Below are 141,659 nucleotides of genomic sequence, written 5' to 3' on the forward strand. Positions count from 1 at the left end.
TTTGCATTCTACTGGCTTACACTCTGTACTTAATGATTCTTAGATGCTAGTTATCACCACAAGGAGTAGTGTGTTATACCTGGTCACGCACCACACCTTGGTCAGCACAGACAGAATGCTGTTAGGTGCACAGGCTTCGGAGACAGACATCCAAGTGTGAACCCTGTGACCTTGAGCCAAGCAGCCGGCGTGTGCCTCAGCCCCTCACTTGAGAAACAGGGACAGCGATGGTACCTACCTCACAGGACTGCTATGTTAAATGGAACGAACTATGCGAAGCGCTTGGCAGACAGCCTGTGCACTTGCAACGAGAGCTATTTGTAGTAGCTGTAAAATCAGTTTCAGGGGTTCTGCTCACAACGCTTCCTCCCTGACAGCTCACCCACCGGGAGGAGGAATCCACTACTCTTTTTGCTGTGACATCACTTTAAAAGGGCTCAAAACCTGCTCTGCCACCAGGGCCCCCGTGTGCATCTCCTCCGGCGCTTCTAGCGAGGCTGGACGGGCTGGTGGGAAACGGACACAGCAGATAAAAGATTTATTTATTTATTTGAGAGGCAGAGGTACAGGTACAGAGAGAACCAACTGCTGGTTCCCTCACTCCCTGAATGGCCACAATGGCCAGAGCTGAGCTGATCCAAAGCCAGGAGTCAGGAGCTTCTTCCAGAGCAAGGAATTCCTCCGGGTCTCCCACGTGGGTGCAGGGGCCCAAGCACTTGGGCCATCTTCTACTGCTTTCCCAGGCATAGCAGAGAGCTGGATCAGAAGAGGAGCAGCTGGGACTAGAACCAGCGCCCATATGGGATGCCGGCACTGTGGGCGGGGCCTTTACCTGCTCCTCCACAGCGCCAGACCCCAGGCCTAGCATTTGATGTTCTTACTTCCACCTCTCTGAGAGCTGTTACTATCCCACTGTGAGAAATGGTCTACTTTGTTCCTGATCTGCCTGCTGGGATACTGACAGGGAGCAGGTAAGAGTACCAGACATATACTGCTAGAATGATCTGGATCTAGGGATGCTCTTCGGGCAAACGACCGAACCTCCACAGCCCACGTGGAGGCCTCTGGATGTCCCTCTGCCCTTCTCTTTCTAACTAGCTTTGGCTACACGACGCCCGGTCAGCCAGAGGCACCATGAAGAGCAGTAACCGCCACCAGAGCTGCAGCCCAGAAGCAATGAGAGAAGGCAGCGTGGGCTAAAGATGGAACGAACGGTCTCTAATTAAAGAGCGCGACGCAGCATTCGCTTCTGAGGACATGGGGCAGCTGACCCAGATAGGGCTAAATAAAGCCAAAGACATCCAGAATAGGAGCAGAGCTAGAAATAGAAGGCAAACTGAGGAGGTGGAGGGGGCACTGGTGCTTGTGTTGGTCAAGCCGCACAGGCAGCTGTTTCGTTGCTAAGGTGGGACCGCGTGGACGGGATTCAGAGGCCGGCCAGGAGGCAGCCACCACTGGTCTGTGTGAATGAGGAAATGGGGACGTCCTAACGAGAAGGAAGTCTCTCAGAGCTGCTGACCTTAGAGCCGGGAGAGGACTCGCTGCTGGTTAGCGCCCACGAGTGGCTGCAAGACGATCCTTTCTCCGTGAGGCTCAGAGCTCACCACTGCGCTGGGAAAGGAAAATCAGAAAACCCCAGGGCTTGAAAGACGTTCCCAGCTGTACTGTCACGGAAAGACCAGAGGGCTGGGAGGGGATCTGAATGCAGCTCCACCACATTCCTGCTATCTGACGAAGCCGGCCGGTGTTTTGGCGCAGGGCACCTGCCAGTTTGAGTCCTAGCTGCTCTGCTTCTGATTCAGTTTCCTGCTGATCAGCCTGGGAAAGAAGCACAAGCTGGGCCGAGTGCCTGGGGCCCTTCTATCCACGTGTAAGACTAGGATGGAGGTCCTGATCTTGGCTTTGGCCTGGCCAGACCTGGCTGCTGTAGCCGTCTGGGGCTTCAACCAGTGGACAGAAGACTGATCTCTCTCTGCCTTTCAAATAAACAAACATATTTTCAAACACCTTTGAGCTTCAGTCTTTGTGTAGGTAAATCAAAGCCTACCTGGGGACATAAGGAAAATCACCTTATCTTTGGTTTGAGCACTATTTTACCTCTGTGACTGCAGCCAACCGGAGAACCAGAGTCTGACCTTGGTGCCTGTCCCACTGATGCTCTCGCCGGCTCAGCAGCTGTGGGGTAGAATAACTCTCCAGCAGGAAAAATCTTAACAAACATTTTATTAACACACGCTGTCACGCGGGGCTATGTAAGAGTCCTCAGAACACTGCCGTGCATGCGCCGCAGACGCCGGAATGGTGCTCACGTCCTTGTCTCCCATCTGGCTTCCAGTCCGCAGTGCTTTCCCTGGTCTGGGCTTGCTGCAGCTCACCCTGTCCGCCTCTCCATGCGGAAGATCCAGACGGTGACACTCTGTGCCTCTGCAGTGACAGGGGCTCCTCATGACGAAACCAGAAGGGAGAAAAACCTAGCGTCGGCTGATCAGAGGGCATTCAGACTCCACTTCTCATTCCAGTCCTCTCTGGGCAGGGGCTGGAATATCTTCAGGATGAACACAAAGATTCCCACTGCCGGAATATTCGGAACACTTTCCTTGATTTCTCGGAGAGACTCTATAGGTAGAAAAACTCATTATTAGGATTAAATTCCTGGATAAAGGATAGGTAATAGCTTTAGGGCTCATCTATAAACCTCTCTCATAATGATCTAGCTAGGTCTAGGACTGAGTAAAAATTCATTTTATATTGTGTTATACCTAAGAATATCTAAGTTAGACTTAAAAGATCAAGAAACCCACCTTCTGTCGGCTGGGGCTCACTCACTCTGAGCCTCTAGGACACGCCCGTGTCCTCCCTCCATGCCCCTGTCCTCCCTCCACGCCCGTGTCCTCCCTCACGCCTGCTCCCCTCCCTCCACGCCCGTGTCCTCCCTCACGCCCGTGTCCTCCCTCCACGCCCGTGTCCTCCCTCACGCCTGCTCTCCTCCCTCACGCCTGCTCCCCTCCCTCCACGCCCGTGTCCTCGCCCGCACGTGAGGGTGGCACTGGGGGCTTGCCTTCAGCACGCACACATCTTGCACTGGTGCCCCACGCACAGTGCTGAACTGGCTCTGGTTCCTCACTTCCTACAAAGATTTGCATTTCCGAGAGGCCCAGCTGCACGAGCCCTGAGTTTCCACTCCGCCCACGGCTGCCTCCGCTTCCCGCTGCAGGTAGCAGGGAGGCTTGGTCACGCCTGTGTAGGGTGCTGGGAGTCCGAGGAACGGTGTCACGGCGCACAGGCACTCGCTGGGAGATGATGACCTCAGTGGCTCAGCGCTCGGCTGCCCCCCACCCCACCCCGGCCGCGAGAGCTGCGGGACACAGCAGACGCCATGCTTAGAAGAGGTCTCGGTGGGAGGACAAAGAACAATCCCCACCGGCCCCAGCTTGTTATCTCCTCTGTGAATGAGTGTGCCAATAAAAATGTCGCAAGAGGGAAAGTGGGAGCTCCTCCTAATGACCACGAGGAATTTAGTTAATGAGAACGTGGGAAGAAATGGAAGTTGAAAAAAATACTATCAATCTTTTGCCACCATCAAGATCTTCTGCCATAGTCTCACTAAGCTTTGGCTGTCCCAGGGGTCACAGCAGCTGTGGGAAGGTTCAGGAGTAGCTACCAAAAAGGATCCAGAACCCAGGGCCAGTTATGAGGCCAACTTTTCCCTCTACAAACAGAAGCAAAAAACCAGACCCAAGCCTGTGGCTTTTTCTCTGTAGTGTGACAGTGACAGCGGAAAGTCTTATAAAAACTGCCAACACCTACGTCCTGAAGTCAGGAAGAGAGGCTCTGTGTGCACTGACAGAGTTCACTCTCCAATCTAAGAGGCGGCTCAACAGTGACCTTCAAGCAGCTTTACATATTCTCAAGAAGTGACACGTTGGAAGGCAGCAGGTGTTTTTGCCTGGGAGAGCCTGGGAAGCCTTCAGCTGCTCCCCTGGGCGTTCTGGGCATGAACGCATCTCCTTGGGCTTCCAGCATCTCCACAGTGCCCACCAGTGCAACCCTGCGACCCCCGAAACGGAGAACCTGGAATGCCACTGGCACCTGTGGCTCTCTGATGGCAAGGATTATTTTACTCTGTCCTCGCACAGGACAGAGGTCAGAAATTGTTTTATTTATACCAAGCCACAAAGCCAATCTGGGAGTGAGCCAGCAAAGGAAACTAGTTTTCCATGACTCCTAATGTCCTCTCTACCACTTCCGGTTCTCACACAGAGCAGGCGTGTGACTTGATTTCTTGGGTGCCGCGATGGCTCTGTATCTACCACACTTGAGACCTGCAGCAGTCATGACCGCGATGGCAACTGGAGGCCAGGGCAGTCTGGGCTGCAGAAGAGAGCAAAGGGACATGCCCAGCGTGACAAATGGAACCATCAGGTGGGTGTCGGGGCATAGTGCTCCCAACAGCTAACTGGCCAGCCTCCCAGTGCCAGTGGCAGCTCCTGATGGGAGACGCCGTGTTCTGCAGTGTGAGGCCACCATCTATTTCTGCTTCTGCCCTCCTTTTCTACTTGGAGCCATTTTAGTTGGAAGAACAAAGAACTCCTCAGAGCTATTGGAATGCCACTGTTACAGTGCAGAAAGATGGAGCCGGTTCCAGGCCTGTTCTCTAGCATGAAACCAGAATGGGTTTAACTTAACTGACGAAAGCTAAGGACGTGGGGGCTGGCGCTGTGGTGTCGCAGGCTAAGCCACTGCTGGTTCAGTTCCCGGTTGCCCCACTTCCGATCCAGCTCCCTGCTAATGCATCTGGGAAAGCAGCAGAGGACAGCCCAAGTCTTTGGGCCCCTGAACCCACATGAGAGACCTTGATAAAGCTGCTGGCTCCTGGCTTCAGCCTGACCCAGCCCCAGCCATTGCGGCCATTTGGGGAGTGAACTGGCAAATGGAAGCGCTCTCTCTCTCTCTCTCTCTTTCTGTAACTCTGCCTCTCAAGTAAAATAAATAAAACTTAAAAGAAGAAAGCAAGCAAGCAGGCTCAGGGCAGGCAGGTGTGCGGTGGCTCAGCTCACCATGGACTCGGCCTCGGGAGACTGCTTAGACTGCTTGTGGGCCAACAGCAGGGTCAGCACTGCCCTCCAGCCGGGCTGCGGGGGGCTGCCGTCGGGTTCGGCTCCTCCGTTCTCCCGGGTCTCCTTGCCGAGTGTGATATTCACCCAAGGGCACCAGTCTCTGTGCTGAGAGGTGGGATCAAAGAAGCCCCGGGAAGCCGCGTCCTGAGGGAGGAGGAAGAGAAAGCGCGGGCGGGCAGATGGTAGGCAAATTCAGGAGGCAGCGCTCAGCCATCACGCCCGGCCCCACGATGGCCCCACGACGGCCCCCACGACGGCCCCCACGACGGCCCCACGACGGCCCCCACGACGGCCCCCACTGCCGCCCGTGCTGCTGGGGTTTATGTTGTCCAGTAAACCCTCTGCACTGGCCCCTCATTTTCTTTCTGCTTTCACTGCTTTTGTGGTGAATAAACTGAGCCCTACCTCACCGCTGTCCCATTTGCCAAGATACTCATTAGCTCTCCAGAACCCATCCCGAAGGAGCAAGTGCAAAACCCTTCCATTCTTCCCTCCGGCCAACACACCCGCCCCGAGTGTGAACTTACTCACAGGGCCAGGAAAAGGCTCCCGCCCACCCTCCGCGTGCACGGCTCTCTCCCCGCACTCACCGAGCTGCTGGAGGAGCAGAGGCGAGGCCGCTTGGCTTTCCGGACGGGGCTGGAGGGCACTTCCAGGCCAGCGCCGTCTCCTGGCCCCATGCTGCGCGTCACCGGGCGGGTTCTGGTGGTGGGGCTGGCCGCCTCCGACTCCGCTCGCTCAACGGGACTGGAAGAGTCCCAGCTCCGCGTCCGGCAAACGATGGGACCCGGGCTCTTTTCAGGCTGAAGGAGAGGGGAGATGAAGGAAATACACGGGTGATGCTAATGAGTACGGCCGGAAGTGTTTCTAGAAGCATGTGAAAGTGAGTATTTGACAGTTGAAACTGTAAGATTATAATTTCTAGACTGTCTACATAACTAAACTCTTCAGAGAAAATTATGTATATATTTTCAAGATTTATTTATTTATATTTATTCAAAAGGCATACTGACACAGAGAGAGAGAGAGACAGAGAGATCTTCTATCTGCTGGTTCACTTCCCAAAATGTCTGCAATGGCCAGGGCAGGGGCTGGCTAAAGCCAGGAGCCTGGAACTCCATTTGGGTCTCCCACATGGGTGGCAGGGGAGCCACCATCCACTACCTTCCCAGGTGCATTAGCAGGAAGCTGGATCCGAAGCAGAGCAGCTGCGACTTGAACCAGCACTACAACACGGGATGCTGGTGCTAAAGGTGACAGCTCAGCTCACTATGCCACAATGCTAGCCCTAAGCCGAACTTCTATAATGAATTTCTGATCAGTGTTGGTAGAATGAAACTCCACAATTTCTTTTTACCAACACGACTTTCGAAAAGAATGCTGTTAAAAATCTGTCCCGGGGCCAGCACTGTTGCATAGTGGGTAAAGCTGCCTCCTGCTGTGCTGGAATCCCATATGGACGCTGGTTCAAGTCCCGGCTGCTCCACTTCGGATCCAGCTCTCTGCTATGGCCTGGGAAAGCAGTGGAAGATGGCTCAAGTCCTTGGGCCCCTGCACCCACTTAGGAGACCTGGAGGAGGCTCCTGGCTCTGGATCAGCGCAGTTCTGGATTTTGCGGCCACCTGGGAAGTGAACCAGTGGATGAACACCTTTCTCTTTCTGTCTCTTTGTTTGTAACTCTGCCTTTCAAATAAATAAGTAAATCTTTAAAAAAAAAAAATCTATCCCAACAGGGAGGAGTGTTTGGCACAGCAGCTGAGACACTGCCTGGGATTCTTGCCATCCCTCATCAGGGTGCTTGGGTTCAGGTTCTGGTTCGGTTCTGCTACAGCTTTCTGCTAACATGTACCTTGGGAGGCTGCGAGATGATGGCTCGTATACCTGGGCCCCTGTACCTATGTGGGAGACCCGGATTGGGTTCCAGGCTCCCGGCCTCGGTCTAGCCCAGCTCCAGTTGTTGCAGGCCTTTCGGGAGTGAACTAGCAATGGAAGATCTCTCTCTCCTTCTCCCCAAACCACCCAAGTCCGTACCTGCTCTGAGCCTGGGGAAAACGTGGCATCCTGGCTGCGGGTCATCATCCTTCGGGGAGACTCCGGCACCGCAGGGACGCGTTCTGGCCGCCCCTCAGGGCCCAGGACGGGCGAGCTGGTCAGGCCGAAGGACGTGTCCAGGTCGGTCGTGGAGGCCTCGATCTGCTGGAAGCCCCACAGCCCCACCTTCCTCATACACTGTGAGCACGCTATCAGGGAGAGCTGCACAGGCTCCAGGGAGGAACTAAACAGGGAGGGACGAGACAGAGGGAGGGTTTTTCAAAGGGTAGCAGTTCCAAGAGACTAAGCGTACTGATTTGTCACCACACTTTATCTTGTCAAACGAAACTCTGGAACAGTCCGGCAGACGGGACCACGTCCTCTCAGAGCCCCTGCCCTGGTCTCAGGTCCCCAGGTCATCATCTCTCACATACTTCCTTCAGACAGACACAGCGGTCGTGGTGTGCTCCTCGTGGTAAAACTGCTTTCCTGTCCTTTTTACAACTTTTTCTATTTAAACGGAAACCACTTGTTACTCTACCAAAGAGAGCATATTTAAAAGAAACAAGACTGGTTTTTAAGGGCAGGAGCTCCACCTAGTGGCTAAGGAGCTCACAGCCCACCTTAGAGAACCCGGGTTCGAGACCCAGCTCCAGCTCCTGACTCCAGCTTCCTGCTAATGGAGACCCTGGGAGGCAGCAATGACGGCTCAAGTGGTTGGGTCCCTGTCACCCACACAGGACACCAGTAATGAGTTCCTGGCTCCTGGCTTAGGTCTGGCCCAGTCTGGGCTGGCTGCTGTGTGAACTGAGGAAGTCAACCAGGAGAGGGAAACACAGCAGGGCACCTAGCGGGCTCCAGCAGCTGTTCTCTTTGGTGTTTTTCTAATCAAACTGATTTTTCTTCCTCTTCAAGGACAGAAAGGAAATTATTTTCTCAAGGAGCCTTTATCATTTATAGGAACCCAAATTCCTAGTTGGAAAGTGACAGGACAACACAGCTTTGAAGGGACTGGTGTTGTGGTGTAGTGGGTGAAGGCACCCCCAGGAATGCTTCCCACATGGGTGATGGATCGAGTCCCAGCTGTTCCACTTCCAATCCAGCACCCTGCTAATGCACTTGGGAAAACAGTAGATGTCCCAGGTCCTTGGGCCCCTGTACCCACGTAGGAGACCAAGATGGAGCTCCTGGCTTCTGGCTTCATACTGGCCCAGCCTCAGCTGCTGCAGCCAGGTGAACCCACAGATGGAAGATCTCTGTGTCCCTCCCTCTCTCTCTCTGTAACTCTGCCCTTCAAATTAACAAAACAAACGGCCAGCACTGTGGCACAGTGGGTTAAAGGCTCCGCTGCAGAGCCAGTGTCCTATATAGGCACCGGTTAAAGTCCCAGCTGCTCTGCTTCCAATCCAGCTTCCTGTTAATGCACCTGGAAAAGCAGTGGAGGATGGCCCAAGTGCTTAGGCCCCTGCACCCACATGGGAGATCTGGAAGAAGCTCCTGACTCCTAGCTTCTGATCGGCTCAGCTCTGCCGTTTTGGCCTTTTGGGGAGTGAACCAGAGGATGGAAGACCTCTCTTTCTCTCTCTATCTCTATCTCTCTCTCTAACTCTTTCAAATAATTAAAATAAATCTTAAAAATTAAAACAAATTTTTTTTAAAGTAAAGACCAAAATAAAAAATTTCCAAAGTTCTAACGCTAGTTTTGTCACTAGTCTTACTACTGGTACCCCGTTACTACCCTCAAGTTTCTTTTGTCTCTGTCTCACAGGAAGCATCAAGTGCTTTCTAGATACCACCAGTGACTTATGGGTATGAGTCCACACTGCTACCACAGCTCATGCACCCGGACAAAACCTGCTGACTAACCTACATGCCCAGCCACACAGAGAGAGAACACAGGCAGTGACGTGGACTTGGATGTCTGAGCCCAATTTGGTGGTTGTTTTTCTCTCATCCATTTGGTGATCAAGTTCATCTTCAAGCAGGTGTAAGAGAAGACTGATCTTGTCTTCAGTCAAACACTGCAAAGGAACAAAGGAAAAAACAAGTTTCTAGCATTATACATAACGATACATCTAGCTGGTACAAGGCAAAAATCAGGAAACATAAAACAAACATGAAGACAGTTCCCTTCACAGAGAAGACTTACTACTAGCACAGGGTTAAGGTGTCACACAGAAACTTCCGGAACTTCCCTGGATCTGCTGATTGAGAAAGGGGGCAGTTCTCCTGAAACTACTAAGATTTGTTTAGTACTAAGTTTTTTCAGTTTACCAACTGGAGATTTTCCTCTTAAGCCTGAAAACTTCACAAAACGTCAACAGATGACTTTTTACATCTTGGCCTGACACTGAATGCACCCTCTGTCAGAACAACAGAACTTGCCAGCCTTTATTTTCTTTCCTAATAGTAGAGGACTATGAAGGGGATAAAAACTGCCACGGCTGAGGGCAGAGTGACATTTATAACAGATATCAGAGGTTAACAGTCTGGTGTGAAAAGCCAACCAGACTCTCAACTCAAAGAAGCAAAATCATCAGCTGCTACTTGCTACAGAAAGCTTGTCTTCACTGAGTACCCACAGGGAATGAAATGGGATGTAAATCGTCACGTTCAAAGCACAAATGGGCCAGAGCATTTAACATTTCTATTCACAAGGGGAAGAAAGTTTATAACTTCATTTCTAGCACTTTTTTTTTGAAAATGGGATGCAATAAGCCATATGTGGTCAAACTTCAAGATCTTATGTTATGGGGCTGGCACTGTGGAGCAGTGGGTTAATGCCCTGGCCTGAAGCGCCAGCATCCCATATGGGCGCCGGTTCCAGACCTGGCTGCTCCACTTCCAATCCAGCTCTCTGCTATGGCCTGGGAAAGCAGTAGAAGATGGCCCAACCAGCTCTCTGCTGTGGCCAGGGAGTGCAGTGGAGGATGGCCCAAGTGCTTGGGCCCTGCACCCGCATGGGAGACCAGGAGAAGCACCTGGCTCCTGGCTTCAGATCAGCGCGGTGCACCGGCTGCCGTGGCCATTGGAGGGTGAACCAACGGCAAAAGGAAGACCTTTCTCTCTGTCTCTCTCTCTTACTGCCCACTCTGCCTGTAAAAAAAAAAAAAAAAAAAAAAAAAAAGATGGCCCAAGTCCTTGGGCCCCTGCACCCATGTGGGAGACCAAGAGGAAGCTCCTGGCTCCTGGCTTCGGATTGGTGCAGCTCTGGCGTTGCAGGCAACTGGGGAGTGAACCATCGGCTGGAAGACCTCTCTCTCTCTATGTAACTCTGACTTTCAAGTAAAATACATAAATCTTAAAAAAAAAAAAAGATCTTATGTTAGGGGCTGGTGCTGTGGCGTAACGGGTAAAGTTGCCACCAAAGACACTGGCATCCCACATGGTACCAGTTCTTGTCCCAGCTGCTCCTCTTCCCCTCCAGCTCTCTGCTATGGACTGGGAAAGCAGCAGAAGATAGCCCAAATCCTTGGGACCCTGCACCCAGTGTGGGAGACCCAGAAGAAGCTTCTAGCTCCTGGCTTCGGATCAGCCCAGCTAGGGCAGCTGCGGCCATTTGAGTAGTGAACCATCGGCTGGAAGACCTCTCTCTCTATGTAACTCTGACTTTCAAGTAAAATACATAAATCTTAAAAAAAAAAAAGATCTTATGTTAGGGGCTGGTGCTGTGGCGTAACGGGTAAAGTTGCCGCCAAAGACACTGGCATCCCACATGGTGCCAGTTCTTGTCCCAGCTGCTCCTCTTCCCCTCCAGCTCTCTGCTATGGCCTGGGAAGGCCCAAATCCTTGGGACCCTGCACCCAGTGTGGGAGACCCAGAAGAAGCTTCTAGCTCCTGGCTTCGGATCAGCCCAGCTAGGGCAGCTGCAGCCATTTGAGTAGTGAACCAGTGGATGGAAGACCTCTTTCTGTCTCTCTCTCCTCGCTCTCTCTGCCTCTGTAACTCTACCTTTCAAATAAATAAATAAATCTTAAAAAAAAAAATCATGCTTAAATGTTTCAGTTGAACTCACTTACTCAAACCGGCAACAGTCACCTTTCAGGTGGAGACTGGAAAGGTCAGCTAAGAGACAAGCAGTTCCCTCTGCAACAGTCTGTATCTTGCTGCTAAAAAACCCACTTTGTGCACAAACGTGCGTGACAACTGGAGGCCGCCGCAGCTCGCCAGGGAAACCTCACCATAGTTTTCAAGTCCTCAGGCCTCAGGGAAGGCAGCTGGAGGTCCAAGTGACAAAGGCTCTGAAAGCGGTCCGTGAACTCACTCATGAGGACAGCAGGCTCCTCCAATGGCAACGTCCCAAATCGGTCTACGGAAAAGCAGCCGGCAGATTATATTGGTGGGAACTGTACAGAATAACAAATACGTGTAGAACAGCTGGGGAAGTTTAAAGTCCATCAACTCTTGGATAATATTAAACACATGGAGGCTTGGCGTTGCGGTGCAGTGAGTTAAGCCACTGCCTGTGGCACCCCGTATGAGTCCCGGCTGCTCTATTTCCAATCCAGCTCCCTGCTAATGCCCCTAGAAAGGCAGGGGGTGGTAGACCAAGTACTTCGGCCCTGCCACCGATGTGGGAGACCCAGATAGAGTTTTGGGCTCCTAGCTTTGGCCTGGCCCAGCCCTGGCTGCTACAGCGATTGAGAAGTGAACCAGCAGACGGAAGATCTTTCCGTGTCAGTCTCTCCTCTCCGTCACTCTTTCAAAAAATAAATAAAAACCTTTTAAAAATCACTGATTTTTGTTTTGATGGGACTATAAGATTCTATTTTTGACTGTCTATGGAGTAGTCTGTACCTTTTATATCTTCAAGTATTTACAGATGAAATGGTATGTGTTTGGAGTTGAGTTTTGAAACACAGGAGGCAGGAGGTGTTAGGAATGTAGAAGAAACAAGATCAGCTGGTCATTGCTGAAGTTTGGAGATGGGGGTTTCATGACATTATTCTTTGTACTTTTATTTCTGCATGAAATTGTTGCCTTAAAAACTAAGGAAAAAACACACTAAGTGTAAAGCAGTTTATTGAAGGTGGAGGCGTGGACAGATGACAGGGCTTAAAGAACTCGCGTTTTAGGGGCAGGTGTGGTGGTGCAGCAGGTTAAGCTGTAGCTTCAGATGCCTGCATCCCACACTGAGTGCCTGACTCAAGTCCCAGCTATTCCATGCTTCTGACCCAGCTTCCTGCTAGCACACCTGAGAGGAAGCAGGTGCTGACTCATGTACTTGGGTCCCTGCCACCCATGTGGGAGACTCAGATGGAATTCCAGACTCTTGGCTTCAACCTGGTCTAGCCATGGCTATTGCAAGCATTTGGAGGAGTGAACCAATGGACAGAAGATCTCTGACTAGATCTTAAAAAAAAAAAAAAAAAGACTGTGAATAAACTTATCTTTTAATTCCACTTTTCTATGTACCAAAGCACCCTCATCCTGCTGGCTGTCCACCCAGCAGCTGGCTCCTGGCTCTTGCCTTGCTGTCGGAAGCAAGTTTTGTTCAGAATCTCCCCTTCCCACCAGTGGCTCTGGGTAATTCATGTGTCTCCACCAACCACCACAGCAGTCTTAGCAGAGACCCGTTTAGGAAGGGACATTGGACCCAGTTGTGGCCAATGAGATGAGGGGGGAAGCCTGGGAGGGTAGCATTCTGACTACAGGAAGTTCTTCTACCAGGGGCATCCACATGTGACTCTTCAAACTTCTGCCACCAAGCAACCTTGACAAACTAGTTTTAGAACAAGAAGATCTGCTTCTTGGAAGAACTGTGTCCTTGGTGATATCAGTGAGCCAGTAAATTAACCAATACTGGTATGAGTCTACCTTTGGACTTTTGTTAGGAAATAGAATACCTCTTCCTATTGTTTAAGCCGGTGGGGGGGGGACCTTTTTCCCCGACAAGGGTCATTTAGATTTTTATAACATCATTAACAGGCCATACAGAATTGTCAGCTGGAAAACCAGCCTGACTCGACAGGATCAGACCAAATGATTCCGCGGGCCTCCTGCTGCCCTTGGGTTGGATGCTCCCCACTCCCGGTTTAAGCTATTTTGCTGTTTACTCTTCTTCCTGCTTTCCTTCCTCGTTTTCTCTCTCCCCTGTCCTCCTCTTCCTCCCCCCGCCCTGCCCCTGCCAAGCTTCCTGACATTCAGCCAGATCTGATCGGGCAGGGAGTTCTCAGGAAATGTTCCTCCGGTTTAAGCTGAGTACAAAAGATCAACAAAAGCGGGGAGAGCAAAGGTCCAGAGGATGGCACATGTGGGGAATGCTAAATAGTTTCACAGGAGTGGACTCACAGTGTGCCTGTCAGAAGAGCAGCACAACTAAGGCTAAATTGTAAACAGTGGCCATGATTTTATTAATGTATGTGATGAGAGAGCCGGCGCCGTGGCTCAATAGGCTAATCCTCCACCTTGCGGCGCCGGCACACCGGGTTCTAGTCCCGGTTGGGGCGCCGGATTCTGTCCCGGTTGCCCCTCTTCCAGGCCAGCTCTCTGCTATGGCCAGGGAGTGCAGTGGAGGATGGCCCAGGTGCTTGGGCCCTGCACCCCATGGGAGACCAGGAAAAGCACCTGGCTCCTGGCTCCTGCCAGGATCAGCGCGGTGCGCCGGCTGCAGCGGCGGCCATTGGAGGGTGAACCAACGGCAAAAGGAAGACCTTTCTCTCTCTGTCTCTCTCTCACTGTCCACTCTGCCTGTCAAAAAAAAAAAAAAAAAAAAAAAAAAAAAAAGTATGTGATGAGAAACTATGGAAAGAGTGCCAGCAACGTGGCCACTTTCCCGCTAACTCTTCCAACTAAATATCTCTCTCTCTCTCTCTCTCTCTCTCTCTTTAAAGATTTATTTAGTTAGTTGAAAGGTAGACTTAGAGTGAGAAAGACGGAGAGATCTTCCATCCACTGGTTCACTCCCCAAATGGCCACAATGGCTAAGAGTATGCCAGGAGCCAGGAGCTTCTTCTGGATCTCCCACGTGGGTGTAGGGATCCAGGGCCTTGGGCCATCTTCCACTGCTTTCCCAGGCATATTAGCAGGAATCTGGATAAGGAGTGGAACAGCCAGAATTCGAACGGGCACCCATATGGGATGCTGGCACTGCAGGCCACAGCTCAACTTGCTGTACCACAGCGCTGACCCCAATACATTTTTTTAAAGGGAAAAAGAGGGGCTGATGTGGCATAGCAGGCAAAGCGGCTGCCTGCAGCACCAGCATCCCATATGGGTGCTGTTTTGTGCATCAGCTGTTCTACTTCCAATCCAGCTCCCTGCTAATGGCCTGGGAAACGCCGTGGAAGATGACCAAGTGCTTGGTCCCCTACACCCACGTGGGAGACTCTGAAGAGGCTCAAGGCTCCTGGCTTCAGCCAGGCCCAGCCCTGGCCATTGTGGCCATCTGCACAGTGAAATAGCAGATGGAAAATCTCTCCCTGTCTCTCCCTCTCTCTATAACTGTTTCAAATAAATAAATAAAATCTTTTTAAAGAGAGAAACTACTAAAAGTTTTTTAAAACTCTACACAGCTTTTAAAAAAATGTTTATTTAGTTTCATTTTTCATCCACTTCAAAGGCAGAGTAATGGAGAGGGAGACCTTCCACATGCTGGTTCACTCCTCAAGTGTCTGCAATAGCAGGGCTGGGCCAGGCTGAAGGCAGAAGTTCCAAACTCCATCTGGGTCTCCCACACAGGTGGCAGGGGCCCAAGCACTCGAGCCATCACCTGCTGCCTCCCAGGATGCATTAGCAGGAAGCTGGGTCAGAAGCAGAGGAGCCAGGACTCAAACTGACACTGATATGGGATGTGGGCATCACAACCAGTGATTTAAACTGTTGCACCACAACACTTGCACCCAAAAGATTTCATTAATTCATGTGAAAGGCAGAGAGAGAGAGAAATTTTTCATCTGCTGGTTCACTTCCAAAATGGCTGCAATGGCCAGGGCAGGGCTGAAGCCAGGAGCCAGAAACTCCATCTGTGTCTACTTGGGTGGCAGGGGCCCAGGAAGTTGAATCATATTCCACTCTCTTCCCAGACACATTAGCAGTGCTGTGCATTAGTAGGCTAAGCCTCTGCTTGTGGTGCCGGCACCAAATATGGGTGCCAGTTCAAGTCCCGGCTGCTCCTCTTCCGATCCAGCTCTCTGCTATGGCCTGGAAAAGCAGTGGAAAATGGCCCAAGTGTTTGGGCCCCTGCACCCACGTGGGAGACCTGGAACAAGCTTCTGGCTCCTGGCTCCTGGCTTTGGATCAGAACAGCTCCAGCTGTTGTAGCCATTTGGGGAGTGAACAGCAGATAGAAGACCTTTTTCTTTGTCTCTCTCTCTGTGTCAGTAACTCTACCTCTCAAATAAATAAATAAAATCTCTAAAAGAAAACTTTAAAAATTAAAAAAAAAGGGGGGGCTGGCGCTGTGGTGTAGCAGGTTGACCTGGCCTGAGGCATCTGGCCTGAGGCGCCGGCATCCCATATGGGTGCTGGTTCCAGACCCGGCTGCTCTACTTCCTGTCCAACTCTCTGCTGTGGCCTGGGAAAGCAGTGGAAGATGGCCCAAGTCCTTGGGCCCCTGAATCTGTGTGGGAGAATTGGAGGAAGCTCCTGGCTCCTGGCTCTGCATCAGCGCAGCTCTGGCTGTTGTGGCCAATTGGGGAGTGAACCATCGAATGGAAGACCTCTTTCTCTCTCTGCCTCTCCTCTCTCTGTGTAATTCTGACTTTCAAGTAAAATAAATAAATCTTAAAAAAAAAAAAAAAAGCAACAGAGTAGCAACAGAGTAGCTGGGACTTGAACCAGCATTCTGATATGGGACACTGGTGTCAGAAGCAGTAGCTTAATTCACTGCACCACAATGCAGCTTCTGAAAGTGTTTTTTTTTTTTTAAAGATGAAGTGATATTACAGGAAAGATATATTTGTATACAGTAGAGGCTGTTGGGGTCAGTCTGGAGCCAAAGAAATAAATTTAGAAAATACTAACATGAATAAAAATAATAATCCTGTAAGACACTGGTAGCATAAGTATGGAGAGGAGGAGTATCAACATGCAAAACTCTTTGTGGGGCCGGTGCTGTGGTGTAGCAGGTAAAGTCTCTGCCTGTGGTGCCGGCATCCCACATGGGCGCCGGTTCGAGTCCTGGCTGCTCCACTTCCAATCCAGCTCTCTGCTGTGGCCTGGGAAAGCAGTGGAAGATGGCCCAAGTGCTTGGGCCCACGTGGGAGACCCGGAAGAAGCTCCTGCCTCTTGGCTTCAATTGGCGCAACTCCCAGCAGTTGCAGCCATCTGGGGAGTGAATCATTGGATGGAAGACCTCTTTCTCTCTCTCTACCTCTACCTCTGCCTCTGCCTCTCTGTAACTCTGCCTTTCAAATAAATAAATAAATAAATCTTAAAAAAAGAGAGAGATGCCAGAAAGCAATGCCATCTCTCTACCATGTGAAAAAATAAATAAATAAATAAAATCTTTTTAAAAATTAGTCATTTATTTAAAAGGCAGAAAGACGGAGACAGAGATCTCCCATAGTTGGTTTACTCCCCAAATGCCCACAACAGCTGGGGCTGCACCAGGCCAGAGCCAGCCACCTGATATCAAACCTGTGGGTTGTAAGGACCCAAACACTGCAGTCAGCACCTGCTACTTCCCAGAGTGTGCATTAGCAGGAAACTAGAACTGGAAACAGCTAGAACTCAATCCAGGCACTCTGATACGGGATGCAGGTGTTCCAAGTGGTGTCTCAAACCACGGGGCCAAATGTCTACACAAATCATTTTACTTCTTAATATAGCTGCCTCTCATAGACACAAACATCCACAAATGCTCAAGTCCATATGCAGGTGGTATACAGTATTTGCCTAGGAATTATGCATAATCTTCTGTATACTCTATTACTATTTTTAATTACTTAATTAATTTTTATTATTTGAGAGACAGAAAGTGAGAAAGAAGCCCTCCATCTGCCGGCTCACTCCCCAAAAGCCCATGATAACTGGGGCGGGGCCAGGCTGAAGCTGGGAGCCAGGAACTCAAACCAGGTCTCCAACATGGGTGGTGGCAGGGACCCACTTACGTGGGCTATCACCTGCTGCCTCCCCGGGTGGGCATTTGCAGTAAAGTGAACAGAGCTTGAACTCAAACCAGGCACCCCAATAAAGGATGCAGGAGTCCCAAGCAGCATCTTAACCATTAGGCCAGATGCCTGCTTTAATCATTTCTTGATTACTTATAATACACCATACAACGTACATGCTACATAAACGATGTTATGTGTGTTGTTTAGGGAATAATGACAAGGGAAAACAGTCCAAACACGTTTGACACATCTCACTCAAATACTTTTGATCTGCAACTGGTTGAATGCATGGGTGTGGAACTCACAGATATGGGGTTGACCGTAATCCCTTACAGCAACCTACAGTCAATTTCATCTCTTTTCTCCCCTGATGGGCATTCATGAAGGATTCCTAGCCATCAGTGGTGCTGGAATTAGTCTGAGCTGTCCAACTGGTAATGGCACTGAGCCCCAGTCAAGGCATGAAATACACAGATGAAGAGTACTGATTACTCTCTGTCAGCATGGATCTGCACAAGCTTGACCCCAGTCGTGGAGACTTCCCACCAGAGGGCTCTGCTGCTGAATGGTTTACTTAGCAGGAATAGTTCCACCAATCCACAAAATATTTTAAAACTCCCAGTTGAAACTACATTTTGGGCTCTCTTACGCTAATGTGTCCTGTAGACACATCAGTGGCTTCTGACCCAAAGCAGTGCATGCCACATGGTCGCTACACAGGGAAGAACTAGGAGCTTGGACTCGGCCTCTCAGAGCCCTCCCTGAGGCGCCTCTGGCTGTGATGACAGTCCTACTTCAGTGCTATTGTTACCGTGTGCGGTTTCACAGCAATACACCACAGATTTGTAATCACCGTCTCTCGGTCTCCTCAGTCTACGTTAGCAACCGAACCCCACTTAACCACCATCGCAGTCATAGTGCATCCTCTAATGGAAGGTGAGACAGAACACAGTGCTGCTGGCAACAGTGGAAAAGCACAGGCTATGAAATCAAACACAACCACAGTTACAGATTCTCTCTAGCTGGTCTCTCTTTTTTTTTTTTTTTTTTTTTTTTTGACAGGCAGAGTTAGATAGTGAGATAGAGAGACGGAGAGAAAGGTCTTCCTTCTGTTGGTTCACCCCCCAAATGGCTGCCATGGCCAGCGCGCTGCAATGATCCGAAGCCAGGAGCCAGGTGCTTCCTCCTGGTCTCCCATGCGGGTGCAGGGCCCAAGCACTTGGGCCATCCTCCACTGCCTTCCTGGGCCACAGCAGAGACCTGGCCTGGAAGAGGAGCAACTGGGACAGACTCCAGCACCCCAACCGGGACTAGAACCCGGGGTGCCAGCGCTGCAGGTGGAGGATTAGCCTGGTGAGCCACGGCGCCGGCCCCTCTAGCTAGTCTTTTTTTTTTTTTTCTTTTTTGACAGGCCGAGTTTAGACAGTGAGAGAGGGACACAGAGAAAGGTCTTCCTTTTTCCACTGGTTTACCCCCCAAGTGGCTGCTACGGCTAGTGTGCTGCAGCCGGTGCACTGCGCTGATCCGAAGCCAAGAGCCAGGCACTTCCTCCTGGTCTCCCATGCGGGTGCAGGACCTAAGGACCTGGGCCATCCTCCACTGACTTCCCAGGCCACAGCAGAGACCTGGACTGGAAGAGGAGCAACCAGGACAGAATCCGGCGCCCCAACTGGGACTAGAACCTGGAATACCGGCGCCGCAGGGGGAGGATTAGCCAAGTGAGCCGTGGTGCCTGTCCCTCTAGCTGGTCTTTTTTTTTTTTTTTTTTTGGACAGGCAGAGTGGACAGTGAGAGAGAGAGACAGAGAGAAAGGTCTTCCTTTGCCGTTGGTTCACCTTCCGATGGCCGCTGCGGCCAGAGCGCTGCGGCTGTCGCACCACGCTGATCTGAAGCCAGGAGCCAGGTGCTTCTCCTGGTCTCCCATGCGGGTGCAGGGCCCAAGCACTTGGGCCATCCTCCACTGCACTCCCGGGCCATAGCAGAGAGCTGGACTGGAAGAGAGGCAACCAGGACAGAATCCAGCGCCCCGACCGGGACTAGAACCCGGGGTGCCGGCGCTGCAGGCAGAGGATAAGCCTATTGGGCCATGGTGCCGGCCCTAGCTGGTCTTAAGAGCTCTGATTCTGTGGCTGGCATTGTGGCATAGCAGGTTAAGCTGTCGCTTGCTGGTTTGAGTCCTGGCTGCTCTACTTCCGGTCTAGCTCCCTGATAATACTCCTGGGAAGACAGCACAAGATGGCCTAAGTCCTAGGGGCCTTGCTACCCATGTGGGAGATCCGGATGGATTTCTAGGCTCCTGCTTCCTGCACGGCCCAGCCCTGGCTGTTGCAGGCATTTGGGGAGTGAAGCAGGGAATGGAAAGTCTCTCTATCTTCTTTGGTCATTTTGCCTTTCAAATCAACCAATCAGTCTAAAAAAAATCTGATTGTTAGCTTCCTCACTTAAAAAATTTGGGTTGCTAACCTCCACCTCCTATAACCCCTGTGAGCATTAAATGGAATAATCAGGAGCCAGAATTGTGACAGACACCACCTGTGGGGGCTGGCGCTGTGGCGTAGTGGGTAAAGCCGCCATCTGCAATGCTGGCGTCCCATATGGGCACTGGTGAGTGTTCTGGCGGCTCCACTTCTGATCCAGCTCCCTGCTATGGCCTGGGAAAGCCTGGAAGATGGCCCAAGTCCTTCGGCCCCTGCACCTGCGTGGGAGATCCAGAGGAAGCTCCTGGCTCCAGGCTTCGGATCGGCACACCTCCAGCAGTAGTGGCCATCTGGGGACTGAACCAGCGGATGGAAGACCTCTCTCTCTCTGCCTCCTCTTTGTAACTCTGACTTTCAAATCAATCTATCAATCTTTAAAAAAAAAAAAAAGACACCTGTGACGCGGGCATCCCATAGCGGCACTGGTTCCAGTTGTGGCTGCTGCTCCACTTATGATCCAGTTCCCTGCTAATGGCCTGGGAAAAACAGTGGAAGATGGCCTAAGTAGCTGGGCCCCTTAATCCCTGTGGGAGACTTGGAAGAAGCTCTTGGCTTTCGGTTTCAGCCTGGCACAGCCCTGGCTGTTGTAGCCACCTGGGGAGTGAATCAGCAGATGGAAGATTCTCTGTCTCGGAGGGGCTGCCTCTGTGGCATAGTAGGTTAAGCATCCACTTGTGGTGCCAGCATCCCATATAGGTGCTAGCTCGAGTCCTGGCTGCTCCACTTCCGAGCCAGCCCTCTGCTGTGGCCTGGGAAAGCAGTAGAAGATGGTCCAAGTCCTTGGGGCCCTGTACCCATGTGAGAGACCTGGAAGATGCTCTTGGCTCCTGGCCCAGCACCAGCCACTGCGACCATCTGCAGAGTGAACCAGCTAACAGAAGACTCTTCTCTTTGTCTCTCCCTCTCTCTGTCTATAACTCTACCTCCCAAATAAATATATAAATATTCTCTGTCTCTCCCTCTCTCTAACTCTGACTTTCAAATAAAAAAAATCCTTGAAATCAGTAAATAAACAAACAAAAAAACAGGTACCTGGCGAGGGGCTGTCTGGCCAGAAACAGAACTTCTCGTGGGCAGTACACAAGGACTTCTTCAGCTCAGCACACCGTTCCTTATCTGAAATCCACACAATGTCTTAAAATCTAAAAATCCAAATGCCTTAAAATCTTAAAAATCCAAAGGCCAGAGCCTTTACGAGTACAAATACAACTAAAAATCACAGAGATTTTTAAAATATATGAAAATATTAGCAACACTATCATCTTAATACATCCTACAAAACAAGTTCTAAATGAAGATCTTAAGATCATCGAGGCAGACAGGTATCTCACAGGGCAGGACACTCTTCAGTGTAAGCCTGCACCAAGCCCCTCGTCTCTCTTTGCCTGAAAGTCTAAATTTCAGAGACATAAAGTAAATGTGCTACTGCCAGTTACCCAGGATATTTCAGTAGCTTAAATTTTAGATAAAATAATGATTTCAGGTAACAATTAGGGCGAAGGCAATCACACCGTCACCTTCTTATATACAGCAGTATATGTTCTTTGATCAAATAGAGGCGAATGGTGGTGTCAGGAAGACCAGTGTATCTGTCGATGTGTAGGAAAACGTTAATTTGCAGTTTGTACTTACATCTGTCAAAGTCAAAAGCTGGTTGTAAGCTGGCACACAGGAAGGCCTGGCAGCTGGAGCACCTGAGCAGGTCGCACTCCACGGTGACCCAGCCATACCTGGCGCAGACCAGTGGGGACAGCTCGGGGGGCTTCCCTGCCCATTTCAGAGAGTAGTAGCGTTAAGGAAAACATCACTGCAAGGATATCACCACGAATACATCATAAATGCAAACTTGAACTCCTTCTAGACATACATAGGAATAAAGACATTAAATTAAGGGGGAAAGCAGCGAGCTTGGTAAATGCTGCTCTGATTTTGAAAGCACAGACACACGCTTCGTGGAATGCTGAAGGTCACCCGGGGGCCAGGCAGGAGCAGACACTGTCACCTTTTTTCTCCAGGAAGCACTGCTCTTTTATCAGATAACAAAGTAATGACCGGCGTTGTGGCTCACTTGGTTAATTCTCCACCTGCGGCGCCGGCATCCCATATGGACGCCAGCTTCTAGTCCCGGTTGCTCCTCTTCCAGTCCAGCTCTCTGCTGTGGCCCGGGAGGGCAGTGGAGGATGGCCCAAGTGCTTGGGGCCCCTGCACCCACATGGGAGACCAGGAGAAGCACCAGGCTCCTGGCTTCGGATTGGTACAGCACGCTGGCTGTAGCAGCCATTTGGGGGGTGAACCAACAGAAGGAAGACCTTTCTCTCTCTCTCTCTAACTCTGTCAAAAAAAAAAAAAAAAAAAGGAGTGCCCTCCTGTGGACTCCCTAAAAAAAAAAAGTCTCAGCCAGGATGACGAGAGTCAGCTCAGGTCAAAATGTCAGGGGCCGGCACTGTGGCATAGCGGGTAAAGCCACCGCCTGCAGTGCTGGCATCCCATTTAGGCGCCTGTTCGAGACCCTGCTGCTCCAATTCCAATCCAGCTCTCTGCTGTGGCCTGGGAAAGCAGTGGAAGATGGCCCAAGTCCTTGAGCCCCTGCACCAGCGTGGGAGACCTGGAGGAAGCTCCTGGCTCCGGACTGGCACAGTTCCATCCATTGAGGCCATCTGGGGAGCGAACCAGCAGATGGAAGATCTCTCTCTGTCTTTCTTGCTCTCTCTGCTTCTCTCTCTCTGTGTAACTCTCACTTTCCAATAAATAAATAAATCCTTTAAAAAGAAATCTTTCTTAAGAAGGAAAATGTTAACATACATTTCATCGGGGACATTTGTCACAGCAGTTATGATGCAGGTTTCACTCCCAGCTCTACTCTGTTTATTTTTTAAGGATTTGTTTGAAAGGCAGAATGACAGATTGATCTTCCATCCCCTGGTCCACTCCCCAAGTGGTTATAATGGCCAGGCCTGCTGGGGGCCTAGAACTCCATGAGGGTCTCCCATGTAGGCAGAAGGGGCCCGAGTACTTGGGCCATCATCCACTACTTTGCTAGGTGCATGAGCAGGGAGCTGGGTTGGAAACAGAGCATCTGGGACTCAAACTGGTACTCAGATACAGGGTGCCAGTGTTGCAAGGTGTGGCTTACTCCACGGAGCCAGAAAGCTGATTCCTGTTTTCTCTAATGCACACCCTATAAGGGTGATGGCTCACGTAGTTGGGTCCCTGCCACCCATGTGGTAGACCCATAAAGAGTTCCTGGCTCCTGGCTTTGGCCTGGCCCGGCTGTAGATGCTGTGGGCAGTTTGGGGTGAACCAGTAGATGCAAAATCTCCACTTGTCTGTTTCTTTTTTCTTTCTTTCTTTTTAAGATTTACTTATTTTATTTGAAAGGTAGAGTAACAGAGAGACAGAGGCAGAGGGGGGGTGTCTTCCATCCGCTGGTTCATGCCCAAAATGACTGCAATGGCCAAAGCTGAGCTGATCTGAAGTCAGGAGCCAGGAGCTTTTTCTAGGTCTCCCACATGGGTGCAGGGGCCAAGGACTTGGGCCATCTTCTGCTGCTTTTCCAGGCCATAGCAGAGAGCTGGATCAGAAGAGGAGCAGACGGAACTCAAACCGGCACTCATATGGGATGCTGGCACTGCAGGCGGTGGCTTTACCCACTATGCTACAACACCGGTCCGTATTTGTCTGTTTCTATGTCTCTCTGTGTCTGTCAAATAAAATGAAAATAAAAAATTTTCAACAATTGTGTGCCAAACATGTACAGATTATTCTTTTTTATTTTATTTATTTATTTTTTTGACAGGCAGAGTGGACAGTGAGAGAGAGAGACAGAGAGAAAGGTCTTCCTTTGCCGTTGGTTCACCCTCCAATGGCCGCCACAGCCAGCACACTGCGCTGATCTGAAGGCAGGAGCCAGGTGCTTCTCCTGGTCTCCCATGGGGTGCAGGGCCCAAGCACTTGGGCCATCCTCCACTGCCCTCCCGGGCCACAGCAGAGAGCTGGACTGGAAGAGGAGCAACCGTGACAGAATCCGGCACCCCAACTGGGACTAGAACCCGGAGTGCCAGCGCCGCAGGCAGAGGATTAGGCTAGTAAGCTTCCACGCCGGCCCTACAGATTATTTTTATTATGCTCTAATCAATCAACAACTATTTACATAGCTTGTACATTGCACGAGGCATTATAAGTAATTTAGAGATTACTCAAAGCATATGTGAGGATATGTGGTTATTAATAAGTACTATGTCTTTTTTTAAATTGATGGATCTAGTTCTCCTTCTTAAAATGTTTTATTGGCCGGCGCCCGGCTCACTAGGCTAATCCTCCGCCTGCGGTGCCGGCACACCAGGTTCTAGTCCCGGTTGCCCCTCTTCCAGGCCAGTCCTCTGCTGTGGCCAGGGAGTGCAGTGGAGGATGGCCCAAGTGCTTGGGCCCTGCACCCCATGGGAGACCAGGAGGAAGCACCTGGCTCCTGGCTTTGGATCAGCATGGCACGCCAGCTGCAGCTTACCAGCCGTAACGGCCATGTGGGGGGTGAACCAACGGAAAGGAAGACCTTTCTCTCTGTCTCTCTCTCTCACTGTCCACTCTGCCTGTCAAAAAAAAAAAAAAAAAAAAAAAAAGAAAAGAAAAAAGAAATAAAATGTTTTATTCATTTGAAAAGTAAAGCAACAGACACAGACACACACACACACACACATCTTCCATCTGCTGGTTCATCACCCAAATGCTGCAGGAGCCAGAATTGTGCCAGGCCATGCCAGAGGCCTGGAACTCCATCTGGGTCTTCCACATGGTTGGCAGGTACCCAAGTGCTTGGGCCATCACCTGCCACTTTCCCAGGTGCATTAGCAGGGAGCTGGACAGGAAGCAGAATGGCTGGGAGTTGAACTGGCACTCCAAATATGGGATGTGGACACTGCAAGCAGCAACTTAACCTGCTCCGCCACAACACCAGGCCCTACTACACTGTTTTATATAAGACAGTTCAGCATCTAAGGATTTGGTAACTAAGGGAGGTCCTGGAAACAACCCCAGTGGGTAGCAAGGTGTGATTATATATGTGGTGTATACATGGATATACGTTACATGTGTGTGTGTATAAACACACACACACACACACACCTATTATATTCCTTAATCCTCTAAGAGGGCCTGATAAAAGTGACACCCCAGTAGCTACATGTTCACTTTGCACCTAAATCCCAAATCTTGGCTTTAAAATTATTTACTTTATTTAAAAAACACAGAGAGTAGGGCCTGTGCTGTGGCACAGCGGTTAAAGCCCCAGCCTGCAGAGCAGGCATCCCATATGGGAACCGGTTTGAGGCCCAGCTGCTCCACTTCCCATCCAGCTCTCTGCTATGGCCTGGGAAAGCAGCAGAAGATGGCCCAAGTCCTTGGGCCCCTGCATCCATGTGGGAGACCTGGAAGAAGCTCCTGGCTCCTGGCTTCATACCAGCTCAGTTTTGGCCACTGCAGTCATTTGGGGAATGAACCAGCAGAATGGAAGACCTCTCTCTCTCTCTGACTCTACCTCTCTCTGAAACTCTTTCAAATAAATAAAATAAATCTTTAAAAATTAAATAAAAAAAAAACACAGAGAGCAAGAGAGGTCAATCTTCCATCCACTGGTTTACTCCCCAAATTCCACCAACAGCCAGAACACTCTGATAAATTTCACAAAATCTGATGAGGAATAAGATATTTATATAATTCACTTTTTATATGACAAAGTAGAAGTGTTGTTCTACAATGAAGAAGCCTGACAGACGCTCCCTTACTCTAGTGACCTAGGTGATCATCATTGCAAAGAGCCACCTCAGCCATGTGCCTCGGGAGGTAGCATCACTTCCTAACACTCCTGGGTAACCAGAAAACCGCAGACAGATGTGAGTAACAGTATACTCCACCAGATAACGGGTCTCTGATATTCAAACGTGTAAGATTACAAATTCAAGGGAAAACTGAGGAAATGTTCCAGATTAAAGGCAATTGGAGCAACATGACAACAGGCAACGTGACTCTCAACTGGAACCTTTTGCTACTGAGGACACTGTAAGTGCACAGTTAAATGGCAATAATCGATCAGCGTCAATTTCCTGATTTTGATGGTTGCATTCTGGTTATACAGGAGAAAAGTCCTTGTTTGTAGGAAATATTTGAAGTAATGAGGCATCACTTTGGTAACTCACTTTCAAATAGCTCAGAAAGCCTTCCTTATCCCCGGGTTCCACATCCACAGATTCAACCAGGAATTAAAATATTAAGGGAGTGGGCGTTGTGGGTTTAGAGTGCTGGTTCAACTCCTAACTCCCCTGCTTCTTTTTTTTTTTTTTTTTTTTTTTTTTGACAGGCAGAGTGGACAGTGAGAGAGAGACAGAGAGAGAAAGGTCTTCCTTTGCCGCTGGTTCACCCTCCAATGGCCGCCGCTGCAGCCGGCGCACCGCGCTGATCCTGGCAGGAGCCAGGAGCCAGGTGCTTTTCCTGGTCTCCCATGGGGTGCAGGGCCCAAGCACCTGGGCCATCCTCCACTGCACTCCCTGGCCATAGCAGAGAGCTGGCCTGGAAGAGGGGCAACCGGGACAGAATCCGGCACCCCAACCGGGACTAGAACCCGGTGTGCCGGCGCCGCAAGGTGGAGGATTAGCCTATTGAGCCACGGCGCCGGCTCTCCCCTGCTTCTGATCCAGCTTCCTGTCAGTGTGCCTCTGCCACCCCTGTGGAAGACCTGGATGGAGTTTCTGGCTGCTGGTTTTGGCCTGGCCCAGCTCTGTGCAGGCATTTGGGGAGTGAACCAGCAGATGGGAAATCTCTGTCTTTTCTTCTCTCTCTGTTACTTTGCCTTTCAAATAAATCTTTAAACTTATTTTAAATGCAGCTATACTAAAAATCTAGACTCTGTTCCTAGTCATTATTCCATAAACAATATCATACAGTAACTATTTACAGAGCTTTTATACTGTATTAGGAATTCTAAGTAATCTAGAGATGATCTGAAGTATGGGGAAGGACTACATAGGTTATATGCAAATACTATGCCACTTTTTTATAAGATTTCACAGCATCTGCAGATTTTTATATTGGGGGTCCTGAGACCAATTTTCCACAGAGATTGAAGGATGACTGTAATTCTTTTAACAACCTTTTTTAAAGAGGCAAGAATCTGGTCTAGTGGTTGCGTCCCATGTCTGAGTGCCTGGGTCTGATACCTAGCTCAGGCTCCGGACCCTGGCTTCCTATTACTGCAGACTCCTGGGAGGCAGCAGTGATAGCTCAAATGGTTACGTTCCTGCCTTCCAAGCAGAAGACATGGACTGAGGTTCCTGGCTCCCAGTTCAGGCTCTCTGGCCATTTGGGGAGTGAACCAGCAGATAAGAGCTCTCTGATTCTTTGCCTATCAATAAATAATTGAAAAAAAATTACTAGGGGCCGGCACTGGGGTGTAGCACTGCCGCCTGCAGTATCGGCATCCCATACGGGCTCCAATTCAAGTCCTGGCTGCTCCACTTCCAATCCAGCTCTCTGCTATGGCCTGGAAAAGCAGCAAAAGGTGGCCCAAGTGCTTGGGCCCCTGCACCCATGTGGGAGACCCGGAGGAAGTTCCTGGCTCCTGGCTCCTCGCTTCAGATCCGCCCAGCTCCAGCTGTTGCAGCCATCTAGGAGTGAATCAGCAAAGGAAGACCTCTCTCTCTGCTTCTATCACTCTCTAACTCTGCCTTTCAAATAAATAAATAAATCTTTTAAAAAAAAAAGTGGCGGGCTGGGGCCAGTGCTGTGGCAGAGCGGGTTAAAGCCCTAGCCTGTAGCGCTGGCATCCCATATGGGCGCTGGTTCGAGTCCTGGCTGCTCTTCTTCCCATCCAGCTCTCTGCTATGGCCTAGGTAAGCAGCAGAAGATGGCCCAAGTCCTTGGGCCCCTGCACCCGCATGCAAGACCTGGAAGAAGCTCCCGGCTCCTGGCTTTGGATCAGCTCAGCTCTGGCTGTTGTAGTCATTTGGGGAGTGAACCAGCAGAATGGAAGACCTTTCTCTCTCTCTCTCCCTCTTCTCTCTCTGTGTAACTCTTTCAAATAAATTAAAATAATTAAAAAAAAAAAAGTGACGGGCTATCACCTCTGAAATTAGGCTACAAAGTGAGTCTAGCTTCCTTCCTGTACTCTTGCTTGCTCACTCTGATAGAAGCCAAGCTTAAACTTTTCCTACAGAGAAGCCCATGTAGCAAGGAACCCAGAGGGCCTCCAGCCAATGGCTAGTACAGAACTGAGGCCCTCAGACCAACAGCTACGAGGAAATGAGATCTGGTGACAATTGAATAAACCTGGCGACAATCGCATGAATGAGCTAGGATGTTTCCTTTCCTAGTCTGAGCCTTGAGAGGACTGCAATACTGACTGAGCTTGATTGCAACCTGGAAGAGACCCTGAGCCAGAGAGTTCAACTAGGCCATGCCTGGATTCTTTTTTTTCAATCTGACAGGTAGTTTTAGACAGTGAGAGAGAGAGAGAAACAGAGAGAAAGGTCTTCCTTCCGTTGGTTTACCCCCCAAATGGTTGCCATGGCTGGAGCTATGCCGATATGAAGCCCGGAGCCAGGTGCTTCCTTTCTTCCTGGTCTTCCATGCAGGTGCAGGGCCCAAGCACTTGGGCCATCCTCCACTGCCCTACCCGGGCCACAGCAGAGAGCTGGCCTGGAAGAGGAGCAACCAGGTCTAGAACACAGCGCTCATATGGGATGTCGGCGCCGCAGGTGGAAGATTAACCAAGTGAGCCACGTATGCTTGGATTCTTGATCCATAGAAGGTGTGAGATAATAAATGTCTGTTGTTTTAAGATGTTAAGTTTTAGGGAAATATTCAGACAGAAACAATACGGCAGCATGCCATTCACTAGCAGGCCGACCTTGGCAAACCAATTAACACACCTGAAACTGTTTATTCTTCTGTATAGTCACCTATCTTCAGAGGTTTAAGGTGAAGGTTAGATAATCTCAAATGTCCCTTTGAGGAATAATTATGATGCCAATTGTTTTGTAACATTTCTTACCAAGACTGATTCTTCAGGGCACATGCAGTAACACATCTGAGGCAAACAATACTAGCAGCAGGCAGAACACGCATTCACGTGACCTTAAAAGGATATAGAAAATGTCTCCACTCTGCTGAAGAAGGCTTCTTTGCTGGTAGACTCCAATGGAGGCTGCTCTGCTTGGGGTGACCCATTAACTGACTGGAATGTGGCAGACGCGTCCTTCCTGAAATAAAGCAGCAGAACTGTTGGGAATCCCTTCACCGTACAACTCCGCTCAAACTCTCCGTATCTAGCTTTATGGTACGTCTGACCATCAGTTACACCAATAACTGATTTTAACCTTCCTAAAAATCATTTTAGTCATGTCATCCCTCTGCCTATTAAATTCAGTGGTTCCCTAATGTTACTAAATAGAATCCAAATTCCTAGTCTGGCGGGCAAAACTCTTTACAGTTGAGCCATAACTAAGCTTCAATTTCTGCCTCTACTGTGCTCCATTGTTACCGAATTCTATTCTCCTAGTTTACTCACTGTTCTCAAATAGTATCTTGTACAGCTTTAGTAAACACAAAACAAGGGTCATGGCTCTGGGTGTGGGTTAGGGAATTTGAAACACTTCAGATAAGCTCTTTTAACAGAAAAAAAAAAAATTGGGGATTTTCTGCCTGGATTGAGCCTTCTTACCTACCTACATCCATACTTCCTCAAAAAAAAAAAAAAAAAAAAGAGAGCGAGAGAGAGACAATCACAAAATTCAAACTAAAGTAAAATAAAGCTCTTTAGATTTCATGAAAACAAACTACATAAAGCTATTCTTAGTTTCAGTGAAAGGCATTTCAACAGCTCCTGCAGGTGATGGTGATGGACTGGAACTGCTGAAGGGCATTTTATTAAGAATATAAGGGTGCTTCAAAAATCATGGAAATGGGAATTAAAATATAAGCTTAATTTAGTGCAAAATATTTTCTGAAATCTGTGTACTTTTTTCATAATATACATTTTTCCATGAACTTTTTGAAGACTTCCAAATAACTTAACCAGCTATTACAACTTGAAAAAATGTATCTATTCTAGGAATCTTTCTCAGACATTCATGAAAGCCACAGCAAGACATGGTTCTTGGGAAAAATTCACAGGATCCACAAACTGGGGGAGGGCACCTCTAACCTCTCAATGAGATACAGCATTTTCTTCAACTATGAATTACGTAAGTTTTGTTAAAAACAACAACAACAACAACAACAACAACAAAAACCCACAGTACAAGTTAGCAGTAGCAGTGAATCTGTCACCATCGGGGATAATTTTCTCACATCAGGATTGTTCCACGTGTTTTGAAATATCGTTTACGGCCACCACTATTTCAAAATTATGGTTGAAACCAGACATAACTACTCCCAGATACTCATTTTCAACTACAGGCTACTGCATGACTTTTTTCTTATCCTGTAACTACATTCCAACGTGTTCGTAATTGGTTTTCTTTATAATTCTACGTATTTACTTTATGCGTTTAAAAATATAATTCTGAAAGGGGATCCACTCTTCCCCAGGCTGCCGGAAAGGGTTCAAAGCCACAAAAAAAAAGGTTAAGTCAGGTGCAGTTAGCGGGTCTTTTTTTTTTTTCTTTCAAAAATAACCAATGGCAAATTTCCGCCCGTAGTGCAGAATCGGGGGAGAATGCGGCGGATTAGGTGTTGTAACCCCATTATCTTTCAAATGCCAAAAAGCAGCCATCCCCGCCGCCGGAGCCACCACCCTCGCGGCGGGCCTGCGTTCCCCCAGCCCTCGCCGATCTTGCAGCGCCAGACCCGGCGTTAACTCGCTCACTCACGCGTCGGCGCCTCCCTCCTCCGGGGCAATCCCCTCATCTATCAGCTGCCGGACTTTCTGAGGGGTCTCTTCTGGGGAGCGAACCCCTGCACCCCGATTCTTTTCTCCCCCCGCACCAAACGCTGCCCCCTCACTGGGCGCCGCCATCTTGGTCCGTTGCCGAGTTCCTTCCCCGCGGGTTCGAAGGCTCCGAAACTTCTGTTCTGGGCGGTTAGGATCCGCGTGTGGAGGCAGCTGCCCGGCGGCGGCGAGAATCTAGCCTCCCCTGTGGGCGTCTAGGAAAGAGAGTCTCTTTAAGAAGAGGGGGAGCGTTCAGCACTCAACCTAAATTAATCGTTTCCTTAATGAATTTGCGTATTTTGGTTGACAAGGGATTTTTAGCGCGGTGTCTGCTAACTCAGCAGGAATGAGCTGCCTCATACAGTCCTTCTAAACTGTATCTTTTCGCAAGGAAATGGCGACCGTCACAGGAAAGCAAATAATTTAGAATCCTCAGACCCCGTGTTCCAGGTGGATGAAGAGGTCTGTGGCGTTTGACAGTATGGAGCACTCGCTCCCTCCTTTGTCCAATAAATATTTGTTGAATTTGTCTTAGTACTTGGCAATGACTACAGGGAACACAGGAAATATAGGTAGTATTTGGCAGAGTTAGACATCAAACACACGTTTTTCTATAGTTAAAAAAATCATTTTTATTCAAAAGGCAGAGAGAGAGAGAGAGAGAGAGAGAGAGAGTGTGAAATCTTCCACTTCCTAGTTCACTCCCCAAATGTCTGAGAAGCCAGAGCTAGGTCAAGCTGAGGTCAGGAGTCCAGACTTCAGTCTGGGTCTCCCATATGGGACCCAAGTTCTTGAGCCACCACCTGCCATCTCCCAGGGTGTACCTTAACAGGAGGCTGGAATTGGAAGTAGGGCTGGGACTTGATACGGGATGTGGGTGTCCCAAGCAGCATCTTAACTACTATGTCAAACGTTTGCCCCTATACTTTCAATATTCTGTTTATATAGTGCCCTGAAGAAGACCCACCAAGGGTGTTACTGGAGGACTTAAGTTGGCTTACAAATTTTCCTTAGAGAATCAGCTTCTCGGCAGAGATGAATGATACTGTAGGGAAGAACTCCGCACAGAGTATTCCAACACACTAGGCTGGAAGACTGGTGTGACTGAACAGTGGGCAGAGGAAAGTGCTATGGCCCCTAGCCTTCAAGCTCACTGCTTATGGGCTCTTGATGTCAACAATGTTACCATATACTAGGAGCAACCTGTTGATCTAACCACCTAGCCACTGCTCCTAACTCTTCCACCACCCTGGTTTCTTCTCTGCTTAGCCAGCTTAAGTGTATGGTTAATCATTATCATCATTCTTTTGCAAAATCTGAACACGGTTTTTGGTGCCGTGCTTCTTGGTAGCTGTCAGTTCCTGCTGGATCTTCTCCAGGAACTCTTGCTTCTTGCTTAGCGTCTCCTCCGTTTCCGTTTCCGGCAGCAGTGCTGGTGGTGGTGGTGGTGGGATGTGTGTGTGGGTGGGGAGGTGTTTGCCAGACTTACCCCCTCCAGCCCTAAGCAGTTTCCCAAACACCCATATTGTTGCTGCTTCTCCAGGGCTGCCTTCCCTCTCAGCTCAGGCTGGGCCCAGCTGCCCTGCCCATTCCAGTCCCTGCGACTCCTGCCACAGGCTGAAAGGAGCCAAGAGCCACCATAAAAAAATGGGGCTCCTGAGACAAACCGTTCCAGAGACAGCCTTGGAAAATGGGGAGTAAACTGGTTCACAGAGAAAGCAGTCAGCTACTAACCAGAGATACACAGAACACCTGCCTTGTAGATAAGCCCCTTCCCTACACTTGCTCAAGGTTAACTAAAAAAAGCTACAAGGCACATAGCAACCTATTCCTCTCTCCTAGAAACCCCCTCCCCTAATGTATCCCTTTGACCTAGTACTTTTCCACCGACATTACCACTTTAGACTGCCATACAAGGCCCGCTACTGAAAATTATCCAATGAACTTATGCCAGCCTATAATATGTTAATTTTGTGGTTTTGCCCTTTAAAAGCTGTGTGAGATAGCTGCTCGGGGCTCCTCTCGCTTGCTTGCTGCTTGCAGCAGTAGAGGGCCCATTTGTACAAATGAAATAAAGTTACCTCCTGCTCTATTGCATCGTCTGGTCCGGAGTCTGTGTTTCTGGGGTCGTCACAAGAGGACACCGCTTTTGGGGTCCTACATCTGGGGGCTCGTCCGGGATTTGGGGGACCCCAGACTCCCACACTCCATCGGCCAGACGGAGGTAAGTTTGCTTACTTGTGTATTATTGTAACTGTGGTTTGTACTGTTTGTCCTTGTCTGCCAGGACGACGTGGAATCCGTCCTGGGGCGCCTGTACAGGCTCAGTACTGACTGGACCAAAGGGGAGACAGACGTGTCGTGAGGCCCCTGGTCCAACCCTGGAGGACGCTCCAGTGGTGGTCTGGGAAGGAGGGAAAGAGAGTGTTTCCCTTCTTCAAAGGGAGAGCCTGGCCAAACGGCCGCTCCCTTCTGAAATTCTGGTTTTGGTTTTGTCTCGGTCTGTTGCTGCGCGGCTTGTGATTTCAGACGTGTCCTGAGACCCCTGGTTCAACCCTGGAGAACGCTCCGGTGGTGGTCTGGGAAGGAGGGAAAGAGGGAATTTCCTTTCTTCCAGGGGAGAGCCTGGCTAGACTGCCGCTCCCTTCTGATAGTTTCGGTTTTGTCTCGGTCTGTTGCCGCGCGGCTTGTGATTTGTGTTCTGTGTGTCACTGTTTTTGTTGTCCTTTATCTCTTACTGTCTCCCCCATCTGTTTTTATTGTTGTGTTTAATTGCTAGATGTATACTTGTATGAAAAATGTGTATTGTATTCTTATGATGTGTTAATTATGTCTACTTCTCAATGCAACTCTAGGGCCAAAGGTAAGGACAAATTTTTGGGCTGGAGAGGCTTGTACCTAGATTTGGCTCTGGTAACCAAGAAACTTTGCTGCCGAATGACCTTCTCCTGCTCCTTGGGAGCCTGGCCAGTTCCCGGGGAGGAGGATAAAGGAATGTTTTCTGATAAACAGGTGGGCATGCTTCATGTCTCGGCTCTCTGGCCAAGACCCGAGATGGGACGCACTGCTTGCCTAACATCTTGGCAATGAGCCACCCTTGTCCTTGGGGGCTTTTAGGGGGAGACGGAGCAAGCCTCTGTTGCTGCTGTTTCGTTTCGGGGGGAACACGCAGTCAAGCTGAATGTTAAATGTGCCCGTGATGATTACTAATAATGTTTAATTCTCAGTATGGATCCTTCTCCGGAGCTGTGTGAAGATTGCCTAGTGATGCCCACAGTACTGTAAATTCTACAAAACATAAGTACAACGTGGACATGATCAATTGGCTACTGTGATTGAGGTGTTCTGTGACAGTCCCTTTAATGAAAAATTAACAAAATGGATTAATAACAGGACATTCAGGACCTGACGCTCTGTTTGGTATGTCATTACAAAAATCATCAAGGAGGGCTATGCCTGATAAATGAGGGTGCTATAAATGTGGGCAACAGGGACATGTACAAAAATTGTCCAGAAGTCAAAAATCAAAATAAGGCTCTTCCTGGGATTTGCTTCCAGTGCTAAAGGGAAAGGCATTGGGCCAATAAGTGTCACTCCAAAACTGATAAAAAAAAGGTAATTCATTAAAAAACAGAGTTCAGGAAACTGGAAGCGGGGCCAGCCTCAGGCCCTCCCTAAAGGGATCAGTGGACCATCTTGCTATAGTATCATTAAAGCAATGGAGCCATGTTTATTGCAACATTCTGTTAATCTATGCTCCTTTACCATCTTTCCTGTAAATAATTTTAGTGTGCACTACAAGGCTTGCAGCGTATTTCTTGCAGATTAAAAGTAACTAAGTCTGTGCACAGCAGACAGCTAAAAAGTAATTTACTGTCACAAATTGGCGTAGTTGGCAGGATCTGCAAGTATGCAAAGCAATGCCTTTCTTTAAAAGAAAAACTGAAGTTGCATGTGTAACCTGTGATGGTCCTGGCTGAAAAGACCTTCAGTTCGCCTCTTTGGTGAAGGAATGGGCTCTCTGCTCAGAATCAAGTGAGAATTGGGATGGCAAGTTACAGAGTGCACAGCCTCCACAAGTTATTGAGGTTTTGCTATCAGTGCCGGTGGAAAAGGGGGATGAACTATAGGCTTTGGGGAGGTGAAAATGGATTTTGTTATCTACATACTGATGCATGTGTAAGCAATTAAAAAAAAAGTACAGGATAAATGTAAATTAAAAAAAAAAATGCTGCCCTTTAGAGTCAAACTGCTAGGTAGTGGTAAAAAAATTATATCAAGCTCCTGTACTGCTGCCAGGGCCAACTAAGGTTATTCAGTGTAAACAATACAGAATTCCAGGTGGATATGAGGAAATATCTAAAACAGTAAAAAAATTATCTTAGTGCTGGAGTGATGATTCCCATAATCACTAAAAGGAATTATCTAATTTGGCATGTTAAGAAATCAGATGAAACCTGAAAAATGACTGTGGATTACAGGGAATTAAACAAAGTTACTCTCCCATTGACTGCTACAGTCCCAGATACCATCATTTTAATGTAAAAGGTCACAAACATAAAAGCGTGTTCTTAATAAAAAAAGTTAAAAAAAGAGATACTTTTAAAAGGATATGATTTGTAAAAATTGTTTATCTTAATGGCTGGTTTATACTGGAATGGAAAAAAGGGGGGGGGAAGAAAAAGGTTTGAGCAAGTTACAGAAGGTGTGAGAAAGTCGCAAAATGTTATAAAAAAAAAATCTTTGATTATTTTCTTTGACATAAAATCAAAATCTGATCCTCTGTTAAAGCAATGAGTTAAAGTAATCTATTATGTTCTCTTGATGTCTCTGTTAAATTCTAATTGCTTAAAAACAGCTGTAAAAAGAGCAATGGTAAAATAGAGGGATCCTATCACCAATCAATGGAATGGACCTGATCCAGTACTGGTATGGGACAAGGGCTCCTAAGGGATGGGTTTTTCCATGTAACCAACATGCCTTTCTGCAATTGCTCCCTGGGCCGTGTGGCCCTGATGCTAACATCTGTATTTATAGCAGCGGATAGAGCACGTCAGTGGCGTGCTTTACCTGAAGACTACAATAACAACGTCATCCTAATAGGAGAGAACACTGCCCTTGCCATGGCTGCATCAGTAGTAAGTGTTCCTAGACTGGCCTTTGGAAATAATCATGGACTATGAAGGCTTACATGTTTGGTGACCAAAGCAATCAATCTTACTGCTACTGTGCTATCCAATATAGCCAAAGAATTGGATCAAGTTCACTCAGGAGTGCTTTTAAGCCATACAGCTAACAATTACTTGCTGTTAAAAAAATCATATAAGTTGTAAATCTGTACCTGGGGGATGTTATTTTAACATTACTAACAATGTGCCATATATAGAGTCTGTTATTGATAAACTTAAGAGTAAAATGCAACATATGTTTATTACTAACCCACTATTCATTTGAAGGGTTTCAATGGATTCATTGGTTATTAATGTTGGCTGGACTGCTACTGCTTTTCCCACTTTGTATGGGATGTCTTCCGTGTGTTCTGCATTTTATGCTGACTTCCCTATAGTATGAATGGACTGAGATTCATCATTTAAAACTTCGTACCAAGCCTCCTTTGTAATCAAAATAATTGATATTTGGCTGTATGTTTCATCTCTCACCTAATGTTGGGCTGGAATGGTACTCAAAGACGGGTAAGACGCTCAGCATCCTGTACCAACCTAAGACAGGGCTCTAGGCCAAGCTGCCAGAGTTACCGATGACGGGTAAGGACAGAGATGACTGAGGGCAACCTAAGACAGAGGCCATTCTCAATTTAATAAAAAAAAATATATATATATATATATATAAAAACCCATGGCTGGCCATGGGCCCACATGCTAAGGCCTGGCTTGCTGATCATTGGCATTAGTCCTCATGCAACAGTATCAAGCCCTGGCCACCAGTGACCGTATTGAAACCCCTCATTAACGGCACACAATTTTAGGATTAAAATTAGTTCAAAGAGAAAATGGGGGAATGAAAGGAGCCAAGAGCCACCATAAAAAAATGGGGCTCCTGAGACAAACCGTTCCAGAGACGACCTTGGAAAATGGGGAGTAAACTGGTTCACAGAGAAAGCAGTCAGCTACTAACCAGAGATACACAGAACACCTGCCTTGTAGATAAGCCCCTTCCCTACACTTGCTCAAGGTTAACTAAAAAAAGCTACAAGGCACATAGCAACCTATTCCTCTCTCCTAGAAACCCCCTCCCCTAATGTATCCCTTTGACCTAGTACTTTTCCACCGACATTACCACTTTAGACTGCCATACAAGGCCCGCTACTGAAAATTATCCAATGAACTTATGCCAGCCTATAATATGTTAATTTTGTGGTTTTGCCCTTTAAAAGCTGTGTGAGATAGCTGCTCGGGGCTCCTCTCGCTTGCTTGCTGCTTGCAGCAGTAGAGGGCCCATTTGTACAAATGAAATAAAGTTACCTCCTGCTCTATTGCATCGTCTGGTCCGGAGTCTGTGTTTCTGGGGTCGTCACAAGAGGACACCGCTTTTGGGGTCCTACAAGGCCTCTTCTCCGCCTCCACCCCCACTAACCTTTTCTTTTTATTCCATTTTTCTATGAATTTTTTGAAGCCCCCTTGTACAGGATTTGCTTTGAGATTCTCCAGGGGGAAAACACAAGTGGAGGAATAGATAAAAGATAGCAAAATATTTTTTAAATTATTGGCTTTAACTGTTTTCTTTTTTTAAGATTTACTTTATTTATTTGAAAGAGTTACAGAGAGAGGTAGAGACAGAGAGAAAGAGAAAGGTCTTCCATTTGCTGGTTCACTACCCAAATGGCTGCAACAGCTGGAACTGAGCCAAAGCCAATAGCCAGGAGCTTCTTCCCGGTCCCCAACTTGGGTCATCTTCCACTGCTTTCCCAGGCCATTAGCAGGGAGCTGGATGGGAAGGGGAGCAGCCAGGATTTTTGAATCGGCGCCCATATGGGATGCTGGCGCTGCAGGCTGGAACTTTTTTTGTTTGTTTGTTTGTTTTTAATTTGAGAGGTAGAGTTACACACAGTGAGAGGGAGTGATAGAGAGGTCTTTTATCTGCTGGTTCACTCCCCAAATGGCTGCAATGGCAGGAGCTGAGCAGATCTGAAGCCAGGAGCCAGGAGCCTCCTCAGGATCCCCCATGCAGGTGCAGGGGCTCAAGCTCTTGGGGCATCTACTGCTTTCCCAGGCCACAGCAGAGGAGCAGCTGGATTGGAAGAAGAGCAGCTGGGACTAGAACCAGCACCCATATGGGGTGCAGGCGCCGCAGGGACTAAGCCGCAGCGCTGCCTCCTCCCCCCCTCAGCTGGGGCTTTCACCTGCTATGCCATAGCTCTGGCCCCTTAACTGCTATTTTTTAACTGTTGGGAGACAGACGCAGGGGGTTCATTATGTTATTCTTTCTACTATTGAGTGTGTTTGACAGTGTAATAATAAACGCAAAACAAATAAGCTAAAAAATATATTTTGGAGCCTGTGCTGTGCCATAGCAGATAAAAGCCGTTCAATCATAGGGGCCTGCGCTGTGGCGTAGTGGGTAAAGCCACCACCTGCAGTGCCAGCATCCCATATGGGAGTCCCAGCTGCTCCACTTCTGATTCAGCTCTCTGCAATGGCCTGGTAAAGCAGTAGAAGATGGCCCAAGTCCTTGGGCCCCTGCACACGTGTGGGAGACTCAGAAGAAGCTCCTGGCTCCTGGCTTTGGATTGGCGCAGCTCTGGCTGTTGCAGCCAATTGGGGAGTGAATCATCGGATGGAAGACCTCTCTCTCTCTCTGCCTGTTCTCTCTCTCTGTGTAACTCTGACTTTCAAGTAAATAAATCAGCACCCATAAAGCTCAATCCATGGAAAACAAAAGAAAAACCCAAAACCATCATGCTGACTCATCTGTCCAAGCAAGACCTTAACTCCTTTTATTTTTAAAAAAATTTTTTTAAAATTAGGCAGAGTTAGACATAGTGAGAGAGAGAGAGAGAAAGGTCTTCCTTCCGTTGGTTCACTGCCCCCCCCCAATGGCCGCTACAACTGGCGCGCTGCGCCAATCTGAAGCCAGGAGCTAGGTGCCTCCTTCTGGTCTCTCGTGCAGGTGCAGGGCCCAAGCACTTGGGCCATCCTCCACTGTCTTCCCGGGCCACAGCAGAGAGCTGGACTGGAAGAGGAGCAACCGGGACTAGAACCCAGGGTGCCAGTGCCGCAGGCGGAGAATTAACCAAATGAGCCACAGCGCCAGCCCCAACACCTTAATTCTATCAAATGATGTCTCGGCCAGCGCCGAGGCTCAATAGGCTAATCCTCCACCTACCAGCACCGGCACACTGGGTTCTAGTCCCGGTCGGGGCGCCGGATTCTGTCCCGGTTGCCCCTCTTCCAGGCCAGCTCTCTGCTGTGGCCTGGGAAGGTAGTGGAGGATGGCGCAAGTGCTTGGGCCCTGCACCCCATGGGAGACCAGGAGAAGCACCTGGCTCCTGGCTTTGGATCAGCGCGTTGTGCCAGACGCAGCACGCCAGCCGTGGCGGCCATTGGAGGGTGAACCAACGGAAAAAGGAAGCCCTTTCTCTCTGTCTCTCTCTCTCACTATCCACTCTGTCAAAAAAAAAAAAAAAATGATGTCTCTAGTCCACTTCCTCTCCTGCTTTGACAGACAACTAGTGAACACCTGTCACTGCAACACCTCACCTCCCAACTTGCCTTTTCTGCTGATGACCTTTCTTACTATTTCATTTAAAAAATTAAAATGAGGAGCACTGTGGTGTAGAGGACTAAGCCTACACCTGTGGCACTGGCATCCAATATGGGCATCAGTTCGTGTCCTGGCTGCTCCTCTCCAGCTCTCTGCTATGGCCTGGGAAAGCAGTAGAAGATGGCCCAAGTGCTTGGACCCCTGCACCCATGTGGGAGACCTGGAAGAAGCTCCTGGCTGCTGGCTTCAGACCAGCCCAGTTCCAGCCGTTGAGGCCGTTTGGGGAGTGAACCAGTGGATGGAAGACTTTCCTCTCAGTCTCTCCCTCTGTCAGTAGCTCTACCTCTCAAACAAACAAATCTTCTTTAGATGATTAAATCAATCAGAAGAAAACTTCCACCATCATATCTATCCACTAGTATAAAAGCACTGACAATTTTTTTTAATTCTCACACTTCTAGGGAAAGATTGATATCCCTGTTAGCCATGGTAACAACTTGCAGTCAGTCAGTTGATCAATGATAACTCATTCCAGGAAACATGTTTTTGTAAGCTCAATCAATGACAACCCCTCCATTCAGCTGATCACAAAAGAGACTCATTTCAATCAGTCCATCTCTGAGCACCCACCAATCAACCACATCATTGCTTCCACACTTGATGCCAGTACAGTTCCTCAAAATCCAACGTAGGAGTAGCAGTCTGGTCTGCTCAAAGACTGGGCCTCAGCTGCATGGCTCCCACTGTCTCTAGGAAGTGTCCAACTCAGTAGTAGCAGAGAGGAATTCTCCAAAGATAATGAGTTTATTCAGAAAGAAACAGAGTATTTGCATATGGGAATAACATGCTATAGTGAATTGATCAACTGCAAATGCTCTGCTTATTTAGCTTTTTCTTGTCTTCTTATTTATTTGAAATAAAAGAGAGAGGAAGACACACACACACACACAGATCTTCCACCCACTGATTCACTCCCCAGATGGCCTCAATGGCCGGAGCTGTGCTGATCCGAAGCCAGTATCCAGGAGCTTCTTCCAGGTCTTCCATATGGGTGCAGGGGCCCAAGGACTTGGGCCATCTTCCACCGCTTTCCCAGGCCATAGCAGAGAGCTGGATCGGAAGTGGAGCAGCTGGAGCTCAAATTGGCGCTAATACGGGATGCCAGCACTGCAGGTGGAGGCCCCACCCACTAAGTCACGGCTTTTTCTTTTTGCTTCATGTATTAAGTGATGTTCTCTTTATCCTCAAATAGTCCTCTCCTCTGTCTCCCACGTGGGTGGCAGAAACCCAATTTTTACTGACTCCCAGAGTTTGCATTAGCAGGAAACTGGAGTCGGCAGCTGGAGCTGGGTATTCAACCCGGGTGCTCGAATGTGGGATGTGGGCATATTAACCACATTAAACACCTGCCCCTATCGAAACTTCATATATCTTATTTCATCTTCCCTAGATAAATAATTAAAAAGCATTTCTTCGGCATCTACCTTGTGTTGTAAATGTCTCACATTTGTATTGTTCTTTCTGGTTTGCTATTTCTCACCACTCTAGAGGTAGTGTATTAATCACAATTTTATTGCACTCAGGTTACAATTTAATTAAGCAACAAGGATAACATGGCAAAATAGCATTCCTTTTTTTAAAGTTAATGTTTTTAAAAGATTAATTTATTTGAAAGATGTAGTTACAGAGAAGGAGAGGCAGAGGCAGAGAGAAGTCTTCTACCCACTAGTTCACTCTCTAAATGGCTGCAACAGCCAGGATGGGATTCCAAGAACTTGGGCCATCTTCCACTGCTTTCCCAGGCACCTTTGCAGGGAGCTGGATTGGAAGTGGAGCAGCTGGAACTTGAACCAGTGCCCATATGAGTTGTTGGTGCCCATTCATTGTGCCAAGTGTCGGCCCCAGAATAGCATTTCTTAAAATTCAGTATGGAGGCTGACACTGTGGCATATCAGGTTGAGCCACCACCTGCATTGCTGGCATCACATATGGGCACCAGTTGTAGTCCTGGTTGTTCCTCTTCTGGTCCAGCTCTCTGCTATGGCCTGGGAAAGCAGTAGAAGGTGGCCCAAGTCCTTGGGCCCCTGCACCCACATGGGAGACCTGGAAGAAGCTTCTGGCTCCTGGCTTTGGATCAGCCCAGCTCCGGCCATTGCCGCCATTTGGGGAGTGAACCAGTGGATAGAAGACCTCTCTCTCTCTGCCTCTGCCTCTCTGTAACTCTGCCTTTCAAATAATTAAATAAATAAATCTTTAAAATAAAATTCAGTAATGTTTATTCCATCTTTTAATTTTGTTAACTTTGTTTTAAAAGAAAACAAAGTCCCTTCCTCACTGTCAAAAATGTATTTATATTACAATGTTACACGCATAAATTATTTATAAGATCCTTATGCTTATAGTGCTTATATAAACATGGAATCCAAGTAAATTTATAAATTAAATAACCACAAACCCATAACAATTTACATTAATGACATTAACTTACTGTAATGAATGCTGTTGCTTTGCTGAAAGATAATCATCCATTTTGGAAAAAGTAGCAAAATGTCCCAGTTTAGGTCCTCTGTTTAATCTGCTTGTGTAATTTACTTTCAATTAACATTAACATATGCAGAGAGTACTTGTTCACATAACCCTGCCACAGCAAAAATACAAAATGGTATTCCTAATTTTGAGGCTTTATTTATTCAAGATAATCAGACTTAATAGCTTGCAAAAACTTTGCCAGACAGCATTCCTCTAATGTCATTTTAATGAGATGTGACTTGGTAACTTCATAAAAATGTCTTGTTCTCGTGCAGTTAAGTCAGTGTTACTTAGATCTGCATTAAATGAGTATCTAAAGCAATTATTGTTGGAATTGGGAACAGAAAATAGTATCTGGACTTTGGGTTCAGTTAATGCAGAATGGTTGAAAAAAAAAATGCCTAATTGTAGTCCAGAACTTTCCATTAGATCGTTGAAGAGAATGAGTAAACACTCAAATGTCTCATTCACATCATTTTTAAAATGATTGACCATTAATCAGTGTTCTTTTCAAACATCCAGTTTTGTCAGACATTAGGGCTGCTGTGAAATTTGCTTTTGAATTGTCTGCTGTGAGATCATGAAGGCTTCATTTGGCATAAGCGCATTTATTTTTTTTTTTTTTTTATTTGAGAGGGAGGGAGGAAGGAAACGACAGAAGAGAAATACAGAGAGAGAGAGAGAGAGAGAGAGCTCTCCTATTTGCTGATTCACTCCCCAAATACCTGCAACAGCCAGGGCTGGGCCATGCTGAAGCTAGGATCTCAATACAGGTCTCCCACATGGGTGACAGGGGCCCACCCACTTGAGTTAGCATCTGTTGCCTCCCAGGGTGTACATTAGCAGGAAGCTGGAGTCAGGAGCTAGAGCCAGGAATCAAACCCAGGTACTCCAGTATGGGACAGGTATCTTGAAAATATACATATTTATTTATTTGAAAGTCAGAGTTACAGAGGAAGAGGAAGAGACACAGAGGAGAGGGAGATCTTTCATCTGATTCACTCCCCAGATGGTGGCAATGGCCAGGCCGAAGCCAGGAGCCTGGAGCTTTATCTACGTCTCCCACATGGGTGGCAGAGGACATCTTCCACTGCTTTTTCCCAGTTCATTAGCAGGGACCTGGCATGGAACTGAAGCAGCCAAGAAATGAACTGTCGCCCATATGGGATGCTGGCTTCACAGGTGGTGGCTTTACCTGCTATGCCACAACATGGGTGGATAACCAGGTATCTTAAATGCTAGGCCAAACACCTGTCTTTATTTACATGTTATATGGCATCATTTATCCCATTTTCATTAGCCTGAGCCAACTAGAGTAATATATTCCTGCATCACATTGTGTCATTTTCACGAAGCCAATCAAACACTGAACTTTTTTTTAAAAAGATTTACTTATTTATTTGAAAGGCAGAGTTACAGAGAAGCAAAGGCAGAGGCAGAAAGAGAGGTCTTCCATCTGCTGGCTCACTCCCCAAAGAATCTCAATAGCCAGAGCTGGGCCAATCCAAAGCCAGGAGCCAGGAGCCAGGAGCCAGGCGCATCTTCTGGGTCTCCCACATGGGTGCAGGGACCCAAGGACTTGGACTATCCTCTGCTGCTTTCCCAGATGCATTAGCAGGGTGCTGGATCAGAAGTGGAGCAGCTAGGACTCGAACTAGTGCCCATATGGGATGCTGGCACTACAGGTGGCAGCTTTACTCTCTATGTCACAGCACTGGCCCCAAAACACTGAACTTATTAAATAAATTGAAAAACTGAATTCTATTTCTGTCTTTGAATTACAAAACACTGCTCCAAGAGCTTTGTCTTTGTAAATGAAGGTTATAAAGCTTTGTGATTGGAGCCAGCATCAGGGTGCAGCAAGTTAAGCTACCATCCGTGATACCAGCAACCCATATGGGTGCTGGTTCAAGCCCCAGGTGCTCCATTTCTGATCCAGTTCCCTGCTAATACTCCTGAGAAAGCAGGGGAAGATGGCTCAAGTACTTGGGCCCCTACGCTACACACAGCAGACCTGGATGGAGTACTAGGCTCCTGGCTTTAGCCTAGCCCATGGCTGTTGTGACCATTCTAGCAAGTGAACTAGTGGATAGAAGATCTGTCTCTCTGTCTGTCTCTCTCTCACTCTCTGTAACTCTGCCTTTTAAATAAATAAATAAATAAATTTTTTTAAATGGCATGATTTAGTGCTAGAACAGCACTGCATTTAAACCAGAATCTGGCCAGCGATTCCAATCTTTGATTATCTTGCTTTCAAGCATATTTATTTACTTATTTATTTATTTTTAAATTTTTTTGACAGGCAGAGTGGACAGTGAGAGAGAGAGACAGAGAGAAAGGTCTTCCTTTTGCCGTTAGTCCACCCTCCAATGGCCGCCGCGGCCGGGTGCTGTGGCCGGCGCACCACACTGATCCGAAGCCAGGAGCCAGGTGCTTCTCCTGGTCTCCCATGGGGTGCAGGGCCCAAGCACCTGGGCCATCCTCCACTGCACTCCCTGGCCACAGCAGAGAGCTGGCCTGGAAGAGGGGCATCCGGAACAGAATCCGGCACCCCGACCGGGACTAGAACCCGGTGTGCTGGCGCCGCAAGGCAGAGGATTAGCCTAGTGAGCCGCGGCGCCGGCCTCAAGTGTATTTATTGTGACAGGATAGCTGGTTACCGAGAGAGGTAGAATAGTTTTAGGAACAGAGCTCTCTTCCCTGAGGATGCTGCCTGCAGGCACCTTCAGCATGGGGTGGACAGCCTTCCCTATAAATCCTCAATCCAATTCACCGTAGCTGGCATGATCTTTGATCGTAAATCTGATCATGTCACCTCCCTGCTCTGAGCCTTCAACGGCTGCTTGCTCCATTGGGATTCAATCTAAGCTTCTGAGGCTCACCTCTCCAAGGTCATCTTGTGCAGGATTCTTTAACTCCTTCTCCAAGAGTGACATCTTAGCTCTACCAAGTCCAAGGGCCTTCTCCCCAGCCTAAAAGGCAAATTCAGGCCTTTACGCCCAGAGCTACACAAAGAAACATGCAAACTTTCACATTAGTTAATATATTATTATTTAAATTTTTAAAAATTTCTTCATTTTCATTTTATTTGAGAGGCAGAGAGAGCAAGAGTGAGATAGAGTGAGAGCAAGACAGCGATATTGTCTATCTTCTGGTTCATTCCCCAAATGCCTGTCTGTAACAACTGAGGCTGGGCCAGGCCAGAGTCAGCACCGAATCTCAATCTGGGTCTCCCATGAGAGTGGCAGGGACCTACGTCCTTGAGTCACCACCTGGGTGCTCATGAGCAGGAAACTGGAATTCCTGGAGCCAAGTGTCCAGGATTTTTTTTTTTTTTTTTTTTGACAGGCAGAGTGGTCAGTGAGAGACAGAGAGAAAGGTCTTCCTTTTTCCGTTGGTTCACCCTCCAGTGGCCACTGCGGCCGGTGCATCGCGCTGATCCGTAGCCAAGAGCCAGGTTTTTCTCCTTTTCTCCCTTGCGGGTGCAGGGCCCAAGCACTTGGGCCATCCTCCACTGCACTCCCGGGCCACAGCAGAGAACTGGACTGGAAGAGGAGCAGCCGGGATAGTATCCGATGCCCCAACTGGGACTAGAACCCGCTGTGCCGGCGCCGCAGGCAGAGGATTAGCCTAGTGAGCCGCGGCGCCGGCCAAGTGTCCAGGATTTGAACAGGCTCTCTGATACGGGATGTGGGTGTCCCAAGTGGTATCTTAACCAATGCCCCAAGCACTCGCCCAGAAATTAGTTTATTTTTAAAGTGGGAGTGGGGAAAGGGCAACATATTGCCTTCAAAAATTCCAGATCCAGGGGCCGGCGCTGTGGCAGCAGGCTAAAGCCCTGGCCTGAAGAGCTGGCATCCCATATGGGTGCCGATTCTAGTCCCTGCTGCTCCTCTTCCGATCCAGCTCTCTGCTATGGCCTGGGAAAGCAGTACAAGATGGCCTGGCTCAGCTCTTACTGTTGTAGCCATTTGGGGAGTGAGCCAGTGGATGGAAGAGCACTCTCACTCTCTCTCTCTCTCAGCAACCCTCTACTCCTTCTGCTCTCTCCCTTTCAAATAAATAAATATTTAAAAATTATATTTAAAAATTTATAAGAGGGAAAAATTCAACTATTTACGAGAGAGAATAGTACAATGAAGTGCAAGTACCACATTAAACATCAACGCAGGATGTCCTTGTTTAATCACATTCTCACCTTGTATCCCATGCTCTCCTGCCTCGATTATTTTGAAGCAAATATTACTCATTATAGTGTTTTACCCATAAATAGTTCAGTGTGTGTCTCTCAAAAAATAAGAACTCTTTTTTAAAATAAAACATATCCATATTACCGACAACAATTAAACTAGTTCCTAATATTATTCAATTTCCAATCAAATTTCCTCATTAAAGAAAAGTTGTCTGGTTCTAATCAAGAGGCAAACCAGGGGCCTGCGCTGTGACACAGTAAGCTAAGCCTCCTCCAGCAGTGCCAGAATCCCATATGGGCGCGGGTTTGAGTCCTGGCCGTTTCTCTTCTGATCTAGTTCTCTGCTATGGCCTGGGAAAGCAGCAGAAGCTGGCCCACGTCCTTGGCCCCCTGCACCCATGTGGGAGACCCAGAGGAAGTTCCTGGCTCCTGCCTTTGGATTGGCCCAGCTCCAGCCGTTGTAGCCATCTAGGGAGTGAACCAGTAGCTAAAAGACCTTTCTGTCCATCTCTCCCTCTCTGCCTGTAACATACATACATACATACATACATAAATCTTAATAAAAGAGGCAAACAAGGCCCAAAGATTGCACTTGGTTGCTTTGTCTTCTATTATTCTGTAGCTTCTCCCTTTTCTTTTCTTTCCTTGCAATATACTGTTAAGGAATGCAAATTATTCTACCAAGTTTTCTACATTATGGGTCTTATGGAACACATCCCAAGACATCTTTTTAACATACTTAAAAAACGTTTTATTTGAAAAGTGGAATGAGAGAAAGAAAAAGATCTTCCATCTGCTGGTTCCTCCCCAAATTTTGCTGGCAATGATTTTGCGGGGCAAAGCTGAATCCAGAGACAAAAATTCTTCTGGTCACCCATATGGGTGGCAGAGGCTCAAATACTTTTTTTCTTCTTAACATTTATTTATTTATTTGAAAAGCAGAATGACAGGCGAAGGGGGGTGAGGGGAAGAGAGAGAGAGAGAGAGAGAGAGAGAGAGAGAATCTGCTGGTTCTCTCTGGTTCTCTCCCAAAGTGGCTGCAATGGCCAGGGCTGAACCCAGGAGCCAGTAACTCCGTCTAGATCCCCCACCTGGGTGGCTGGGGCGTCATGTGTTGCCTTCCCAAGTGCATTAGCAAGAAGCTGGATTTGAAGCAGCTGGGACTCAAACCAGTGCCCTGATGTGGGATGCTGGCGTCATATGTGTTTAGCCTGCTGCCACCACAACACTGACCCCAAGTACCTGAACCGTTACCTGCTGCCTCCCAGGGTGCCCTTTAGCAGGAACCTGGATCTGAATGGAGCAGGTGGGACTCCCACCAGGCACTCTGAGATGGGATGCAGGTGGCCCAGGTAGCGGTGTAACCTGCTGTGCCACAGGCTCACCTCTTTTAACACGCTCTGCGTCCCCTTTATTTACTGTAAGATGAGGAAGATTTGATTTTATTGAGATTCATGTTTTGGCTAAGAATACTTCATAGATGACTCGGTGTACTTCTGTCAGAGGAAAATAGTATCTGGTTGTTTCTTCTTGTTACCCAGAAGCCTTCGATTCTCATTGCTCAGATCTACTATTAAAGGTTACTCCCTTCTCAGTTTATTTCATTTTGATTTTCTTCACACTGATTTGCCGATGAGCTGAGGCTAGATATTTTGGAAGACAGCCCCCTTGATCCAGCCATTGTTCCACACATCATTTGACTTGTTCTTTCGCCACCTGAACTTCCTATACATTGAATGTTAGAGCTTAAATGGTTTTTAAGAAGGTTCTAGAAATTATTTGTCTATTTGTAAGGTAGAGTGATGGAGACGGATCTGCCATTCTGTGATTCTCCTCAAATGGCTGCCACAGCCAAGGCTGGGCCAGGCCGAAGCTGGCAACCAGGAACTCCGTCCAGGTCTCCCATGTGAGTGGCAGGAACTCAAGCATTTGGACCACCCTGTTACTTCTCAGGGACATTGGCAGGGAGCTTGATCAGATGTAGAGTAGCCAGGTCTTGAACTTGCTTTCTGGTACGTGCTGCAGGCCTTGCAAGTGGGGTTTGACCCACTGCACAACACCTGTCCATCAGATTATTTGTTGAAGAAATTTGTCCTATGGAACTTTCATAGTCTGGATGTTGCTGTTTGCATCTCTGTAGTATCTTTCAGTGTGTTCCTCTGTATTTCCTGTAAGTCTGTGGTTGAATATAGATATTTGCTGAGATTCATGTTCGATTCTTTTCTAAAGACTACTCCATAGTCCTGTTTATGTTTTGGAGACACATGCCATCTCACCTCTCATCCAGTGACACTAGCAGTGATTGGTGGTCACTAGGTGGATTGCTGAACTCATTTGGGTTGCAAAATGGTGCATTCTCTCATTCTTGGAACACTCTCAAAAGACAACATTTCCCTCACTTAGTGTTTTATGACTCAGTGCTAGTCTCAGGAAAATTTTACACCTATTGATTTTGGTTTTCCTATTTTACAGACATAGACTTTTTCTTTCAGGTCTCAAATGTTTTCCTAAGCAGTGTGTTATAGTGTCCAGTTGTTAACACATCTCTCCAGGACGGTGGGGCAGCCGGTTAAGCTGCTGCCTCCAATGCTGGCATCCCATATGGGTACCAGTTCAAGAACTGGCTGTTCTTCTTCTTCTTTTTTTTTCTTCATTCTTTTTTTCTTTTGACAGGCAGAGTGGACAGTGAGAGACAGAGAGAAAGGTCTTCCTTTACCATTGGTTCACCTTCCAATGGCCGCTGCGGCCAGCGCGCTGTGGCCGGCGCACCGAGCTGAACCGAAGGCAGGAGCCAGGTGCTTCTCCTGGTCTCCCATGGGGTGCAGGGCCCAAGCACTTGGGCCATCCCCATCCTCCACTGCCTTCCCGGGCCACAGCAGAGAGCCGGACCAGAAGAGGAGCAACCGGGACAGAATCCGGTGCCCTGACCGGGACTAGAACCCGGTGTGCCAGCGCCGCAAGGCAGAAGATTAGCCTAGTGAGCCGCAGCGTCGGCCCTGCTTCTTCTTTTTTAAGATTTATTGTATTTATTTTAAAGATGGAGTCACAGAGATAGGTAGAGATACAGAGAGAGAGGGAGGTCTTTCATCCTGAAATGGCTGCCAAATGGCTGGAGCTGAGCCAATCCGAAGCCAGGAGCCAGGAGCTTCCTCTGGGTCTCCCAGGAGGGTGCAGGGGACCAAAGACCTGGGCCATTTTCATTGCTTTCCCAGACCACAGCAGAGAGCTGGATCGGAAGTGGAGGAACCAGGACTTGAACCAGCGGCCATATGGGATGCCAGCATTGCAGGCGTCAGCCCCTGGCTGCTCTCCTGTGATTCAGCTCCTTGCTAATGGACCCGGGAAAGCAGTGGAAGATGGCCCAAATACTTGGGCACCTGCCAGTCACGTGGGAGACGCGGATGGAGTTCCAGGTTCCTGGCTTCTCCCTGGCCCAGACACTGGTTGCTGAGACCATTTGGTGGAGTGAACCAGTGCATGGAAGATCTCCCTCTCTCTTCCCACTCTGTAGAACTCCCTCCCCCGTGAAGCTCAAAGCCAAATTTGCTGTTTAATTTCTGAGCGGTAGGAATTCCTCCTCTGCACGTCCACCTTGTCTTTGACCTTGCTCTTGCGTGCCTGTCCTGTGATTTATTTTACGCGTCCCCGGATGCTGCGATTGTAAGCCGGTCAGGGCCGTGAGTGCACAAACCCAGTCACCCAGCCATCAGTTACCTGTGACCGACCTGGGCACCCTGCTCCCTCGCGAAAGGAGCCAGAGACGGTTTCTCACTGGGGGTTTCTTTTGTGTTTTTAAGATAGCATTTATCCCATGTCTGTGTTAACCAGGCTTCAAACTGCCTGCTAGCCCCTGGACGGCTCACCCTGGGACCTCGACCGAAACACAAAACAAATAAAACCCATAAAACCCAGGAATTCGCGCTTCTCACCCCACAGCTTCGGCTCCGCCCCCCAACGCCGCGGGCGAGCCCCGTCGTGTGACAACCGTCCGGAAACCCGATCTCAGTGTGCAAAACCGACGTTAGACTGTGTGGTCCCTCACATATGTACGACAGGCAGACCCTGCTGCTGACCGCAACGTTTAGGACAAACCTGGCGCCTGGCCGCTCGCTCTGCCGCAGGCGTGGCCTCACTCACTCGGCCTTCGACTGGCCTGCCTGAACTCGCGGGAACGCGGGCGCGCTCAGCGCGGTCGATGCGAGCAGCGAGTAGCTGCTTCTGCCTGTCTCTCCCCCCCACTTTTTTTTTTAGCCATAGCTATGGTTACCACGTCTCTCCCCGCCTCCCTCCACCTACCAAGAAGACGACTGACCATTGGCTTTCTGTCAGCAAGCTCTTCAGTCATTGGTCGCCGGTGAGACCGGGCTCTCCCCCCTTCTCCTGTCTCCCGGGTCTCTAGAGGAGCCCAGGAAGGAGGCTCCGCTGGTGCCGCCGGGTCAGGGTCTGCCGGGACCGGGCTGCGGCCGTCATTAGCGGGTCATGTCGGCCGCCCAGGGCTGGGACAGGAACCGCCGGAGGGGAGGAGGCGCGGCCGGCGGTGGCGGCGGAGGTAGCGGGGTCGGCGGGGGCAGCGGGGGCAGCGGGGGTCGGGGGACTGGCCAGCTCAACCGCTTCGTGCAACTCTCCGGGCGGCCGCACCTGCCAGGTGAGTCGTGGGGGCCGGGTCGTGCCAGCCTGGGGCGCGCGGGGGAGGGGATGCTGCCTTGTTTTTTCCTGCCTGTCTTTCCCGGGGGAGAAGGAAAGGCAGGCCCCGCGCGTAGCCGAGGGCGCGAGGGTGAGGTCAGCCCACCCGGGACGCGGTGTCCGTGTCCCGTGGAAGGCGCTGAGCCGGGAGTTGTGTTTTCAGGGGGAGAAGAGGCCGCCGTCCGGCTGACGTGCCCAGGCGCCCGGCTTCCCCGGCTCCCGGTCGCTGTCCCCTTCGGCGCCCGGCTGTGGGAAGTTATTCCCGAAAGGGCGCTCAGCGCAGGGGCCCCCCAGGAAACGGCGTGGCAGAAGCCACCCCGAGCGTGAGAGGAAGAAAGGGGTGCGGGGCGTTGATGGTTGCGGGAGAGGGGACCCCCGGGCGCAGGGAGGTCGGCTGGGATCATCAGTATCGTGAAATGTCCAGAGACAGAGTGGATCGTAGCGTCCAGATTTCGAGGGGGCAAAACGAAGATCAAGTCCATACTTAGTAGGAAAAAAAAAAAAATCCTGGTGTCTACACTATAGAAACAACTGGTTGAGAACTGGGGAAAGGTGCCCAACCCAATGCAGTTATTTTACATTTTGGTCTGCGGTGCTGTATCCCGCAGTTCGGATGCCTTAAAAAGCAAATCGAGACTGGACGTGTGTGCAGACAGTTGCAAAGAGGACATGGGTGAGCGAGGATTCAGGATAGCAGGGGAAGGCAGGGCGTTCCACAGTGCACAGAACGGCACCTAACATTGGTGAGCTTGGTTTTACCAGGAGGAGAACTGTCAGGGTTGATGGGTTCATCATTCACCATGTTTTTCTGTGAATGACGTTGAAGGCGATTCTGTCAGCCGTCTCTTTGTGTAGCTGATGAGTTTTGAGACCATGGCGGGCTGGGATTGTGTTTCGTACTGTGCCTTGTATTTTTTAAGTAGTCAGAGGTTATTTATCCGAAGACAACAAAGGGAATGTTGCCTGCGTTTGTGATAAGGCTATTGATGTGAGGAACGCGTTTGTCTGTGCCATGGAAATTAAATGGAGGCATTTGGAGGTAGTCAAATGTGAGATTAACAGAGTTGGGTTTTAGATGATAGTATTAGACCGGACAGCCTAGAATTGCTAACTATGTGATCTTTAACATTAAGAGGAAAAAAGGAGAAATCTTTTTTATTATCTGAAATTCGTAACAGGAACTTGGATTTTTGTGTACCGGCAGCTTAGAAGACAGATCTGTCGGCCGGCACTGTTGCCACCTCGCCCTCTCCTCCTGCAGTCTTTAGGTCTTTGGTCATGGATTAATTATTACACCACGAGCGCCATGGAGGCATTCTCAGGCTGTCAGGACCCGGTTGGTGCACTTCCTCACTCCCACCACCGGATGGCAGTGGAAGCCGTGCTTTCTGACCGGGGGCTTAGGTGTGGTGCTATTTCTGCATTCCCTTAGCACACAAGGCCAGCGACAGCCATCTGTCCAAAATCCGCCTGAACTGTGGAAATTCTTCAAGTGGGGTCAGCAGCCCCTTCTTTCTGCCTCTTGCACTCGATTGTCACTTCATTCCTCTTCCCCCCCGTGTGGGTATCTTGGTCTTTTGTGCACCCTCAAAATGGGGAAACGTGTTAGCGCAATAGCTACCCTGAAATCCGTTCGTATGAATTGTTCATTCTCCCAGGCATTGTATTTGAAAATCCTCCCCCTTCTATTTTGAGAGGTTGAAAACGATTTTCAGTGCCAGGGAGGAATGGGAACGCCAGGTCTGTTTATGGCTGACTCTGGAGGGCCAGCCTTGATTTTAAAGATGTACCCTAGCTAGCGTTCTCCTTCGACCTCTGACCCCACTTCCTAGTCTACTTCCCTCTCTACCACGAATTCCAGATTCCGAGCGCCCAGGGCCCCTTTTCCTTCATTTCTCCCCGGCACCCAGCCCTGTTTCCCCAGAGTGCTCTCTTCAGTGACAGCCTCTTCACCCGCCCAGCGATGCAGACCTGCAACTTGGGCATCCTTGTCAAGGTCGACCTCTCGCTCGCACTTCAAGCGTAATCAGCCACCAGGTCCTATGTGTTTCACTTCTGCCGTCACCCCAGTCTGTGCTGCCGTCACCGTCCCTTAGATCATCTGCAGAGCTTTTCCGAGCCTTCCAACCCGTGCAGACGCCAATCTTTGACGAGCACAAAGCTGTACTCCTTCCTGCATATCACCTTGCATAGGCTTTTTTGTTGTTGTTGCTCTTAGGATAAGGCGAAAATCCTTAGCATCGCCTGGAAGGCACCAGGTGGTCTGGCCCGTCCGCAGCCCCTCAGTTAATCCTGTGTTAGGTTTTCCTGCTCCGTGATTGGGCTCCACCTCCTTGGTGTGGCATGCTCCTGCTGCTGGCTGTTCCATCATCCCAGAATCCGCCTTCTCCTCATTCCGCTCTCACGTTTAGCTTCTCTGACCTTGGCCCTCTCTCAGCCACGCTCTTTTCCAGGGAAGAGTCCCCTAACTTCTCTGACCTGGTCATTTCTCCCTGTCCAGGCCCCTAGTGTGGTTCTCTGCTTAGCGTCTGTAGGGGATTCCTTGATAGGCACGGTTCGGTTTTCTTGAGCTGTGTATAAAGTATACATGTATATTCACACAAATACGTACACTGTACACTTAACATGTTTACATTCTAGGTACGTTGGCATTACTTCCGTGACATTGGATTGGTGTGGTGCAGTCCCCTATGGGTAGAGTCCAGTTCTAGACTCACAAGTGAGGTTTCTGTGAGCAGCTGCTTGCCTTTGTCGTAATTATGTGTTTGCTGCATAACCTAAACATTAACAACCTCTTGGGCCTGGAGTTTTCCCGACTCGTAATATCCGTGATAGGCAGCAGTGTTTTTTATAGGCTAAATATGCAGAGAGACCTTAGGAGCCAGGCAGTCAGGAGTACATGAAGTCAAGTAGTGTCATGACTTAACTGGAGTCGGTTTCACTAAACGCAAGGTAGTTGCGGGAAAACAGTTAAATGTGGTTGCTAACATTGAGACTGGGATACTGGCAACAAGGAGGAAAAACCCAACAACTGGTAAAGCTGGTTAAAAATAATGCTGAAGTCTTACGATCTAAAACAAGCAATATGTGTAGAAATCTAAGTGGTACAAAAGAGTGCAGAAAACTTTCCTCCTACCTTTGACTCCAGCTAAGTGACTGTTTCCCTAGAAGCAACCCATGATAAATTTCTTGTGTATGTTCCGGGAAGGGGCTCAGTGGATCTGTGTGGAGGGGGGAGGGCGGGGGCATGGTAGCATTCCTTTGTTTGCATAGGTGTTGAAAGTTTGCAGTCAGAGGCTGGGGTTTGTCCTGACCCCAGCTTCCTGCTAATGTAGACCCTGGTGGGGCAGCAGGTGACAGGTGATGGCTCAAGTCTAGGGCTCTGCTACCCACATGGGAACACGTGAGCTGTGTTCCTGCCTCTGGGCCCAGCCCCAGCATTTGGGAAGTAAACTAGTGGATGGGAGCTGTCTTTCCCTCTCTGCCTGGCAAATACATACATACAAACTTAATAAAATGTCTACAGTCTTGCTGACACAAATAGTGATATAATCAGTACCCCTGTACACGTCGCACTGTTGCACATAAGAGTGAATCTGCCTTGAGGATGGAATGGCTGGGTGGAAGGCTGTTTACTGCTTGCATCTGATAGATACCGTCAGGTTGCCCTCTGTGGAGGTTGTGCCAGTTGGTGTTCTACTGTGGACGTCGGTGTGCTGGCGACTTCCGTGTTCCTTTGGTAACATCGTGGGTTATTAAGCTTTTCAAGATTGTCAATTTAGTGAGAATATTTTTCTTATGTATCTTTTTAATTGGTATGAGCCATATTTGTTTCCTTTGTTTATATATCTTTATATTTTTGTCCATTTTTCTTGTGGGATGTTTCATATTGTTTATGGGGACCCTCTTTTAAGGAAATTCATTTTTAGTCTGTGGCATATGTTGCAGATATTTTCCATATGTCTTTTGACCTGGTATATTTTCTCAGCAGAAATGGAAAAATATTTTGTCATTAAATTTATCAATCTTCTTCAGATTCTGGGTTTTGTGTCATAAGAGAGGCTTTCTCTATTTTGATATTGTTTCTAATTAAAATTGAAGTGAATGTTGTGTTTTCCCAATACTTTTATAATTTTATCTTTGTGTTAGATGTACTTCTCACAATATATGCTGAGTTAAGTATAGAGGTAGGAGTCCAAGAACCCAAGTTTATTCCTCCCCAGGTAGCAGTTCAGCCACCACAGTATTAAGTGGTCAGTTTTTCTATACAAGTTGGTCCACAGTTGTACTTAGTTCTTACGTATAACTTGGATTTGTTATTGGACTTTATCTGGTTGATCAGTTTGCCTATTTATGCCTAAAGAGCCCATTCTTGGTGTATTGTCCTCCCTCATTCTCTTCCTGTGTTTCTCCTGTTTTTTTTTTCCATAAAACTTAGAATGAACTAATCAAGCCCCCTCTTCCATCCTGTTGATATTTTTATTGGTACTGTGTTATACTTATAGGTTGACTTAGAGATGATTGATATTTTTCTGAGGTTCAAGGACACGGCATATATCCATGTCTTGTTGTTCAAATTTTCTTTTGTGTCCCTCAATAACATATGTAAGTTTAGTTTCATATAGACGTTTCAGATTTCATCTTTATTCCTTGGTATTTCGCCTCTTTTGTTGGTGTTGAGATGGGGTTTCTGTTTCTATTCTGTCTTTTATCTGGTTGCTTGAATATGGGAATGCCATTGATTTCTGAATATTAGTTTTGTATCTAGCCACCCTTAGAATTCTAATATTGTCTGTAAGAATGAGTGTTTTTTTTCCCTAGGGAAAAGCAGTTGCAGTTAGTCATGTTTTACCAAATAATCATAATTTTATCTTCTCCTTTCCAATTTTTATCTCTGTTTTGTAAAACTGATTTGGCTAGTATGTTAAAAAATATTAAACAGTAAGCTAATGGTGGATCCCTCTGTTATTCCTGACTTGGGTAGTATGCTTACAGTGCTTTCTTAAGATTTGATCGGGCTTTAGATGGAAGTGTGTGCCTTTTATCCCGTTAAAGTATTTGGCTGTTACCATTGTAAAACAGTGCTTTAATAAATGGAAGTGAATTTTGCCAGTGCCTCTCCAGCGTCTGTGGGGGTGAGTAAGTGATTGTCTCCCTTGACCTACAGCTGTAGTCGTGCTGATAGTGGTACGTTACTGAGCCCTGCTTGCATTCCTGATCAGCCCGCTTTGTCATGGGGTATTGCTGTTATAAACGTGCTGCTGGGTTTTGTTTGCTTAACTTAGAGATTTTCGTCACTCACATAAACTAAATTGATTTTTAGTTTCTTCTGTGTTATTTTTGTGGGATTATTTTACTTTCATAACAATTATTTTAAATACTTATTTCTTTCTCTATGCGTTTTTCCTTCCCTTTGATTAAATGGCGTTGCAGATAAAGGTTTGCCTGTATTTTCCGTGAAATAATTTGGGGAAGAGACTAGCTCCTGGATAATTATGCCTACTTCTATGATAGTATGGCTGCTTACGATTTATATCTTTCGGGGAGATCAAAAGTCATTCACTTCATTCAGATTTTCAGAATTATTTGTGTGCAGTTGAGCAAGGTATTCTTTTACACTTTTATTTGTTTGCTTTGCAACTTAGCACATACTTTATTTACTGGATGGACAGCTTCCTTGTCAGCCGTAAGCATCGTGTGTGGTCATCTCCACTTTGTTCACGCTGACTGCAGGGAGCTGTGTTTCGGCTTTGCATCTAGCTTGCTCAGCTGCTGCATCTGCTGGTTGGTTTTCCTTCAGCACCAAGCTGGTTGCTTTCATACGAAATCTTATCTTTGATTGCTTGTATGGCCGTTCTTCCTGGATTCTTTACTTTGCGTCTTTATACCTGCAGTGGAGCCAGCACCGGAAGCCACCAAGGTGCATCCTCCAGCTGTAGCCGAGGGCCGCTGGAGCAGATACCTGTTAGGATTCTGAAGGGGTTTCCTGTGTCTGTTATTACTCATTTAGGAGTCCCTGTGTTCTTGTTTAGAACTAACTCTTAGATCTTAAGTTTTACTCTTTTCTCTCATCTTAACTTTCTTCCATTGTTTTAAATCCTTTCCTTAACTTCCCATAGCTTTATTTTATGGTTTTTTTTTTTTACATTTTTAAAAAGATTTATTTATTTATTTATTTATTTAAGAGGTAGAGTTACAAACAATGAGAGGGAGAGAGAGAGAGAGAGGTCTTCCATCTGCTGGTTCACTCTGCAAATGGCCACAATGGCTGGAGCTGGACAGATCTAAAGCCAGAGGCCAGGAGCTTCTTCCAGGTCTCCCACGGGGGTGCAGGGGCCCAAGGACTTGGGTCATCTTCCACTGCTTTCCCAGTCCATAGCAGAGAGCTGGATTGGAAGAGGAGCAGCCAGGACTCAAACCAGCGCCCATATGGAATGCCAGTACCCTGCAGGCAGAGGATTAACATACTGCGCCACAGCGCCAGTCCCTATTTTTCTGCATTTTTATATTGGATATTCAATTTTTTTCCATGTGTTTAAATTGCAAGATTTTTTTCTGAGTACAGTTTCAGTTGTTCCCTTTAGGTTGTAAACATCTCAGTGTATTTACTGTGAAAGTATTTTGCCATTCTATTGTTGATTTATTTTAATACAGAATAATCAGACTTAATTTTTCCCTAAAATTTCCCTGTATATGTTTTTTAACAGCATTATTGAGATATAATTCATACACTGTACAGTTGACCATTTAAAGTGTACAGTTCACGGTTTTTAACTCACGGATATGCACAGCCATCACTGTTGTTAATTCTGGAACATTTCATCACTTCAGAAAGAAACTTCTGTGTCCTTTAGTTGTCATCCTGTCATCCTCCTTCTCCCTTGCCCCACCTCCTCACCCTAGCCCTAAGCAGCCACTAATCTCTGTCTCTATAGCTTTCCCAATTATGAACTTGCTCATATGAATGAGTCATGTAGTTTGTGGTCTTTTGTGCCTGGCTTCTTTGATGTTTCCTAAGATTGTCCAGGTTTACCCATGTTGAAGCAGCTATCAGTACTTATTCTGTTTTATTTGAATTGTGTACTGCTGTACTGGGTCCACCACATTCTGTTTGTTCATTCATCTGTTGGTGCACATTTGGTTGTCTAGACTTTCTGGCCATTGTGAATTCTGCTGCTATAGACATTCTTGTTCAAGTTTCTTTGAACAGGTTTCCATTCTCTTAGGAATATACTTAGGAATAGCATTGTTCTATGATAACTCTGTGTTATGTTTAATCGTTTGAGGAACTTCCAAATTGTTTACAAAGTAGCAAGAATTTTGTCTTCCCACCAGCACTGTTGAGGGTACCAGTCTTTCCATAGCCTCGCCAATACCTGTTTCTCAAATTTTGTTCCAACCATCTTAATGAGTGTGAAGTAGCATCCCATTGAGGTTTTTGATTTGTACTTCTCTGATGACTAATGATGTCAAGCATCTTTTTATGTGTTAGGTGGCCATTTACTTTATGTGTTGGTCATCTCTTCTTTGGAGAGATATCTAGGGCCTTTGCCCAATTTTTATTGGGTTACTTGTCTTTTTATTATTTTAAGAATTCTTTTTTTATTTTTATTTTTTATTTATTTATTTTTTTGACAGAGTGGACAGTGAGAGAGAGAGACAGAGAGAAAGGGCTTCCTTTACTGTTGGTTCACCCTCCAATGGCCGGGCGGCCAGCGCACCGCGCTGATCCGAAGCCAGGAGCCAGGTGCTTCTCCTGGTCTCCCATGGGGTGCAGGGCCCAAGCACTTGGGCCATCCTCCACTGCACTCCCTGGCCACAGCAGAGAGCTGGCCTGGAAGAGGGGCAACTGGGACAGAATCCGGCGCCCCGACCGGGACTAGAACCTGGTGTGCTGGTGCCGCAAGGCGGAGGATTAGCCTATTGAGCCATGGAGCCGGCCATTTTAAGAATTCTTTATATAGTCTTGATGCAAACCCCTTGTCAAACATGATTTGTATGTATTTTCTTCCATACTGTGGTTATCTTTTCACTTTCTTACCTGCGTCCTTGGAAGCACAAAATTTTAAATTTTAATGAAGTCTAATTACCCATTTTTTCATTTTGTGGATCATGCTTTTGGAGTCATATGTAAGAATCTTTTGTTGAATTAAGGCCATGAAGACATAACCTGTTTTTCTCTAAGAGTTTTATAGTTTTGCTCTTACATTTATGCCTGCCATCCGTCTTGAGTTAGCTTTTGTGTCTGGTGTCAGGTGTAAGGGTTATCTCAGCTACCTACCCAGTTGTCCCAGCACTGTTTGTTGAAAAGACTGTTCTTTCCCCATTGGATCATCTTGGCACCTATGTCAAAAATGAGTTGATAATGCAAGCATGGGTTTATTTCTAGACTGTTGGTTCTGTTCCAGAACATGTTTGCTCATGTGCCAATGCCACATTGCCTTAATTATTGTGTCTTTGTAGTTAAATTTTGAAATTAAGAAGTGAGTCCTTCTACTTCATTTTTGCTTAGTATTGTTTTGGCTTTTCTGGGTCCCTCACGATTCTATACAGTTTTGAGAATCAACCTGTTGGCCGGCAATACCAGAGAGCTGGATCAGAAATGGAGCAGCCAGGACTTGAACCGGCACCCATATGGGGTGCAGGCATTGCTGGTGGTGGTAGCTTTATGCACTAGGCTAATCCTCTGCCTGCGGTGCTGGCACCCCCGGGAAGGCAGTGGAGGATGGCCCAAGTGCTTGGGCCCTGCACCCGCATGGGAGACCAGGAGGAAGCACCTGGCTCCTGGCTTCGGATTGGTGCAGCGCCAGCCGTAGTAGCCATTTGGGGAGTGAACCAACGGAAAAGGAAAACCTTTCTCTGTCTGTCTCTCTCTGTCTAACTCTGCCTGTCCAAAAAAAAAAAAAAAAAAAAAGAGAGAGAGAGAATCGACTTGCCAGTTTATACAAATAAGCCAGTGGGTATTTTTATAGGGATTGCCTTGAATCTCTAGATCAGTCTGGGGAGTGGTGTTCTCTTGTTGTTTTTAAATTTGAGAAACAAACGGAAAGGGTCAGAGATCTCTCATCCACTGGTTCACACCCCAGATGCCCGCAACATGGAGCCAAGAGACAGACAGAAACTCAATCCAAGTCTTCTACATGGAAGGCAGGAACCCAGTTACTTGAACTACCTTCCAGGGTCTGCATTGGCAGGAAGCTGGAGCCAGGAATCACAGTGAGACACTTCAGTTTGGGGTGCAGGCATCCTCACTGGCCAGATGCCCGGTCCATGTTGCTGTATTGATAATGTTAAGTATATCAGTCCATGAATATGTGATTTTTCTTTAATGTCTTTTCTTTAATGTCTTTCAAGAGTATTTTGGGGTTTTTCAGAGTTCATTTCTATCTTATTTGTGTTTCTCAATCCTTTCGTTCATGTTTCTTACTATGCTTTCAGTAGTGTCTGTACCTTCTGTAATGGCCGAAGCTGGGCTGATCGGAAGCCAGGAGCCAGGAGCTTCTTCTGGGTCTCCCATATGCATGCTGGGGCCCAAGCACTTGGCCCATCTTCTACTGCTTTCCCAGGCCGCAGCAAAGAGCTGGATTGGAAGAGGAGCAGCCAGGACTTGAACCGGTGCTCATATGGGATGGTGGCGCCGCAGGTGGTGGCTTCATCCACTGTGCCACAGCGCCAGCCCCAGTGTATCTGTTTTCTTGTGAAGATTTAATTTCTGTGTTGGCTTTGTTTTTTTTTTTTCCCCATTCTTTCCTTCTGTTTTCTCTGCATATTTATATGAGTGTTTTATTTGTTTATCTTTTTTATTTATTTATTTGAATTTATTTGAATTTTATTTATTTATTTGAAATGCAGAGTTACAAGAAGAGAGGGGGAAAGAGGGAGAGAGAGGAGAGAGACAGAAAGAGTAAGAGAGATCTTCTGTTTGCTGGTTCACTCCCCCAAAATGGCTGCAATGGCCTGTGCTAGACCAGGCTGCAGCCAGGACCCCCGAACACCATCTGGATTTCCCATGTGGGTGCAAGGGCCAAGTATTCGGATCATTTTCTGCTAATTTCCCAAGCACATTAGCAGGGAGCTGGAAGTGGAGCAGCTAGGGTTTGAACCTGCACCTGTTTGGAATGCCACCGTCACAGGGGCAGCTTAACCTGCTATACCAGTGTGCCAGCTCCTTTTATTTACTCGCTTGAATTGAAATCTCTTTAAGTCTTTTCTGCATGTGGGTATTATTTATTTTGGTATAGCTTGCTTTCTACTCCCTGTTACTACCACCATAAAAGGAATACAAGCTCCTTATTAAAATTGGGTTATATGGGAATATTGAAACAAGGGGAAAATCATCTATCGTAATTCCACTTAAAGGCAGTTATATCAATATTTTACTATCCTTTTAGTTCTGAGTGAATTATGAATTCTGTTTTATTTAATACTATATAAATTGCTTATCACAGTAGAAACTGGAGATTCTCTCGCTTTAAAAAAGACTTATTTATGTATTTGAAAGGCAGAGTTACAGAGAAGCAGAGGCAGAGAGAGAGAGAGAGGCCTTCCATCCACTGGTTCACTTGCCAAATGGCCACAACGGCTGGAGCTGGGCTGATCCAAATCCAGGAGCCAGGAACTTCTGGGCCTCCCACGTGGGTGCAGGGGCCCAAGCTCTTGGGCCATCTTCCACTGCTTTTCCAGGCAATACCAGAGAGCTGGATCAGAAATGGAGCAGCCAGGACTTGAACCGGCGCCCATATGGGGTGCAGGCATTGCTGGTGGCGGCGGCTTTATGCACTTCGCCGCAGTGCCAGCCCCTGGAGAGTCCCTTAAAACTGTTCTACATAGGCCGGCGCCGTGGCTCAATAGGCTAATCCTCTGCCTTCGGCACTAGCACACCGGGTTCTAGTCCCGGTCAGGGCGCCAGATTCTGTCCCAGTTGCCCCTCTTCCAGGCCAGCTCTCTGCTGTGGCCAGGGAGTGCAGTGGAGGATGGCCCAAGTGCTTGGGCCCTGCACCCCATGGGAGACCAGGAGAAGCACCTGGCTCCTGGCTTCGGATCAGCGCGGTGCGCCGGCTGCAGCGCGCTGGCCACAGCGGCGATTGGAGGGTGAACCAACGGCAAAGGAATACATTTCTCTCTCTCTCTCTCTCACTGTCCACTCTGCCTGTCAAAAAAGAAAAAAAAAAACTGTTCTATATAAAGGTTTAACTCACAAGACTTGTTTATGTTCTCAGTATTTTATTGGTGGACTCTTTTTCTCCTCAGCTTCTGGGGAGTGGGTTCCAGCTTATTCCTTTTCTTCACAGCCAAACTTTGATAAAGAATAAACACTTGTTACTTAAATTTTCTCTTCCTTTCATTCTGTTATGGTCTCACTCTCTCTTGTTCTATTTGAGTACTCTCGCTAAGGTAATACTTTCCTGCTTGTTAAATCCAGTAGATTTCTCTTAGTCCTCATCCTATCCGATTTCTCTAGAGTTCTATATTTTATTGTAACTATCTCTTCTTGTGCTAGACTCTGGGGATCCATAATAACTGGACAGAGTCCCTGTTGCTGAAGAGCTCCTGGTTGTCCTTTTGTCTCTTGAACTTTCTTATTTTATTTCACCTGCTCCTTTATATTGGAACCCAAGAGTATATCTTTTATGTTTGTTTTCCCTTCTTGTATTTCCTGTTAATGCCATTACTATCCTAGTAATACCCAAATCTGTCTCCAACCTCGACCCCTTTTCCTGCCTGGTTTGCTAGTAGCTACTGGAGATTGCCACCGAGTGGCTGATAGGTACCTTTTATTTTATTTTTTTAAAGATTTATTTATTTGAAAGTCAGAGTTGAGGAGAGGCAGAGAGAGAGAGAGAGATATCTTCCATCCGCTAGTTCACTCCCCAATTGGCCGCAACGGCTGGAGCTGTACCGATCTGAAGCCAGGAGCCAGGAGCTTCTTCTAGGTCTCCCATGTGGGTGCAGGGGCCCAAGGACTTGGGCCATCTTCTACTGCTTTCCCAGGCCATAGCAGAGAGCTGGATCGGAAGTGGAGCAGCCAGGTATCGTCAAGGCCAAGGCATTAACCTGCTATGCCACAACGCCGGCCCCCTGATAGGTACCTTAAATTCAATATGCCCAGAAAATAATTTGATTAGTTTTTCTACCAAACCTCATCTTCCTTAGGCTCCTAATCCTGCCTGATACCACACTGGCTGCTTAGTTTAGTGAGGCAGGCCAGGAACCTGGGGATCACACTGGATTCCTCCCTCGTGCTCACTCCTTACCCAGTTGGTCACAGAGTCTTGTCAGTTTTTCCCCATGACCTTGTTCCCTTTTTCTCTTTGTACCTCTTCAGTGTCTTGATTTTATACTCGTGTTTCAGGTATGTAGGAATATTTGTAGTTAGTTGCCTTTAAGTTCTTCCTGGAACAAGGTACTTTGGGAAAGAGCAATTTAAAAGAAACATGACCATCTCCTGTAATGCACGCTGTCTCCTGATTTGTGTTTCCCATTTCTTCTTCCTTGTCTCCTGAGGCCCACTCAAGTGTACTTATCTCTGCGGGGCTCTTTGTGTTCGCTGTTCTAATGAGCTAGCTTGCACTTACTGGGGAGTTAGCTTTGTGTGTCTGGCTCCCTTTGAAGGGATCTGCCAAGCATTAATTTACACAGTCCCTGTCACCCTGAGAGGTAAGTCACTTCTCCATCCTCTTTGAGAGAAGACTTGGAGAAGCTACACAACTCGCTGACAGTTTACACAACTAACGAATGTCACTTAGGGGTCAGGCACGCTCTGCTGAGCCTTACGGCCCATGCCATTCTTCCTGTTCCTTGGGCTGCCACCTTTGGTGTGTCAGAGGTTTACTCTGCTTACCCAGAATTGCAGTATTGTCTGCTTACTAGCCCTGGGCTTCTTAAAGGCATAAATAGCACCGTGTCCTTGTATTTTCTGTGGAGTCTAGAATACTGCCTGGCTCATAGTGGGCTTTTAGTAAATGTTTATTGAATGAGTCACTAATGGTCAATGTCCATAGCTGTTCTTGCAAGAGTTGAATTTAGGTTATTCTACGTTACCTAAATTTATTTAAGTAAAGGCATACTTTATTTATTTGAAAGACACCATGACAGAGAGGAAGAGACAGAGAGAGAAAGAGATCTTCAATCCGCTGGCTCCCTCCCCAGGTTTCTGCACCTCCTGGGGCTGGGCCAGGCTGAAGCAAGGGTTTCTTATTTGGATGGCAGGGACCCACGCACCTGGGACATGTCCACTGCTTTCCCAGGCCTATTGGCAGGGAGCTGGATTGGAAGTGGAGCAACGGGGACTTGACCCACCACACCGTCCCCATGACTGTAGCTAGCTCTTGAAAGTGAGAGGAAAGGAAAAGCAGGCAAGGTAGAGCTTTAAGACAGGAGGAAGCTGGGACTGCTTGTTGTCCCAGTGTGTCAGAAGGAAGGGAGAGTGTCAGTAAGATAAGGTTCTAAAGTGGTGAACTCTACTGCCCTCAGGACACTATCGTAGGCTTTTGTGAGCTGCCTTAGGGACTGTTAACTGTTTCTAATGTGAGAGAACCAGGTTACCACTGACATTGTAACTTAGAGTTTACCATTTTTAATAGCCTTTTTTTAAAAGAAAACTTTTATTTAATAAATATAAATTTCGAAAGTACAGCTTTTGGATTATAGCATTTTTTCCCCTATAACCACCCTCCCACCCACAAACCATCCCATCTTCTACTCCCTCTCCCATCTCATTCTTCATTAAGATTCATTTTTAATTATATACAGAGGATCAACTCAGTATATACTAAGTAAAGATTTCAACAGATTACACCCACACAGACACATAAAGTATAAAGTACTGTTTGAGTGCTAGTTTTACTGTTAATTCACACAGTACAACACATTAAGGACAGAGATCCTACATGGGAAGTAAATGTACAGTGACTCCTGTTGTTTTAACAAGTGACACTCTTATTTATGACGCCAGTAATTATCCGAGGCCCTTGTCATGAGCTGTCAAGGCTATGGAAGCCTCTTGAGTTCACAAACTCCAACCTCACTTAGACAAGGCCGGAAGGCTCACTTTGTTGATTTGTCTCAAGCATTTTTCTAAGCTCTCCTTAGTATCTTTAGATTTCTACCATTATCTAAACTGGGCAGGCTTGTAGAACATGTCAAGGTTGTTAAATATGTAAATATGATTTCTTTTCATTGAGTTCATCCTGCTTTCCCTCCGGGATTTTTTTTTTTAGTTAATTTTTGAAACAGAAGCATTACGTAAGCATGATCAAATTGTAGAGTGTACAAGGGGAGGAGGTCTCCCTCTGCCTGAGCCCTCTCCTTTCCAGTCCCTCTGCAGATACTCTGCTTCTGTTGGAGCTTCTAATGCATCTTTTTTTAAATTATTATTTTTTTTTTGACAGGCCGAGCGGACAGTGAGAGGGAGACAGAGAGGAAGGTCTTCCTTTTCCGTTGGTTTACCCCCCAATGGCCGCTGCGGCCAGCGCACCGCGCTGATCCACAGCAAGGAGCCAGGTGCTTCCCCTGGTCTCCCTTGCAGGTGCAGAGCCCAGGGACTTGGGCCATCCTCCACTGCACTCCCGGGCCAGAGTCTAATGCATCTTGCCAGAAATAGAATTTGTATAACACACAGATACTTATATCTGGTATCTTAACAAAGTGTTTTATTTTTCATTTGAGAGGCAGAGAGAAAAAGAATGACCTCCTATCCACTGATTGACTCTCCAACTGCCTGCAGCATCTGTGTGGGGAGGGCAGAAGCTGGGAGCCTGAATTCAGCCCAGGTCTCCCGTGTGGGTGGCAGCAACACAGCCCCTTCAGCCATCTCCCCTGCTTCCCAGGGCCCATATTACAGGAAGCCGGAAATGAGAGCCAGAGCCGAGGATCCAATCCAGGCGCTCCAGTACGGGGTGTGGGGGTCCTTACCAGCGTCAACTTCTAGGCAAATGGCCACCCCATCGAAATTTTTTAAAAGATTTATTTATTATTTATTTGAAAGAGTTACACACACACACACAGGTCTTTCATCCCCCACCTAAATTTTTAAACAAAATCACAAAGCATTTTTTCTGCATCTGTCTTTTTGTAAACTTAGAAATGTATTTGGAGGATTGTTCTGTGATAGCACATCTTAGATTGATCTCATTCTTCGTGGCTGAAAGAGTTGTTTTATAAAAGTACTGTGCTCGGGGCCGGCACTGTGGCTCAGCGGGTTAACGCCCTGGCCTGAAGCGCTGGCATCCCATATGGGCGCCAGTTCGAGACCTGACTGCTCCACTTCCAATCTAGCTCTCTGCTATGGCTTGGGAAAGCAGTAGAAGATGGCCCAAGTCCTCGGGCCCCTGCACCCACTTGGGAGGCTGGGAAGAGGCTCCTGGCTCCTGGCTTCGGATCAGCACAGCTCTGGCTGTTGCGGCCATCTGGGGAGTGAACCAGTGGATGGAAGACTTCATTCTCTCTCTGCCTCTCCTCTCTGTGTAACTCTGACTTTGAAATAAAATAAATCTTAAAAAAAAAAAAAAAAAAAAAAAGTACTGTGCTGTACCAGCCGCCTGGTTGGTGGATATATAGTTTCTGCTGCTAGAAAAAAATTTCTGCAATGTGTAGTGATAAATATTGCCAACTTGGTCTTTAATATCTGTGTCTTTAAAGTTTTCTTTGAGTTATGGAACTTAGCAACTCAGACATATAAAATTTATTCCTTTGTTTTACCCAACTTTCCCATCCAGGTAGTCTTTTAAGTTGTTATGTTTTATCCCCATAATGATATTAGTTAGGCAACATTATTAGTTTCTAAAATGGGACCAGTGTTGTGGTGTAGGAAGTTAAGCCACTGGCACTGCTTTCGATGCCCGCATCCCCTGTCATAGCGCCAGTTCGAGTCCTGGCTGCTCCACTTCTGATCCAGCTTCATTTTTTAAAAATAAATTTATTTATTTATTTGAAAGGCAGAGAGAAAGAGAGAGAGATCTTCCATCTGCTGGTTCACTCCTCAGATGGCTGCAACAGTCAGAGCTGGGCCGATCTGAAGCCAGGAGCCTGGAGCTTCTTCCGGGTCTCCCACGTGGGTGCAGGGACCCAGTAGAAGATGTGGGCCATCTTCTATTGCTTTCCCAGGTCACAGCAGGGAGCTGGATCGGAAATGGAGCAGCCGAGACTGCAGGTGGCAACTTTACCCACTACACCACAGTGCCGGCCCCCAGCTTCATTTTAATGTGCCTGGGAAGGCAGAGGAAAATGATATAAGTACTTGGGCTCCTGCCAACCACATGGGAGACTCAGATGGAATTTCTGGCTTCTGACTTCATCTTGGCCCAAACCTGGCTGTTGCAGCCATTTGGAGAGTGAACCAGTGGATAAAAGATCTCTCCCTATCTCTGTCGTTCTGCCTTTCAAATAAATAAATAAGTAAATCTTTAAAAAAAAAAATTAGCACATAGTAATTGTACGTTGAAGTAGATACTTGGGCCGGCACTGTGGCGCAGTGGGTTAATGCCCTGGCCTGAAGCACCTGCATCCCATATGGGTGCCGGTTTGAGTCCCAACTGCTCCACTTCCTATCCAGCTCTCTGCTATGGCCTGGGAAAGCAGTAGAAGATGGCCCAAGTCCTTGGGTCCTTGCACCCACATGGGAGACCCAGAAGATGCTCCTGGCTCCTGGCTTCAGATCGGCGCAGCTCCAGCCATTGCAGCCCAGTTGGGGAGTGAACCATCGGATGGAAAGCCTCTCTCTCTCTCTCTCTCTCTCTGCCTCTCCTCTCTGTGTAACTGACTTTCAAATAAATAAATAAATCTTTAAAAAAAAAAAAGTAGATACTTCTATGAACGTGTACTTATAGCCCAGTGGGTAGGTACTGCTGTTCCCTTTCTTATAGCTATAAGCTGAAGCCCATGGGTAAGACTTTGTCCAAGGACGTGTGGTTATTAAGGGACCAAAGGCGGGATTTGGACCCAGCCGCAGCTTGACCCACTGTGGTCTGTGCCCTCGTGTCCTTCCCAGCTCTTTCCGTTCCTACCATTATTTGGCTGCCTTCAGCTGGTCTATGCTAATAAAGTTTCCCTGCCACTCGTAATCTTCGTCTCCTAATCCATCTTGTATACTGAAACGAGATTAATCTTCCTAAAGTATAGCAAAATCCTTCCGTGGCTTTCTGCTGCATTTAGATTCCGGCTGGGTCTCGGGCCACTCCCCTCTGTAGTCAAGGGAGCTCAGTGGATCTGCTCCCAGCTCCATCGAGATGCCACCATCGGTTTGTTTGTAGGACAGAAGAGTGAAACGAGAAGTACAATGACTAGCAAGAAAACGAGGTCATAAATAATCCGTGGAGTAGAACGATACTTTGTCTTTGAGCTATTTCTCTTTTTTACCCACAGTAGCTCCTGCCATATGGTTTCAGCAACAAGCTGCCAACTCAATTAATTTGAGTCAGATGTGTAATTGATCAAATGTTAACCACAAATATCTTGGTGTCACATAAAACAAATTCCTTAAAATACACATCACACAAGTCTGATACAGGAATATAAATTTGCCAGTGTGCATTCCGAACTTAATCGTTAAGAAATAAATAAAACATATTTAGGTTTAAATACACGCACACATGCAAAACAAAACATTGAAAACCATTCAGGGAGATAAATAATTTTTTAAAGCCTAAAACTTGCCTGTGCATTTAAAGAAAAATACTTTAATGCAGAAGTTCTTGTGAAATGTTATTTTTTGAAATTTGTATTTTGGTAAATCTGCTTCATGTAGATGCCTTATTAGAAATTATGTGTCCTAGTCTGAAAAACTAATTACAAATTAAAATAAAAAAAACATAAAAAAAGGAAATGTTCTTCTTTGGCAGTATTCATAGCTGACTTTTTTAGTTTTGCTTTTAAGCTATTTCTCTGCTTTTTGTACAACAGGACTCTTGTCAATTATTCAGAATAACTGGTTTTAAATGTACTTTTATAAACAGTTTTACAATGTCAGGTATTAAAGATTGGTTATCTGGTGTCCTGTTTCTTTTTGGCAGACAGTCCAGTCCAGGCTTTTACTGCCTTTGGTTTGGTCAAGTCCCGGTATTTTCTTGGGAGGCCTTGCGTTTGCCAACAGAAAACAGCGACATGAGAGAAGGGACAGTGTGATCATGAGAACAGTTGTGTCTTTTTTTTTTTTTTTAAGATTGTTTATTTATTTGATTGTTTATTTATTTGAAAGGCAGAGTTACAGAGAAGCAGAGGCAGAGCGAGAGAGAGGTCTTCCGTCCACTGGTCCACTCCCCAAATGGCTGCAGTGGCTAGAGCCAGACTGATCTGAAGCCAGGAGCCAGGAGCTTCTTCTGGGTCTCCCACATGAGTGCAGGGGCCCAAGGACTTGGGCCATCTTCTGCTGCTATCCCAGGCCATGGCAGAGAGCTGGATTGGAAGTGGAGCAGCCAGGTCTAGAACCAGCACCCATATGGGATGCCAGCACTGCAGGAGGCGGCTTTACCTGCTAGGCCACAGTGCTGGCCCCATGTCTTCACTTCATAATCAATTACTTTTCTAGTTTTAATCAAGGAACAGACTGAATAGTGAAGCTATAAACGGCCTGAGTCCAGCCATTTATGTGTTGGAGATTGCATATTTGTGCTCAGGTCCTTAGTTTCACTTGCAGAGTAGGGAGGGCTCCCTGACCGGGAGGAGCTGCACACGCTGGGTCCTTCAGAGAGGCTGGCTGCACAGTTTTGGTTCAGAACACATTTTCAGAGTATACTAATTTAACAAAAATATATTGGGAATCTTTTTATATTTAGTCTCTTACATCTACACCTAACCTAGCATATAATCTTTTTCTTTCTTTCTTTTTTTTTTTTTTTTTTTTTTTGACAGGCAGAGTTAGTGGGAGAGAGAGAGACAGAGAGAAAGGTCTTCCTTCCCTTGGTTCACCCCCCAGATGGCTGCTATGGCCGGCATGTTGCACCCATCCAAAGCCAGGAGCCAGGTGCTTCCTCCTGGTCTTCCATGCGGGTGCAGGGTCCAAGCACTTGGGCCAACCTCCACTGCCTTCCCGGGCCACAGCAGAGAGCTGGACTGGAAGAGGAGCAACTGGTACAGAATCCGGCGCCCCAACCCAGACTAGAACCCAGGGTGCCGGCACCGCAGGCCGTGGCGCTGGCCAGCATATAATCTTTTTCAAAGATGTTTTTGGGAGAAGACTAATTTTCTGGATGCTCAAATTAGGTGCAAGGAATCTAGAAACAAGAAAAGACCAAGTATATATTCTGGCTCTTAAGTAGGCTATTGCTATAAAGTTTTTTCAGTATAATTAATACTCAAATATTTAGTTACTAGGAAAGGAACTGGGTTATAGTCCAGTACTGCAGGTTGTAACTTGTACTATTTTTTTTCTTAAAGAAGTTTTACTGGAGATAAAAATGAAGGAGATGAGTACTGAATTACAAACAAGCTTTGCTGACTACAGATTGTATTTCAAGGCGGCACGTTTACACAGATACATGCTGAGTACCAACGCAGGCAGACCTTTTCCTTAATCTTACAAATACAGAAAACAGCTTACAAACCGCAAAAAAAAAAAAAAAAAAAAGGCTTTAAAGTGGACTTTTATCTTCTTCATCTTTCATCTTTCCTAAGGCTTCTTAGAACCATGAAATGTTAAGATTAAAAAGACCTTAGAAGTCATCTTGCCTGTCATCTATCTAATGTAGCAGGCCTCTCTTTTGAATCTTTTTTTTTTTTTTTAAGATTTATTTATTTGAAAGAGTTACAGAGAGAGGTAGAGACAGAGAGAGAAGTCTTCATCCTCTGGCTCACTCTCCAAATGGCTGATAGATTTTTAACTTTTATCTTAGACTAGTGTACTTATTTCAGCCTCTGAGAGGAACTTACTTGGAGCAAGGGCTGCCCATTACTTCATGGACAGAGCTGCCAGGTCTTTGTAGGCACTAATTGTTACAAAGGGTATCCTGACATTCTGCCGCAGCTTCTAGACTTTTCTCCTAGTTGTATCTTCTAGAAGCATATAGAACAAATTGGGACGGTGCTGTGGCAGAGTGGGCTAAGCTTCTGCCTGCGGTGCTGGCATTCCACTTGGGCACCAGTTCATGTCCCAGCTGCTCCTCTTCTGATCCAGTTCCCTGCTGTGGCCTGGAAAAGCAGTGGAAGATGACCCAAGTGCGTGGGTCCCTGCACCCGCGTGGGAGACCTGGAAGAAGCTCCTGGCTCCTGGTCCAACTCCAGCCGTTGTAGCCATCTGGAGAGTGGACCAACAGTTGGAAGACCTTTCTGTCTGTCTCCACCTCTCCCTCTGACTCTACCTCTGAAATAAGTAAAATCTTTAAAAAGAAAAAAAAATTTTAAAAATATAGAACAAATCTACTCCTCCTTCCATTGAGCTGGTGCTTTGAAAACAGTTGTAACATTGTGACTCGAAATTCTGGAGCCGGTGCCTCCACTCACTAGGCTAATCCTCCGCCTTGCGGCGCCGGCACACCGGGTTCTAGTCCCAGTCGAGGCGCCAGATTCTGTCCCAGTTGCCCCTCTTCCAGGCCAGCTCTCTGCTGTGGCCCGGGAGTGCAGTGGCGGATGGCCCAGGTGCTTGGGCCCTGCACCCCATGGGAGACCAGGATAAGTACCTGGCTCCTGCGCGGTGCACTGGCCGCGGCAGCCATTGGAGGGTGAAACAACGGTAAAGGAAGACCTTTCTCTCTGTCTCTCTCTCCCACTGTCCATTCTGCCTGTCCAAAAAAAAAAAAAAAAAAAATCTCATTTTTGACCTGGGTCCATCAATTTATGAGTCTGTAGACAGTCTTCAAGAGATTATTATATATGTAAAAAATTGTGAGTATATGTCCGTATTTCTGAGAACAGAGCCAATAATTCTTTTTAGTATCAATGGAAACTAATCCTTCCTCTCCTGGCCCCCAGATAATATACTGGTTCTACTGAGCTAAGCCTAGTAATTGCCTTTTTATTTTTTCAAAAATTTATTTATTTGAAAGGCAGAGTTACTGAGGGGAGGAAAGGTGGAAGAGGGACACTGAGACAGACAGAAATCTTTCATCTGCTGGTTCACTCTCCAAATGGCTACAATGGCTGGGGCTGGGCCAGGCCCAACCCAGGAGCCTGGAACTCCTTCTGGGTCTCCCCTGTGGGTACAGGGACCCAAGCACTTGGTCCCTCTTCTGCTGCATTCCTAGGCACATTAGCAAGGAGCTGGATAGGAAGTGGAGCAGCCGGGACTTGAATTGGTGCTCATATGGGATGCTGTTGTAGTAGGCGGTGGTTTAACTGGCTGTGCTATAATGCTGAACCATTGTTTTTGTTTTCGTTTTTATGATTAAAAGTAAACTTGCAACAAGCCAGCTAGAATCATTGTAGTAGATATTCTAAGTCTTGGGGGAGTTCTAGTTCCATTGAGAATTGTAGAATTTTTAGAGCTTTAGAGATCGTCTACTAAACATATGGTTTATGAAGTATTTAAAGTTAATTCTTCCCCAGCGATAGATGTTGCTGTGCGGTGAATTAAGCCATCGCCTGTGATGCCTGTGTCCCAGTTTGGATTGCTGATTGGAGTCTTGGCTACTCTGCTTCTGATCCAGCTTTCTGCTAATGCAGCCTCGGAGGCAGCGGATGGTAGCTCGAGTGCTTGGATTGCTGCCCCCCATGGGGGAGTGCTCATGGAGCTCCTGGCTCCTGGCTTTGGCCTGCCTCAGCCCTGGCTGTTTTGGGCTTTTGGGGAGTGAACCAGCGAAAGGATAATCTCTGCCTTTAGAATAGATGGAAGCAAATAGACGTTTTAAAAAGTTAATTCTTCAGGGCTGCGCCGCGGCTCAATAGGCTAATCCTCCGCCTGTGGCGCCAGCACACTGGGTTCTAGTCCCGGTTAGGGCACTGGATTCTGTCCTGGTTCCCCCTCTTCCAGGCCAGCTCTCTGCTGTGGCCCGGGAGTGCAGTGGAGGATGGCCCAAGTGCTTGAGCCCTGCACCCGCATGGGAGACCAGGAAGAAGCACCTGGCTCTTGGCTTCGGATCGGCCCAGATCCAGCCATTGAAGCTATTTGGGGAGTAAACCAGTGGGTGGAAGATCTATTTCTCTCTCTCTGCCTTTGTGTCTTTACCTTTCAAATAAATAAACAAATATTAAAAAAAAATAAATCTTTAAAAACAAAAATGAAAGCCAATTGTGAACCCTTGAAAGCAAAAGCAAAAATCAAACAGAAAAAAAGTTAACCTGAGCCAAAAGGATGGAGTTTTTGTTCTAAAATTTTTTTAAATATCTTTACAACCATTCATAAACATTAAGAATATGATGATACAATTTTATTAAACATTTATTTATGTATTTGAAAGGCAAAGTTGAAGATGGGGGAAGGGGAGAGAGGAGAGAGGGAATTGTCCATCTGCTGGTTCACTCCCCAGATGCCCGCAATGGTTGGGGCTGGACCAGGCAGAAGCCAGGAGCCTGGAACTCTATCCAGGTCTCCCATGTGGGTGGCAGGGCCCAGGTACTTGAGGCACCACCTGCTGCCTCCCAGGGTGTGCATCAGGAGGAGGCTGGGTGGGAAGTAGAGCGGGGACTAGGAGCCAGGCGCTTTGAAATGGAATGCAGGTATCCCAAATGGTTTCTTACCTGCTGTGCCAAGCTCCTATGTCCCATTTATTTCTCTCTTGGTGCCAAAAATATTTGGAGTGACATACAAACAAACATATGTGAAACTAGAATGTTTAAAATAAATTGATATATTGGGGCCGGTGCTGTGGCACAGCGGGTTAAAGCCCTGGCCTGAAACACCGGTATCCCATATGGGTGCCAATTCTAGTCCCGGCTGTTCCTCTTCCGATCCAGCTCTCTGCTATGGCCTGGGAAAGCAGTAGAAAGTGGCCCTACACCTGTGTGGGAGACCCGGAAGAAGTTCCTGGCTTTGGATTGGCGCAGCTCCGGCTGTTGTGGCCATCTTGGAAGTGAACCAGCAGATAAAAGACCTCTCTCTCTGCCTCTACTGCTCTCTGTAACTCTGCCTTTTAAATAAATAAAATAAATCTTTAAAAAATAAAATAAATTGATATATATATATGATGCTGTTAAAGTCCGAAGATAAATGTGTCATGAGTGGGGGCAAATAGTTGCCCTGGCCCCAGTAGTGCAGCTCCCTGAAGGTGTATTTCCAGTGTGTGTGTCAGGGAAGTGCAGTGCAATGAACTGTCAGCAGCTCATCCTAGTAAAGGCATCAGAGTACATACATAGGCTGCAGCACAATTGTTCACAAACTTTTTTTTTTCCAATTGTGAAAATCTGAGGACTTTTACTAGGAAATATTACTGTTATTCTGAAACTTACAATGACTTATTATGATTTAGATTTTCTTTTTTTTTTAACTTTTATTTAATGAATATAAATTTCCAAAGTACAGCTTATGGATTATAATGGCTTCCCCCCCATAACGTCCCTCCCACCCGCAACCCTCCCCTTTCCCACTCCCTCTCCCCTTCCATTCACATTAAGATTCATTTTCGTTTCTCTTTATATACAGAAGCTCAGTTTAGCATACATTAAGTAAAGATTTCAACAGTTTGCTTCCACACAGAAACATAATGTGAAAAATACTGTTTGAGTACTAGTTATAGCATTAAATGATTTAGATTTTCAATGAGATAGTGTAATGGGTATATACCAGAACTTTGGGAGGAGAGCAACTTTTTTTTTTTTTTTTTAAGATTTATTTATTTATTTATTTGAAAGGCAGACTCACAGAGAGGCAGAAGTAGAGAGAGAGGTCTTCCTTCCGCTGGCTGGCTTCTCAAATGGCCTCAATGGCTGGAGCTGAGCCTTTCCGAAGCCAGGAGCCAAGAGCTTCTTCTTGGTCTCCTTTGTTAGTGCAGGAGCCCAAGGACTTGGGCCACATTCCTCTGCTTTCCCAGGAGCATTAACAGGGAGCTGGATTGGAAGTGGAGCAGCCAGGACTCAACCGGCGCCCATTTGGGGTGCTGGCACTGCAGGTGGTGGCTTTACCTACTATGCTGCAGTGCCAGCTCACTGCAGGTGGAGGCTTTACCCACTATACCACAGCACTAGCTCCCTCTCTCTGGTTTTTTAAGAAATCAGAACTGACTAAAGTCTTACTTGAGTGGGGCACAGCTCGTCAGCTGCTGCCTTCCAGGTGTGTGTATTAGCAGGAAGCTGGAATAGAGGGCACAGCTGGGACACTTGATATATGGGACACAAACGTCCCAAGTGGTGGCTTATGTGCTATGCCAGATGTCCACGCCTGATATTGCAGTGTTGAGTGTCAGTAAGATTTTGGGTTTTCTATTCTCCCCCAGTCAGTGTTTATTTAAATTTAAAGGTTTTCCTTGTTTCTTTGTTCTTTTCTTGTGTATTGTTTGTTTTTGGATTTTTTTTTTTAAATTCTGGATATATATCTTTGAGTAATTCTTTTACCAGAAACTGAAGGAAACAAATTTTTTGTGTCCTTGAACATCCAAAAATGTCTGTATTTCACTCTCCTGTATGAACAAGAATTTGGGTAGATGTAGAGTTCTAGGTTTAAAGTACATTCAGTTGTCCATGACCCTTTGTTGAAAAGGCAGTTCATTCACCAGTGCGTAGTCTACATTCTGGACTACAAATGTTTGGGTTTACTTCTTGTCTCTCACTTCTCTCCCATTGATCTTGATGTCCATCCTTCGGCCAGGAACACAGTGATTTGACTACTGTATCTTTGTTGCAAGTTTTGGAATCACTAAGTGTGTGTCTTCCACCTTAGTTCTCTTTCATGATTTGTTTTGTTATTCAGGGTTCCTTGTGTTTCCATATGAAGTTTTCCGATTAGCTTGTACATTTCTGCAAAGAAAAAGAGAAGTTGGAATTTTAATAGAAGTTGCTAAATTTTTAATATACTGTCTCCTTTTCGTATTTCGGTCTTGTCTTTCTGCTCATTCATCTTTGAGAGTCCTAACTTGTTAGCCCTCCTGTGAGTGCTGTATTGACTTTACGTTGCCGCAGGTCCCCGCTAACTGGGTAGGTGTGGAATGTGTGTGATTTGTAACCATTGCCAGCCTACTTCAGTGACTGTCCCCTCTTCTGCTGGGTCTGATATCCACACAGGCCTTGTCCTGTCAGCTCCAACTGTTCATACTCAGTGTTCCCACCTAGTGAGTAACACCTTTGCTGTTAGTTGCCACTGTGACATCTGGGAGCAAAATCCTCTATTCTGTAGCACTTGACTCAGAGGTGGGTGGGTGGAGATGGTTCCTGCTCTTTCACTTCCTGCTACCTCCTAACCTGCCATGCTGAATGTTTTGTAAATTGTTTCAGTTCTTCCGTGGTCTTCTGTCTCTAACCTTCTTTTCACCACGTGGCCGCCTCTGCACTGATCTGTAGGACTGTGGTTTACTTGTGTAGCCTGATTCTATCAGCTTTCTATCTTTCAAAATCCTTCATAGCTTTAGTCCAGTCAGGGCATCTCTTGGTTTCTTTTGATTATGGGTTTTTGAAGAAATGTCTGTTATTTGGGAGACTTCAAGGGAAGACGAGCTGACTTACCATCTCAATTGAGTAAATGACTATTTAATAAAGAAGAGAAAAACTTTTAACAGCTAGCCAGAAAATAAACTGTTGATGAAATTATTGAATAAATTACATTTTTTGTTTAGAAGGTTGCTTTTTTTTTTTTTAAAAGATTTATTTATTTATTTGAAAGAGTTAGAGAGAGAGAGAGAGAGAGAGAAAGAGAGGGACAGAGAGAAAGGTCTTCCATCCGCTGGTCCATTCCCCAGTTGGCTGCAACGAAAGGCTGGAGCTGTGCTAATCCAAAGCCAGAAGCCAGGAGCTTCTTCTGGGTCTCCCACGTCGGTGCAGGGGCCCAAGGATTTGGGCCGTCTCCCACTGCTTTCCCAGGCCATAGCAGAGAGCTGGATCGGAAGTGGAGCAGCCGGGACTTGAACTGGCGTCCATGTGCAATGCCGGCACTGCAGGTGGCAGCTTTACATGCTACACCACGCCAGCGCCTGGAAGATTGCTTTTTAAGCAGTTGCTAAAAAGATAGGCAGTTTGAGTATATAAAAATGAAAACACTGAACAAAAGTTCAGACCAGGAATATATTTAAATAAAATTGAAAAGGATTGCTCTCTCTCTCTCTCTCTCTCACTATAACTCTACCTGTCAAATAAATAAATTAAAAAAAATTGAAAAGGATTATTTATTTTATAATAAGAACAAACAGGTTTCTCTTTGTTTCGTTCTTTGGGTGAAGAAGAAGCCATGAAGGATGAAGTCAGTGCCTCTGTTGCCTCAGTCGTCTCCAGAGTCAGCATCAGCCTGTGCCTGTGGTGCAGTCACGCTGGTCGCTGAGAGCGGTGTGCCAGAGGTGTTTGACAGGTGCCCCGAGAAAGCAGGAGAAAGTGTATCTGATTCAACTTTGGTTCAGTAATGCTCAGTGTTACTGGCTGTTAGTGTAATTTTAAGGTAGTTTTACATTTTTTCCATTATAAAATAATTTGTCATAAAATTTTTGGATAACATTGAAGGGGTAATAACTCCAATCATAACACTGTTAACACTTTGATATGTTTCTTTCTGGCATTTAAAAGTTATATGTGTATATATGTATATATACATATACACACACATACACATATGTTTTTCTAAATTAAAGTGATTTGGTATTATTGTTCTTCCAGTTTAAAAGTTATGCCTGCTTATTAAGAGAGCTGGGAAAATAAAGACCAGCACAAAGGGAAAAAAACAAAAATCATTCATAATAAACAACCAAAGATAACCACAATTAAAATTTGATGTATATCCTTCTTGTATTTCTCATTAATATATGCAAACACTCTTCTCTACTAAAATAATGCCATAGTTAAAACTATTTGATGCCTTGTATTTTTCATTTGCAATATATTATCAGTGTCTTATCATGTTAATAAATAGTCTTATCTATACTTTTTCAGTGTTATATAGAATATGAACATATCTAAGTATGTTTATTTAGCATACCTACTTAACCATCTCCCTGTCACTGGACGTTGAAAGTGTTTCTGATTTTTTACCATTATAGGTAATCCCATAGTTAATATCTTTGTCCATACATCTTTCCATGCCATCTATGATTATTTCCTTAGGAATAGATTCCTAGAAGTGGAATAGCTGGGTCCAAGGGTATGTACATCTTAATGCTTTTGATAAATAAAGGTGTCAAATTTTAAGCTAATCACTTGTATATTCTGTCTTGTATTGCTGTCTAATTGTTTATTGTGTCTGTCTGTCTCCCTAATTAGAACATAAGCTTCTCGAGAGTGAGGGATGTTTCTTAACACATCTCATGTATCCTTTGGCTGTGTGGACTCAGGAGCCATCAACACGTAGCTTCTTGATTTAAAGTAGTGGTTCTCTGGACTTTTGGACATCACAAACATCTAAGTTAAAAATATATATATACACACACACTTTTTTTTTTTTTTTTTGACAGGCAGAGTGGACAGTGAGAGAGAGAGAGACAGAGAGAAAGGTCTTCCTTTGCCGTTGGTTCACCCTCCAGTGGCCACCACGGAGCCAGGTGCTTATCCTGGTTTCCAAGAGGCAGGGCCCAAGGACTTGGGCCATCCTCCACTGCACTCCTGGGCCACAGCAGAGAGCTGGCCTGGAAGAGGGGCAACTAGGACAGAATCTGGTGCCCCTACCGGGATTAGAACCCGGTGTGCCGGCGCCGCAGGGCGGAGGATTAGCCTATTGAGCCACGGCGCCGGCCAATATATACACACTTTTTAAAGGGTAGACACAGGCTTGCAAATTTTCTTTTTTTCATGAAAGGATATTTAGAAACACAGCCAACTACCATTTCCTATTTCACCATCTCATAAAATAAAGAATATGTGACAATAAAAGATTCTAATCTTATTTTAAAAAAAGAGTAGTAGGCCTTTGAATAGAATGTTTTTGTTTTTTGAAAAACTTTCTACCTTGTCTGTATTTTTCTCATTTTATGTTGGACTGCTGCATCTCCACCTTAGCCTGGCATCATTTGGGAACCACTGATTTAAAAGACATAGAGAATTTAAAGATAAATTTTCTTGCAAGATGAATAATTTTCACCTTGCCCATGAATCTGTTTTGTCCATGCATTAAGGACACATGTGGAAGTAATGTCATCGCGTTACATAGAATTTGTGTATGTGTACACATTCTATAGTATGTGAACCGGACCATGGTGATGAACATCTGAATGTATTTCCAGTTGCCAAAAATGGAAACTGTTCTCTTTCTGGGCATTGGAGACAGGGTAAGTGGGCAGGATCTAGACTCTGAAGACCTGGGCTTGAATCCTGGCTGTGGCATCAAGTCAGTTTTCCCTTAGTTTCCTTACTTCTAAAATTATGATGATAATATCTTCTTCAAAGTGTTTTTATAGCCCCTGTTACAGTTACTTGACTGTGATGTAATCGGTTGCTTTCACATCTGCCTTCCTCACAAAGCCATGAGCTCTCTTAGGGAAGAAGTCATTGTTCTTTTGCAACCTTAGATCCTAGCCTAGGGCCCAGGCATAGCAGGTGATTAATCAAATGACTTGTTGAATCAATAGAGGGTTGTTGGGAGAATCATAAGGTTATATATGTGGAAGTCCTGTGTAAGCTTTAAACTTAGCTCTGCAAATGTTAATTGCTTTTATTTTATTCCAAGAGTCATCTCTGAGAGCCATCCAAACTTTGTGAAGACAGAAAATTATCTCATTTAAAAGTTTGTTAAATGCATTGCATTTTTCATCTGTTTTATAAGAAAGCAAATTTTTTAATTGGGGTTAATGTGGAGCCAGTTTGCTAACTGGGAAGGCTGATGAACGCTCTCTGCATGGAAGTGCCAAAATAGTAAATGTTTGTTTTATTTGGCTGTTGGCATATAATTTTAAGAATAGGAAGTTCAGCTTATTTCCTGTTTAAAGAGTGGTACCCACTGGCTTATCCTCTTAGTCATATAACTGATAAAGGAAGGATGATCCCACTGGCTTACCTCTTAGTCATATAACTGATAAAGGAAGGATGTTAAACCCTGAAGGGAACAGGCGTCTGTGATTTGCCCAGTTGGTTCTGGTCCGAGCTCCTTGTTTTTGGCTCTCACTGACTTAGAAAATGTCGTCATTTTTAATGTGTTTGTAAAGCTCTTGATGAATTTTAGCCACAAGATGGCATTGGTGATTGTTGAGTGCCCATAGTATTGAATCAGAATTAAAAAAAAAAAGGGCACACAATTGTTTGTATTCTTTTGGGTTAAAAAGTTGAAAAGCTTCATCACTGTTTATGTATAAATTTTAATTTTTGCTTCCAAAACAGAGTTAAATGCTACTTTATGTCATTTCTTTCTGTATTCAAGTATTGTTTTGTTTCCTGTTTTTCTGTCTTTATAACTACAGTAACTTTGTATTATTTGCCATGTGTTGTATGTGTCTGACTTACTGCTGATAATTGTGGTAACAGGTAAGAAGAAAATACGATGGGACCCAGTTAGGAGGCGCTTCATTCAGTCCTGTCCCATCATAAGGATCCCTAACAGGTTTTTGAGAGGTGGGTGACAACTAGCAAGAGATCTGTGCTTCATGTGGGTTACAGAGAACTTTGAATGAATTTTCTAAACATGAAACTCTACTTTCTTAAAACTGTGTAGGCAGCTAAAATTGGAATAATGAAAGTCTAGAACTTAATTTTAAATCTCTGTTTCATCTTGACCATTACTGGAATTATAATTACAAGTTTTGGGGAGTTAGACTCATGTAATGTGTGTCAGATGGTAGAGGCAAATCATCTCACGGTCGTCAGTGGTATTCCACCCTAACTGTAGTCAAAAGGCCTTTGAGGAAATAATTTGTAAACTATGGGTATGGAAAGAATTTTCTAAATGTGATTCTAACGGAGAAATAAAAGATTAATTTATGTGATAGTATAAAATAAAAAGCCTCTTATGTCAAGTACCACAAATAAAAAGATAAATAAAAAAGTAAAATACTTATAACAAATGTTTAATGTCATGAATATATAAAGAGCTCTTATAAGTCACTAGTTTAAAACCAGACGCCTCCTAGAAGAACAGGTAGAAGGATATGAATGATCAATTTGTAAAACAATATAAATAAATAAATACGAACAAATACTTATTTTTACTGTTGTTATATACATGGCAATTAAAGAATGAAGATATTTTCACACATTAAATTGGCAGAGGCTCAGCTTAAGAATGGCCATTGTTGGTGGGAAGAAGAAACGTGTGCATTGGAAGGAAGCGTACGTTATTTTACACAAGTTTTCTGGGTTCAGTGTCAAAAACCCTAAAAATGTTCATACCCTTTGACCTAGCAATTACTACTTTCAGAAATGTTGCATTCCTGTTACTTGTGATTTCGTACATCAAACATACTGTATACTAAAAACAGAAAATGTGAGAAGAGTGTTGAAAACTCTGCTCCACATTGTTTTTGTAGATAGAACATTGTCAGGAAAACATTCTTAATGTTGCAGTTTAGACTGTACTCAATTATTTATAATCCAGTATATTGATTTTAATGGAAGAATTTTTTAAAAAACCTAGCTTGAAAATCCTATAGCTGATACAGATTTTTCCATGTCTAGGGCATAACCTATTTTTAGCCACCACTTTGGAGCACACAAAGCATAAAATCAAGCCTCAGTCGGTCAACATAAGATAAGTAGGGTCATGTGCCATCTTTTAACATAAATAAGTAATTTTATTGACAAAAATTGAGAGTTTTATGTAACAACAATAACAACAAAAAACCATTGTACATGTGTGACCAAGCAGGCATTTCTAATTCTGTAATATTTTTTTCATTTATAAATTTGAATGATAATTTATTGATTTACAGTGAGAAACCTAACATGGGCTGAGTAAAGCATAAATTAAGGTTTATTCTATAATGTCTACTAAACAAGCATAATTAAGAAATTATTTAATCAGGATTTATAATTATATAAAAACATAAACAAATGGAGTAGTGAAATAATTGGTTGTATCTAGATGGTGGCATTGTACAGTCTGTTTTTTGGTTTTAATTGTGGGAAAAAAAGGATTGCACAGGTAAGTCACGTTCCATTGGTTTTTGTAGGCCCTCATCGGCTCAAACAGTGGCTGAGAGAGGTGCGGTCCGCGGTGAGAAGGGCAAGGTGGGAGTGCACTGCCCACCAGCAGGGTCAAGGTCACCGCGGCCTCCAGTAGCGCATTGTCCTTCTCTTGGCTCTCACCTTCTTTGAGCTGTGTGTGGTATCTGATGCGGATGACCCCTGTACCTTCTTGGACTTCTCTCCTCTTCTGGGTTGCTCTCCTGTACAGTCTTGGATGTCTCCTTCCTGCCTCTGCTCATTCCGTGCCCTTCCCCACTCGAGACAGGTGCTGCTGCCTTGCTGTCCCCCTTCCCATGGTCTCCTTTATGTGTCGTCCACTCCCACGGCTGAACTATCTTCGTTTGTTCGTTTGTTCATGCTTCCATTCCTTTAGTATTTCTTGATTGCGTCCTACATGCCAGGCACTGTGCTAGCTTGATGGTCTAGACAATAGAACATGAGGCGAGCAGACAGTTACAGCATAACTTGACTGTAAGTCCTCGTGATGAGGGTCCTGACGGGGTGGTGTGACATGGGGCGCACGGGGAGGAGGGTGAGAAAGGAGTGGCGTGAGGATGGCTTTTCAGAAAGGGAGGGAGGGTGGGGACAGACAGCTTGAGTAAAGTATTTAGGCCAAACAAGGACGCGTTGCTGTCAGAGATCCATGGGGTGGGATGAAGACGGACAGTAGAAGCCAGAGAGGGCTCTGGCCAAGTGGGGCACCCCTCAAGGGGAGTTTCAGGATCAGATCTGGTTCTCTAGCTGGTGAAGAGATTTAACTGAAAAACTGTTAGGAGATTATTATAATTAGCAAGCTGAGAAGTGTTAGAGACTTGAAGCTAAGTTATTTTCAGGGAAATCTTCTCCTATAATGCTCAGTTGTTTTCAGGGAGACTTGCTTGGCAAGCCCGTCCCTCTTGCTTCTGATGGCACCCTCTTTCCTGCCTGGATCACAGCACTCACTGGTAGTTTGTGTGCTTGCCCTTTCGTCCCGTTAGACTGTGAGCTGTGTCAGGACTGGGACAGTGGGGTGGGTGGTGCCTTCATTTCTTCTATCCCCAGTGCCCATGCAGATACATCAGATGTATTTGAGTTGAATTGAATTATTGAAAAGGCCACTGGCAAGGAATAGGATGGGATTAAAAAGTTTAGTGTGCTCTCAGTTTCTCTCTGGTGGTAGTGGGAGTGAACTCAAATGATTGAGTATGGTGTAGTGAAAACGATAACTGTAGCAGTGAATAAAATTTCACTCATAAAATGGTGGTCTGAGCACACCCATCACCTTCCTCTGTTCCTCAGATATCATTGAAAATGCCAAAGTAGACGAAAGACAGGTAACAAGTCAATATTTTTAAGAAACAGAATAGGGAGGCTTGGAACCAGCTTACCCGCAGCTGAATTCGAGCTCTGCTGTTTACCACGTGTGTGGCCTTGGGCAGTTGCTGGGTTTTTTGTTTGTTGGCTTGTTTTGCTTCAGTTTCCTAATCTGTAAAATTAGGATGATGGTGCCTAACCCCTAGAATTACTGTGAAGACCAAGACCAAGAGAGATAATATATGTAACACACTTAGGAGAGTGTTTCACGTTTAACCAATGTTGAATGGATGTTAGCTGCTATCATTTTTGTTGTTATAATGCCAGAAATTTTGAGGACTTCCAGGTTATCAAAACCAATTGGAATTGTTTTGATTGAGAAACCAGCACAGAATTCAGGGCAGTTCAAAACAGGTACAGCTGCCGCATGACGGAAGTCAGAGGATGTCTTCATAGGGCTTTAACTTTTAGTGGAAGTCTGCAAGTTTAGGAAGATGGGGGCAGGTCTGGGGGGAAGTGGAGTGTCAGGGCAAGTCATTGAAGAACCGCCTTCCAAACAGTTACTTCTACCAGTCTCTCCCTCCCTCCATACCAAGAGCTCTCGCAAGGGCATTAGATCTCAGAGTGACGCCAGGAGAACAGCTCGGCAAGCAAAATAGAGGATTTGGTTTGGGGAGTTTGGGCAGGCATGGTGAGCGTGGACTGGGGTTGGAGAAAGAGCCCACAGAACAGGGCCTTGGGCGCTGGGCCTCACAGTAGGTTGGAGGAGGAGAGTGAAATGGGGGCAGAAAGAAAGGGTGTTCCATCGAGGAGTGGTGCCCAGAAAGGGGCCATGCCTGCCATCTGTCTTCGTCCTGAGGCCGGGTCGTGTATGGAGAATAGAGGTTTGTTTAGCTCACAGTTCTGAAGTTACAGAGCACGCAGCAGCATCTGTGTGGCTTCTGCTGAGGGCCCCGTGCTGTGTCGTGCGTGCCGTGGTGGGGAAACAGAGAGGGGAACTGGGCATGTGCAGAAGACCCTGTGTGCAGGAAAGGAGGCCGAGAAGCTTTGGTACCTCCCCCACGGTGACCCCCCCCCCCAGACCAAGCCACTCTGGAGAAGAACTGACCCAGTCCCTCTGAAGGACCTGGATCCACAATGAGGGCAGTGCCTGATCACCCCCCGCTGACCTCTCTCAGTTCCTGCCGCCTCTCAGCACGTTACACTGGGACCAAGCTTCCAGCAGACGAGCCATATCTGAATTGTAGCAGGTCATGGTACCACAGTAACTGCCTTACTTGGCAGTAATACAGTCAATGTGCTCCCCCACACTTTCAAAGGGAAACCTGTGTGTCAGTGTACCGCTGACCTGCAGAGCCACGGGCCAGTCGGCCTCCCACTGGGAGGTTTTGGAGACAGATTGGTCCCACTGGTGAGGAATTACGCGCAGATGCAGCCCTTTGCTTACTGATGCGATTAGTGATCAGGGCTCCCAGGACATCTGAGGAAAGCCAGGCCTGGAAGAGTGTCACTGAGATGAGTAGCAGCCAGCACCCCGGCTGCCCGTGCTGGAGACGGAGGTAATGAGGAGGTGGAGAGGAACTCCAGGAAGTTCAAAACACCAGACGGAGCTGACAGTGAACTGCATCCATGGATTTGAAACCAGCTGCCTGGAGAAAAAGCAATAGTTGATGAATTAGTTAGGCTTTTTTATTATTATTATTATTATTGAAGTATGGATTCCTGAAATAAAAAACTCAGTTGTAGGGTTAAACAATAGACTTAGGACAAGTTATCTTTCATGAAAATAGAGGAAAATATGTAGACCATAAAGTGAGTAAAACAACGGATAGAAGGGAGTTTATACTTTGACAGCTCTAAGTGATCCAGTATTCATTTCATAAGAGCTCCAGAGGGAGCGGTCAGACGATGGAAGAGAGAAAAAGGAAGTAAAGGATATTTCTCTTACTGAAGACTGAGTTTTCAGGTATAAAAGGGCATCAAGAGCCAAGCAGAAAAAAATGTAAAAACAAAACAACAAAAGGCCTCTTTCCAGCACGTTACTGAGACACTTTCTGATAGCAGTAGACAGCGAGTTCCATGGAGAGACGCTTGTGTTGGGCAGCTCACCTGCACTGATGCTGCTGGAAGATAAATGCCTTCAGTGTTCTCAGAGAAATTATTTTGAAGGTGATTTCTGTATCCAGCCTCACTGATGTTTAAGCAGGGCATAAAAATAAATAAAAACTGAAAGTTTATGACCTACACCCATTTTGAGAAGATCAGAGGAAGAGAGACTCCGAATAAAATGAAGAAGAGGAAGCTTTGGATGTAAGAAGGAGTAGTGTGCAGAGAAACCAGTAAGTCTTAGGCGTTCTAGAAATTTGGGAGTAGTACTAAAAGGCTTACAGTTTTTCTTAAAGATTTATTTATTTGAAAGGCGGAGGTACAGAGAGAAAGAGAGAGAGAGAATCTTTGATTTGCTGGTTCATGCTCCAAATAGCCACAACAGCCAGAGCTGAGCTGATACAAAACCAGGAGCCAGGAGTTTGTTCTGGGTCTCCCATGTGAATGCAGGGCCCAAGTTCTTGGGCCATCTTCCACTGCTTTCCCTGGTGCATTAGCAGGGAGCTAGATCAGAAGTGAGCAGTCGGGATGTGCACCAGTGTGCATATGGGATGCCATCGTTGCACACGGCAGCTTAACCTGCTACGCCACAGTGCTAGCCCCAGTCTTAACAATTTTTTTGTGTAATTTACAAGTATAAGATTTACTTATTAAAATGGGAATTCAGATGATACGGAAATACAAAGGATGAAAAGTGAAGGTTACTTTTATAAGCATACATAGAAAATTTGTATAGAACATTTTTTACAAAAGACATCTCAATAGAAGAATATACAATTATAAGAAATTTCAGCAGGCATTTCCCAAAAGGAAAAGATCCAAATGGCCAATAAACATAAAAAGCTGTTTAACCTCATTAGCAAAGAGAGAAATGCATGTAAGAACCATGAGCTAGGTCTATAAATTCACAGGAAGCACTGAATTAAAGACTGGCAGTGACAATACCAGACATCGCACAGATGTGCAGCAGCAGGGACTCCACGTGCTGCTTGGATGTGTGAACTGGTGCCACCGTTTTGAAAGCACACTGGCCTTACCCAGCGAAGGTAGAGATTTCTATTCGCTAAGACTCAAAAATGCCGTTTTTAGACTTAGAACCAACTGAAATGTGGGCCCCTGCACACTTGAAAGGATGTACAGGAATGTGTGTAGCAACATTTTGAGTCAAATTTGAAACAATCCAAATGTCCATTCACACAATTTAGAGTGAAGCTGTGGTTTGTGTTCGTGCAAAGAAAAGGTATTTCGGGGTGGAAGGGAACAGACCACCTCCACCTCAGCAACTGGACTGTCTTAGACGTCGTTGTAAAAGGGCCCCGGGGGAATTCATAGTGCATCGGGCCACCTTGAATGAGACCAGTAGACAGTATTGTTGGAGATGCATACCTGGGTATAGTAAGAGTATCAAAAGCTAGCAGGCTCTGTGATCATCATAGAAATCAGTGGTTGTAACTGGAAGTGAGGAGTGGCCTGGTGGTGGACAGCGGCTACATGTTGCCTTGTTAGTAAGTTGCTAGATGCTACAGGAACGTGATGTTTGTTTTTGGACTTGGATGATAGCTGCATGTTCCCATATAATAAGTTCTTTTATGTACATTCCTGGCTTATATTTCACAATAAAAGGAATTAAATAAAAAAGCAAAAGTCTTTTTTTCATCTTCACTCAACGTATTGCTCTTTCCAGAGATAACCACCATGAATAGGCAAGTTGTTGTTTTCCAGGCACTGCTTATTCTTAATGTCAATGGAAAAGTAAAAGTTTGTGTTTTACAGGAAGTTTGGGGGTATAGGATGGGGGAGGGGAAGTTTGATTTTTTTTAGTGAAATCTGAAAAGTGGAAAAATGAAACAAGACAGAATGGTAAATAATACATATATATATGTATCATGATAGGGATAAATCTAAATTAAAAGAAATCAAGATCAGATGGGGTTTATCTGTACAGTGTATTTAGTTTGTTACTTTAATAGGTTAAAGGAAGAAGTATGATTTTCCTGATATGAAAAAACATTTAATAAAATTTGATAGCGTGTTCATTTTATTAAAATGCATCAAATTGTGTACTTATATGCTTTTTTTGTATGATACATTTCAATACAAATTTTACTTTTTAAAAAATAAAATCACACCCATTCCTGGTAAGAAAAAAATTCATAGGCATCTAGAGATAAAAGAAAATTTATAGTACTGATAGAATTATCTACAAAAATTGCAAACATCATACACACTCACACACAATGAAACCCTACCAATATGATCTCCACTATTCAAACTCGTTCTGGAGGTTTTAGCCGATACACTGGAATACCAAGAAGAGATAAGAAGCACGTATGTTGGAAGAGCTGAAAGTTGTCATTGGTAGCAGATGGTCTGCTAATATTTCAGATAAAATAATAAAATTCAAAACCGCTAATATTAGAGTCACAGTTGTATGGAAATGTATAAAGTGCTTAGAAATAAGAAGAAAATAAACTATAGTGATAGATTTTTTTTTTAAGATTTATTTATTTGAAAGGCAGAGTTACAGAGAGAGAAGGTGAGGCAGAGAGAGAGAGAAAGATCTTCCATCCGATGGTTCACTCCCCAATTGGCTGCAATGGCTGGAGCTGCACCAGTCTGAAGCCAGGAGCCAGGAGCTTCCCCTGGGTCTTCCCACGTGGATGTAGGGGCCCAAGGACTTGGGTCATCTTCTGCTGTTTTCCAGGCCATAGTAGAGAGCTGGATCGGAACTGGAGCAGCCAGGACTTGAACTGGCGCCCATATGGGATGCTGACACCACAGGCAGCAGCTTTACTGGCTATGCCACAGCACTGGTCCCGTGCTAGGTTTTCTTCTTCCTCCTCTTCCTCTCCTCCTCCCCCTTCCCCTCCCTCTACTCCTCCTTCTCCTCCTCCTTTCCTTTTCTTTTCTTTTTAATGAATGGCTTCAGATTCTGTCTCTTGAAGAGATGTCTCAAACAAAAATTCCCAAGGGGCTTTTTTTTTTTTTTTTTTTTTTTTTTTTGACAGACAGTTAGAGAGAAAGGTCTTCCTTCCGTTGTTTCTACCACCAAATGGGCGCCAAGGCCGGTGCGCTGCGCCGGTCCGGAGCCAGGTGCTTCTCCTGGTCTCCCATGCGGGTACAGGACCCAAGGACCTGGGCCATCCTCCACTGCCTTCCCAGGCCACAGCAGAGAGCTGGACTGGAAGAGGAGCAACCAGGACAGAATCCGGCACCCCAACTGGGACTAGAACCCGGAGTGCTGGCACCACAGGCGAAGGATCAGCCTAGTGAGCAGCGGCAACGGCCCGAGGGACTTTTTGAGGATTTAAACAAGGTGATTCTAAAATTCATTGCAGGCCGGCACCGTGGCACAGCGGGTTAGAGCCCTGGACTGAAGCGCCGGCATCCCATATGCATGCCAGTTCTAGTCCCGGCTGCTCCTCTTCCAGTCCAGCTCTCTGCTATGGCCCGGGAAAGCAGTAGAAGATGGCCCAAGTCTTTGGGCCCCTGCACCCACATGGGAGACCCGGAAGAAGCTCCTGGCTTCGGATCGGTGCAGCTCCGGCCATTGCAGCCATGTGGGGAGTGAACCAGCGGATGGAAGACCTCTCTCTCTGCCTCTCCTCTCTCTGTAACTCTATCTTTCAAATAAAATAAATCTAAAAAAAAAAAAAAGTTCATGGAAAATGTATATAATGAAAATTTCAAAAGCATTACAGAAAAATAATATTATCTTTAAAAAAATAAAATTCATTGCGTCTCATCTCTCTGTAACTCTGACTTTCAAATAAATAAATCTTAAAAAAGGGGGGGGGGGGCAGCATTGTGGTGCAGCGGGTTAACACCCTGGCCTGAATCGCCAGCATCCCACATGGGCGCTGGTTCGAGACCCGGCTGCTCCACTTCCAATCCAGCTCTCTGCTATGGCCTGGGAAAGCAGTAGAAGATGGCCCAAGTCCTTGGACCCTTGCACCCACGTGGGAGACCCGGAAGAAGCTCCTGGCTTCGGATTGGTGCTGCTCCTGCTGGAGGCGCCATCTGGGGAGTGAACCATTGGACGGAAGACCTCTCTGTCTCTCTGCCTCTCCTCTCTCTGTAACTCTGACTTTCAAATAAATAAATAAATCTTTTTAAAAAATTTCATTTTAAAAGTCAATGAAGAAAAATGCCTAAAAAGTTTTTTTTTAAGATTTATTTATTTGAAAGAAAGTTACAGAGAGAGGTAGAGACAGAGAGAGAGGTCTTAGCAGAGAGCTGGATCAGAAATGGAGCTGCTGGGACTAGAACTGGCGCCCATATGGGATGCTGGCGTTTTAGGCCAGGGCTTTAACCTGCTGCACCACAGTGCCAGCCCCTTTTTAAAAGATTTTATCCATTTATTTGGGAGGCAGAGTTATAGTCAGAGGGAGAGAGAGACATAGAGAAAGGACTTCCATCCACTGTTCACTCCACAAATGGCCGCAACAGCTGGGACTGTGTTGATCTGAAGCCAGGAGCCTCTTCTGGGTCTCCCATGTGGGTGCAGGGTCCTAAGCACTTGGGCCTTCTTCCACTACTTTCCTAGGCCATAGCCGAGAGCTGGATCAGAACAGGAGCACCGAACAGGAACCTACACCCATATGGGATGCTGGCGCCACAGGTAGAGATTTAGCCTACTATGCCACAGCACAGGCCTCCTGGAAATTTTTTTTTTTTAAGATTTGTTTTGGGCCTGGCGCTGTGGCATAGCAGGCAAAGCCGCTGCCTGCAGCACCAGCATCCCATATGGGTGCCAGTTTGAGTCCCGGCTGTTCCGCTTCCTATCTAGCTCTCTGTTATGGCCTGGGAAAGCAGTAGAAGATGGCCCAAGTCCTATACCCATGTGGGAGACCTGGAGGAAGCTCCTGGCTCCTGGCTTTGGATTGGCATAGCTCCGGCTGTTGCAGCCAATTGGGGAGTGAACCAGCAGATGGAAGACCTCTCTCTCTGTAACTTGTCTTTCGAATAAATAAAATAAATCTTTTTTAAAAATTATTTTTACATATTTAAAAGGCAGAGTTATAGAGAGAGATGGAGAGACAGAGAGCTTCCATCTGCTGATTCATTACAGCCAGGGCCAGGCTTGTCCGAAACCAGGAGCCAGGAGCTTCTTCTGGGTCTCCCACATGAGTGCAGGGGCACAAGCACTTGGGCCATTTTCTACTGGTTTCCCAGGCACACTAAGCAGGGTGCTCAATGGGAAGTGGAGCAGCCGGGAAAAACCAGCACCCATATGGGATGCCGGTGCTGCAGGCAGTGGCTTAACCTATACCACAGTGCCAGCCACAGGAATTTTTGATAAAGAACAACAAAGGATAATTTGTCTTACTACGTACCAGAAGATAACTTCAAAACTACAATGATTAGACAGGGTGGTAGTGCTGTAGGGATAGACAGTGGAACTAAGTAAGGGCAGAACCCATGCATGCTTCCAGTATTTTCTTTTTAAATTTTTATTTATTTGAAAGGTAAAGAGAGGGGCAAAGAGGGGTCTTCCATCTGCTAGTTCACTCCCCATATCCCTGCAACAACAAAGGCTGGGCCAGGCCGAAGCAAGGAGCCCAGAACTCAATCCAGGTTTCCCATGTGCATGACAGGGATCCAAATATTTGAGTCATCACCCGCTGCTTCCCAGGGTGTACATTGACAGGAAGCTGGATCGGAAGTGAAAGTGGGACTCAAACCCTGGCATTCCAGATGGGAAGCAGGCATCCCAAGTGGCATCTTAACCACTGTGCCAGACGCCCACCCACACGTGGAGTGTTTTCAGAAGGAGGCATCTCTAGGGTGGTGGCAGCTGTCTCAAGTATGCTTTACTCAGCACTTGAAATTAACTCATGATAGGCCGGTGCCGTGGCTCACTAGGCTAATCCTCCGCCTGTGGCACCGGCACCCCGGGTTCTAGTCCCAGTCGGGGCGCTGGTCCTGTCCCGGTTGCCCCTCTTCCAGGCCAGCTCTCTGCTGTGGCCCGGGAAGGCAGTGGAGGATGGCCCAGGTGCTTGGGCCCTGCACCCGCATGGGAGACCAGGAGAAGTACCTGGCTCCTGGCTTCAGATTGGCGCAGTGGCAGTTTGGGGGTTGAACCAACGGAAGGAAGACCTTTCTCTCTGTCTCTCTTTCTCACTAACTCTGCCTGTCAAAAAAATTAAATCATGCCGGCCGCAGCAGCCATTGGAGGGTGAACCAACGGCAAAGGAATACCTTTCTCTCTGTCTCTCTCTCTCTCTCACTGTCCACTCTGCCTGTCAAAAAAAAAAAAAAAAAAAAAAAAATTAAATCATGATAATCCTATAGTCTGTCACAGCAAGTTTCTTTCATTGATGCTACCTTGACACTAAGATGACCGTGCCTAGAGAAGCCAGCAAATCCTTACATACCCACTCATACAGTGTATGGAGTCCCTATGGAAACCAACAAGTGTGAATGGATTGCTTTGGTCTGAGCACCTGGGGGTTCTGTCTGCCTGCTGGTAGGGGCAGAAGCCAGCTGGACCGGCCTTTTTGACTGTCCTATCCAGGCTAACAGGTATACAACAGAAGACCTGTCTTCTCAGGTCAGGGTAGTGCTGTCCTGTGTATTTTAAAAGAAGCAATCAGTTAAGTAGATGTATCCTTTAGGTTGTTTGATACAAGTAGTTAGCCCTTTTAGAGATAAAAGTGTGTGGGTTTTTTGTTTGTTTGTTTAAGGAGAGGCAGAGACAGACAGGGGTCCTCCATCCACTGGTTCACTCACCAGTGGGCCACAATGGCCGTAATTGTACCGATCCAAAGCCAGGAGCCTTTTCCGGGTCTCCCACATGGGTCATCTTCTATTGCTTTCCCAGGCCACAGCAGAGAGCTGGGTCGGAAGTGGAGCAGCTGGGACTTGCACCAGCACCCCCTATATGGGATGCCGGCGCTGCAGACTGGGGCTTTAACTGGCTGTGCCACAGCACTGGCCCAGTGTGGGTTTTTTTTTTTCTACCAAAAATGTTCAGTAGCATGTCTGGAGGTGGCTGCTTTTATAAATAATACTTATTGGCTGGCACCGCGGCTCTCTAGGCTAATCCTCCGCCTTGCAGCACCAGCACACCGGGTTCTAGTCCCGGTCGGGGCACTGGATTCTCTCCCGGTTGCCCCTCTTCCAGGCCAGCTCTCTGCTGTGGCCAGGGAGTGCAGTGGAGGATGGCCCAAGTACTGGGGCCCTGCACCCCATGGGAGACCAGGAGAAGCACCTGGCTCCTGCCATCGGATCAGCGCAGTGCGCCGGCCGCGGCGGCCATTGGAGGGTGAACCAACGGCAAAGGAAGACCTTTCTCTCTGTCTCTCTCTCTCTCACTGTCCACTCTGCCTGTCAAAAAAAAAAAAAAAAAAAAGATATGTAAAAAAAATAAATAATACTTATTAAGCAATTGGTAAATATTGGGAGCTACTTTATGTAAGCTGTTGCAGTTAAGAGTCTAGGATGTTGCTTTGTATCTGTATATATAATTTATGTATCTTCTTTTAAAGATTTATTCATTTTTATTTGAAAGGCAGACTTACAGAGAAAGAGAGGGAGAGACAGAATCTTCCATCTGCTGGTTCACTGCCCAAATGGCTGGAACGACCATTGCTGGGCCAGACCAAAGCCAGGAGCCTGAAACTTCTTCGCAGTCTCCCATGTGGATGCGGAGGCCCAAGCACTTGGTCCATTTTCCTATGCTTTCCCAGGTGCATTAGCAGGGAGCTGGATCAAATGTTGAGCAGCCGGGACTCGAACCAGTGCCCATATGAGATGCCGTCACTGTTAAGTGACGGCTTAACCTGCTACACTACAGCACTGACCCCATAATTTATAGATCTTAAAGAGCCATCGATTCTATATACAAGCTGGCGACTTGAATATTGGGATTGTCCTAATTCTACTTTAGGCATGTTGATTTAGGATATGGTAAAGGTAGCATTTCAAATGGGTGTAGCAGGGATAACGTTCCATTAGTGGTTTGGGAACAGCAGCCTGTCTGTTTTGTGTGTGAGGAATTAGAGCCCTGCCTTATACCATGCACTAAAGCATTCTGGATGTATTTTAATTATGAATATAAAAATGGGAAATTACTAGAAACAAGTGAGTGTATTTTATTAATTTTATAATGACGCAAGGATAAATGAGATGTAAGGGATCTTGAAGAGAAAAAATTAAGTGATTCAGTTACACAAACTCTGTGTGTGTTGAAAAATACCATAAACAAATTAAATGGCGGGAAACGAGCTGAAATAAATATAATAATTTCTTAAAATCTGTGAGATAATAGAGAAAATGATATGTTCAAGCAGTTCCCAAATGCAGATAGATCCATAAACACGTGAGGCAGTTAGATCAGGAAATGCAGATTTATCGACACCAGTTCTGCCAATCAGATTGGCACAAATGAAGATGTTAAAGGATGTGAATAGATACCTCCATACATATCACTGGCACTATAGATTGTTCCAGTCTTTTTGGAGGGGAATATTGTGTCTGTAACAGTTTTAATAAAGAAGTTATTTATTTATTTATTTGAGGGGCAGAGAAACACAAAGAGAGATCTCCCATCTGGCTGGTGGTTCACTCCCCAAATGCCCATAGGACTGGGCCAGGCGGAAGCCAGGAGCTGAGAACTCAGTTCAGGCCTCTCATCTGGGTACCAGGAGCCCAAGTACTGAGTCATCACCCACTACTTTGCAAGGTACACATCAGCACGAAGCTGGAATCAAAAGCAGAGCTGGGGGCCAGTGCCTGCAGTGCTGGCATCCCATATGGACGCCGGTTCAAGTCCTGGCTGCTCCATTTCCGATCCAGCTCCCTGATAATGCACCTGGGAAAGTAGCAGAGGATGATCCAAGTCCTTGGGCCCCTGTACCCACGTGGGAGACCCAGAAGATGCTCCTGGCTCCTGGCTTCAGATCAGCCCACGTCTGGCAATAGGGACCATTTGGGGAGTGGACCAGCGAATGGAAGATTCTCCTTCCTTCCCTTCCCCTCTCTTTCCCTCCCTCCCTCCCTCTCTCTCTCTCTCTCTCTGGCTCTGGCTCTGGCTCTCTCTAACTCTGCCTTCCAAATAAATAAATATTAAAAAAAAAAAAAAAAAAAAGGCAGCGCTGGGTATGGGATTCAGGGTCCCAGGCAGTGTTTTAGCTGCTGTGGCTAACACTGTCCCCCACCCCTGTAACAACTTTGAATGTGCACACCTTTGACCCAGAAATTGTATATCCAGAAGCACTCATACATTTACAGACAAATAGATACATGGGGGAAGCAGTACTATCATATTATCTATAATAGTGTAAACCCTGGGAACAACCAAGCATCTGACAGCTAGCTTTCTCCTGCTTTGGGACTGGAAACTAAATCCTGTTTCTCTGGTTACCATAAGCTGTTGCTTATGAGACCCAGGGTAGAGGACAAGTGCCTGCGACATGGAGGAGAAGATGGTTCACACCTCCTAGGCTAGGTACGCATCCCAGAACTGCATATTCCCTTCTGGGAATTAAGTTTACCTCTGCACCCAGGTTGAGTTTGTACTTTTTTACTTCTGCATTTTCTAACATAAGGTCCTGAGCCAGGTAACCCACATCTGTGGGGAATTTTATTAGCAGCAAGTATTTTTAAGAAAGAGATTTGTATGTGGCGAATCTGGAGGCTGCAGAGAGCTACTTTAGATTCTGACACACACTTTCATCCTTGTCAAGGCTGAGGAGCCTGTGTCGTACTCCACATAATGAAAATCATAGCTTAGTCTCCATGACCGTAGACCTGACAAATTCCTGTGATTTCCAAAAATGGAATGGCTTCCTAATACGTTAGTCACTCTAGGGCTGTAAATACAAGACAGAAATATGCAGTCACTGACAAGAAATAGGAGGTCCCTCTGTACACCCAGCTGTACGACTCCTTGACGGGATGTTTAATATTTATCAGACATTGATTAGAATCTCTTTACCCAGGAGTTTAATTTGCATTAGGCATGATGTTACTGCCAGAAGGCAGCAGTTGGGCTACACTCATGCTGCTTGACAGAAATAAGTGGGCCACAAAACCTCAAAGTGTCAAGTAGCCGCAGTGAGTAAAAAACAACAGGTGACATGAATTTTAGTACTTTTTTTTAGCCTAATATATTAAAACTGTCAACCAACATATAATCGATAGTTAAAAGTTTACACTCCTGTTGGGGTACTGAATGCTTTGAGGTGTAGTGGGTATTTTGCATTCAGAGCTTCTCTACAGTCAGCCCAGGATGCACCGCCCTGTGTGGCTGCTGCACTGGCCAGTGCGGGCGAGGCTGTGGCTCCAGGGTACCAAGAGAGTGATTATCTTACCATTGCACTGCCAGCGCTTAGCACCGTGCATGGTACATAACTGGTGCCCAGTGCTATTTTTAATTCAGTGAATTAGTGGATAAATATAAAACCATCTTTTTCCTAACCCCTCAAGGTGTCATCCATGTGAGTTCCATTTGTTACCAAAATAGTTGGCAGTACACTTTGAACACCATTCATGCTGTGCAACCAGTTAGAAAAAAAATCTTAGAATATATCGTGTTGCCTAATAGCCGCTTTAAAATTATCTGTTGGTTCCAAATAACACAGCAAATGACCTGATATTCCTTTTTTGATGAAACATTGCAAGACATGAAAGACTTTCATAGGTAATGTTCTTATTAATTTTTTAAGATTTTGTTTATTTATTTGAGGTAGAGTTACGGACAGAGAGAGACAGAGAGAAAGGTCTTCCATCTGCCGGTTCACTGCCCAAATGGCCACAATGGCTGGAACTAGGCTGATCTGAAGCCAAGAGCCAGGAACTTCTGGGCCTCCCACGCAGGTGCAGGGGCCCAAACACTGGGCCATCTTCTACTGCTCTTCCAGGCCTTAGCAGCGAGCTGGATCAGAAGAGGAGCATCTGGAACTAGAACCAGTGCCCATATACAATGCTGGCACTGCAGGTAGAGACTTAGCTTACTACACCACAGTGCCGGCCCCTTGATAGAGATTCTTAAGACTTGTCTGTTGAACATAGTAACTCTTTTTTTTTTTTCTTTAAATTTGTCTTGCTCGGGGCTGGCACTGTGGCTTAATGGGTTAAAGCCATGGTCCGCAGCACCAGCATCTCATATGGGCACTGGTTCCAGTCCTGGCTGCTCCACTTCTGATCCAGCTCCTTGCTGATGCGCTTGGGAAAGCAGTGAAGGATAGCCCAAGTGCTTGGGCCCCTGCACCCATGTGGGAGACACGGAGGAAGCGCCTGGCTCCTGGGTTTGCCCTGGCCCAGTCCTGGCTGTTATGACCATTTGAGGAGTGAGCCAGCAGATGGAAGATCTCCTTCTCTGTCTCTCCTTCTCTCTCTCTCTCTCTCTAACTCTGCCTTTCAAATAAATAATCTTTAAAAATTTTTTTGACTTACTCATTCTTAAAAAGAAGCATTTGTGTCTTGGAAAGGTCATTGGGTATTCTAACACCTGTCCCCTAAAGCTTGTCCCTCGAGCATAGTAGTATCAAAAACGCACTCAGAGTTGGACACTGTTTTGATCAGCCCTGTTACCATTTACTTTGGCCTGAAGTTCAAGTCAACAAAGCTTTCAGTACCTGTTAGACAGCCCCAGCTCTTTCAAGTGTTGTGATTGACACAGGGTAATTGTTACACATGCCCTTTGCCCTTTGAGGAGTTTATAATCTATTTGGAGAAGAAAAGCAAAGTGACGAAATGCATGGAGAAAAGCTAAATGCCAGATTGTTCAGTGTTTCCTGTATACCCTTGGCTTGACTACAGAAAGTTTAACACGAATACATTCCTCTTCCTCAAATAGCTCCCAGCCTGCTGGAAAGACACATGTAAACCAGAAAGCATGTTGGAACCTAACAGAAGTGTAAAGAGGTACGGTGGTATCCCTAAGTACGCTGAGACTCAGGTCAGCAACTTGTCCAGAGTCAGAGAGAACTTGGGTTCAGACCTGGATATTTAAAGAGCCCTTGCTCTTTCCTCCATGCCACACTTTGTGTTTCAGGAAAGAGAAATTGACGTCTCCACTTAGGGTAGATCACAGCTCACTAGTATATTTGCCAACTGATTATAGTTTGACTCGTATACTACTGTGTTTACATAGTTGTGATGTAATCATGTTGTTAATTACGTGTGTACCCTAGTAATTGAATAGTATGGTTCTGAAGTGGAGGAGCCCTAGGGGTTTTGTTTGTTTTGTTTTGATGAGACAGAGCTGCACAAGGTAGACTTGGAAGCACTCCCACAAGTAAGGATTGATGGGCACGGAGACTAGGCCAAGGTGTAAGGGAAGGACTGTGGGCTTTGCAAGGAAAGACCCACTGAAGCAGGCAGTAGTGAGTGTGAGAGGGGGTCCAGCAAGGCCAGCAGGGGAAAGGCTGGGCGGCGCCGGGCAGCAGATGTGGTCCTTGAGCAGTTGGCAAACAGGAGAGGGAGGACTGAGTGACTCTTGATTCTCTGTTGTTTTGTCTTTTCAGTTGTTGTTTGAAAGGGTAGTGTAGAAAGTGGGAATTTGATTTGAAAAGTAAACATATGAGGCCTTTTATTAGGTGGCCTGTAAATACTTATGTACATGTATAACATATTTATTAGGTCTCTAGCATTGTCCCGAATATTCATGACCATTACACTGATATCTTGTTACTAACATACAAAAACAGATACATTTTTAGGGTTAACAAACAACCGCAGTAACTTCTTATTTCATCCAATATATATTTAAGTATCTTTGGATCTGTAGCTACACAAAGGTTTGCCTGGACTGGCATAAAAAAAATTGGAAGCATAACAGAGATAACGTAAAGGTTGCTTTGTTACTCTAAAAAAGCCTTGAAGTAATTGTTAGCGAGCAGTTGGTGTAATTTAAACTTTAGAAGGCTTTCAGATACAAGTTGTAGAAAAGCTTTTCCTAGTCAAGTTCTTAGTAGGCTGAAAGCTATTCTTTGAGATAAGTGTAAGGATTTTCTTCGTCAGCCGCCATAATGTCTGGAATGGTGTTTCGATTCCGAATTTTGCTGGAAGTCCTTCACAGACAGTTTTTTTTTTAAATATGTAATTATATATTGTGGGAAAATCCTAGGTTTTATATGTGTATTTTTATTTATACATGACTCATTCACATTTGTGATTATATTTATGTAGTTCTCTAATATTCACAGTTTAATTTAGTTGACCTGTGTGTGTGTGTGTTTCCTTTAAAGAAATAAGAAAATTTGTCATGCTAGCTTTTTGATTATCAAACAACTCCTTCTCCTCCTCCTCCTCCTCCTCCACTTCCTTCTCCTTTTCTTAAAAATTCCAAGTTGTCAGCCGTTTTCTTGAGTTTATCACGCTGTTTTGCCTCCCTTGGGAAGAATCCTTTTACAGTTAACAAAAAGCTGAAAGTAATTACACGACATAGAAATGGAGACTAGCTCCTTAAAAAAAACCTTAAGTAGTATGTGTGAGTGCATGAAAAAAAAAAAAAAGCAGATTAAAAAGTACACCCATGTTATAAAGCTTCCCTGGCCCCCGTTTGTAGCTAAAATGGTCATTGCCTAATTTTGTGCGTGCTTTTAGTCTGTGGGCCATGGTGAGACCCTGTCTTCTTCTCTCCTAGGCCACAGACCTCCACCAGCACGAAGTGGACATCGTTGTGTGGCAGATAACACCAATCTCTATGTGTTTGGAGGTTATAACCCAGATTATGATGAGTCAGGAGGGCCAGATAATGAGGACTACCCTCTCTTCAGGGAGCTTTGGAGGTATCATTTTGCTACAGGAGTATGGCACCAGATGGGCACCGACGGCTACATGCCCCGGGAACTGGCGTCCATGTCACGTGAGTGCATGCAGTTCTGAACTTCTGAATTTACAAAGCGTCTGGGAGGACCACTTCAGTATCATGTGTTCCATGTCAAGAATTTATAATACTGCAATATGACTTCACTTTAGTGGATAGACTTGTTTACAGTGGTAGTAATATATAGCATGATGGTTCAGAATGATCTGGGGCATGAGTTCGAATCCAGCTGTGCACTGTATGTTTGCCAGATTTATTTTAGCTTTAATGTCCTTACCTGGAAAATGGGATGAATAGCATCTCAGAGGGTTCAGTACATGCTGTCTCAGATAGGCTGGTAGATCAGCAAACGAGGTTCCTAACGATGATGATGGGTAGCCACTGAGCGGAGTACTCCTCACCCATGGTCGCTCATCCTCACGGCAGCCCTGTGATGCAGGCACTGGAGGGACTGCCGTTTCACAGATGAGGGAATGGGGGTCGCAGAGAGGCCCTGCAGGGTCCCGGCTAAGCGTGGAGGCTCTGGAGCCAGACCACCCAGGACGGAATCCAAAGCACTGTCCACCTCTGTTTCAGTGTCTACAAAAATGGAGAAGGTGAGGACAGTCCCTACCTCGTAGGAGTGTAGTAAAGATGAATGTAGGGAGGTTAGGTAACTTGTGAGGTCACACTGGAATTTAAGCCCGGATCCCTGTTTCCAGAGCCTATGCTGTTGCCCACGACATTGTATCAGAGAATTAAACATTTTTTTAAAAAGCTACCAAAGCAATATAGTGGCCCTGTTTTGTAAAGAAGATAGTGTGTGTGTGTGTTTGGTGATGTGTGGTTCGTGTGTGTGTGTGTGTGTGTGTGTACGTGGAGGGGGGCAGGAACAGAAGAGATACAGAGAGGAAGAGCAGCACTGTCACTTGCAGGGTGTTGGTATATTGCTTTTTATCTGGGAGAGGATTAAAATGGCAGAAACCATAATTTACAATGCAGATCATCCCCTGGCAAACCAGAATGAGCCTGTAATCCCTTCATCCAAGTCCCACCTGGTCTTGCCAAGGCAGACGTGACGCTTCCTGTCCTTTGTTTTGCTGCGCACTGGAACCGCCTGGAGCAGCCCTGGCACGCTGTAGCTCATGTGGCCCAGTGTTCTGCGCCGTGCACGGCACCCCGGGTACTGCGCGCATGTCGCACAGCTGCCGGTGGACTGAGAGATGCTCCGGTTCCTGTGAACAGGCCCTTTTTCCTTTGTAGTACTTAGATGTCAGTGGTTTGAGCGCATGGCAGGAGACTTCTTGGCATCGCTCGGGTATTCGGAGTGGATGTGGGAGCTGCAGGCAGCCAGTGTGTGAGTGGAATCCATGCTTCTCCCTCCCCAGTTGTTCTGCACGGAAACAACCTGCTCGTGTTCGGAGGCACGGGCATCCCGTTCGGCGAGAGCAACGGCAATGACGTCCACGTGTGTAACGTGAAGTACAAGCGATGGGCTCTGCTCAGCTGCCGCGGGAAGAAGCCCAGCCGCATATACGGACAGGTACCAGTCTGCGGCCAGCTGCGGTCGACGTGTTTATTCGAATCTTTTTACTCTGGGGGCGGTATCAGAATATTTATATTACTACCCATATTTTTAGTGAAAAATAAATTCAGTGTGGTTAGTGTTTACTTAGTCCTGATGTGAACTATAATTTTTAAATCTTGTTGCTTGCCATTTCCTTCCCTTTCTTGCCCTCACTCCTTGTGTCTGATCCAATTTGGGGTCTTGACCTAGGCCTAAAAGCAAGTTTCTTTCAGGTTCAGAACCCTGCCCCCATCCCCACCCCCAGTGAGAAATTGGGCTCCAGTCGGGTGTAGATCCTCCCCTTCTTCGAGTGGTAGGGTTCTTTGGGGAGCTTTCTGACCTAATGAGGAGAGTGAATGTCCCTGAACTTGGTTAAGAGATTTATGTGTGGATCTGAGCTAACACAGATTATGCTGGGATTAATGTGGTTCCAGCGCTTCAGACCTAAGGTTTGCAAAGTTATATCCAGGAAGACGGGGAGCACCATACACCAGAGACTGGGTGAGAGTGAGAGTGATGGGCTAAGCTTAAAATGACCACGCACTCAAGCTCTAAGAAGTGACCATAACATAGCTGAAGTCACATTGAAGAAGAATCAGCGGAGGCTGTTAAGTGCCTTGGGCTGCTACCAGATTTTAGTGGCTTAAGTTCATATTTGCTTCCTCCTCTTCTTTTTTTTTTTTTTTTTAATATTTATTTACTTGAAAGGTGGAGTTGCAGAGAGGCAGAGGGAGAAAGAGAGAAAGTCTTCCATCTGCTGGTTCACTTCCCAGATGGCCGCAATGGCCAGAGCTGGGCCAGCCTGAGCCAGGAGCTTCTTCTGGGTCTCCCGCACGGGTGCAGGGGTCGAAGGACTTGGGCCATCTTCCACTGCTTCCCCAGACCAAAGCAGAGAGCTGGATCGAAGTGGAGCAGCTTTGAAGCGGATGCCGGCACTGCAGAAGGAGTCTTTACCTGCTACCCCACAGCACTGGCCCCCAGAGCAATTTTCTTTCGATTGCTTAGAAAGGGAGAGGGTTTTCAGTGGAAGTGCTCATGTCAATATCTATAACTTCTTGGGACCTTCCTAAGGATCATCTAACTCCTCTCCTGTGTAGGTAGAACTTGTTTTCAGTTGAGTTCAGACGACCTTCCTAAAGGTCGTCTCCAGGTTCTAAAAATACTCTGCAAGTTCTTCAAAATCTTTAGTCCTTTAAAAAGGGAGTCTGATGTTTTAAAAGGTTAAAAAGTACAAAGAATTTCATAGACCCTGACTTAATCTAATATCAGATAATAAAGAATTGATATTCTTTAATCAATGCTAATGAGTAAGTGCTGTTCACGTCTCCTTGTTATGCAGGCTATGGCCATCATCAATGGCTCCCTTTATGTCTTTGGAGGAACAACCGGCTACATATACAGCACAGACCTGCACAAATTAGATCTCAACACCAGAGAGTGGACACAGCTGAAGCCCAACAACCTGTCCTGTGACCTACCAGAAGAGAGGTGAGGTTCCAGGTTACAGCACACTGATTACTTCTTGGAAGATACGACCTCTTTCAGAATGTGGGTAACATGAAAGAGACCCTTTGGCCTTAGTTAAAATAGCTAACTGGCTCTTAGGTCCTGGGTCAGCCCTAAGAAAAAGGTCTTCTGGTGAAAATAGTGCTACATTAGCTGAACTATAGAATTTTTTCATGTTATTTCCTCTTATCCTTTAGTCTTTATATGTTAGGAAGGTATTAACACTTTGGAGAAAAAATCAAATTGCATTTAACAAGTGGAAACAGTTACTTTCCAGTTGCTTTTTTATTTCCCTTATTAACTTGTATATTAGGACTCTTTGGCCTATTAACTTGCACTTGTGTCTGCAGAACTGGGCACAGTGCTATACCCATGGTGGTGCTCGGTGACGTTGGTTGGATGGGAGAAAGGATATATGGGAAGATGGATGGGTGGATTGGTGATGGATGGGTGTATTGGTGATGGATGGGTGGGTGGGTGGGAGGGTAATGGGTGGACGAATGGGTAGATGCATGGTTGGATGGATGGGTGATGTATGAATGGGTCAGTGATAGGTGGGTGGATGGACAGGTGGGTGAGGAGTGGGTTTGGGTGCTCTGTTAGACATTCAGACGAGGAATGGTTCTGTTCTGTTGCCTTCTATTCGGAGTCCTAGCTCTTTGACTCTTCTGTCAAATAGCAGTAGCCTCTTTAACATTAAACTCACTGAAAAACTTGAAGATTTTTCCCCCTCCATGTTAAAAGCAAAGCCAATAAACAAATAGTTATTCACTCTACGTAGACTAATCCAGTGTTTCTGTGTTGCTTTAGACAAAACGGCATCTGAGTGCTAAGGAAGACTTTGCCTTCATTGTAGGATGTCAGTGGGCTGATTATCGCAGAACCACCAGGAGAGGGTCTGGGAGCTAGCTTGTACTGGAACGGGTTTTTGATGTAATTAATTTTATCAGCAGAAGGGCCTTTAGGGAAAGGAGGAAACTGATTGAGTGTTCAAAGCACTTTGAGATGGTTGTCTTCTTTAAATCATTTTGTCGACATTTTATGAATTGTTTTAGCTTACAGCTAGACTTCATGTATAAAAGTTCCCATAGTCTTTCATATTGTACCCACAGTCCTCTGTACCATAATTTTCCCCATAATTTATGGGGGTACTTCAAAAAGTTTGTGGAAAAGTGAAATTAAAAGAAAAATTTATTTGGGTCAAAAATTTGGCATCTATGCAAGCTTTTTCATTATATGCCTTCTCTGTTAACTTTTTTAAGTCCCTGCAAAGATATTTTAATTTGAAATTCCAGAGTCTAGGGCCTCTAATTATATATAGTCAGGTCATTTTTTAGAACTGTGACCATTCCCCACCTTATTCAAAATTGTCATCAAAAGATGATAGAAAATCTAGAAAATACAAATAAGCAAAATGAAGAAAATGACAAAATCGAAACTCAGAGATTAACCAGGGATAACATTTTGGATTATATCCTTATAATCATTTCCCGTGCATGTTTGTGTATATGCAAGTTAATAAGACTATAGCCTGTTGGCCTATATAACTTTTTTTCAGTTCCTGAGGTAGGGGAAAGGAGAGAAGAGCAGCTCTCAATATATTAACCATCCTTTATGTCTACATCCTTACTCGATGCATGATAACCCATTTTATGTATTTATTCTGTAATTTAGTCAGTTCTGTTAAGTGCTTATACTATTTCGAGTGACTTATTATTACAAATAATGTTGGTATAACAATCTTGCAGGAGTGGACATTAAGCCTAGTGGTTAAGACTCCTGCATTCCATGTTGGAGTAATTGGGTTCCATAGCTGCCCTGGCACCCCCATACCCACATGGGTGACGTGGATTGAGTTCTTGGTTCCTGGCTTCAGCCCAGCCCTATTCTGGCCATTGCAGGCATTTGAGGAGTGAACCAGTGAATGGGAGTGCTCTCTGTCTGCTTCTGAAATAACTAAATAAATTCTTAAAAAGATTTATTTATTTATTTGAAAGGCAGAGTTAGAGAGAGAGATCTTCCATTTGCTGGTTCACTCTCCAGTTGGCCGAAACAGCTGGAGCTGGGCCAATGCAAAGCCAGGAGCCAGGAGCTTCTTCTAAATCTCCCACGTGGGTTCAGGGGCCGAAGCACCTGGGCCATCCTCTCCTGCTTTCCCAGGCCATAGCAGAGAGCTGGATTGGAAGTGGAGCATCTGGGACTCGAACTGGTGCCCACATGGGATGCTGGCACTGCAGGTGGTGGCTTTACCTACTAAACCACAGCACTGGCCCCTAAATAAATTTTTTTTTAATTAAAAAAAGGGTTACGCCACTACTTGCAACTCCAGCATCCTGTATCAGAGAGGTGGTTCAAGTTCCTGCTGCTCTGCTTCCAATCCAGCTTCCTGCTAATGATCTTGGGAAGGCAGTGGAAGATGGCCCAAGTGCTTGGGTCCCTGCACCCACATGGGAAGCTGAGATGGAGGCCCTCTGGTTTTGGCCTGACTCAGCCCTGGTTGGGGCCTTTGGAAGATTTTTCTGTCTGTCTCTCCCTCTCTGTTGCTCTGCCTTCCAAATAAAATAAATCTTTGGGGAAAGAAATCTTACAGCTGGATCTCAGGTAGATCATTTGTCGCTTAGTCATAAACATTTTATTGTGTATTTTCAGATACAGACATGAAATTGCACATGATGGGCAGAGGATTTATATCTTGGGAGGTGGTACTTCCTGGACAGCTTACTCCTTGAACAAGGTATGCTCTTTTAAAAAAGAAGGGCCGTGTTTGATTTAGCAGTTAAGTCAGTGCTTGGGAAACTCGCATCCCGTATGGGAGTGCCAGGTTCAAGTCCCAGCTCCTCTGTTTCCGAACCAGCTGCCTGCGGCTCACACCCTGGGAGGCAGCAGGTGATGGCTTAGGTGCTTTTGTTCCTGCCACCCCCTTGGAGACCCGGATTAAGTTCTGGGCTCCTGGCTTTGTCCTGACCCCGCCCTGGCTATTGTGGGCTTTCTACCTTTCAAATAAAAGGAAAATAAAGCAATAAAAATTGTGATGGTGATGCGGCACAGCAGGTTAAGCCACTGCGTGGAGTACCCATATCCCATATTGGAGTCCTGGCTGCTCCACTTCTGCTCCATGGGTCCCTGCCACCCCTGTGGCATTGTGGCACAGCAGGGTAAGCCTCTACCTGCAACACCAGCATCCCATGTCAGAATTCCAGGCTTCTGGCTTTGGCCTGGTTCAGCCTTGGCTGTTGTGAGCGTTTCAGGTTGAACCAGCAGATAGAAGGGTAATAGCTTGCTCGCTCTCTGACTCTGTGTCTCTCTCTGTCTCTGTCTCTATCATTCTGCCTTTCAAGAAGATAAGAAACATAAAAAACATTTTTGAGAAAAAAGAAAACAGAGAGGGATAAGGCTAGAAAGAGGTCCACACCACACCAAGCAGGGCAGCTCTGTCACGTCAGGTGTTCTGCTTTCTGAGCAGCTTCCTGAACACCTGTTTTGTGTTAGATGCTCTTTATATTGTAAGGTCATATTCTGGGTCCCTGATAGCTTTCCAGTGGACAGCATTCACCACACTCTGAAAATACTTTATGGAAAGTAGGCCCATAACACTAGATGAGAAAAGTGGTGAAAAGGCAAGCTGCATCGCTTGAATGGGACAGCTAATGAGAGCTGGAACCAGGACTCTGGAGAGTGTCACGTCCTCCCCGTCGTCAGTCCTGTGGATCTCAGAAGCACAGGTGCGGTCAGGGCTGCGTGTGTGAGCTTGGGAAGCTGAATCCTGGAGGACTTCCCTGACCCCTGCGCGTGGCATTTCTGAAATGTCACGACGGTAACGTATCCCGGTGAGAATCGTGACCAGGCTGCAGAGTCCTTGGTCTTCTGCAGAACCTTTCTCGAGTCTTGTCAGAGCTGCATTCCCACATTTCCTTACTGGCACTTGCTGCTTCTCCATTATGAAGACGAGTGTGAGTGTTGGAGCCTGGTGTCCTCTGACACTGGCATCCCATATGGGAGCCGGTTGGTGTCCCAGTTGTTCCACTTCCGATCCATCTCCTTGCTAATGGCCTAGGAAAGCAGTAGAAAATGGCCCAAGCAATTGGGCCCCTGTCACCCTTGTGGGAGACCTGGATGAAGCTCCTGGCTCCTGGCTTTGTCCTGGCCCAGCCCTCCCCATTGTGGCGATTTGGGAGTGACCCAGCGGGTGGAAGATCTCTCTCTCTCTCTCTCTCTCTCTCTCTCTCTCTGCCTCTCTGCCTCTCTGTAACTCTTTCAAATAAATAAACTCTTCCAAATAAATAAATAAATCTTTAAAAAAAAAAAGAGAGAGAGATCATCTATCTATTTCCTGAATGCCCAAAACAAGCAGGGAGCCCAGAGCTCAGTCCAGATCTCCTACGTGGGTGGCAGGGACCAAGCACTTGAGCCATCATCTGCTGCCTCCCAGGGGGCTCGTCGGTGGGAAGCTGAAGCAGGGCCAGGCAGGCACTGCAGTGTGGGGTGCAGCCATCCCAAGCAGCCTCACCGCTGTGCTAATGTCTGCTCCAAGATGTTTTAAAATCCATTTCCAGACCACGTCAAAGCATAGTGACTTATTTCTTTGTTTCTTTCCCCAAGATCCACGCATACAACCTTGAAACGAATGCGTGGGAGGAAATCGCAACAAAACCCCATGAAAAAATAGGTAAGTGTGAATTATTGGTGCGTTTATCTCCAACAAGCGTATTTTATACTTTTCCTTGTCTGGGAAGGGAAGAAGTAATTGTTTGGAGTTGGCAAGTCTAGGATCTGTTGAACTGGTGTTGGGATTATTTACACTCCTTGAGCCAATTACCATTTTGCTTAGCAGCAGAGCAGAGACTTTTACTGGGGGATTGTTGCGTTCTGTGCAAGTGTGGGGATACGCATGGAGTAGGAAACGGGAGCTTAAGTCAAGCTCTGCCTGTCTGCGCGGGAGGTGCTGGGAGAGCCACGAGTGACCCCCGTCTCCGGCACCTTGGCATCGTGTTGCTGTGATGGATTCTGAAATGAGGACCAGGCCGTGTTTGCCTGGTGCCTGAGTTATGCGCATGTCTTTCATTATGTCCTATAGGTGTTACTCCCAGTGTGGCTGTGAATAATGGAATTCCTTTGTCTGTGTTTGGCAGGGTTTCCTGCAGCCCGGAGGTGTCACAGTTGTGTTCAAATAAAAAATGGTAAGGACTTTCAAGAACACTTTTATTCCATTTCTGCACTTGTGTCTGCTGGGACTCTTGTTTCCTAATGGTAGCTGCTCTGAAGAGGCGGGTGGCTCTGGGATAGGCCTGCTTCTGGTAGCTTAAACCTAAAGGGAAATGCAGAGGTAGGCATCTCAGCAGTTTCCGAACGATAAACTGGTCTGGATTGGGCTTTATTGTGTCACTGGAACTAGTTATCCGCCCCTCAGCAGGTATCTGTGGTTATGGCAGAATGCTATAATCTAGGCTGCCTCTGTAGCAGAGAGCTCAGGGACACTGTATTAAAATGGTGAAAACTCCTTCAGCGTGTGGCTTCCCAAAGTTTATTCTGTCCTCTGTCTGAGGCCAAGTAGAACTCTCAGCTCATTCTTTGGCCACGTTAAAACAGCGGCATTGGCTGGCTTCAGGAAACAGCTGCAGCCACTTTCTCTATGTGTTAGAAATGATTCTTTTCATTTGTAGCTGACTGGATAGCCTGGTGTGCTGACTGGAGGAGGGCGTGCATAAATGAGTGTGATAGCCTGTATCCTTTCAGGAGCTTGGTTCCGGCTTAGCTAGGATTACTCTGCCATTTCTAGTACCGAGAGACTTTAATTTGCTTCTGCTTTATGGATAAGATTTATAGATAGCATTGTTTACCTTTGCAGCTCTGAGAGTGGAGCTGTACAGTAAAGTTTTCCTTAATCCAAAGCAGAGAAGTTTTTGGTGCGTTTTCTAGTTTCATTAAGTTTTGTCTTAAACTTCATCTAGACCTCAAGGAAGGCGTGTATTCATTTGACCCTGAGGTCAAGCACCAGCCAAAGGGAATTCAGCCGTAGTGCTGGACGTTCAGCCTGAAGATTCACATAGCCTTGGTTAGACGTTGCCTGATTAGTTACAACTAACTGACTTTACAACGAACAAACCGACAGCTTTCACTTTGGGAAGATTTTGTTCCTGACCCAGAGCCGTGCAGATCACACGGAGCTGCAGATTGTCCTTTGGCCAGAAAGGCTGGAAGAACCTCTTTTGTGCTCCCAAGCCGAGCACTGCGGTGCGCGCTCCTCCTCGGGGTAAATGTCTCCTTAGAGGGCATTTATCTCCATGAGCAGATAAATGTGTGTTCTTTCTAGGACATTAGTTAAAAGAGCAGTTTGAAAGCTGATGACCTGTAGATCTGTTTTGTTTTAACTCGTATGTGTGTTAAACTTTTTTTACATTAGTGGCTAACACTCAAAAAATCAAAATGTTTCTTAAAACAAAAATCTAGATTTTTCCAGCTTCTCTTAAACAATGGGAAGTTCCGGCCACTGCAAACCTTAAATCCGTTGTGGGATGAGTCAGCCTGAGCGCACAGGCGTTGCCTCTTTGGAAGCTGGGGTGCTTCTGTTCATCTGCCCCAGACCCCATGCTCATGGGCTTCCTGTGCCGGGGACCTGCGGGTGCCTGAATTTGAGAACCGTGACAGGAAGCCTCCGTAGAGGCGTGCACCCTTAGTCCCAGTCAAGACCCTGACATAGTGTCCCGGTTCAGCTGGGGGACATGCCAGTGGCACGAGACCACACAGCTGAGGTCCTCTGTCGCGGGGCAGCTCACCTCCCTGGCCGACTGTCACCAGCTGTGTGATGTTCCCGGCGCTTTTCCTTTGTGTGATCCTGGCTTGCTTTCCCCGGTAGACGTTTTCATCTGTGGCGGCTATAATGGAGAAGTGATCCTGGGAGATATCTGGAAGCTGAATCTGCAGACGTTTCAGTGGGTGAAGCTCCCAGCTACGATGCCAGAGCCAGTTTATTTTCACTGTGCAGCTGTCACACCGGTAAGTTTGTGTTTTCACATCTTCCTTGCGTTTTTACAGATGAGAGGGAAATCTTTTTAGGGAGATTAGCAAGGAAAAATGATCTGATATTGGCAAACTTGGGGTCACAATGTTTCTAAAACTTCCTCCCAAAGCTAGTTCTTCCTCTGAAAAAAGAGGAGGAAAAACCCCATCATATGCCCATTTTAAAAAATAACGCAAATGAGGCCAGCGCCGCAGCTCACTAGGCCAATCCTCCACCTTGCGGCGCCGGCACACCAGGTTCTAGTCCCGGTCGGGGCACCAGATTCTGTCCCGGTTGCCCCTCTTCCAGGCCAGCTCTCTGCTGTGGCCAGGGAGTGCAGTGGAGGATGGCCCAAGTACTTGGGCCCTGCACCCCATGGAAGACCAGGAGAAGCACCTGGCTCCTGCCAATGGATCAGTGCGGTGCGCCGGCCACAGCGCGCTGGCCGCAGCGGCCATTGGAAGGTGAACCAATGGTAAAGGAAGACCTTTCTCTCTGTCTCTCTCTCTCACTGTCCACTCTGCCTGTCAAAAAAATAAATAAATAACACAAACGTAAAAGAAGCGTGTGGCACTCGGGCCCTGCGGTGACGTCAGAGGTCAGCCTAGGAGGGCAGAGCGGTTTTACGCCCATGATACCATAATGTTGGAGATGCCGCTAAAAAGACCTTTATTTTCATCATTGTATTCCCAGTATTTGGCACTTGAATACTTATTATAGTTTCAGTTTTATATTAGTTAATAGCAAGTAAAGTTGTTTTTGAAGTAGGTAGAAAAAGCTACAGTGTTTCCCATCGTAACTCATTCATTGTTTAAAGCCCTGTGGATCTCTGCACCGTGAGGAATCCTTGTTATCGTGTCTCATCTGAATTCAGCCTGCTCTGCATTTTCTGGCTGAATCTGCAGCGCCGGTGTCCGTTCCTCTCCCATTTCACTTTGTCCTCCCCCGACTGCTGTTTGTTCGTAGGCTGGTTGCATGTACATTCATGGAGGAGTCGTGAACATCCATGAAAACAAACGGACTGGCTCGTTGTTTAAGATCTGGCTGGTGGTACCTAGCCTGCTGGAACTGGCATGGGAGAAGCTGCTGGCCGCCTTCCCGAACCTAGCAAACCTTTCCCGCACACAGCTTCTGCACCTGGGACTCACACAGGGACTCATCGAGCGCTTGAAATGAGGATGTATGAACTGTTCATTGATACTGGAAATGTTAATTTAAAGAGACTCCTTTATTTATGGGCAGTGTAGAATGTGCTACAAAGAGGATTGGTTACCCTGATCAAGGCCTTATTCAGAAAATACATCAGATGCCTTTCTGTACATTGGTTTTTTAGTTTATGGACATCACCTTCCCATGTGCTTTCTTCTTTGCTTCTCTCTCCCGCCCCAGGGTGCACACACACTCACATACTCCTTCCCTCTTGGTGGAGTTGCGGGCGAGTCTGAAGGCACCTTGATAATGTTGTGAATCAAGATGAGATAAAGAAATTTTTTTTAAAAGGAATGTTGAACATATGACCATGTCAGCCAGCGCGCTACAAATTAAAACAGCAGCAGCAGCAGCAAAAATAATTTTAAAATCCAGCAACAGCTACAAGAAGTAGTCTGGAGGACAGAGCGAGACAGCTCAGCTCCAGATCCTGCCCGTTGTACGTGCACCAAGATGCTGACCGAGGGGCGTCTGCCCGAGGGGCTACCGTGAAAGCAGGGCTGACGCGGCTGCACAGATGGAGCCCCAGGACTGTCCTGGGCTCTGGAGCAATTCTCGGCGAGTTGTCTTTTCCTTACCTTGGTGGCACCAGCAGTGGTGCAAGCTGGCCTGTCAAGAGACAGTTTTCGAGTGGAGAAACCGACGGCGGCCAGGGTTGGAGTTTCTGGGCAGTTCTGAACGTCTCCTCTACCTGTTGCTGGTTGTGGAAGTCTCTCTGATTTCTTCATGGAGAACTGTAGGCCCTAAGTAAACAGGATCAGTTCCGTGGGAGGTTAGGCCAGAGGCGCGCGGGCCAGAGAACCTGCCCCTCCTGGGCGTGTTAGCTGGGCCTCTGCTTGGACTGTCACGGGCCGTTTGCTGCTTCTGCAGTTTCTGGACCGTGTGCTAGCCATTCTCTAGCAGTCGGTCCTTGATGTCCCCCTTACTTGTTGCCGCCTTCTGTCGCTGCTTCAGTGTGCGTGGTGCTGGGAGTCAGTGGCCGGCGGTTGGGTCAAAGGCCTTAGGGGAGGAGCCACAGATCCCCCTTCCCCTGGAACCAGTATCGTTTCCAGGAGGACAGTGAGTGCCATTTGGTTTTTGTGGTGCGAAACTTCACTTCTGATTCCTTTCATGTACTTCTAACAAGAAAGCTGACTTCATTGTCAGTCGCTTTGCCGCCTGCTGGTTCCCACGCAGGGCCTCACGGCGGGACCCAGCGGGGGGTGAGAACCCAGCTCTCCTTGAAGTGCCAGCTTTTAAAGTCACCCTTCTTTTTCCTTCATCCCAGAAGGGATCTCTTCAGTTCATGTGTGGATTTAAAATCACCTGGGAGTCATGGCCAGAAAGCTACCCTCGAGTGTTCAGTTCTAGGGAAGAGAGTGCCACGGCCTCTGGCTCCTGCCTCCTAGGCCTTCTCACAGCCTGACTGTGCTGAGTGCACCCACGGGAGCCTGTGCTCTGTGCTGACCACACGGCCTGAGTTTGGGTCCTTTCTGGGGAGTGAGGAGGCTGGAGGAGAGGCGGGGAAAGCCCTTGGCGGCCTGTGCACCTCTCCCGCCCACCGCTGAGGCGCTGTCTCCAGAGCAGGTCAAAGCGAGCGGCTCCCTTGGTCCAAGACAGAGCTTCGCTGCGTGGCTGCAGCCCGTTCTGTGGCTCTTTGGTGGGGCAGTGTCCCAGGTGGAGCAAGTCAGGCTGTCGAGGGTGGGGAAGGGACTTCTGTCCTCCATTTATAGAGAGAGGGACCAAAGACGGAGGGCTCAGCCTCTGTGCTTAGACGTCTGTGGGCCTTGGGATGCGCTCAGGTCTCCAGCTCTGCTCCGCTAGAAAGCTGGAGAGGCAGGGATCTGGCTCAGTCCCTGCCAGCTCGTGTGCTTCTGAGGCCTGACCTGAGGACCTGGTGACGGTGTCGGGATGTCTAAGGAGTCTCGTCACCTGACACTGGGACAGTGACGTAGTGTGACAGCGCTGACTGCTGTCGAGCCGCACGCGTGCACGTGTTCCGGATGCCAGATGACGCTCTGTGCAGTGGAGCGGAATGCAGTACAGGGGTCGCCAGGCACTCAGTCCGTCCGTACCCAGCACACGGGATTCCGCACACTGCTGCTTGATTTGGGAGAGTTTGCGCCTGCCGCTTCTCTGTCTCTTCGAGAAACTCCCAGCCGCCTTCTGCGGTCCTGTAAATGTAAGTGCAATATGTAGAAACGCATTTGAATAGATACAGATTATATATATAGGGTATGACTATAATGCAGGTCGATTACTTTTTTGCCTCTGTCTTGGGGAAACCAGTTCATTACCGGAGAGTTGAACTATGCCAAGAATTTCTGGTATGACTGGCTGGCTAGCGTAAGCCGACTCCAGGGGAAGCTGGGTTTTCTTACTCTAGGTCTTAGAGACTTAGTGTTCCTTGGCTTTGTCAGAGTTGAGGGTTTTTTCCCCCCACTCATCTTTGTACCACCTCATGTTTGCCTGTCTTGCCCTGGAACAAGGAAGTCCACCTGCAAGGAGTTCCCTACGTGGAGAACTGAAATCTAATAGATAATACTCTCAGTTCTCCTGTGTGTATACTAACTTCCCTGCGAATGTCAGTACTTTGTTAGATGAAGAGAATGGCGATGTCTTCATTTAATAAGGTATTTTCCACATCCTACGAAAGTTATAAAACTCAAACAGAATAGATTGAAATGTTAACTGTCCTTCAGGGGCCAAAGAAAACCCTTTGCACTGGCAGAATCTTCATTTTTCAGGCCTGAATGACATGATCTAAGAATTTAAGCCATTCATGTCCATTATTACATAGCGAGATTTAAAAGTATAACAATAAGCATAGTCATATTTCTAAGTAAAAGGTATGATAGCAGGGACCGTCGGTTACCCAGAGTAGCACGATTAAAGCACAGATCATTGAAACCCATAGATAATCAGTGTTTCAACTTTCCTATCAAACAATTGATTGATTTCTGTTTCCTCCCTACTCCTTTCTCACAAGCACGTCTCCTTCAATGGGACGGGGCGAACCGGTAGTTAGAAAAGGAGAAAGAAGACCCACGGAGGGGCTAGAAACCAGGAAACTGACAGCAGTCAGCTGTGCTTGGTCAGTCGACAGCCGTTGGGCTCTGGAAGTTAGGGACCGCGGCGGTGATCCCGAGCGCAGCTGTGACTGCTCGGCCTGACCCCTGCCCTGACCTCCAGGCTGTCTGTCCTGGAAGCACCAAGCCCCCGTGGGCAGAGCAGCTGTGGACGTGCAGGGGCAGTCCCCCGCCTGAGCACACTGCGTGGATGCTGACCAGCACTTGCTGTCCTTCTCGTCCTGTGGGAGGCCTCTCTCCTCTAGCACCTGGGAAAGGTCCGATTCTCCTCGGATATGATGTTGGTCTCCTGCGGTAAAGCCAGCGCTCTCACGGATGTGTACAGAGTGGCACAGGGGGTCGCGGGGGCTACCTGCCAGCATTCTGATGTAGCACAAAAAGCCATTCTCCTTTTTTTTTTTTTTTTTGGTCTATTTTTCCGGCGTTGAGCTTGGGGGTGGATGAGGGTTTATGGTTCCATGCTCACGAGCCCCCAAACTAGTCACTGGCCAGGGCCAGGGCGCCGGCAGGGCGGAGGGAGGCTTGGCAGGTGTTGGCCATGGCGACCCCCTTCTGCAGGTGCGCGGTTCGGCGGTGAGCGACCTCTCCCCTAGTCTGGTGTTAAAAGCTGAAGTCCTGACTTGTGCTTCAAAAGTGGTACCCATCTTTTGAGTGTCATATTTCGTGTTTTTAATTTTGTAAAAACTTTGAAGAAGTCTTGGAAAGGCCCTGCAGAGCCAGGGTACAGGGTGCGTCACAGGCAGTTTCCAGAGAAGACAAAGCGGTCCCACCCGAGCGGTCCCTGCTCTCTCACTGGTTCCGCACTTGGAACACCAGGAGGCGTCAGAAAACGTTTGTTTTCTCCGAAGCCACTTCCTGTACACAGAGCGTTTGCGGGGGGGGCACGGCCTCCCCCGGTGAAGGCGCCCGCGAGCGAGTGACAAATGTGCCGGAAGGGCCTAGGCAAGGAGGGAAGCCTGTGTCTGAACCGCACTCTGAGGGGGGAGCCGAGGGCGGCTCGGGCTGCACGGGCGCGTGAGGTGGCGTGGAAGTCCTTTTGCAGTCTGGTGTGCATGCCGTGTGATCAGGACAGCTTCTCCACTCTCCTCGGTTTCCTGCAGGCAAGTAGGAAACACAGTGAATTTACCCGAATACGTCCTATCTGTATTTATGTACCTTGTCAGTGTTTTGCTGTTGGTTTTCTAAAACAATCTGATCAATAAATCTTACCCAAATCTATCCGGTTCAAGGCTGCTTTGATTGTCTGCTAGGAACCTGCGAACATGTGTGAGCTCGCATAAAATAAGTGACACAGCGTCAGTGCTCCCCAGCCCCTCACCTGGCCAGGGGCAGTTTCCTGTGTGACACCTCGCACTCCCCAACCCTGCCCTGCCAGCCTTGGGCTCCTGTGTCTGCCCACCACCTGGAGCGCCGGGCCCGCAGCAGTGCCTGCAGTAGGACACGGCTCCCTCTACCAGGACGACAGCGAGGGAGCAGCTCAGGGGGCAGGCCACGCTCCCGCCTGGTGCCCATCCCACAGACAAGTTAGTATGGGGGCGTCGGGGCTCCAGGGAGCCGGAAGGGAAATTGTGACCTTGCACTTTACGGAGCCCGAGGAACTCTCTTCATGACCCGCGGGGGAAGCCCCAGAGGGGCCCCTGAGCTCTGTGCAGGTGCTGTGGGGAGAAACCACAGCCTCTGTATTCCAGATGCTTCCCTCTGGTGCGTTTCCCTGTGTCTCATGTCCAGACGAGGCAAGGCCACCTTCAAGGTCTCCCTTCCAGAATCACACGTGTGTGTCTGATTGTTAGGGTTTCTGTTGGCTGTGCCTCAAACAGAATTTTAGCTACTGCAACGTAAATCTTTAAGGAAGAAGAGAGACAATTCCTACCCATTCACCCACCCGACGGTTAACACATCAGTGCCTCAGAGCAGTCTTCTTCCCTTTGACATTTTTCTCCTGTTTCTTTTAAAGCGCACTGCCCTCACACCTACCAGGCATGAGCAGTGTGCCCTCTACCCTGTAGAGTTTACATCAGCCAGCGCTGTGAAATGACCCTCTTCCCATCTGATTTGGTTCTTGGAAAAGGCAGCCAGCCCCATCTTGGCCTGGAGGGCCGGGGCTTTTTCTTCTCCTGACAGGTAGAAAATTCTAGCTTGTTAGAACGCCAGTCCTGAGCTATTCCAACTGAACCACACAACCACATTGTCCTGCAGTCCATCTTCTGCGGTAATTGCTTGAGGGGGGTGCGTGGACATCACTGAAACCCCCGGACTACCTTCACATGGAAGGTCCAGATTCCAGGCCAGCACTAGGGTTCTAGAGCTTTCTCTGCACTAACGGACATGTTCGGTCTGTGCTGTCCACTGCAGTGCCAGCCTCTGGTCAAGGTGTGGCTATTCAGCACCTCAGCTGCGGCTAGTGTGGCCGAGGAACCGAACTTTGAATTTAATTTTAACTCACTTAAATATAAATAGGCACAGATGGCTGGCGGCCACGTATTCGTGTAATTCTAGAAAGAGATGACCGGAGTTGGGAGGCAGGGCTGTTCTGCTCTGTATGCCACACTAGTCCCAAAGGTTTGGCTTTATGTATGCTGTTTTCACACACGCTGCAGTCAGTTCCAGCCAGCTGGCTTAAGAGATTTGGGGTTCTTTTTTTTTTTTTTTATTAATACTTATTTATTTTTTAATTTGAGTTACAGAGAGAGATAACTTCCATTAACTGGTTCACTCCTCAGATGGCCACAACAGCCAAGAGTTGGGCCAGACTACAGCCAGGAGCTTCTCCTGGGTCTCCCACGTGGGTACAGAGGCCCAACCACTTGGACCATCTTCCACTGCCCTCCCAGGTGCATTAGCAGGGAGCTGGATCTGAAGTGGAGCAGGGGCCAGCGCTGGCACGATGGGTTGACACCCTGGCCTGAAGCGCCGGCATCCCATGTGGCCTGGCTGCTCCACTTCTGATACAGCTCTCTGCTGTGGCCTGGGAGAGCAATGGAGGATGGCCCAAGTCCTTGGGCCCCTGCCCCCGCATGGGAGACCTGGAGGAAGCTCCTGGCTCCTGGTTTCAGATCGGTGCAGTTCCGATCATTGCGGCCAACTGGGGAGTGAACCAGTGGATGGAAGACCTCTCTCTCTCTCTCTCTCTCTCTCTGTGTGTGTGTGTGTGTGTTGCTCTGACGTTCAAATAAATAAATCTTAAAAAAAAAAAAAAACAAAAAACAAAAAAAAAACACAAGGAAGTGGAGCAACTGGGACTTGAACCAGTGCCCATATGGGATGCCAGTGCAGCATATGGCATCTTAACCCACTGTACCACAGAGTGACCCTAGATAAGTTTGTTTTTTTTGTTTGTTTGTTTGTTTTTTTTTTTTTAAGACTCTCTAATGTCATAGTACAATAGCCCTACTTTCCTTTTCCTTCAGGTGGGTCGGGTAATAGTCACCCGTCTCTTGCTACCATTGATTGTGTGCTTAGAAGCTGTCTGGCAGGAATAGACTGTAGATTGTTACAAAGTGTTCGCTCAGCAGTGCAAAAGTAGCCCCTGAAGGAACTGAGCCTGAGAGGGTGGGGGAGGTGCACGGGCTGACCCCTGCTGGCTGGCAGGAAGCAGTGCCAGGGTCTTGGCATTCACGGGAAATGTGTATGATGAGAGCACGAGGATGGACTTCCAGTGTTTATTTTTTTGCACCAAAATGGACTTACCTTCTAATTGCATTTTCCTCGAACTTTTTGAATGTCTCATCTATAAAATACTTCAAATTGAAATAGCCGGGTAAGCATATTAATTAGAGACGTGAAGGGAACCATCCCCTCTCCCCCCAAAATAAAACAGCTAAAAAGAGTATTTTAAAGAGGCATTGTTGGCCGGCGCCATGGCTCAATAGGCTAATCCTCCGCCTTGCGGCGCCGGCACACCGGATTCTAGTCCCGGTCGGGGCACCGGATTCTGTCCTGGTTGCTCCTCTTCCAGTCCAGCTCTCTGCTGTGGCCAGGGAGTGCAGTGGAGGATGGCCCAAGTGCTTGGGCCCTGCACCCCATGGGAGACCAAGAGAAGCACCTGGCTCCTGCCTTCGGATCAGCGCGGTGCGCCGGCCGCAGCGGCCATTGGGGGGTGAACCAACGGTAAAGGAAGACCTTTCTCTCTGTCTCTCTCTCTCACTGTCCACTCTGCCTGTCAAAAAAAAAAAAAAAAGGCATTGTTGCTATTATGGGATTTTTTTCCTGGAGAGGCAGTGAGATTGTGCATGTCCCCATCCTCTGCTGGTTCATTCTTCAAATGCCTGCAGAGGCAGAAGCCAGAAACTCAATCCAGGTCTCCCATGGGGGTGACCAGGACCCAGCTACCTTAGCAACCACCTGCTGCCTCCCAGCTTGGACCCTCCAGTGTGGGATGCAGGCTTCGTTCGCAGCCGGAGTCGGCCACTGCTCCAAACAGCTGCGCTCAGCCAGAAGACAATTAGGACTGGGTGGGAAGTGAGAGGACAGCACGAACCGCTGCTTTCAAGTGTGTTCCTGTTACACTGCTTCTCCTGTCTGAAGCAGAATCTTTACTGCTTAGTTCTTCTTCTTAGATTAAACCAGGCTGTGCCGGTTTGCTGGAGAACTAATATTTTAAGTTCCTCACTGCTTCAGATGCAGGCTGACGTGTTGGGGAGCCTTTGGTTTAAAAGCCGGGCCAGCGCCGCGGCTCACTAGGCTAATCCTCCGCCTGTGGCGCCAGCACACCGGGTTCTAGTCCCAGTTCGGGCGCCAGATTCTGTCCTGGTTGCCCCTCTTCCAGGCCAGCTCTCTGCTGTGGCCAGGGAGTGCAGTGGAGGATGGCCCAAGTACTTGGGCCCTGCACCCCATGGGAGACCAGGAGGAAGCACCTGGCTTCTGGCTTCGGACCGGTGCAGCGCACTGGCCATAGTGACCACTTGGGGGGTGAACCAACGGAAAAAGGAAGACCTTTCTCTCTGTCTCTCTCTCTCACTGTCTAACTCTGCCTGTAAAAAAAAAAAAAAAAAAAAAAAGCCAGTCGTGGGGGCGGGTGTTGGCGCAGTAGCTAACCCGCCACTTGGGATGCACCGCATCACGGTTCCCTGGGTTTGAGTCTGGACTTCACGGGTTCCAGCTCCCTGCTGATGCACACCCTGGGTAGCAGCAAGTGCTGGCTCTAGTACTTGGGTCCCTGCCACCCACATGGGAGACCCAGACGGAGTTCTAGCCTCCCGGCTTTGGCCTGGCCCAGCCTCAGCTGTTGTAGTATTCAGAGAGTGAACCAGCAGATGGGGAAATTTTTCTCTCTGCCTCTCTAATTAATTAATTAAAAAATAAAACCCAGCCCTGGATGCTGGTGGGAGGAGAGCCTTTTGAAGAGTTTTTAAAAATAAAACCCAGTCTGTCAAGTTTTAAGTGTGGTTTTCATCCTGTTGCCCAAAGCCTGTTCCTCACCAACCTGTCCATTCATAAAATCAAGCAAGGACATTACTGCAGGGCAAAGGCGTCTGACATATTTCACAGACGGCTGGGAGGGTGGGAGTGGGGTGGGGTTCCTGAGTGAATCTACAGCAGACCCAAGAAACCTGGGCACAGGCCTAGCATCTGGCCCCGCAGTCCCCAGTGCAGAAAGGAGCCCCAGTCCTCAGGTGCCCCGGCAGCCGGCTCAGCAGCAGGGCCTTGGAGCCCAGGTCGGAAGGAGACAGCCACTCGGGGCTAGGAGGAGACAGGGCACCTGCAGCTGGGACCCCACACCAGCGCCCAGGGGCTTCAGAGCAGTATGGCAGGCGGCATCTGTGAGAAGAGAAGGCAGCTGTCCGTCCCTGTCACCCCAGTGGGGAGGCTGTCACTGTGAGTGCTGTACAGTGTGCTCTAACTCTGCCCCACCTCATGGGAGGCAGCAGGTTTCTTTAGTCTCCCACACCCAGACACATAACACCCCGGCCCACAGGCACCTGCTGCTCCCCGGTGCTTAGCTGCTGAACCTCAGCAGGAGCAGGCCAAGGTCGGGTCATGGTGCACATCAGCGTCCACTCCTTGGGAACCCTGCGCTGTCCTCACACGCGACCAGGAGCATGAGGGACGCCAAAGCTGCCAGGGCACTCCGCAAAGCCACAGCTTTGCGCCTGATCTAAGCCACCTCCCCTGAGAGCCCGCCTCTGCCCAGCGGGTGCCCGGCTCCCTTGATGGGCCAGCCCTGTCCTGGAACAGAAGCCGAGCCGTCTTCCGCCCATGTCACAGAACGGTGGGTGAAGGCAAGCTCAGGTAAGTGGCTAGACAAGCAAGTTACCCAGACCCTCGAAGCCGGGAAGAGGGTGCCGATGCCGGCAAGGCTGCGGGGGGCCTCCCTGAGGACGTTCGGGCTCCCGGCCTTCTGCCCAGAGCCGCCCAGGCGGCCTCTCTGCCTCCCCCTGGCGGGGAGCGCGCCGCCGTGGCCGGAGCGCAAGGGGCGCAGGCGAGGCGCCCGACCCCGGCCGGCCGTCGTTCCCGCCCTGGGCGCCCAGCGTGGCGGGGGTGCGCCTGCCTTCAGGGAGCTTCCATCGGGGGCGGCCGAGGAGCTGAGGGAGAGGAGCCAGGGGCAGGGGACACAGGAGTTGGGGGTCGGCCTCGCCAGGGGCCTGCCAGTGCGCGCGGGGGCTGGGGTTGTGTCCGTGTCCAGGCCAGAACTCGGCTGCTGGGGTCTTCGGGAAGGGCAGGAGCCCGGGAGGCGAGGCCGCGGGAGTGGTCGTCCCAGCGTCCCGGGTTCAGAGCAACGCCAGGGGGCTCCTGTGGCTGCAGCAGGGCGCGCGCCCAGGCCCCGCCGAGTGAGACCCAGGGCAGGCTCCCCTCCACCCGCGCACCGTCCACGTGCGGGACCCAGGGCAGAGGCCACGGGGCGGCGGGGAGGGGGCGCCGGCCAGGGCAGCCTCAGACCCCGCTCAGTCGGCCCCCGGGGCGCACAGCCTCCGCCTGCAGGCCCCACGCCCTCTAGGAGAGGGGAGCCGCTCTGAACCGGAATGATCTGGTTCCGAGCCGACTGGCTCCCCGCCCCGCGCTCCCTCTCGCTCTGCGACAGGCGGGCTTTTGCCGCAGTCCCCGACCAAGGTAAACAGAGCGAGGAGGGGGCGAGAGGGAGCGCTGTTTTCATGGCAACCCCCAGGGTGGTCGAGGTGGCCGTGGGGATGGGGGAGAGAAAGCCCACCCTCCCAGAAAAGCAACAGGGAGGGGGCACCCTGGCCCACGCACACGGTGCGCCTCGGGGTGGGGGTGGGGGTGGGGGTGTGGTCGATGACCAGGGGCCAGGGGACACGGGGGCCGCCGTCCACCCCGGGAGCTCGCACAGCCTCTCCGAGCCCAGGCCTGGCGGGCAGCCACAGAGGGGACCCAGGCCAGAGAGGACCCAGCTGGGAGACCGCCCTGTGTCTGCGCAGGTCTGCGTGCCAGTAGACATGGGGCGCCCGGAGGGTGTGCCTGGGCTCCTGGCAGCGCCCTACTGCAGCCAGGGGCAGAGGGGGCCGGGAACCTGCTACTAAGATTAGAGTAGAGCCTCAGAAACGCGGGCCACCCACCCATCAGCTGGCCGCTCTTGGGCAGGGGGTGGTCTTCTGTCCCCTGTGTACCCAGGACTGGGCGGTGTGGTGAGCTTGCAGGAAGCAGGACGGAGATGCCCTCCAGCCTCAGTTTCCCCACGTGGAATGGTGGGTCCTCTAGACCCCAGCTTCACTTCTTTTTTATTCTTTTAAAGATTTATTTATTTATTTGAAAGGCAGCGGCAAAGAGAGAGAAGTCAGTCTTCCATCTGCTGGTTCACTCCCCAGTTAACCTCAAGGGCCGGAGCTGAGCCGATCAGAAGCCAGGAGCCAGGAGCTTCTTCTGGGTCTCCCATGCAGGTGCAGGGCCCAAAGACTTGGGCCATGCTCCACTGCTTTCCCAGGCCATAGTAGAGAGCTGGGACTGGAACCAGTGCCCATATGGGATGCTGGCACCACAGGGGGTGGGTTTACCTGCTGGGTCTCCCATGCGTCGCTCCCCCTCTTCATGGAGGAACGACACTAAACCCCGCCTAGGCTTCATATCCAAGTCACGGCACCATTATGTCGCTCCCCCTCTTCGTGGAGGAACGATACAGGACCCTGCGCTGTTCTTTTGTCTGCTCGGCCCTCCCCGGGTTTGCTGCTGGTTCTTCCCGGGTTGGCTACCGTCCCTTCCACCTCCGTGGAAGGGCGGTTCCCCCTAGCCACTTTCCCCACTTCCGCGGGGGAGTGGCATACCGCCGGCCGGCTCTCTCGGGGGCTGCACAGGTGTTCCTTCAGGTAGATGTTCCCCTTAGATGTTCCTGGTGCATGTTGTCTCTCTCCTCCTTTATAGTCCTCTTCCACCAATCCCAACTCTGCTACCCACACGCCAAGTACGCTGCTCTCCTCCAATCAGGAGCAGGTCCTACAGTTTATTGGTTGAACTGGAGGCAGCTGTGTAGAAGCTGTTTCCTCCTCTCCCAGCGCCATATTGTGGGAGAGCAGATGCATAGAATAAGTCTTAATTCCAGTAACTTAGTCTAGTCCGAGTTGCTCCCCACACCATGCAGGTGCAGGGCCCAAAGACTTGGGCCATGCTCCACTGCTTTCCCAGGCCATAGTAGAGAGCTGGGACTGGAACCAGCGCCCATATGGGATGCTGGCACCACAGGGGGTGGGTTTACCTGCTACACAACGGCACCAGCCCTCAGCTTTGCCTCTTTTTTTTTTTTTTTCCTTTTGACAGGCAGAGTGGACAGTGAGAGAGAGACAGACAGAGAGAAAGGTCTTCCTTTGCCGTTGGTTCACCCTCCAATGGCTGCCACGGCCGGCGCGTTGCGCTGATCCTATGGCAGGAGCCAGGTACTTCTCCTGGTCTCCCATGGGGTGCAGGGCCCAAGCACTTGGGCCATCCTCCACTGTACTTCGCTGGCCACAGCAGAGAGCTGGCCTGGAAGAGGGGCAACCAGGACAGAATCCGGCGCCCCGACCGGGACTTGAACCCGGTGTGCTGGCGCCGAAAGGCGGAGGATTAGCCTAGTGAGCCGCGGCGCCGGCCAGCTTTGCCTCTTAATGTGGGCCTGGGAGCCACGTCCAGGACAGAACCACGTGTTGGCAGAGAAGCCGGAAGAGGACAGGAGCAAGGCGGACCACCTTTCCCTGTTTCCCTGGGCCTCACCGGGAAGCGCCCCGTTTTCTCTGCCCCCTGTGCTCGCTCTGCTCCCTCTCCCTCGAGCTCTTACCTCCATCAGCACCTCTCTCGACCTCTGGATTGCCGGCTGCACACCTCCCTCTCTGGCGCTCCCTCCTCTTCCCGCCACCCGACTTGGGATCCACGTGTTTGCTGTCTGATTCCGAGAATGGCGGTGCCAGTGCCGGGAGGACAGGGCTGTCTCCGCCTGATCTTGTCCTGTCCATCCTGAGCTCGGCACGTGACAGGTGCTCAGTGGCTTATGGTCCTCACCTGTGCTCCCCCGAACAAGGGAGAAGGGGGCTGCTGCCTTGGCAGAGATCACCAAGTAATGCCACACACGGGGACGTCAGGGGTCACTGTGCAAAACTAGCTTTGAACAAAGAACCAAGGTGGAGGAGGCTGCTGCTGCTAACACCAAGCCTGGTAGCACCAGCCCAGCTTTGAGTCCTTCCATGGCACAATGGGAAACCCGGGTCCTGGCCCACTAGGTACAGCAGGGTGGAGGGCAATGACTATGGCCTCCCTGCCCCTACCCAATGCCGAGGGCTCAGGGGGATTGTGCAGGGTGGGTGGGGGCGGGGCAGCTCTCTGTGCTCTGAGCCCTTGGTGCTGGGAGCCTGGTGGTATCAACAGGGGATACAGGAGTGGGGAGAGGGGAGAAGGGCCCACCGTTGGCTCTGCTCTTGGCAGGGGGGCCTTGCCCGTCCGCAGCCAGGTCGCCGGCGCGCCCGCTGTGTGAGGCTGCCACTGTTCCCTGCTGGGTGTAGCCGTGGGCAGCAGGTTCTCACAGCAGAAACCCCTGTTTGTGGAGTGAGTCACCTTCAATTTCCTGCCTGCCTGATGGACCTGATAAATCCAGGACACCTTTTATTGCTTTTGGCGAAAAGAAAAGGGGAAAAAAAAAATACCTGCGGTTAAGATTTACGGAGCCAAAACTGGTACAATGCAATCTTCAGAGTAATTTACACACTGAGTTTCCAAAGATGAGAAGTGAGCATTTCAGAGGTAATTTCATAAAAAGGGTCATCAGGCTCATCACGATGCCACTTTAATAGTAGTGTCTGAAATCGTTAATTAGCTTTCTTGGAGTCAGCAATGCAAAAAGGGACTGGAAAAGGACTACACATGGCAAGGTCAGACAGTGAGTGTACGTGTGGGGCAACAGATCTTGAGAGAAGCCTTGCCGGAAACAGCCGGGTGGGATGTCTGGCCTGGGCTCATTGGCAGACAAAATCAGAGCGGCTGGAGACCGGCGGCGGCTTGTCTGGCTTGTCCGTGCCGAGCCGAGGCTGGCCTGCCACCTGTTGGATTGTCCTGCAGCACCTGGGAAATGCATCCCGCCGAGCGGTGCACGGGTGTTGACAGGTGGCTGTGATGGGACCTGCAGGTGTGAGTTGCGGCCCGCGTGGGAAATGGCCTGGGAGTGCTCCAGCTCGGACTATGAGCAAAGCCACCTGGGCTAGTTACAAACACAGTCTTCACAGCTCCGCACAACACGGTGCCGCGCCGGCTGCCTGGCGGGGCAAGGTTGACGTGAGTGGGCCTGGTGGGCGGAGTGGGTCCCTCTCAGAAACGGTATCTCGCAGTTCTGACCTGCGGCCCCCCGGGATGTGACTGTTTGGAAGCTGGGTGTCTACAGAGGTCATCTAGTTTAACTGACGTCATTGGGATGGACCCCAAAGCAACACGACTGGTGTCCTTATTAAAAAGGGGGACGGGGCTGGGGCTGTTGCATCACCGGTTAACCTGTGGCATACGGTTCGAGTCCCGGCTGCTCCACTTCCCATCCAGCTCCCTGCTATGGCCTGGGAAAGCAGAAGATGACCCAGGTGCTTGGGCCCCTGCACCCACGTGGGAGACCTGGAGGAAGCTCCTGGCTTCAGAACGGTCCAGCTCTGGCCATTGCTGCCGTTTGGGGAGTGAGCCAGTAGATGGAGGATCTCTCTTTCACTTCCTCTTTCTAACTCTGTCTCTCAAATAAATAAATGTTTTTAAAAGGGGGGGTGCTTTTGGAAGGAGTCAGTGTTCTGGTGTGGCGGATAGAGCCACCACCTGCCATGCCAGCATGTCTTATGGGTGCCAGTTCATGTACTGGCTGCTCCACTTCCGGTCCAGCTCCCTCCTAATGCACCTGGGAAAGCAGCAGAAGGTGGCACAACTGCTTGGGCCCCTGCACCCATGTGAGGGGACCTGGATGAAGCTCCTGGCTCCCAGCTCTAACCATGGCAGCCACCTGGGGAGTGAACCAGCAGATGGAAGACTCTCTCTCTCCTTCTGCCTCTCCTTCTCTGTAACTTTTGAATAAATAGATACATTTTTTTTTTGACAGGCAGAGTTAGAGAGAGAGAGAGAAAGGTCTTTTTTTTTTTTTTTTTTTGACAGGCAGAGTGGACAGTGAGAGAGAGAGACAGAGAGAAAGGTCTTCCTTTTGCCGTTGGTTCACCCTCCAATGGCCGCCGCTGCAGCCGGCGCACCGCGCTGATCCTGGCAGGAGCCAGGAGCCAGGTGCTTTTCCTGGTCTCCCATGGGGTGCAGGGCCCAAGCACCTGGGCCATCCTCCACTGCACTCCCTGGCCATAGCAGAGAGCTGGCCTGGAAGAGGGGCGACCGGGACAGAATCCGGCGCCCCAACCGGGACTAGAACCCGGTGTGCCGGCGCCGCAAGGTGGAGGATTAGCCTATTGAGCCACGGCGCCGGCTCGAAAGGTCTTCCTTTTTCCGTTGGTTCACCCCCCCAAGTGGCCGCTACGGCCGGCGTTTTGCGGTCAGTGCGCTGCGCCGATCCAAACCCAGGAACCAGGTGCTTCCTCCTGGTCTCCCATGTGGGTACAGGGCCCAAGGACTTGGGCCACCCTCCACTGCACTCCCGGACCACAGCAGAGAGCTGGCCTGGAAGAGGGGCAACGGGACAGAATCCGGCGCCCCGACCAGGACTAGAACCCGGTGTGCCAGCGCCGCAGGTGGAGGATTAGCCTAGTGAGCTGCAGCGCCGGCCTAAATAGATAAATCTTTAAAAAATAAATAAATGAAAGGGGAACTTTGGGCACGCACCATGCTCAGGTGCAGTCAGAGCCTGGGGGTGGGTCTGTAAGCCAAGAGCGGCACAGATGGCCCAGTCACCAGAACCTGGGGTGGGGGTGGGGCTGGGACATGTTTCTCTTCCGTCTCAGATGGCACCAACCCTGCTCACACCTGGGTCTCGGACTACAGCCTCCAGATCCGGGAAAGAATGAATTTCTGTTGTTTACGTTGTCTTTAGCTGTGCTGTTTCGTTATGGTAGCCTTGGGTTTCATCATTCTTAGTGTTCCTGGATGTCTTTTTATTTTCTTTTAAAATGCAGGCATTTGGCACAGCCAGAGGTCCTGCCACCACTGCTATTTCCGGCTTCCTGCTAATGACACTGACAGGCAGCAGGTGACGGCCCAAGTACTTGAGTCCCTGCCACCGTTCGGGGAGTGAACCAGCAGGTGAAAGATCTGTCTCTCCCTCTCTCCCTCTCTCCCTCTCTCCCCTTCTCCCTCTCTGTGTCACTCTGCCATTCAAATGTTTTTTAAAAAATGAAATGAAATGAAAAATCTGCTCTCAAAATATTGTTTCAAGAACCAGGATAGGCCGGCGCCGCGGCTCACTAGGCTAATCCTCCACCTAGCGGCGCCGGCACACCGGGTTCTAGTCCCAGTCGGGGCGCCAGATTCTGTCCCGGTTGCCCCTCTTCCAGGCCAGCTCTCTGCTGTGGCCAGGGAGTGCAGTGGAGGATGGCCCAGGTGCTTGGGCCCTGCACCCCATGGGAGACCAGGAGAAGCACCTGGCTCCTGGCTTTGGATCAGTGCGGTGCGCCGGCCATAGCGCGCCAGCTGTGGCGGCCATTGGAGGGTGAACCAACGGCAAAGGAAGACCTTTCTCTCTGTCTCTCTCTCTTACTGTCCACTCTGCCTGGGGGGCGGAGAGGGGGGAAGAACCAGGATAAAAATGAGGAGATGGCGGTGTGGCCCAGTGAGTTAAGCTGTTGCTTGAGACCCAATAGTGGAGTGCTAGTTCGAGTCCCAGCTGCTCCACTTTTTTTTTTTTAATTTTTTTTTTTTTTGACAGGCAGAGTGGACAGTGAGAGAGACAGAGAGAAAGGTCTTCCTTTTTCTGTTGGTTCGCCCCCAAAGGCCACTGCAGCCGGCGCGCTGTGACCGGCGCACCTCTCTGATCCGAAGCCAGGAGCCAGGTGCTTCTCCTGGTCTCCCATGCGGGTGCAGGGCCCAAGGACTTGGGCCACAGCAGAGAGCTGGCCTGGAAGAGGGGCAACCAGGACAGAATCCAGCACACCGACTGGGACTAGAACCCGGGGTGCCGGTCCGCAGGGATTAGCCTAGTGAGCTGTGGTGCCGGTCACTTTTTTTTTTTTAAGATTTATTTATTTATTTGAAAATCAGAGTTACACAGAGAGAGGAGAGTCAGAGAGAGAGAGAGAGAGGGAGAGGTCTTCCATCTGCTGGTTCACTCCCCAATGGACCGCAATGGCCCAGAGCTCCACCTGGGTCTCCCCCATGGGTAGCAGGGACCCAAGTGCCCGGGCCATCTTCCATGGCCGTCCTAGGTGCATTAGCAGGGAGCAGGGTTGAAAGCAGAGCCGCCAGGACTGGAACCCGCGCTCTTGACACGGGATGCTGGCCTCACAGCGGCATAGCCGCCGCGCCACAGTGCCGGCCCCTGGAGTTCAAATCCTTGCTTTAGTTCAAGGCGACAGGATCATGTTCGAGCCAGGATGGACTTCTTGACCCCAAACAGCGGACAGAAGGCGGCTTGTTTGGGTGGGGCCGCGGGATGCAGGAAGCCCGTGGCAAGCTCGGGAGCACAGCTTCTCTTTCTTTAGGGAGTGACTTTTGGTAAATTTGGATCCTAAAATGGTGACCCTGCTCACTGTTCCCGGGGAGCGAAGTCATTCCCGTTGGCGTGCGATGCATTTCCCACCCTCCCAGGCATGGTCAGCGTAAGGGCGAGCTGGTGGCCTCCTTGTGGCCAGGAAGTCCCTTCTTGCAGCCGGATGGGGGCCAGTGCCATGGCCCTTTTTGTGTGCTTTGAATGGTCGGGCCTGGGAGCGAGCGCGACAGGATGGGGGTGGCGAGGCCGTCTGCCGGGGACCCTGGGACTCACTACCCACAGCCCGGCGAGCCGCGAATTATGTTCATCTTCCTCCCTGCAGGGAGTGCTGTCAGTCTCTGTCTTCCAGAAGATTCTTGTAATGACTTCTCTAAGAGTTTGGGCTCCACGCGCTTCAGCTAAAATTGGACTCAGCTTGGGAGTGAAGAGGCTGAGGCCTGTCCAGACACTGGACCCAGAAGACCCCCAGAGCCCCCTGCCCCACCCAGGGGCTGCTTGGCACACGAGCGGGGAGAGCAGCACCGAAGGCGTGCCGTCTGCTCCCCCAGATCCTGCTGCCCGGGGTCTCACCAGGAGGCGCAGTGCCAGGGCCCCTCCCTAAAGAAGGGCACCCCCACTTCTCCTGGGCTGGAAGGGCCGGGCACAGAGACTGGGGCAGGGCCCACGCTCGTTCTCGTCAGCCACCTGCCTGCCTGTCCCCAGCCTCAGCTGCACCCACGTCTGCTCTAGGGGAAGCGGGGAGGGTGGGGGCCAGGCCAGGCAGGTGCAGCAAGTGAGCCATCACAGAGGGAGGCCTCCCCCGCCCACCACCGCTGCCCCAGCAAGGCCCACAGGGCCATGAAAGTGTCCCCAGGGCCTCCTGACGTTGTCGCCATTTGATGTTAGCAAACAGCTTTGCTGGGCTGTGTATGGAACCCCACACTGGGCTCTGGGGAGCATAAAGGACATGAAAAGGAGCAGGGACTGGGGCTGCTGTCAGGGGTGTTACAAAATCGTTAGAGAACACGCATGTGCCTGATGGCCTGTGAGCGGAACAAAGCCCTTGGCCGTGAGTATTTGTGCCTCACAAACCATGTCCAAAGGGTGCAGGACAGTGGCGACCAGTCCAGGCCCCGGGAAGCTCACGAACACTAGCGTGCGAGCACGGCCGACCCAGGGAGGAGTTTGCCTCCAAGGCAAAGGTGCTGTCTCCCGGGAAGTGCACACCAGCAAGTGCACCTCACCTGGGGCATCTCTGTTGTCCCTCGCTTTGTAACTCTGCCTTTCAAACAAATTCATAACTTAAAAAAATATTCCTTGCTTGAGAGAGAGAGAGAGAGATTTTTCATCTGCTGGCTCACCCCCACATGCCTGGAACAATCAGGGCTGGGCCAGGCCAAGTCCAGGAGCCAGGAACTCCTTCCCACATGGGCGCAGTCCCAAGGATTTCGGCCATCTTCCACTGCTTTCCCAGGTGCATTAGCAGGGAACTGGATCAGAAGCTGAGTAGCAGGTCTTCTTTTAAATTTTATTTTAATAGATTTATTTATGGGGCTCAGCGGGTTAAAACTGCTGCCTGCCTCACTGGCATCCCATATGGGCACCGGTTCTAGTCCCGGCTGCTCCACTCCCATCCAGCTCTCTGTGATGGCCTGGGAAAGCAGCAGAGGAAGGCCCAAGTGCTTGCGCTCCCCCCCCCGCCCCCAGCACACACACACATGGGGGACCTGGATGAAGCTCCTGGCTTCAGCCTGGCCCAGTCCAGGCTGGGAAGTGGATGGAAGTCCTCTATCTCTCTTTTAAAAATTTTTTAAATTTATTTGAAAGCCTGAGTTACACACAGAGAGAGATCTTCCATCCTCTGGGCCATCTTCTACTGCTTTCCCACGTACATCAGCAGGGAGCGGGACTGGAGGTGGCGCAGCCGGGACTTGAACCGACGCTCATAGGGGATGCTCGCGTGGCCGCCGGCCCCCACAGCTGCGCCTTTAAAACAGTCCACAGCCGGTTTGCTCTAAGAGGGGCTGCAAACCACTGAGAATCATTCAGCCCTAAGGAGCGCTCCCCCAGCAGCCCCAGGTAGGGGAAGGAACAGATCCCCCAGTGCAGAGGCGCTAGCAGAGAGGACCGGGCGCCGCAGGGCAGCACAGCCAAGGCCCCGGTGCTGTTCCTTTCCCGGCTCCGCTGTGAGCCTCTTGCCTCAGTGGCGCCAAGATTTACTGACCTCACTTCCCGGGACAGAAAATGGATACAGGAAGGTGCGGGCAGCCAGGGCCGTGGTCAGGAGATTCAGGTGATGCGCGTGGCTGGGAAGGCACGTGGGGGTGTTGGTGGCCACTCTCCTCTGGACAGCCGCTGGCTGAGGCTGGGGCCCTGGCTCTTCCCCCCTCGGGGGTGGCCTCCAGCTTCCCCAACACCTGCAGGTGCCCCCAGTCCCCAGCCAGGGCGGAGGAGCCTCTGGCGGCAGCACCCAGGGTGTGAACAAGTCCCCTGGGGCCACGCTCAGTGTGTGGCTCTGGAGAGGCCACCCGCAGCCAGAGAGGGCTCGGAAAAGTCCCAAGGCCTGGGCAGAAGCCATCTTGACCTCCTCTCTCTCGGCCCAGGGCCAGGTGTAGGGCGGGAACAGCCCGCCGGCCACCTGCAGGGAAGACTGGCGGCTGCTCACTATGGCCCCCTCTCCCCACTGCTGCCCCCTCCCGGCCCATGGCCACCCTGTCCGCACACTGCCCCTCTCAGGGCCTCTGGGCTGAGTTGAGAGAAGATGGAGAGGTTCCTCGTCATTGTGAGGAAGGGTGGCGGGCAGTCAATTCCCAAAAACTTATTCTAGAAAAACGGGCCAGTGGCAGTCTGTTCAGCGTGGCTTTGAGGGGCCCACGGAGAACCAGAGGTCACCAGGCAGGCGGGTATGGCCGTGTGGGGATGGCCAGGCTGCCCCAGGGCCTCCCTGAGGGGCCACAGGGAGTCCCCTGCAGGCCCAAGGCTGTCCTAGCGCAGGAAGGGACGCTATGGAGAGTGAGCGCTCGGGAGCAGGGCCACTTCTGCCCTCTCCCCCCGGCCTGGAGCTGTCTGGGAAGCAGAAAGAACTGCAGCGTGTGGCAGGCCTGCTCAGAGGCCAGCAGAGGGGCAGGCCAGGCCGGGGGCTCTGAGCCAAGCCTGAGCAGGTGGCCCTGCCCCCTGAGGTCCCGCAAGAGCCCTGGCGCCTCTCCCGGTGCCAGCTGTGTAGCCTGGCACGGAGTCTGCACCCAGGAGAGCTTGTAGCACAGGTGGCTGCCCAGGGCACGAGGGGCGCCTGCTGATCACTCGGCTCTCCTCCACCTCGCTCCTCGCAGAGCCCTGGGGTAGAACGTGCCCACCTGACACCTCGCCCAGCTTTGCGGCCTCTGCTCCGTGCAACCCCTGTGCCCTCCAGCTGCTGTGCCTGCGCCCTGCTCCACCAGGACGCCTGTCCAGCACGCCCGGCCCGTCAGGGGTGAGTGAGCCCTTAGCACCTGGTGGGCACACAGTACACCCTCTCCACCCACCTAACACCCCGGGCATGGGCCCCTGCCCGGAGGCTCTGTGGGGTGGGGGCTGTCCCTTCCCGGCTACCACATTCCCACCCCCCCACCCCCCGCAAAGGAAGCAAGTCCAGGGTGGCCTCTCATCTCCACTTTGACCAGAAGGCCTGGGGAGAATCAGGGGAGGCTGGGGCCGGACAGGGGCCAGAGGAGAGGGGGCATCGACCACTCCCCAGCCTGGAGGCCGCACTTCTCCCAAGGCCCCAGCACCAAGCAGGCCTGGGGGGCTCTGGGGTCTTCTGTAAGACCAGACAGCACCATTTCTGAGCCGTGACAAAGGGGGAAAAACTCTGCCCTCTGCCGGTCCACTATGCCTGCCTTTGGGCGACTGAGCACGGGGTGGCCACTTGCCCACCCACTGGCCGCTGCCCCCGGAAGAGCTGTTGAAGGCCATGGCCTTGAGAGCCTCCGACAAGGTGGCCTGTGTTTCCCTTTTGTTCTGGGTCCCGCGGGCTGTGCCGCAGTGTGGGCTTGAAACACAGAGAATGCTGGTCAGGACGCAGCTCCGCCATCGCAGCGGCTGTGGTTTGTTGGTTTGTTAGTTTTAAAGATTTATTGTATGTATTTGAAAGGCAGAGTTACACAGAGAGGTCTTCCATCCACTGGTTCACTCCCCAAGTGGTTGCATTGTCCGGGCTGTGCTGATCTGAAGCCAGGAGATTCTTCCGGTTCTCCCACGTGGGCACAGGGGCCCAAGGACTTGGGCCATCTTCCACTGCTTTCCCAGGCCACAGCAGAGAGCTGGATCGGAAGTGGAGCAGCCGGGACTTGAACCAGCACCCATATGGGATGCCAGCACTGCAGGCGGTGGCTTTACCTGCTACGCCACAGCGCCGGCCCCTGCCGTGTTTCTTGCTCTAAAGGATTCCTGCATCTGGAACATTTCATTCCCTGTCCCTTGGGAAGGGCAAGAGGCTGGGCCCATTAAGTGCATGTTTTCAACGTGGCTGCTGCATGCGCCACCCCCAGTACAGCAGCCAGGCTGTGGGGGTGCGCTGAGTCCCCTCCCGCAGCGTGGACTGTGGCTGCCCGGTCACCTCCTCCCCCCCTTCCCTAGGGCTGGGGTTATTACCTAGAGCAAAATGGCTTCTCCCCCGTGTCCCCACAGCAGGGCGTGTCCACGTGATGAAGTGCTGAGGAATCTTCCCTTAGAAACAAACGGGGTGGCCGGCGCCGCGGCTCACTAGGCTAATCCTCCGCCTTGCGGCGCCGGCACACCGGGTTCTAGTCCCGGTCGGGGCGCCGGATTCTGTCCCGGTTGCCCCTCTTCCAGGCCAGCTCTCTGCTGTGGCCAGGAAGTGCAGTGGAGGATGGCCCAAGTGCTTGGGCCCTGCACCCCATGGGAGACCAGGATAAGCACCTGGCTCCTGCCTTCAGATCAGCGCGGTGCGCCGGCCGCAGCACTGGGGGGTGAACTAACGGTAAAGGAAGACCTTTCTCTCTGTCTCTCTCTCACTGTCCACTCTGCCTGTCAAAAAATCAAAAAAAAAAAAAAAAAAAAAAAAGAAAAAAAAGCAATCTGACGTGGGAAAGTGCCTCCAGAAAGATGGAGAACAGAAAAACAATACCCACGGGCCCACTTGAACAAGCGAGCTCCCATTAGGGTGTTCTCATCTGGCCCTGGGCGACACACAGGCATACGTCTACATCATTGTAATCACATGGACATCACATCTGATTTGTCTTTCCTTCTACCCAACATTTCCCCCACCGACCTATTCACAGTCTTTTCAAAGTGGGAGGAGTTTTTAAAAGAAGTTGAAATCAAAGTCTGGTAGCATCTCATCGTAGCATCCCCAGGTGTTATCTCCCTGAGTTGATGTACTATACTTTATTAAACCATATTATTACTGGGCAGTTATGATTAGGATGTGTTTGTTATGGTTTGAATTCCATGAACATTCTTTTTTTTAAAAAATCAAGTTTATTTATTCATTATTTGAAACGCAGAGCGACAGGGAGAATGTTTTATCCAGTGGTTCACTTTCCAAATGCCACAACAGCCGTCATGCTAGTCTTACAGACCAGAAACTGTTTGAAGGAAAGAAAGCTGTCTTAGGTGTTTCCTGCATTCCTAGCACCTGGCGAAGTTCTTCAGTCAATAATTCTTGGATGGGGGATGGGAGGATAACTGAACAAATGCGTACCAGGAACAACTTTACTCAAAGCTGCTTTCTGTTGAATATTTTTCCCTAAGATGAGTTTTCCTGAATCAATGAGCCAAGGGGTGTTAGTAGTTCCTGGCACTGCATGTGACAGATTGTATTTTCCACCAATGAACATCCTAGTATGCGTCCTGTCCCGCCCCTGTGCTGCTGTGTGGGCCTCCCTCCACTGAGCGGTGGGATCAGTGTTCCCTCCCCTTGAAACAGGATGCTTCTTTGTAGCTGCCTTGATTGATGGCGTGCAGGGAAAGAAACGGGTTCAAGGCTGGGATCTTAATAAAAGGCACACTTGCCCTGGGAACTCGGCGATAAGGAAGCCGAGGTGCAGCTGTTCTACTGGTATCCCCAGCTAGGCCCCAAGGCAGCGTCATCAGCTGCACAGGCTTTCGGATGCGTCAGCCTTCCAGGCCCAGCCGCTGTGGAGCAGAGGAGCCATCCCCGCTGCACCTGTCCCAGCTCCTGGCCCGTGCTCATCACGCAGGGGGCTCATCACCGCAGTCGGCCCCAGCGGAGTAGGCACTGCCACAGCACCACCGCTCACGAGGGCAGGCGTTTGTGGGACTGGCCTGCCTGGTTGGACAGGATCAGACTGAGGCTATCTTGGTTCCCTTACCCGAGAAGGCAAATGCAGCGAAGCTCCGAAAACACGTCCTCAGGTCGGGAGTCTGGTGCAGTGGTTAGGAGAAGGAGCGCCTGGGTTCACGTCTTGACTCTGCTTCTCATGCAGCTTCCTGCTGATGTGCGCTCTGGGAGGCAGCTGGTGATGGCTCAAATATTTGGGCCCCTGCCGCCCACGTGTGAGGCCTGGATTGAGTTCCGGGCACCTTGCTGTGGCATGGCCCAGCCCTGGCTGTGTAGCCATTTGGGAAGTAAACCAGCAGATGGAAAATCTCTGTTTCTCTTTCAAATACATTTTTTTTTTTGCATAGGCAGAGTGGACAGTGAGAGAGAGAGAGAAAGGAGAAAGGTCTTCCTTTTCCATTGGTTCACTCCCCAATGGTCTCTATAGCTGGCACACTGTGCTGATCCGAAGCCAGGAGCCAGGTGCTTCTTCTGGTCTCTCATGCCAGTGCAGGGCCCAAGCACTTGGGCCATCCTCCACTGCACTCCCTGGCCACAGCAGAGAGCTGGCCTGGAAGAGGGGCAACCGGGACAGAATTCGGTGCCCTGACCAGGACTAGAACCCGGTGTGCCGGTCCGCAGGTGGAGGATTAGCCTATTGAGCCGCAGTGCCGGCCTCAAATATATATATTTTTTTTTTTACAGGCAGAGTGGGCAGTGAGAGAGAGAGACAGAGAGAAAGGTCTTCCTTTTTCTGTTGGTTCACCCTCCAATGGCCGCCGCGGTCATCGCGCTGCGGCCGGCGCACCGCGCTGATCTGATGGCAGGAGCCAGGTACTTATCCTGGTCTCCCATGGGGTGCAGGGCCCAAGCACTTGGGCCATCCTCCACTGCACTCCCTGGCCACAGCAGAGAGCTGGCCTGGAAGAGGGGCAACTGGGACAGAATCCGGTGCCCCGACCGGGACTAGAACCCGGTGTGCTGGTGCCACAAGGCGGAGGATTAGCCTAGTGAGCCGCGGCGCCAGCCTCAAATACATTTTTAAAAGAGATCTATTTATTTATTTGAAAGGCATAATTACAGAGGGAGGGAGAGAGAGCGAGCTTCCATCTGCTGGTTCATTCCCCAAATGACTGCAATAGCTGAGGCATAGCGAGGCCAAAGTCTGGAAGCTGGGAGCCTCATCCGGGTCTTCCACATGGGTGGCAGCAGCCCAAGCACTTGGGTCATCTTCTGCTGATTCCCAGGCACACTAGCAAGGAGCTAGATTGGAAATGGAGCAGCTGGGACTGGAACCAGTTTTTTTTTTTTTAAGATTATTTGAGGGACTGGCACTGTGGCATAGTGGGTTAAGCTGCTGCCTGCAATGCCGGCATCCTATATGGGTGCCTGTTCGAGACCCTGCTGCTCCACTTCTGATCCAGCTCTCTGCTGTGGCCTGGGAAAGCAGCAGAAGATGACCCAAGTGCTTGGGCCCCTGCACTCGAGTGGGAGACCCAGAAGAAGCTCCTGGCTCCTGGCTTTGGATCAGCGCAGCTCCAGCTGTTGCGGCCAATTGGGGAGTGAATCAGCAGATGGAAGACCTCTCTCTCGCTCTCCCTATGCCTTTCCTTCTCTCTGTGTGTAACTCTTTCCAATAAATAAATCTTTAAAAACAACAACAACAACAAAAGGTTATTTGAGAGGCAGTTACAGACAGAAGGAGACAGAGAGAGGTCCTCCATCCACCGGGTCATACCTCACATGGCCACAACGACTGGAGGAGGCTTGATCCAAAGCCAGGAGCCAGGAGCTTCTTCCAGGTCTCCCATGTGGGCGCAGGGGCCCAAGCACTTGGGCCATCCTCCACTGCACTCCCGGGCCATTAGCAGGGAGCAGGATTGGAGGTGGAACAGCCAGGACTTGAACCGGCGCCCATATGGAATGCTCACACCACAGGCGGAGGCGTAACCTACTGTGCCACAGCACCGGCCACTGGAGCCAGTGTTCTGATATAGAAGGCGGGTGTTGCAGGCGGTACTGCTTACCCCACCATGCCACAATGCCGGCCCCTCCTTGGTCTTTTCCTTCTCTGCCACACTCCCACTCACCAGCCAGAGAGCTCTCTCAGCATGAGAGGCAAACTCTGAAAATTCCAGTCCAGAGGAGGAAATGATTGCCTCCTTGACCCTATTGTTAATGCAACAAATGTTTACTGAGCACTAATACACACCTGCCCTCGAAGACCCCGGGGACCTGCCGCCCAACAGAAGCCTGTCACTTGCAGGAGCTCCATCCACCCAGGGACCTGCAGCTTTCCATGGGTATTTGTTTTAGTAGAGCCGCACCACTGCACCTGCCAAGGCATGGCAGGAAGGTCAAGGCCACAGCAGCTGTACCTCCCTCGCCAACAGACATGCTGGGAGTGGGTGAGTGCGAGGGGTACACGTGGACAAACACGAGGGCACTTCCAGAAGTCTGTGGAGGGACAGGCCCTGCGGAGTGGGCTGAGCCGCCCCTTGGGACACCTGCACCCCATATCAGAGGGCCTGGGGTGCAGTCCCACCTCTGCTTCCAAACCAGCTTTCTGCTAATGCGCACGCCGGGAGGCAGGTGACGACTCAAGTACAGAGACTTGGATGGAGTCCTGGGTTCGGCTTGGTCCAGGCCCGGTTTTTGTAGGCATTTGGGAGAGAAAACCAATGAAGATTCTTTCTCTGCCTCTCTCTCTCTCTCTTTGTACCTCTCTGTTGCTCTGCCTTTCAAATAAATAAAAATGAATAAACTTAAAGAAAAAAGTTTTAATGGAAAATAAATTAAAAGGTATGTTTACTTTGTGACAACATTTTTTGAAATCCATGCGTAACTTTTTCTAATATGCATTTTTCATAAACTTAGAGACAGAGATCTCTCGCCCACTGGTTCACTCACCAAATGTCTGCAACAGCCAGGGCTGGGCCAGGCCAAAGCCAGGGGTTTGGAACTGAAACTAGGTCTCCCACATGGGTGGCAAGGCCTCAGGTCCTTGCGCCGTCACTTGCTGCCTCCCAGTGTGTGCGTTAGCAGGAAGCTGGATCACAAGCAGAGGAGCCAGGACTCACAGCAGGCACTCCACTCCGGGATTTTGGTGTCTCCAGCAGTGTTTTAACTGCTGTTGGAAGCCTGTCCCTTTCAGTGACTTTTTGAGGAACTCCTGTAGGCATATGGGAAAAAGTAGCAGCTTGCTCAGAAAGATGCAACAGTTAAATGAAAGACAAGCTCTCTGGCTTTTTTTTTTTTTTTTTGACAGAGTTGCAGACAGTGGAGGGACAGAGAGAAAGGTCTTCCATCCAATGGTTCACTCCCCAAACGGCAGCAACGGCTGGAGCTGAGCCAATCCAAAGCCAGGAACCAGGAGCTGCTTCCGGGTCTCCCACATGGGTGCAGGAGCCCACCATCCTCCACTGCCTTCCGGGGCCACAGCAGAGAGCTGGGTCGGAAGAGGAGCAGCTGGGACTAGAACCCAGTGCCCTTATGGGATGCTGGCACTGCAGGTGGAGGATTAACCAAGTGAGCCATGGCGCCGGACCCCTGGCGTCTTCTTTAAGAGACGTTTTATTGTAGGATGTGGTTCTGCTTCCCAGTTTGGTTGTAGTACTTGGCCTAAGTGGAAGTTAACCACCACTTTAAGGCAGCTTACTCCAGGAATTTCCAAGACAGCATTAAAAAAAAAAAAAGTTCAAGAACTTGTGCAGAGTATTTAACTGAAGGCAGAGCATTGTACCAAGTTTCTTTTTAAGGGTGGTTAAGTAACTCGGGTTGGAACCCACGTAGCACCTTCGCGAACCACCAGGGCCAGGGCTGGGCTCAGTTCAGACTTGCGTCTACCACGTCTTTCCCGGGTGAGCTGGGCTGCCGACCCCTGCGCTGTCCAGTGGGTGAGCCCTCTCCTCCCCAGGAACACAAGGGGCCTTTCTCCGGATCTCAGCTCAGTACGCTGGTGCCTGTGTTCTGCGCCAGAAGTATCAGAGCGCTGCCTGGTCCCAGTCTCCGCGCCGTGCGTCTGAGCAGGAATCCAGCCCGGCTGGGCCCCCGCGAAAACAAGCTTCGCCCCCAGCAGAGCGGATCGCCCCCTCCGCCTTCCCCCTGCAGGGTGCAGCTCCTGAAAGCAGGGCCTGATTCAGGGCTGTTATTTTTTCCTTCTGGTTTGGGAATGGGAAGGGAAGGAGACAGTACTTTCTCAGTATACCAGAAAGCGCAGCCTTCGGGACACAAGGCCGGCACTGTGTCTGACTGGGGGAAGGCCAGGTCTGGGGGGTGCGGGAGCGGAGAGGGGGCTCCAGGAGCGGAGAGGGGGCTCCAGGGGGCGAGGCAGCTGGGCCCCGCCGGTTGGCGCGGGTGGGTGGGAGTTAAGGCTGCTACGGTCTCCATCTCAGTACAGGCCCAGGATGAGATAGTTGACATCAAATGCCAGAGAGGCCATTTTCAAATTTTACACTGTTTGTTATTCTGAAAGACTTAAAAACATTTAAAAAGTGTATTTATTGGGGCCGGTGCTGTGGCATAGCAGGTAAAGCTGCCGCCTCCAGTTCCAGCATCCCATATGGGCACTGGTTCGAGTCCTGGCTGCTCCTCTTCTGATCCAGCTCTCTGCTATGGCCTGGGAAAACAGTGGAAGATGGCCCAAGTGCTTGGGCCCCTGCACCTGCATGGGAGACCCGGAAGCAGCTCCTGGCATCCTGGCTTCGGATTGGCTCAGCTCCAGCCGTTGTGGCCATCTGGGGAGTGGACCAGTGGGTGGAAGACCTCTCTCTCTCTCTGCCTCTGACTTTCAAATAAATAATTTTTAGACAGGAGAGAAAGAAAAAAAAAACATTTTCTAAAAATGTCTTTATTTGATAGGTAGAGAGACAGGGAGAGAAAGAGACAGAGAAACACCCACCTGCTGGTTTACTCCCCAAAAGCCTACAATGGCTGCGACTGAGCCAGGGCAAAGCTGGGAGCCGGAACTCAGTCCAGGTCTCCCACATGGGTGGCAAGGACCCAGCCACTTAGGCCATCACTGCTGCCTCCCAGGGTGCACCCCAGCAGGTCGCTGTGGCAAGGAGCTGGAGCAGGACTTGAACTTGGGCACTCTGATATGGGACTCAGGCGCCCTCACCTCCAGGGGGAATGCCCATCATGAAAGACTTCGTAGGGACATTTCCTCTTCACTTCCAATCACCGCCAGTCATCATGTTCACTTTTAGCTTCTCAACTGCTGCTGAGGTGCAAAGAGGCCCTGTGGCTTGGAAGCAGAGCTCACCTGTGAAAGATGAATTACCCCGCACCAAGTCCCAGTGCTCTCCTGGCCAGAACGGCTTCGCAACATTCACTTTGGCTTTGGGGCAGGAAATTTGAATTTTTTTTAATGATTTATTTTATTTGGCCGGCGCTGCGGCTCACTAGGCTAATCCTCCGTCTAGCGGCGCCGGCACACCAGGTTCTAGTCCTGGTTGGGGCGCTGGATTCTGTCCCAGTTGCCCCTCTTCCAGGCCAGCTCTCTGCTGTGGCCAGGGAGTGCAGTGGAGGATGGCCAAGGTGCTTGGGCCCTGCACCCCATGGGAGACCAGGAAAAGCACCTGGCTCCTGGCTCCTGCCATTGGATCAGCGCGGTGCGCCGGCCGCAGCGCGCCGGCCGCGGCGGCCATTGGAGGGCGAACCAACGGCAAAGGAAGACCTTTCTCTCTGTCTCTCTCTCTCACTGTCCACTCTGCCTGTCAAAAAAAAAAAAAAAAAAGAGATTTATTTTATTTATTTGAAAGAGTTACAGAGAGAGGTAGAGAGAGAGAGGTCTTCCATCCGTTGGTTCACTCCCCAGATGGCCGCAACGGCCGGAGCTGGGCCAATCCGAAGCCAGGAGCCAGGAGCTTCCTCTGGGTCTCCCATGCGGGTGCAGGGGCCCAAGGATTTGGGCCATCTTCTACTGCTTTCCCAGGCCATGGCAGAGAGCTGGATTGGAAGAGGAGCAGCCAGGACTAGAACTGGCGCCCATATGGGATGCCGGCGCTTCAGGCCAGGGCTTTAACCTGCTGCGCCACAGCGCCGGCCCCTGACTTTGATCTTAAAGCTTTACCTACAGTCGTGCCGGGGACCGTTTGCTGAGAAGTCTCCTGGGGTCACTGCCATCCTTGATGGTGTACCAGGGCCACATGGACCTGATGTGCTGGGACTCTTCCTTAATCCCTGGTTGAGGTCCCACTCATGCTGATGATGGTTCAAGGGAACAATAAGAGACGTGGCTCACGGACAATGCCTAACGATCTCGCAGATCCAGCAGAGAGCCCGGAACAGGCCAAGCATACGGCCTGGTGGTGCAATCCCCCACACCAGACGGACAGAGCAGGTGCCACACCAGTCCTCCCCAGAAGCCTTCTGCGAGGGGCTGCTTATCCTCAAAGGCTTCTGCCCCTACCCATAGTCCAGGGGCAGCTGCGACGGAGGGCACCCTGACCCTGGGGGTGAGTGGGGGCCTGCCAGGCGGCTCCTGCTCCTCACCACAGCCCCCGTGTCCTTGGGGACAACGTGTGACTGCGGCGTGGTGGCTCCCAAGAACACATGAAATTAGCTGTGTCGTCCTCCTATTCCAGTTCCTTTTTAAGCAGTCTCCTGCCCCAGGCCCAGCCACAAAAGGAAATTCAGGGTGTGCATCTGGCTTAAAAGGTCTTTCAGAGGGGAGAATGCAAGTCACTCCCAAGAGGTGGCTTCTGCCAATGACCAGTGTTCCTGAGTAGCAGCCCTGCTCAGGCCAGTATAAAACTGAATCCTTGCATGAGGACGAGACAAGCTGTGACGACCCAGTTGGAGAGGCTGAGAGTCACTTCTGACTCCTTCCTATGGTTCCTGATTGCTAAAGAGGGGCCCAGATTAATCACCGCAGGGGCGCCTGGGCTGCCAGCTGGGGTGGTCAGGCCCAGCTCCAAATAGCAGCTTTCATTACACCGAGTCCCAGGTGGGAGGGGGTGCAGTGGCCTGGGAAGGGCGTCCCCAGGGTGTGATCAGGGGGAGCAGGAGTGAGCAGCCTGCATTAGCTGGAGCCGGGGATCTGGGTGCACAGGGCCAGGTTGAGGCCAGATTGTGGAGGGCTTTAAATGTCAGGCTAAGGAATTTATCAGGGGAATGAACTGATCAAACAGGTGTTTCAGGAAGATAAATTGGGACAGAATGTGCAGGATGAATTGGAAAATCTGGAAGTGTGGCAGTCAGGAGGCTGTGAGACTCATTAGACTGCTGCAGTCCTGGGTGAGTCAGGGAGGGTGGAAATGAGCACCGTGGTGGCAGCTATGGAAGGGGACAGCTGTGAGACTTTGTTAGGAAAGAACGGATGAGGTTTGCTGCCTGATTGGACTGGGGACCAGGGAGCTAAAGGAATCCGAGATGACAGCAGCTTCGGGCAGGGCTGGCTGCATGCAGTGCAGGGAACGGAGGCCTGGAGAGCAGGGAGCTGGTCTGAGATGTGACCTCAGCCCCGGGCGCGGAGCATGCGGGACACCGCTGGGCGTGGCCGCTGGGTTTCACTGTGTTTAGACTTCTTTCGGTTTGAGAAATCAAGCAACGTAGCCTTCTTGTGTGTCATGGAAACCAATCCGGCTTAAGCAAAGGCCGAGAGTGACCGAGGAGAAAAGGTGAACCTAACGGAGATTAGTGGACTCCATGAAGACAATCAAGCGCTGGAAAGAAACACGTGTGACGCGCAGCCGGGCACTGACATCTGATTGGCCGTTTACTCAGCCTCTCACAAGGGCTCCCTCCCCACCCTCTCTGTTCTGTTTGCAGTGCATTGTCTTCCTGAAGGGTGAATTCGAACGCATTCACCAAAGTACTGTTTCTGAAAATGATAATGTAGGGGCAGCATTGCGGTGCAGGGGGTTAAGCTGCGCCCTGAAATGACGGCATCCCACATGGGTGCCGGTTCAAGTCCTGGCTGCTCCACTGCTAATGTCCTGGGAAAGCAGAGGGAGACGGCCCAAATGCCTGGGCTGCTTCACCTACGTGGGAGGCCTGGATGGAGTTCTAGGCTTCCGGCTTTGGCCTGGCCCAGCCCTGGCCATTGTGGC

At 48.7% G+C, this 141,659-nt stretch overlaps 2 protein-coding genes across 4 annotated transcripts; one reads left to right on the forward strand and one right to left on the reverse strand.

The window, feature by feature from the left end:
• Window positions 1-2,208: 2,208 nt before the first annotated feature.
• On the reverse strand, window positions 2,209-50,178 carry ZC3HC1 (zinc finger C3HC-type containing 1). Its single transcript, XM_002712014.6, has 11 exons — window positions 50,130-50,178; window positions 30,537-30,810; window positions 28,814-28,925; window positions 21,313-21,463; window positions 20,713-20,796; window positions 11,330-11,457; window positions 9,015-9,169; window positions 7,149-7,392; window positions 5,708-5,920; window positions 5,058-5,261; window positions 2,209-2,616 (listed from the first exon to the last, which is right to left on the reverse strand). The coding sequence occupies exons 2-11, from the start codon at window positions 30,680-30,682 to the stop codon at window positions 2,548-2,550; spliced, it is 1,506 nt and encodes a 501-aa protein (XP_002712060.4). The 5' UTR covers window positions 30,683-30,810; window positions 50,130-50,178; the 3' UTR covers window positions 2,209-2,547.
• Window positions 50,179-50,406: 228 nt separating this feature from the next.
• On the forward strand, window positions 50,407-114,541 carry KLHDC10 (kelch domain containing 10). 3 transcript variants are annotated; one of them, XM_002712009.6, is made up of 10 exons: window positions 50,407-50,682; window positions 80,166-80,252; window positions 98,815-99,036; window positions 100,365-100,519; window positions 101,883-102,031; window positions 104,699-104,783; window positions 106,649-106,715; window positions 107,179-107,226; window positions 108,903-109,042; window positions 110,013-114,541. In XM_002712009.6, exons 1-10 carry the CDS (start codon window positions 50,517-50,519, stop codon window positions 110,220-110,222), a joined length of 1,329 nt encoding a protein of 442 aa, XP_002712055.1. In that variant the 5' UTR covers window positions 50,407-50,516; the 3' UTR covers window positions 110,223-114,541. The 3 variants fall into 3 exon arrangements, with proteins under 3 accessions (XP_002712055.1, XP_008256421.1, XP_051704912.1); XM_051848952.3 differs by lacking the exon at window positions 50,407-50,682 and adding an exon at window positions 78,162-78,976; XM_008258199.5 differs by lacking the exon at window positions 80,166-80,252 and having other exon boundaries at window positions 50,408-50,682.
• Window positions 114,542-141,659: the final 27,118 nt, after the last annotated feature.

The sequence above is a fragment of the Oryctolagus cuniculus genome, chromosome 3, assembly GCF_051225735.1.
Source record: "Oryctolagus cuniculus isolate XC-2025 breed Fujian yellow rabbit chromosome 3, ASM5122573v1, whole genome shotgun sequence".
NCBI lineage: Eukaryota > Metazoa > Chordata > Mammalia > Lagomorpha > Leporidae > Oryctolagus > Oryctolagus cuniculus.

Bases quoted from the DNA above. Each gene is read 5' to 3' on its own strand.
- ZC3HC1 (XM_002712014.6), bottom strand. From the start codon at position 30,682: ATGGCGGCGCCCAGTGAGGGGGCAGCGTTTGGTGCGGGGGGAGAAAAG. The intron at 28,926-30,536 runs GTGAGTGAGCGA...GCTTTATTTCAG, and splicing joins GAGGAGGGAGGCGCCGACGC to GAAGGACGCGTCTGCCACAT. The intron at 5,262-5,707 runs GTGAGTGCGGGG...CTCCTCCCTCAG, and splicing joins TCTGCTCCTCCAGCAGCTCG to GACGCGGCTTCCCGGGGCTT.
- KLHDC10 (XM_002712009.6), top strand. From the start codon at position 50,517: ATGTCGGCCGCCCAGGGCTGGGACAGGAACCGCCGGAGGGGAGGAGGC. The intron at 80,253-98,814 runs GTGGGTGACAAC...CTTCTCTCCTAG, and splicing joins CCCTAACAGGTTTTTGAGAG to GCCACAGACCTCCACCAGCA. The intron at 100,520-101,882 runs GTACCAGTCTGC...CTTGTTATGCAG, and splicing joins CCAGCCGCATATACGGACAG to GCTATGGCCATCATCAATGG.